This window comes from Desmodus rotundus, chromosome 5 (assembly GCF_022682495.2).
Source record: "Desmodus rotundus isolate HL8 chromosome 5, HLdesRot8A.1, whole genome shotgun sequence".
Taxonomy (NCBI): Eukaryota; Metazoa; Chordata; class Mammalia; order Chiroptera; family Phyllostomidae; genus Desmodus; species Desmodus rotundus.
This window is the reverse complement of record NC_071391.1, coordinates 71754405-71898583: the sequence shown is the minus strand read 5'-3', so window position 1 is coordinate 71898583 and position 144179 is coordinate 71754405. Positions and strand designations below refer to the sequence as shown.

The window sequence follows — 144179 nt, the reverse complement described above, 5'->3', positions numbered from 1 at the left end:
CTGATTTACTTTCCTCCATAACACTTATTAGCACCCAATAAAAATATTGTTTGTCATCCATTTCTATTTACTAATAAAAACTCCATGAGAGCAGGAACTGTCTTTTGTTCACTGCTCTATCCCCAGTATCCAGAACAGTTCTTAGCACATAGTAAATGGAATACTGAATAAAAAAAACTCCTAGCCTACTTCTAATTACATTAGTCTAATGTGTATCTGAAGTTCACACTGGTCTTGAAGCTGCATACTTTTCCTCATTTTTTGCTGGTGGCTGTCCATTTGCAGTTACAGCACTCCTCACATGTGGCAGAATTTTTTTTGATTTTTGAGAATCATTCCTATTGCCAAAGGTCTCAGCCATTAGGAGGTATAATATTATCTGCTTCTCAACATTTTTAACCTCTTTTTAAATCTCTACTTTTGTTTCCACTGTAAGATAATTCTCTTAATAATCTCAGTAAATTCCTAGAACTATTTGAGCATAGCCATGTGCCCCAACAATATAACAGAGGGTAAATGACTGCTAATACCAAGTGCAGGTCAAGGATATTTTGGCTCCAGAGTTCAGCTTTGTTTTTTTATGGAAGGTCATATATCACAAGTTCACAAATAGAAGAGCTTCTCTATTCCCAGGTATGTGTAGTTTTATGCCACTACCCCTATCACCTGGACTCTGTAATGTGTCTCTCAGATGCCCTGAGAAGTTTTCCTCTCTCCCTTTGTTCCTGCTCTTCCCTCCGCCTATAATGGCCTCTCCTTTCCACTTGTTCAGCTCAAGCTCCTCTCCTCCTGAGGCCTCCCTTACTGCTCTAGCCCACAGCATGGTGACCTCTAGTTCTTTCCTCTGAAGTGTTACTGGTCTTATCTCTTCAACCAGGCTATGAGCAGTGAGATTCCATGGAAGGAACTCTTGGACTTGGCATCCAAAGTTCAGCTTTGAGCCTCCTATCTACTTCATCCTGGGCAGCCACTTCTGAGACTCAGTTTCCTCCTTGGTTAAATGGTGACAGTCATTTGCCCCTGAACAAAGAGACACAACTGTTTGAGGGTCAGATACACTCATGTAGGAAAAGAGCTTTGGAAATGATTCAGCCTATGCAAAGATCCCATACATTACCATTATAGAATTTTTGTGTGTTGCACTTGTAAAGGAAAAAACACTTACCATTTTTCTTTACACTATAGACATACAAGACTCTGCCTGCTTCTGTACTCTGATCAGTAAATGTGTGGGGAATTTCCCACACCAGGAAATTCCATGACACCGCTGGGTATCCTATGATTCAACTCAATTCTGACATTATCTGGACACAGCATCAGATCCCACAGGTTAAGGGCTCACTCCCATCAGACTGCACTCCCCTTGGTACCTGTGCTTCTGACTACCAGCTATAACTCAGATATTCTCAGGACCCCCTTCTCAGGTTCAATTAATTAATTTGATAGATTGGCTCATAGAACTCAGGAAACCAATTCACCTACTAGATGACCAGTTTATTATAAACAGTATAATGCAGGAAGAGCACCCTTCATGTGTTTACCAGCCTAGAAGCTCTCTGCACCCTGGCTTTTGGGTGAGGGTAGGGGTGGGGGCAATGAGAATTCCGACCTTCCAGTCCTGGTTGCTTTGCCTGACAACCAGCCCCTATCCTGAGGAACTTTCTCAAAGTCACCTTATTAACACAAACTCAAGTTTGAAAGGGGCTTGTGAGGAATGACAGATGACACTTTCATCACTCTTTCCACTTGAGAAATTCCAAGATATTAAAACCTCTGAGCCAGAGATGAAGGGAGTCCAAATGTGTGTGTGTGTATGTGTGTGTACATATATACATAATCTCATTTTCAATCGCAATATCATAATGCTGGATCTAGAACAACATGACCCATACTAAGAACTTCATGTAACCCCCAGCTGATGTGTTGTGGCCTATGACAGAGTACATTTTAACTACAGCTGCAAAATAAAATGACTCTGAATTTGCTTTGTTTCCTCTTAGGAACTTCCACATCTGGGCCAGGGTGATGAAAGAGAGGAAGAGATAAAGAAGGAAGCTGAGTTTTTAAGGAGCTATGAGTTTAGTCTGTATAAACTACTTTGCATAATTACATTTCCTGAACCCCTTTGCAGGTTTGGAACATTCATTCATTCATCCTTTTGTGTATTCATCCACTAAACATTTATTGAGAGCCTAGTGTGCCTTGGTAGTAGAGGGACAGTGATGAATAAGACGTGTCATTACAGCCAGGTGAGGGATCCTGCACTTGAACAGGATTGGAGCAAGGAATAAAGAGGACACCTAGTTCAAACCACAGGGTTACAGATTATTCTCAGAATATTGTTTGCATGGAGGGTAAGAGGGTACAGTGGGCATGGGACAGCAATTGGTAGGGCAAGAAAACATCCAACACAAAGGAACCAGTCGGACTCTGCTACATTCCTGAACCCATGTTCTTGGTCACTGTCGGGCTGTACTTTTGGTTTATCAGAGGTGAGGTGGCATGGTGCTTGTCTCCATGACATAATGCATTTTCTTTAGACTCACAGCATACTGCCCTGGAGGGGGGGGGGGCGGGGCCCGCAGGCCCCCTCCCTGGCCGCCACGGATGTGAATAAGTCTACCAAGATATGATCTCCTTGGGGAGGAAGGGTGGCCAATCTCTCAAAGGAGAAGGGCCAAGAGCCTTTTCCTCAATGGGCTTTTATTGGGTTCATTTTGCACAGGAATACAGGTAAAGGTCATCAATCATTGTCAGACAGTAAGGATCAAACAATAGATAACATACAAAGAACTCTAAGGGATTATTCTGAATTAGGGTCAGTTAGTTAAAGGGTTATAAGATTTTGGGAAACAAACTCATTTCAGGCTTGGACCCTTATCATTTAAACTGAGGGTATAAACAAAGCAGGTTTCACAGGATTTTATGCATTCTTTCTTAGGCCTAATCTCTCTGGGGAATCCGCCCTTTCCAGCACAGGACTGCACCACCCTCTGTAATTGTTTCAGGCTTAAGTCAGGCAGGGGAAGTGAGGTGGCCAAGAGATTAGGAGACTTCTTGCAAACAGAATGAGGACTCAGGCTATGTCAAAGCCGAGGGGCTAGGGTCCATCACCCCCTTTTTCTATAGCCCCCCGAGTCCTTCCCTGTGGGTCTTTTTCGTGACCATGCCTGTCTTAGGTCGTCCCTCCCTTGAGGAATCTTACCCATCATTGGCTAACTGGTCAAGCTCAGGGCCAAGCAGGGTAAAGTGAGCAGAGGTGGCACCCCTGCCAGGGAGATAAGCTTTGTCTCTTTAGTGGCTTATGGTCCCAAGGTCTCTGACTCAGCCTTAACCATGGGGGTTTACAGCTTCTGAAACCAGGCAGGGTGGGTCCCAACACTGGAGGAAGAGGCCGACTCAGGGTCCCTACATAAAGAGCCCTGTGCTCCTCAACAGTGTTTTACTCACTTTTGCTATCTGTGGATAAGGCCACTCACTGCTCAGGCAATGGCACTCAGACACAGGAAGAACTAGTTGAATCTGTGTCCAATTTTGGATGATTTGGGTTTTTCTAGACTGCTGCTTGGGTAGGTTGGGAAGCTCACAGCCATGTAGTGGATGAAGCCATGGCTCAAGGAAAGCTGTTTCCTTCTTTTTCTCTTCTTTTTAAATAACAATAAATGTCATAAAAATTTAAATTTAAAGTAATAATTTTTAAAAATAGATAATAAAAATGAGCATTGGATGTACTTATTGCTACTGGGGTGTCATTGCTTCTAGCTCTCTCTGCAGAAAGGAATAGGAACTACAAGTGTATGTATGTATAACAACCCATGCATACACACATATCTGTGTTTCTGTATTGTAACTACCTGTATCTGTATTAAGCCAAACATGATTTATACTCTAATGTTCTTGACTCTAATTCAATACTATTGGTATCATTCTAGCCTTCTCTGTTTGCTTATCTGTAACTTCTTCCTTCAACAGTGAGAAACCTGGGTCCCACCATCTATCCAGTCTTAGCAGGCTCACAGTTCCAAACTCATACCTCTCTAAGAAACAACTGTAGAGTACAGTATTTATGTACAATTCCCTTTGTCTTTAGCCTTACAGTTTCTAATCAGAACAACTTTTTCCAATTTTTTCAGAGTTCTTTGGTAAGCTTCATTTTCTTCTCCCACTTCCTTTAAGGCATCTCCCCCTTTAAAATTATTTTCTCCCGATTAAACTTAGGAAAAATACTGGGTACTGGTTTGGCAGTGAACCTTTGAACCATGAAGTTTCTCTCAAGCTAGTGCAGATCTACAGGAGCATTTCACCAGATGAGGTAAACAGATGAGTCTTCTAGATGGTTTTTGTAAAATTATAAAATCAAAATTTTTCATATATATTTATAATTACACAAGTCATCTTTCTTATTCTGGAAAAGATGGAAATCATTATATGATAGTAAAGGGTAAAGAGTAAAATGGAAAGACTTTCTAAACTCACTAAGGAGAGCTATTATATCCATATTTTTAATAGCATGTGTATCATATTATATAAACACTTATATCCTGCACTTAAAAACAATTTTTAACATACAGAATATGAGTTTTGAGAAAAAAAAATCTCAGTCAACTCTGGTCTGGAAAACATGTAGTTTTCCTTGAGAGACTCATGGATTTAGAAATATGAGATGTGCTTGAAGACACAGAGATTGAAGTGAAAATTATCACCTCCCCCATTTCTGCCTTACATCTGGGTGGTTGTACACTGAAATTTTCCCCTTTGTTTAAACCCTACTCCCAGTACACTTCAACCCTCCTTTCCCTAGACACTGCTGCCTAGCACCTTTCAAGAACTCAACAAATTCTTTTCATGTAGCCAAAGAGTAGACCTAAGCCAGCCTTCAAAAATCAACAGTTTATCCTTAATTTCAAAGAGGTTTCTTCTACTTGACAATAAAGACTCTTTTTAAATTATATTTTATTGACTATACTATTACAGCTGTCCCAATTCTTCTCCCTCTGTCCCCCTCCACCCAGTACCCCGCACTTCCTCAAGCAATCCCCATACCATTGTTCATGTATATGGGTCATGGTATAAGTTCTTTGGCTACTCTGTTTCTCATACTGAATTTTACATCCCCATAGCTATTCTGTAACTATCAATTTGTACTTCTTATTCACCTCCTTTGACCCATTCTCCTAAAATCCTCACCCATCTGGCAACCATCAAAATTATCTCCGTATCCATGATTCTGTCTCTGTTCTTGTTTGCTTAGTTTGTTTTTTAGATTCAATTGTTGATTTATTGCTGTTTTATTGTTCATAGTTTTGATCTTCTTGTGTTTCTTGAATAAGTCCCTTTAACATTTCATATAATAATGCTTTGGTGATGAGGAACTCCTTTAGATTTTTCTTTTCTGGAAAATTCCTTATCTGCCCTTTGATTCTAAATGATAGCTTTGCTGAGTAGAACAATCTTGGCTGTAGGTCCCTGCTTTTCATCACTTTGAATATTCTTGCCAATCCCTTTTAGCTTGCAAACTTTCTTTTGAGAAATCAGCTGACAGTCTTATGGGAACTCCCCTATATGTAACTAACTGCTTTTCTCTTATTGCTTTTAAAATTCTCTCTTTATCTTTAAGCTTTGGCATTTCTTTTATTTTTTTGTATTTTATAATTTTTATAATTTTTATTTTTTAACAATGTTTTTATTGTTGCTAAAGTACAGTTTTCTGCCCTTCCCCACCCACCCCTAAACTTTGGCATTTCAATTATGATTTGTTTTGGAGTGGGCCTCTTTGTATCCATCTTGTTTGGGACTTTCTATGCTTCCTGGACTTGCATCTCTATTTCCTTCACCAAATTAGGGAAATTTTCTTTCATTATTTTTCAAATAGATTTCCAGTTTCTTGCTCTTTCTCTTATTCTTCTGGCACCCCTATGATGCAAACGTTGGAATGCTTAAGATTTTCCCACAGGCTGCTTATACTATACTCGTTTTTTTGGATTCTTTTTTCTTCTTGTTCTAATCAGTTGTTTTTGCTTCCTTATGTTTCAAATCATTGATTTGATTCTCAGCTTCATCCATTCTATTGTTGTTTCCCTGTAAATTGTCCTTAAGTTCAATTAGTGTATTCATTTCTGACTGGATCTTTTTTATGCTGTTGTAGTCCTCACTAAGTTCCATGAGCATCCTTATAACCAGTGTTTTGAATTCTACACCTGAAAGATTGCCTATCCCCATTTTGTTTAGTTCTTTTTCTGGAGTTTTGATCTGTTCTTTCATTTGTGTCATGTTTCTTTGTCTCCTCATTTTGGCAGAATCACTATGTTTGTTTCTATGTATTGGGTAGAACTGCTTTGACCCCCTGTATTGGTAGTATGACCTACTATAGTACATGTCCTGTGGGGTACCTGATTTCTCATGGTTTTGAGTGATGGTTGTTCTATATTTTAATTGTAATTTTGATGTGGCTGTGCAAAGGGGTGAGTCGTATTTACCTATGACCCCATCTTGACCAGAAGTCTGCAATAAACACCTTTTTAGTGTATTAATCATGAATTGTTTTATGGTTTGTTCCACATTTCAAATGTTAGTGGTGCTCTTCTAGCCTCCAAAGCCCTTGATGGAGCATTAGCTAAGCTCTGAGTGTCCTGCCCACCTCAGGAGTGGGGTTCCTGCCCAAGGGCAGCTCAGTGCCTTCTCCGCCTACTTTGTTGGCCATAAAATGTTTGTACTTTGGTGTCTTTAACAGCAAGTTCCGTTTACTCACCAAAGGAAGCACCACAAGAGTGACCTTTTGCCAGAGGCTGAAATCCTCTCTCTTCTCTTGCTTCAATCCATCACTTTACATCGAGAGTGTTTTAATGGAGAATAGCTAATAAAATCTTTTGCTTCAGATTTTTTTTTTATTCCACAGGAAACAGTATTTGGGCCATATACAGCCATTCTGTCTGGTGGACCAACCGCTCTAAATACTTCACCTCCCTCAGCCCAGTTCCCTCAGAGGGGTGACACCCTCACAGCTTTATCAGGGCTGAGCTAACGCAGTGATGGGCTTAATGTAAGGAACTTAGTCCATCTCTCATCTTGTCTGGAGTGTGTGTGTGTGTCTGGCCTCATGTCAGTGAGACAGCTAAAAAGAAGCTGAATAAACAGCCTGGGTTAGCAGGGCACTTGGGCATTTGTGGTACAAGCAGGGACACACTGTTCATTTGAGTAGGTTGTATCTGCACAAGGCAACAGCATGTCCAGAAGAGTATGTGGTGGGGGGACAGGGTGGCAGGCTCTGCTCCTTTATATCCTGGTTTGGAACTGTGTATGAGTCTCCTAAAACTGCTTAACAAACTACTACCCATTGAACGGCTTAAAACAACAGAAATTTATTCTCTCACAGTTCTAGAGCCTTAAAGTCTGAAATCAAGATGTGGGATGGGTTCTGGGGGTCAGGGGGAGAATCTGTTCCATGATTGATTCTCTCCTAGCTCCTGGCGGTTGCCAGCAATCTTTGGCATTCCTTAGTTTGTGGCAGCTTCAATCTCTGCCTTAATCCTCACATGGTCTCTCTGTGTGTGTTTCTTCTCTTCCTAGAAGGACACTGATCATATTGGATTTAGGGTCCACTCTAATACAGTATGACCTCATTTTAACTAACTACATCTCCAAAAAGACTATTTTCAAATTAGGTCACATTCTGCAGTTCCTGTTAAATGTAAATTTTGGAGAGGCATGACTCAACCCAGTACAGGTAGCATTAACCTGGAGGATAAGGCACCTTTTACAAATTTGCCATTGGTTCTGTCTCCTTGCCAAGCTGTATCCTCTGCTTTTCTCTGATTTGTACAAAGACACAATACGGGCTAACAGGGACCCTGGATATCATCTATGCAAGCTATCAGCTATGCAGGATCCATCAGTTTGCAAGCTTCCTGAACCAGAGACTCTGTTTAATGCCTTTTGGGGAACAGCCATAGCTTGTATGGTAGATACTGGATCCTCAGAAATGTTTGTTGCAGTGACAGTAAAGAAGCCTGGAAACAAACCTCTGCTTCCTGCTATTACACCAAACTTAAAAAAGAAAAAAAACTAACCACAGGTGAGTAGTCTTTAACAAGTTTCATCCCATATTTTTCTGCTTCTCTGGTGGTTTGGAAAAATCTCTTGGGTTCTCATGGGTTAAGTAAATTAGATTCTATTTCATCATGGAATCATGCAGTGTTTCTCAAAGTGTACTTCATGGAATATTGGCCTCATAAAAACTATTTCAGGAGCAAAGTGCTTTGTGGTCAAATAAGGAAATTATGCATTTGCTATTCTCTTCCTGGAGATTAGCAATGCACACTGGCTTTGTAAAGGTTCTGAAAACTCCTGTGTAGAGAAACCTATTAAACTTTATTTAATCCAGTGTACCTCAAATTAATTTCACCACAGAGTCACCACTCCCCCCTTTTTTGGTAAATGAATAGCACCTATTACAACCCAGGGAACTAATTAGTATCTAAGCAGTAAACTCTGAGCTCCATTGGAGTATGGTCTAGAATACAAATGTTGGAATCGGTCTCAAATTCTAAACTTAAATTCATTGACTTCAGACAAGTAATGAACCTCTTTCTGCAATATGACATTATAATGCCACTTGCTTAATAGGATTACCTGAAATAATGTAGATAAAGTGCTTAACACAGGGCCTAGAATATAATAACCACTGAATACATTTTAGCATTTATTATTATATTTTTTTATTTCTATTGTATATCCCTATGACTTTACTCTAACAAAGTTGATGAAGTTTTCAAAACTGTTGTCCCTTTATAAAAACCTACCCTGGTAAGAAACTTGAGGGCATTTTTCTCAGCTTGTCAGAACTCTGGAGATTGACATTCATCAGATCCAGTCCTTCTGAAACCTGAGGAGCTCTCATTCATCTGTCTATCAGTTGTAATTTCTTAGGCCAGTCATAAACCAGTTATGTTCACCTGAAAGAAAATTAAACCCAAAGTGGCAAATGAAGTTCTACAGTTCAAAAGGCATTTCCTAGTTACTGGATTACCTTTGGGAGTGTGGGGTTAGGGCAGGAGAAAGGCAGTGGAACAGGTCAGGGAGAAGTGACCTGAAAATTCATGGGTTCTGGAAACACTGACCTGTCCTTTCCGGATGCAGGTACCACAGTAGACATCACAGAGCCCACTGACAACTTGGCTAAGGCAAAGCACAGCTTCTATCACGCCAATCCCTAGGAGGATGGAGAACAAGACCACATTCCACAGGACGATGTGCTCAGGCTCTTGACAAGTGGCCCAGGTAAGCTGGTTGAATAAGTAGTTGTCCCTGTCAGGACAGAGTAGAAAATGAGTCTGGATTTAAGTGACAGTAAATGGAGGGGGCTGCTATTTACAAGTGTGTGAGAGGCACTAATCTAACACAGGAGATTACAAAGCTTCAGGGTCTTCTTTGCTCTCATCTTCATAAAGACAGCAGCTTTATTATCATTCATTGGTAGGAAGGTTGAACACATCATCTTTCCCTCCAATAGCACAATACCTCAACAAGGTATTGTGGAAGCGGACATAGCCACACAAGAGAGCATATGAAGAAGTGGGGAATTCTGGGCTACAAGATTTTAACTGCTGTTATATGGGTCTCAGAGGCAATAAGAGTGGTTAAAATCTTGGGCATGAAAGTCCCACAGACCCAGGACCTAACTCCAGTTTCCTCACTAAAAAGTTCTACATAAGTTTCCTGAATGTTTCTGTATATCAGATTCCATATGTGTAAAATGGGGTTTAAAATGGTGTTGGGGCCCTGGGTGGGTATCTCAGTTGGTTATAGCATCATCCTTATGCACCAAGGCTGGGAGTTGATCTCTAGTTGGAGCACATACAAGAAGCAACCAATAAATGCATAAAGTGAAACAACAGAAATTCCTAAGATGGTGGTGAGATAGGTGGGAATGGAGTCCACTTCTCCCTTCACACAGGTGGAACACCTAGCCAATCTGAAGAATAGAGTGAACAGCCAACGGTATCCTAGCATATATGAAGGTTGAAGGCCAAAATTGTAGAGGACACTGAAAAATCAGATGGTAAGGAGATTGCTTTGGGATGATAAGGTTCCTGGCACCAGTTCAGGGACCAGGGCAGCTGCAGCCCCAAGCCCTGCACCTGCCAGCTCTGCCACAGGATTCTTGGGAGAGACCCAGGTCAACGGCTCCCTCCCCACCAAACAAGGTTTGAATAGCACCAGGAGGAACCTGGATGCTTGAAATCGCTGGGGGAAATAAAGATGAAGTAGCAAATGCACAGAGGCGGTGTGCACCCACTGAGACTGTGGACTCCAGCTGGGTCATTACCAGAGAAATTGGGGATCCGGGTGATGCCTGGAGAAGGGAGAAGAGTTGGGTTCATGAGGAACCCTGACCTGGATAGTCTCCAGTCTGGTTGGAAAGTTGGGCTGTGAGAGAGGCCGGGCACTTGTTAAGAGCACAGGCTTGAACAGGAGAAATTTGTTCCAAAAAAAGGCTCTTGGTGGCTGTTCAGAGAATTCTCCCACACTGGCTGCCCCTGCCTCCCCAGCTGTGCACCCACAGCCACCAGAGCTTCAGCAGTCAGCCCACCCCTGCCACCACGACCTCAACCAGGGCCCTACCCTCCCATCAGCTGCAGCAGCAGCAGGTGCCCACCCACGCCACTGGCCCCAGCAGCACTTCCAACCCTGCAGCTGCCACTCAAGCAGCATGTGCCCAACCCACCACAGCAGCAGTGAAGGCCGCGACACACACCCATGCCCACCACCCCATGGCTGTGTCCATGCCCCCACCACAGAAGCAGAGGCCATGTGCCCACACCCACCACCACAGCCAAAGCAATGCCCCTGCCCTGCTGGGAGAACTGGCTCACTAAGAGGAAGGAGGAGGCACCCCACACACACAGAAGAGAGCTGCAGGGCTCAGGGAGTCAGCAGCCCCCCGGGAAAGACTTAACTCAGTGGGGGAGCTGAACTACCCTGAAGAGACTTTTAAAGTGCCTAGCACCTATGACAGCAAAGAGTGAGAAGGTGGTATGTGAGTTGCTCCTAGTTGGCGCAGCTAAAGGACAGCACAACTGGTGGACTGAAGGTGTAGGCCTGGTGCAGAAGGGCACTGAGGGCCCAGCAGCGAACTGAGGAACTGGGCTGGAGGCTGGGCAACTGTGAAGAGTGCAGCCCAGACCTGGCCCTCATCCCTAACCCATAGGAAGGGAGAAAAGCAAAACCCAAACCCCTCAGCCTGTTGCAGCCAGGGAGACCAACAAAACACGCTTGGCCAGTTTAAAGCCAGCAGGAGGCTTTTTCTTTCTTTCTTCCAGGAGCACCCCCACCCTCCACCCCCCAACCCCCACCCACAAGGGAGACAATAAGACCTGGAGCTGTGAAAGGACCAGAGTCAGACCCAAAGAGGGATCATCCCAACAACTGAGAAACTGAGACAAATTTCACTTTGCTATTCCAGAGAATTTGCAAGTTATTGTTTATTTGTATTATTATTTTTTCATTATTTTTACTTCTTTTATTTTATTAGTATTTTTTTATTTCTCTTCTTTCTCTTTAGTAGTCTTCATTTTACTTGTTTGTTTAATTGCATTGTTTGACTGGTTTTCCTTGTGCTCTCTTTCATAGTGTATTTTTAATTTTCCTCCTTTCACTTCACTTGTGTTCCATAGCACACTACTTTAGGTCATGTACTTCCTATTCTTGTTATTCAGATCACATAGATTCTGTCATATGATTGTTGTTCCAGTATTATTGCAAATAACTATTGCTCCATACAATTGCAAATACTACATAGCACCCCACCTGGATCTTACCCCATCTCACTGTCTTCCAGAACTTTACTATTGTGGTTAACTCTCCTCTCTCACACACTACACCTATTTTCTATCTTTTACTCTCACTATATCTCATAATCTGACCACCCACAGGATGGTCACTCTGTTTTCTGGATTCAACTCACAATCCTTCCCCACTCTAACAAGAGTCCTATCTCTTTTCCACCCTTTCTAAAAAGTGGTTAGTTGGGTGAAATATCATGGTTAACACTATACTTATCCAAAGGATCTCCTATCTCTTTCACTACATGTTGGTATTTTAAATCCCATAGAATACAATCCCACTGTCTTAATCCATTTTGTCTCCCCCTTCCAACTGGTCACATAAAAAAGTAGGTGGGAGCTTTGAATACCAATATACCTGCTGGAAGAGAGAACCCACCAATAAAGGGACCACCAACAGATAATAAAAAAGATGGTGGAGGAGTGAGTGGAAACCATAGTAACCTCCACCCAAGACCAATCTAGAATTACAGCTAAATGGTGGAGAAAGAACCCAGACCAAACAACTGAACAATAGCAAGAGAGAAGCCTCATAACCTTGGGCAGACAGAAGAACCAGCTTCAACACAACCTGTCCACACCTACACAACAGAATACAAGATATGGTGTGCGGAATGACACTCAGTCAACCAGCTGGAGGGAAGGACCCACTAAAGAAAGATCCAACAACAATCAAACCCAATTAAGTCCAGAAAGCCAACATAAATGGCATAAAGGTCATCCCAAGAGCAGAAAGTTTAGGAGATCAAAGAGACTGCACCACTGAATATCACAAATCTCCTATGGAGTTCACACCACAAACCCAGGGAGTCAGGACAAATCAATTTCAGAAGCAAAGGATAACAGGAAGAGTCTCACAAACAATGGGAAGACAAAGAAACAAACCCCAAGTGAAAGGAAAGGAGGAATACTTAGAAAGAATGCTAACTGAAATAGAGGCAAGTCAACTATCAGATACTGAGTTCAAAGCAATGGTTATCAGGAAGCTCAATGTGCTCTCTGATAATTACCAAAAACTACAGGAAAACTACAATAAACTCATTGCAAACTATATCAACATGAAAAAAGAAATAGAAACTATCAACAAAGGCCAAGAGAAAATGAAAAATACAATTTCTGAATTGAAGAACACAGTAGAAGGAATCAAAAGCAGTCTAGATGAAGCAGAGGATCAGATCAGCAAACTGGAGGACAAGGTAGAAACAAACACCCAGAATGAGCAAGAAAAGGAAAAGAGGCTCAGAAAAAAATGAAGAGGGATTAAGGGAAATGCAGGACAATGTGAAAATTATAATAATCTCCATATAATAGGGATACCAGAATGAGAAGAAGAACAGCAAGGGATAGAAAACCTGTTTGAAAACGTAATGATGGAAAACATCCCTAATTTGAGGAGAGAAAAAGTCATATAAATCTAGGAAACACAGAGAGTCCAATCAGGAGGTACCCAAAGAGGCCCACTTCAAGACACATCACAATTAAAATGGCAAAATTCCAAGACAAAGAGAGAATCTTTAAGGCAGCAAGGGAGAAACAGAAAGTAACATACGAGTGAGCCCCAATAAGACTAGCAGCTGACTTCTCAATGGAAATGCTCCAAGCCAGAAGGTTTTGGCAAGACATATTCCAAGTAATGAAAAACAAAGGCCTGCAATGAAGACTACTCGATCCAGCAAGGCTCTCAATTAAAACTGAAGGCCAAATAAGGAGTTTCCCAGACAAAAGAAGGCAAAGAATACACCTCCTCCAAACCTTCTCTGCAAGAGATACTAAAGGGACTGCTTTAAGAAAAGGAAAAGAGAGACAGAAGGGGCAGGGCAGGGGGGAACAGAATGCAGGTACAAAGGAAGTAAATGGAAATCAATAAGTACCTATCAATAATAACCTTAAATGTAAATGGATTAAATGCTCCAATCAAAAAACATAGAATAGCTGAATGGATAAGAAATCATGACCCACGCATACGCTTCCTACAAGAGACCTACATCAGAACAAAAGACCTACATAGACTGAAAGTGAAAGGCTGGAAACAAATATTCCAAGCAAATGGACAGGAAAAAAAAAAAAAAGCTGGGGTAGCAACAGTCATGTCAGACACAATAACTTCAAAAAAAGGGCCATAAAAAAAGTCCTAGAAGATCACTTCATAATACTCAAGGGAAGAATCCATCAAGAAGACATAAACGTTGTAAATATATATGCACCCAACATAGGAGCACCCAAATACGTAAAGAAAATGTTGGAGAACTTCAAGAAAGATATCAACAGTGACACAATTATAATAGGGGATTTCAACACCCCAGTGTCAAAAATGGATAGATCTTCCAAAGAAAATATCAACAAAGGTATTGCAGCACTGAACAGTGTCCTTGATCAAATGGACTTAACTGGTTTATATAGAGTCTTGCATCCCAAAGAAGCAAAATACACATTCTTTTCAAGTGTCCATGGAACTTTTTCAAAGATAGACCACATGATAGGACACAAAACAAGCCCCCAAAATTCAAGAAAAATTAAATCATATCAAGCATTTTCTCTGACCACAAGGGACTGAAACTAGAAACCAACCCCAAAGGAAAAAACCCAAAACACTCAAAATCATGGAGACTGAATAGCATGCTATTAAACAATGAATGCGTCAAGTATGAGATCAAGGAAGAAATCAAAAAGTTTCTGGAAACAAATGAAAATGAACTCACAAAAAAACAAAACTTATGGGACTCAGCGAATGCAGTCCTGAGAGGGGAGTTCATATCCATACAGGCCTACCTTAAAAAGATAGAAATATTTCAAATAAACAACCACACTCTAAGCCTACAAAATCTCAAGGAACAACAAGAAAGACACCCCAGAGCAAGTACAAGGAAGGAAATAACCAAGATCAGAGCAGAAGTAAATGACATAGAGACTAAAAGCACAATTCTAAGGATCAATGAATCCAGGAGCTGGTTCTTTGAAAAGATAAACAAAATTGACAAGCCTCTAAGCAGACTCATCAAGAAAAAAAGAGAGAGGACACAAATAAGCAAAATCAGAAGTGAAAGAGGAGAGATTACAACTGATACCACAGAAATATAAAGGATTGTAAGAAATCACTACAAAGAACTATATGCCAAGAAATTTGAAAACCTAGGTGAAATGGACAAATTTCTAGAAAAATAAAATCTTCCAAAACTGAATGAAGAGGAAGCAGAAAGCCCAAACAGATCAATAACAGCTGACAAAATTGAAGCAGTAATCAGAGAACTCCCAACACAAAAGCCCTGGCTTCACAGGAGAATGTTACAAAGTATTTAAGGAAGAGCAAACCGCTATCCTTCACAGACTATTCCAAAAAATCCAAAAAGACAGAAGATTCCCAAACTCTTTTTATGTCGACAGCATCATCCTAATCCCAAAACCTGATAAAGACATAACAAAGAGAGAAAAATTCAGGCCAATACTGCTGATGAACATAGATGCTAAAATCCTCAACAAAATATTGGCAAACCACATTCAGCAATACATTAAAAAGATCATATACCATGATCAAGTGAGATTCACCCCAGGGATGCCAGGATGGAACAATATTCACAAATCAATAAATGTAATACATCACATAAACAAAACAAAAGACAAAAATCACATGATCATATCCATAGATGCTGAAAAAGCATTTGATAAGGAACAGCACCCATTTATGATAAAAACACTCAGCAAAGTGGGAATAGATGGAGTATTCCTCAACATAATAAAGGCCATGTATGAGAGACCTACACCCAACATCATACTCAATGGGAAAACACTAAGCTTTCCCACTAAGATCCAGAACAAGACAAGGATGTCCACTTTCACCACTCCTATTCAACAGAGTAATGAAAGTCCTAGCCACAGAGATCAGACAAGAAAAAGAATAAATGGTATCCAAATTGGAAAGGAGGAAGCAAAACTGTCATTGTTTGCAGAGGACATGATAGTATACATAGAAAATCCTATAGACTCCACCAAAAAATATTCAACCTAATAAGTGAATTTGGAAAAACAGTGGGATACAAAATCAATATTCAGAAATCAAAGGTATTTTTGTACACCAACAATGAAATATTAGAAACGGAAATCAGGAAAAACATCCCATTTGATATAGCAACAAGAAAAATCAAGTACTTAGGAATAAACCTAACCAAGGAGGTAAAAGACCTGTAGGCACAAAAGTACACAACAGTGAAGAAAGAAATTAAGGAAGACACAAACAAATGGAAGCATGTACCATGCTCATGGATTGGAAGAATTAACATCATCAAAATGGCCATAATACCCAAAGCAATGTATAGATTCCACGCAATCCCTATGAAAGAACCAATGACATAGTTCACAGATATAGAACAAACATTTCAGAAATTCATATGGAACCATAAACGACCCCAAATAGCTGCAGCAATTTTGAGAAAGAAGAACAAAGCAGGAGGGATCACAATACCTGATATCAAACTGAATTACAAGGTCACTGTAATCAAAACAGCCTAGTACTGACATACACATAGATATGTAGATCAATGGAACAGAATGGAGAGCCCAGAAATAAACCCAAGTCTCTGTGGTCAATTAATATTTGACAAAGAAGGCAGGAGCATAAAATGGAGTAAAAATAGCCTCTTCGATAAATAGTGTTGGGAGATCTGGACAGCTACATGCAAAAAAATGAAACTCGATCACCAACTTACACCATACACAAAAATAAATTCAAGGTGGACAAAAGACTTAAATATAAATGGTGACACCATGGAAGTCCTAGAGGAAAACATCGGCAGGAAAATCTCAGACATTCCACGCAGCAATATTTTCACTGATGGGTCCCCTAGAGCAAGGGACATAAACGAAAGAATAAACAATGGAATCTCATCAAATTAAAAAGCTTCTGCATGGCTAAAGGAAACAGCATTGAAATGAAAAGAGAAACAACTGTATGGGAAAACATAGTTGACAATGATACTTCAGACAAAGGTTTGATCTCCAAAATATATAAAGAACTCACACGACTCCACTCCAGGAAGACAAAAAACCCAATTAAAAAAATGGGCAAAAGACTTGAACAGACACTTCTCCAAGGAGGACATACAGAGGGCCCAGAGATATATGAAAAGATTCTCAGCATCACTAGCCATCAGAGAGATGCAAATCAAAACCACAATGAGATATCCCTTCACACCAGTGAGAATGCCCATCACAAACAAATCAACAAACAACAAGTGTTGGAGAGGATGCGGAGAAAAGGGAACCCTAGTGCACTGTTGGTGGGAATGCAGACTGGTGCAGCCAATGTTGAAAACAGTATGGAATTTCCTCAGAAAACTAAAAATGGAACTGCCTTTTGACCCAGCAATTCCACTGCTGGGGTTATATCCCAAGAACCCTGACACGCCAATCCAAAAGAACCTATGCACCCCAATGTTCATAGTAGCACAGTTATAATAGCCAAGTGCTGGAAGCAACCTAAGTGCCCATCAGTAAATGAGTGGATCAAAAAACTATGGTACATTTACACAATGGAATACTATGCATCCGAAAGCAAGAAGGAGCTCCTACCCTTTGTGACTGCATGGGTGGAACTGGAGAGCATTATGCTAAGTGAAATAAGCCAAGCGGTGAGAGACAAGTACCATATGATCTCATCTTTAACTGGAACCTAATCAACAAAACAAACAGCCAAGCAAAATATAACCAGAAACATTGAAATTAAGAATAATCTGACAGTAACCAGAGGGGAGGTGGGAGGGGATAATGGGGGACAAAGGTGGAAGGGTTTTCAGAAACTATAAAGGACACATGAACAAAACCAAGAGGGAATGGAAGCAGGGGAGGGAGTTGGGGATGGCTGCAGTGGTGGGGAGGGTGGGTTGTGGGGGGTAAATGCAGACAACTGTACTTGAACAACAATAAAATAATTTGAAAAAAGAATAATGTTAAACTTCATATATAATAAATAATATCAAGAAGGTTAAAAAATAAAGTGAAACAACAAAAATTGATCTCTCTCTGTTACTCTCTCTCTCTCTAAATAATCATTAAAAAACGGACTTCCCTCCAAAATGGAGGCGTAGATAGATATACTGTGACTCCTCGCACAACTGAAACAAGGACAACAAATTTAAAAACAAAAAACAACCAGAACTGACGGAAAATCCAATTGTATGGAAGTCTGAAAACAAAGAAGTTAAAAGAGAAACATTCATCCATTATGGTGGGAGGGGCAGAGACAGGCAACCTGGGCAGAGAGGAATTGCAGCAAGGCTGAGGCTGGAGGACTCAGGTAGGTAAGGTGACGGCTGGCAGACCAGGTGGTCCCACATTTCCATGCAGATGAACCGGTAGGAACAACTGGGGAGTGAGACAGACCACACAATCCAGAATTCCAGCGCGGGGTAATAATAGCCTCAAAACCTCTGACTGAAAAAACCTGTGGGGGTTGCGGCAGTGGGAGAAACTCCCAGCCTCAAAGAAGAGTCTACTGGAGAGACCCACAGGGACCTAGAATGTACATCCCGGAATAAGTACCAGAAGGGCCCGACTTGCTTGTGGGTAGCAGAGGAAGTGACTGAAAGCCAGTGAGAACTGAGCAAGCGGCATTGTTCCCTCACAGACCCCTCCCCCACATACAGCACCACAACGCAACCACATGGATTGCGACGCCCCAACGATCCACCCCTTACTACATAACAGGCATGCCAAGACCAAAAAAATGGCCCAAATGAAAGAACAGATCAAAGCTCTGGAAAAAAAAACAACTAAGCAATGAAGAGATAGCCACCCTATCAGATGCAGAGTTCAAAACACTGGTAATGTGGGTTTTCACAGAAATGGTTGAGAATGGTCACAAAATAGAGGGAGAAGTGAAAGCTATGCAAAGTGAAATAAAGAAAAATATACAGGGAACCAACAATGAAGAGGAGGAAACCAGGACTCAAATCAATTATTTGGACCAGAAGGAAGAAATAAACATTCAACCAGAATAGAATGAAGAAACAAGAATTCAAAAAAATGAGGAGAGGCTTAGGAACCTCTGGGACAACTTTAAATGTTCCAACATCCAAATCATAGGGGCTTCAGAAGGAGAAGAGGAACAGCAAGAAATTGAAAACTTATTTGAAAAAATAATGGAGCACCTTCCCAATCTGGCAAATGAAATAAGTCCAGGAAGCTCAGAGAGTCCCAAAGAGGTTGGACCCAAGGAAGCACACACAAAGATACATCTTAATTTCATTACCCAAGGTTAAAAATAAGGAGAGAATTTTACAAACAGCAAGAGAAAAGGAGACTGCTACCTACAAAGGAGTTCTCATAAGACTATCAGCTGATTTCTCAAAAGAAACCTTGCAGGCAAGAAGGGGCTGGAAAGAAGTATTCAAAGTCATGAAAGGCCAGGACCTGCATCCAAGATTACTCTATCCAGCAAAGCTATCATTTAGAATGGAAGGGCAGATAAAGTGCTTCCCAGATAAGGTAAAGCTAGAGGAGTTCATCATCACCAAACCATTATTATATGAAATGTTAAAGGGGCTTATCTAAGAAAAAGAAGATCAAAACTATGAACAGTAAAATGACAACAAACTCAGAACTATCAACAACTGAACCTAAAAAAACAAAAACAAAAACAAACTAAGCAAACAACTAGAACAGGAACAAAATCACAGAAATGGAGATCACATGGAGGCTTATCAGCAGGAAGAAGCATGGGAGAGAATGGGGGAAAAAGTACAGGGAATAAGAAGCATAAATGGTAAGTATAAAATAGACAGGGGGAGGTTAAGAATGGTATAGGAAATGGAGAAGCCAAAGTATTTATATGTACGACCCATTGGCATGAACTAAGGGTGGGAGGGAATGCTGGTGCGAGGGGGGGTGAACGGCAGAGGGTAATAAAGGGCAGAAAGTGGAACAACTGTAATAACATAATCAGTAAAATATATTTTTAAAAAGACACTAGATTTAGAGCCTGCTCTAATCTAGCATGACCTCATCTTTTTTTTTTTTAATTTTTATTGTTATTCAATTACAGTTGTATGCCTTTTCTCCCCATCCCTCCACCCCACCCCAGCTGAACCCACCTCCCTCCCCCACCTCCACCCTCCCCCTTGGTTTTGTCCATGTGTCCTTTATAGTAGTTCCTGTAATCCCCTCTTCCCACTGTCCCCGCCCCCCCCACCCTGGCTATTGTTAGATTGTTCTTAACTTCAATGTCTCTGGTTATATTTTGCTTCCTTTTTTCTTCTATTGATTATGTTCCAGTTAAAGGTGAGATCATATGGTATTTGTCCCTCACTGCCTGGCTTATTTCACTTAACATAATGCTCTCCAGTTTCATCCATGCTGTTGCAAAGGGTATAAGCTCCTTCTTTCTCTCTGCTGCATAGAATTCCATTGTGTAAATATACCATAGTTTTTGGATCCACTCGTTTGCTGATGGGCACTTAGGTTGCTTCCAGTACTTGGCTATTGTAAATTGTGCTGCTATGAACATTGGGGTGCACAGGTTCTTTTGGATTGGTGTTTCAGGGTTCTTAGGGTATAATCCCAGCAGCGGAATTGCTGGGTCAAAGGGCAGTTCCATTTTTAGTTTTCTGAGGAAATTCCATATTGTTTTCCACAGTGGCCTCACCAGTCTGCATTCCCACCAACAGTGCACGAGGGTTCCCTTTTCTCCGCATCCTCTCCAACATTTGTTTGTGGATTTGTTTATGTTGGCCACTCTGACTGGTGTGAGATGATACCTCCTTGTGGTTTTAATTTGCATCTCTCTGATGGCTAGTGATGCTGAGCATCTTTTCATATGTCTCTGGGCCCTCTGTATGTCTTCCTTGGAGAAGTGTCTGTTCAAGTCCTTTGCCCATTTTTTAATTGGGTTGTTTGTCTTCCTGGAGTGGAATCGTGTGAGTTCTTTATATATTTTGCATGACCTCATCTTAACTCCGTTAAATCTGCAATGACTCCAGTTCCAAATGAAGTCATATACCATCAAAAAATAAAAATAAAAATTTTAAAAATGGCACCAATACTATAGAGGGGTTGGGAGGATTAAATAAGGTATTAGCCCATTGCCTGCCATGTAGCAGGCAATATATTTTAGTTATATCATAATTATTATCATAGAAAGAGGAAGTCTGGAGGTCTAGAGTAGCTGGAGAATTCTTCATAGAGAAAGCTAGAGTCACCTGGCCTTCTAGGAGACAGAAGCTGAGAGGAGTGAAATGAATCATAAAAAGAAATACCATGTGTGCAAAAACTGTAAGGAATTTTGGAATTAGAATGTACTACCTGAATGAAAAGCAAACGGAATTGGTTATCAGGCCATATTTCACAGAACTGCATGGCCCGACACAAATAACGCCCCTTTTTATTACCAAATCTTTTAAGAAGTCATAATCATGTAATTCTGTACATAACAACATCACACTCAAGCACACCATATGACATTTTAGGTGAAATGTGCCAATTAAAACTATAATTTATTACACCCATATTCTTACCCTACAAACCACACTCAAGCAGGAGTTACTTCTGCCAGACCCTGTATTTGACATTTCTGTCTATTTCTACCTTCACCTATATTCATATCCATATATTGCATTCCAATAAGATTGCAAGTTCCTTAAATGTAAAAATTTCTTGGGCTTATCAGCATTTTTACATTTTATAAAAACCCTTTTGGCTAATATATGGCAAAAAGATTGAAGGACTAAATAGAGATGGGATACTGTTGCTTTCTAAACCTGACCAGGAGCTTCCCAAGTGAAACCTGAAACCAGCCCCCATAGAGGAAGTGTAGGGAGAGGCTAAAGAAAAGGGCAGACTACCCCAGATTAGTAGGTGGTAGGTTTAATAAGCAAAGGAATTTAGTTACAATACTTGCATTGGACGGCCACAAGATGAGTAAATCTCCACACCCACTCTTCAGAATCTTAAAAGTTTTTATAGAGAGGCCCTAACTGGATTGTCACGTACACTGTCCAGACAGTCTACACATCACACTGCTCTCTTCAGGCTGTATCCTTGGAATACTTTGTGGGAGTGGGGAAGGCAAGTTTGTACACATTTCAAGGACAAGGGAGGGGCTTAGGAGCTCCCAATTGCCAGGGTCCAGGTTGGTATCAGCTGGTGGTCAAATCTTCTTGATGACCTCCCCCAACAGATACTTGTTGGAGGGCTGTTATAGGAAAGGAAGTAGATGGTATTAGAGATTGGGAACAGGGTGATAACAGACCAGGTGAAGAGCAATGTATATTCAAGGTATATTGTCAAGGTAGAATTGTCAAGTTTTTGGTAATGGATTTAACATGAGAAGTGAGAAGGGAGAATAATCTAAGATGACTCAGCTTTAAGGTGACATTTAATAGGACTGGAATGACTGACAGAAGATTTATGGACATAAGGATTTTGGACATATTAATATTGAAATACTGTGAGATATTCAAGAGGAAATTTCAGGGAGGTAATTAGATAGTTGGGTCAAGAATTCAGAAGATGTAGGCTTGAGATAGATGTTTGGAGATTATTTACATGGATAGTTGGATGACTCCAAAAGCCATGGGGATGGATGAGATCTGCTACGGAGAGAATATGAAATGAGAGGAGAAGCAGGGTCTTTCTCAATCAATTGGTGTTGGGTCTCTTTCTGTATCTCACTAAGAAACTAAATGTGCATCACCATAGGTCTAGCCATTTCAGGGTATTTGTTCAACTCCAGATTTGGTAATTAAGTCTTACCAGTTCAATTGTGAGCTACTTGCAAATAGGCAAGTTGTCTTATCCTTCCTTTATACCCCCTTCTCTTATGACAGTGCCTAGCAAGTACTAGTCAGGCCCTCAGCACATACTCAGTTGAGTTTAATACTTGGGGTTAATGAAGCCATGTATTATAACGAATACCTTGGGTGGACTGCTTAATTCACAGGCACTTCGCATCTTGGCTACTCACCTCCTGGAGATTATTGCTTGGGGAGCAGGTGAGCAGGTGTGAAGAGAGGAACAAGACACTAGGTATGAATGAAAGTACCTTGCCCCATTACTGGATGGTCAATACTAAGAGGGCTATTCTTTGTGGTCATCAGCTGTATCATCATTAGATGTTAGACACTGACCCAAGACCATGAATGCTACTCACTCCAGGCTGTCGTTCCTGAAAGGGTAGGTGTAGTTTCCACTGCCTGTGTCACAGAAGGGGCCACTGAGCAAACCCAATGAAGAAATCACCACACAGTACCCAGCCCCTACAGTGCCCTGTATGGTCAGAAGTACAGGGAACAGCATCTGCAATGGAACAGAGTCAGAAATTTAGTGCAGCAATGGGGAGGAAGGTGGTGGGAAGTCAGCTTTTCAAAGATGCATCCCCTGAGTTTCCTGGCAAATTGAAGAGAATCTAAATCTTTTCTTGCAGATGCCAGACCAAGTAGATGTCCTTGTTTTGCTTGCTGAATGTACAAAAAACAAAGGGTGCTGGAGCTGAGACACCCTGTGCCCATTCATCTACCCCAGTTACAATTCTAAAGAATGAAGTAATCCACTACAAACCTGTGAGTGGGAAATGTGACTTACTCACACTGACCCCTCACCCCAGTGCCTACACACTGCCTGGTGCACAAAGTATGTATGTGTGCTTTCAATCCCCTCATCTACACTCTTGGAAGACATCAGTAATTGACCTCAGCATTCATTTCCTCCAAACCTAGATGAGACCTCACAGTCCTTTTCAAACGGAGTGACTGATCAGTTGATGTTGGCACTCTAAATTACACTCGTTTGCCATTCTGGTGTTTGGTTGTGTGGTTGGGTGAGTAAATGAATAATTGTTTTTTTAATGCCTGAGTCAGTGACCAGGCACTGTTTACAAACTCCATAAATATGTTGACTGGATGGTGGGTCGGTGAGTGTCGCAACGAGGTAAGTGTCAAGGAATGGTGACCTGGCATATCAGTGTAGTAATGAATTGGGGCAAAGCTGAAGGAGTTTTCTTGCTTCAAAGCATAAGCTTTTATTCCTGGCATGTCCATGTTGTGTCTTTCTTACCACAGGGAGTGAGAGAGGGAGCAGATGAAGCTGATGGAATGACTCAGGGGGCTCCTTGGAGATGGCCCTCAGGCAACATGGGTCTAAGGTCTCTGTGGAGGGTCTGATTGGAAGCTGCAAGGGTTGGGACAGAGAACTTTTGAAGCATGAAAGAGAAAAGAGATGGTGTGTGAACTAGAAATGTAAAAACAATGGACAGCTTGTGACTGGGGACAAGATCAGGAACAAGAAATAAATACATAATGATGAACTTATTAGTGTGGCAGCTTTTTGTTCTTCACAGGACATTTTAAGAGAATTCCTGTGAAAATATTTTTGACAGTACAATCTTCAGTGTCCCTTCTTGCTTGAATCTCAGCCTGATGATGCGTTACCCCATTTGTTACCAGGGAAACAGGAAACTGAAAGGTTGTAAGAGTCCTAGACCTCCCCACAGACAGACAGACAGACAGAAACACAAACAACCAAACCCAGCAAGCTGGTCTACCGGAGCTCGCCGGCTTTGTGTCCACTGCAAATTTCTCTCCCCAAATCCTCTCTGGGATTGTTTCTTCTAGGACCTATATTGGCTAGAATACTGTGTAATATCACTGTGCATTAAAGGGAGCTTTGGTCCATTGTCTATCCTTCAAAGGAGCCAAAGCACATGGCCTAGGAAATAAGCCCTTTGGGGGTGAGGGTGGGTAGGAGGTTAAGCATTCTGTAGAGTCCACAGAACTTACCCCACATCTGTGAGTACAGCAGCCCTCCCCACCTCCTCTCAACAGCATTAGTGCTGGCACCATAACCTGTGGCAAAACAAACAAACAAAAAAGAAAAACAACCTCTTGTAATGAAGGGAATGATACCTTTTTGGCAACAGGATTTGACTGTGTGTCTAGCTATTTTTAAATGTCTAATGATTCCTCATAGCCCATAGAGCACAACATAGGCCTTGGGCTTTGTGTACATGAGTGCTTCATGGTGCCTTCCACGAAGGCTCCACGTGGCTCCCTTCCACCACTCAGAACTCCTGACACACCAGCTTATGGCCTTCCAAGACGGACCCAGGCCTTTCGTGTCTCTGGGCCTTGAATATGCCTTACACCCTTCACCATCACGTAAACTCTACCCTCGAAGGATCAGTTTCAATGTTATCTCCTGTAGTAGGCTGAACAAATGCCCCCTCCCAAACTGAAATATATATTCATTTCCATTTCCTGGGACCTGTGAATATTACCTTATATGACTAATGATGTTGTTAAATTAGGATCTTTTTTTAAATTCTCACCCAAGGACATGTCTATTAATTTTATAGAGAAAGAGAGAAAGAAAGAAACATTGATCAGTTGCCCCTAGCCCTACATGCACCCCAGCAGGGGTTCAAACTGCAATCCAGGTATGTGCTCCAACCCAGGATTGAACCCACAATGCCTTGGTGCATGGGATGACACTCCAACCAAGTAAGGCAGCCAACCAGGGTAAATTAAGATCTTAATAGGAGTTTATTCTGGATGGGCCCTAAATACAATAACACAGTTGTGAGAGTCCAACACACAGGTGAGAAGGCAGAGTCAGAGTGTGTGAAAATGGAGGTAGAGATTGGCCTGATGCAGCCACAAGGCAAAGAATGCCAGCAGCCGCTGGCAGGTGGAAAAGGCAGGGGATGGATTTCCCCCTAGAGCACAGAACACAGGGCTCTGCCAGCACATTGAGTTAGAACTCCGACCTTAAGAGCTGTGAGAGAATGAATTTCTGATGCTTTAAGCCACCAAGTTTGTGGTAATTTATTACAGCAACCATGAGACACCACATCTCCTCTCTGTAGTTTTCAGTGATCTCCACCAGCTAAAACGAATGGTTCCTTCCTTCCCATCAATCCGTCCTGGTAGACTAAGTACACTGCTTTCTCCGCTTCAATGGGCTCTGAGCTATAGGGCTCAGTAACTCTTAACCCAGTGCCCAACACAGAATCAGACCCAACAACACGATGGCAAAATGTGTGGTGACATTTCTCTATTTCTTCTGGCAGTGTGGGGTAGGAGAACATGTACTGGCATGACAGGACCATGTGCCAGAACAGGAAACAAATACACAATGGATGTACTTAACTTTATGGAAAAAAAAAATCATCTCACCCTAAGGAAGGGTTGGTAATGTGTTTCCTGATGCCAGCATCTGAGAGATTTCCAGTCCTCAGTCCCCATCAAGGTGACTAAGACATATGTTGAGGGAAATTTTATTGGTATGTGGTTAATGTTAAGGAGGAGAGTCTGAGGCCAGGTGTGAGGGGATGAGGATATAAACTCACATGATTTTAGAGGCTCTGCAGGTAATTTCAGGTAAAAAATATATATATATGTCCTGGTATAATATATTAAGGAGTGGTGGGGACTGTGGGGAAATGGAGGGCACATACCCCTCCCCAGAATATCCAAGTCACTGTGAAGCAGGAGTGTCCCACCTGTAGTCCGCAGACTGCATGCAGCCCAGGATGGTTATGAATGTGGCCCAACACAAAATTGTAAATTTACTTAAAACATTAAGAGAATTTTTTTGTGAATACGTGTCACAATGTATTTAATGTGTGGCCCAAGACAACACTTCTTCTTCCAGTGTGGCCCAGAGATGCCAAAAGCATACCATTGGGATGCTTTTGGATACCCATGTAAGCATAATACACAGACACCACACCAAATTCGCAGCTGATGTGCAAATTTTGTGAAGCCTTGATGAGAGCTGGGGTATACATGGTATCTGGTAAAAGGAGAACCACAGGTTTAGGATTTGGCACTGTGTGTCCACTGTGCTGGAGAGGAGTGTGCTGAGTTTGCCTGGTTATCAGCTCTCTCTTTATAGTGGAAGTGGTTGTATCTGACTGTAACACTAGATACAAAGATGGTTTGATGCCCCCTTACTCTGATTCTCTTATGGTTGCCATTGAATGAACAACACTAGCCACGAGGCAGACTTGGGACTGGGTGCTCTCTACATGAGCTCATACAGTGCTCACCATAACCATAGGAGATAGCTATTACCAATATACTCATTTTAAAGAAACTTTATGATGATACAGTGTTGTGCCTAAGATCTCCCAGCTCAAATACACCATCTTCTCTCCAACCCCAAGGCCACTGCCTTAGTTTGCCCTAGAGCCATGCTCATGGGAACACAAAGTAGACTCTAAAGACTGAGAAAAAAAAAAAGAAAGAAAAAGGGGGGGAAAGGAAAAGAAAAGGAAAGAAAGATGAGAAAGGGAGATTGGCTCTCCCTTTTTACTTTATGCAGCTTCAGGGACTGGTTCTGTCCTGTATACGTTATTCTGACTTCACTGGGAATATACAAGTGTAACCATTTTTTTTCCAAGAGATCTTGGGAAGTTTTGTTGGAAAGCTGGAGCAAGGTTTGGACAAGCCAGCTGGTGTTAGGGGTGCTATGGAGACAGGGTGTCAGGTCCCTGATTGAGCCAGGCTCCCTGCCTCTGTTTTCCTCCTGGTCAGAGAATGTTTTCCCTCTGAGGCACTCCGTTTCAATAAATGCTCTGAGATTTTGCTATTAGCAAACCCATATCTCAAGCTACTCGATTCTTTTCAATAGTAACTGTCTTTGCTCATTTGTATTTTGAGAGAAGTTGGGTGCTGATGTTCCTATATATACTAGAGTTGATCAGAGTGAGTTTAGGGATTTTCTTGGTGGTGGAGCTGAGAAATGTGAACCTGTCCTGCAGACATAGGCAGCAAAGGTGAGAAGCAGTCGACAGGCACTAGGCTGGACCCACAGAGAAAGTGGAAGGACTGGTGATCTGAACCAGGAAAGAGGACCGATTGCATTTTACTGGTTGTCAGTCATGTGGGAGCACTCTGCATACATGATCTCATTTAGTGTCTCCACCTTCTTGTGAGATGGTGTGATTTTCCTTACCCTGCAGCTCAGGGAGGTCGTATAGCAGGGCCAGAGCAGACTCATAATCTGAGCAGGGTCTGTTAGACTCCTCGATCTGTGCTGCCCCGTAGGAAGTTCTCTGAGCTGAGAAACAGACAACTTTGGCCAAGATATTGCTGCTTTAGATGTTCTCTTATTCAGGAAGGCCCATCCTCTGCCATGGATGGGAAGGGCGGGTGGTAAGTGGATGCAACTTGAGACATCACTGTGTCTAATACTGTGTGGGGACAAGAAGCAGGAAGGGAAGTGGCCACCTTTTTCTGAGACTTTATGCCCCATGCATTCATCCATTTACTAAGCACCTACTCACATAATCAAATGACCTTTTCAAAAGGAACTACTGGGAGAGAAGGAGCCAAATGAAAACAAAGGCAGAAAGGAAGGAAAACACTCAATGCCTACCTTAGAGGGTAACAAACTAAAACATGTAGGCTAAATCCAGCAAGTTGCCTGTTTTATAAGTTTTGCTGGAATATAGCCACACCCACTTGTTTACATATTGTCTATGGCTGCTTTTGCCCCAGGACTACAGAGCTGGGTAGTTAAAAGAAAAGACTACATTGCTTGGAAATAATTTACCATCTGGCCTTTTACATAAAAAGTTTGCTAACTCCATAATTTTGCCTAGGGAAGCCTTGATGGGAGTAACATAATTTATCTTTCAAATGGTCATCTTTAAATCTGATGACCTTGACAAATACTTGGTTATTGTGCATTTTATAAAGTGTGCCTTTCATGCAATTAACAGCCACATTTTAAGCTCCAGTCTCAGCTGGAACTTGGCTACATAGGCACTTAGAGGACAAAGGTTAATGAGACTTGGACTCTGTACTGGAGGAGCGTGTAGCCTAGTGAGGGAAGGAAGGAAACAGAAAGATGCCTGCAGTATGGTGTGTTAGTACAATGTGAAATCTGTTTATGTATCCTGTGTTATGGGTACAGAGGAGGAGCAGCCAGCCATGCTCTGGGGGTCCAGGGAAGGTGGCATCACATGAGATAATTGTTCTGTGACTTGCAGGGTGTTTAGGGACCACCCTTCACCTCAAGGAGATAAGCTAGCTAAACCTCACTCTTACCAAGAGTCCAGCTCCAAGAAAGCCATGGAAAAACCAGACCAAGTCTGTGATCTTGGCAGGCTCCAGCACCTGCCCATTGGGAAAGTACAGCAGGAGGTTGGCAATGATGGCTGTGGTGGCCAAGGGCAAGAGCATCATGCCCGTGTACCTGGAGCCCGTCTCAGAGCACATGGTAATCCTCCCTGGAAGAGAGAGAGAAGAAAACCAGAAGCTGCCACTCAGGCCACTGCAGAATCAGGAGAGAGGGCACTGACCACAGAGCCTCAAGAACAAGGTGTCATGCCCACCTTCGACACTGGGAGGCGGTGTGACCTGGGAAGCCATGTCATCTCTCTGAGCCTCAGTTTCCTCTGTGAAGCAGAGAAAATACCCACCTCCTAGCTGGTGGTGTATGGACAAAAGGAAGTAAAATCAATATGAAGTAGCTGGCTCATAATAAATGTTCCATAGGCTTTCTTTAAAGTACTGGGGAACCAAGGTAATGTTCAGAAAACTGCTGGTTCTTAAACTTCTGGTTCTTTCATCCACTCCCAGAAGTATTCCCATAGTGATTATGAACTAGGTCCTGGGTCTAAACCCTGGCTTCACCACTTAGCAGCTGTGTGAACTTGGGCAAGTTATTTAACCTCTCTCACCTCAATTTCCTCATCTGTAAAATGGGATTAACAATAGCATTTCCATTGTGGAATCAGTGAAAGGATGAAAATAATATAATATATTCAAAATGCTCTCATACAAGGGGAGTGGAATCATCTTAGCCTCTCATTTTATTTATATGGAAAACTTCTTTTCTCACTTTCTTTGTCAATTAAGTTTACGGAACCTGGAGGTTTCAGAGGAGCCAGAAAGGAGGAACATTGAGAGAGGGAAAGGTTTTGCATCTTATTTTCCCTTGCACTCACTGCTCCCAAGCATACATGAGATTAAAGTCAGTTGCTAGGTGAAGGCTGCCAGAGAAGCCTGTGGAACGTGACTCTGTGACCCAGGGAAGTGTTCCAGTTTCGTGTTAGGTGGAGCTCTCCTAACACCTCTTTGTGCCATTCTCCACTCAGATTCATGCCGAGATTGTTGACTGGTTCGTGAATAGAAGCTCATTCACTATCCTACTCACCAGACATAGAGGCCCGGTGCCCTTGCTGGCCCTTCCCACGGCGGGAAACCTGTGGTAATTTGCATGGCCAGGGACTGCTCTTTGGGGGCAATATTGAGAAATGTCTGGACTTAGCTTTCTGCTCCCACAGATGCTTCGAATAGTTATTAATAAACAATGGCTTAAGCGGGATGGTAATGCATGGGGTCTTGTTTCTATCTGCTGTCTAAATTCAGGGCTACAGAAAGCTAATGCCTGAATGGGCTGCTGCCTCTGGCTCCTTTGTTTGCATGAAGGAGATTGAAACTGTTGACCACCCTCCCCATTATGATCACTAACAGCTGCGATAATGAAAATTTAACACTCAGAGGGAAAGACTACTGGACAATGTGCAACAACACATACAACTACTTGCTACTTGCCCAAGGCACATTATAGACATTATTTCATCTGATCCTCAGAACATCCCCATGAGGTAATAGCTCCACAGCTCCACAAGGAAATAGTATTATAGAAATCAAATAAAATTCCAGGTCCCGCCAGTAGTAAATAACAGACCTGATACTCAAACGTCTGTCTGCCCAAATCCACTTCCAGTTGTTCCCAGTGAGGGCAGATGAGTAGGAACTGAGAGCACTGAGAAGCTACAGCTGTCAAAACTCCTTACATCTGTAAAAGGGTACAAAACCAACAGCCCCTATTTCTACTTAACATCTGATGTCACAGCTCTTGCTGCAATGAATACAGTTGTGCTCACCCTCCAGGAAAATCACATATATTCTTAAGAGGAAGGGAGGGTGGGTGGAGACTAGGGCCACATTTGGAAAGGGGGACCATTCAGCACCTAAGGTTGGCACTTAATTAAACTATAGGAAGCTGATCATCCTCTTGGGTCTTAGCAGAGAATGTTAGAGCTGCTAAAATCCTTTAAAATCCAACCTATTCATTTCCTAGGAAGCATAGTCCCAAGAAGTTAAAATTTTTTGTTCAAAGTTGTACAGCTAGGGAGATGGAAATAATAACAAAAATAGACACAGTTATGTTCACAGGCGTGATTTCATTTGATTCTTCAATAGCCCCATTCCAGAGACATAATTATTATACCCTAGACACATTCTGAAGCTCAGAGAAGCCAAGGAACTTGTCAGACCACACAACTTGCAATGAGGCAGTTCATTTTCTGAGTCTATCCAGTTCCCATGGCTTTGGCCTCAACAGGTGGAACAATCACAAGCCCCTGAGTTCCTTAATCAGAAACTTCATTTCAAATCATCAGCCTCACGCCCCCCAAAGAGTCATAATCATACTTGTTGAAAAATTGTACCCTAAGTTTGGGTTTGGACAGCCTGGTTGCCTCACTAAGGCTTTTTGGCCAAGCTGTGGCACTTGCTTTCAACACCAGTCCCACCCATCCTTAAGCAGAAACACACAGACATACCGGTCAACCCAGTACCTGGTCAGTGGGGGGGTTGAGGCACAGGCACACTGGGGAGCTTCTTCTGGGCAAGCCACCCTGGCCCCACCAGGCCAGCAGCAGGGGAAAGCCCCTGCAGGCCGTGTTGCAGTTCCGGAGACCCTTCTAGCTCAGCTGCTGGAAGTTTCTGGGCAGGCTCTGGATCCTTCCACCTTTCAGGAGGCGCAAAGTAAACTCTTAATAGATATCAGACAGCAACAAATCCCAGGCACCCACCTTACAGGACACTTTAAGCATCTAACCACAGCCGTGTACTCTTTCCCAAAGCCCCCTCGATGAGAAAGTCCTTTGTCACTTGGAGGTTGAGGCCCAAAACATTTCTAGGCCCCTCTGAGGTCACTCAGCACTATGGCATGCTAGATTCTGAGACACAGGGGCTCCTCTCTTCCTGTCTGGCCCAACCTCTCTCCTGCTGCCCCCAGCCTGGGCAAAGTGGCTCAAATTCCCCCAGTAAGAGCTGGCACTGCCTCCCTTGCCAGGCGGCCCCAGGGGAGGAGCCCAGCCACCCAGCCACAAAGGTGTTCACTTACTGTGCTCTGCTCCCCACTCTGGGTCACTCCTGATAACCTCTGAAGAGTTTCCCTGGTGGATGTGTTTCCACTGAACTGAGATGGAGGAGGGTGTAGGGATGTGATTGCTCTAGATGTGGCAGGCAGGGTGGGCCCATCAGCCCTGCATAAACACATGTGGGAAAGACCCAGGTTATTGGCTGGGCTGTTGGAGCATCACCTTGTCATCCTGCCACAACCCTGCTCAAGGATCTGGGCTGTTGACCAATCACACCCCACACTGCTGGGCAGTGGGGTGTCCTGGCAGTGTTTGGTTTTCTGGCTGGACTTGGTGTCTGAGCTAGCCAAGGACAGAAAATGGATGGTCAAGGAGGTCCTCTCTTTCTTCTCACCCATTCCTCTGGCCCCCAAGGCTGTGATATTAACACAGCAAGAGATGGAAGAAGTGTAGCCACTTGGAGCACAGTGCCAGGAATCTGGTTACCTGATCACCCAGTGAGATGAGCCCTAAATGGCTCTGCTCTGCATCTATCTCGACTTTCGCAGTCAGTGACCAATGGTGGCTACAGGAGAATGGCCTCTTTGTCTTTGGCCTGGCTGTCACCCCTTCCTGCCCATGAGAACACATTTCCCTTTAGTAAGGCACCAAGTTTTATTTTTCCTCCACAGTGACCACCAGTGTGTTACTAAACCTCTGAGAGAGCGGAATCAAGTGATCCTATAATCAGATACCTGGCTCCCAAGGTCTAACTGTACTGTAATTTATAACCTATTGTAGGTTTTAGCAAAATGCTTCCCAATGCCATGCCCAGACTGTCCTTTCAGCAACCCTGAGGGGCTATCAGGAAAGATGTTTTTTTCTTCATTATTCAGATGGGGAGACAGGATCAGAGAAGATCTGAGATGTAAAATCAGTGGAATGAAACAAAAGGTTCTCATTTTTTAGCTTTTCCTATGGCACTGAGCTGACTTTCTGATCTTAGGCCATCCAACCAGAGTCTATTCTGGGCCCTCAGGCCTCCTGCACACTGCCTGTCATCTGCAGAAAGTCCCTGGACATGCTGCCCATAATAATTCCTTATGTGCGATTCTCCATCCTCTTTTTTTTTTTTTTCTTGTCTGCTGGCTGGATGCAGAGATCCTAGGGGACAGATGCTTATGTCACAAGATTTTGTCAGCTCTACCCTCCATCCCCACCTTCTGAACAGAAAATTCTGGTTCCTGAGCCTTTCCAGGTTAAAGGGCTGAATGTCACTGCATCCACATTGGTGTCCTCTGCAGACATTAGAGGTCAGCTTTCTCTCTGCTAAGTCAGGACCACACTTGTTAGTAGATTGACATTTCCTATTCTGTGATCTCATCTCCTATTCTTTAGGTCTTTTCAATTATTTTATGTGTCTTTGGAGGACATTTCCAGGAAGGAGCAGAGATAAACACAGGTACAATCCTTCCTGACTAAACAGCAGTCCTGTCTGACCACCTTCGGAATTGACACTGGAGACACAAATTTTAAAATCATTTCAAAAATAGTAATTTTGCATTTATTAGTTGTTGTTGGGATTCTAAAGCACAAACTACATATGTATAATTCATTTACCTTTAATAAACTTGATAATTAATTAAATAGGAAATTGAAATTATATATAATGGTTTTTTTTCCTGTCCAGTTTTGCAGCAAGAGCTTGTTTGCCTTCAGCACTGACATGGCCCCATGCCTGAGGCAGGCTGAGGGAGGCTGGCGTGGTCCCTTGGCAGGGTGTGGTCAAGAGAACTGAACAAATGGGCAGCTCACCCAGATGGATGTCAGGTTCTCTCACACCTCTGAGGTCCCACGACTCTGTCTAATGTCTAATGTCCATTTGTAATTTCAATACTCTTCTGGTTCAAGCATGAAAGTCTCATCACCTCAGACTCACTACTGACCTTACTGAATAGCTTTTATGTATGTTTTATGCATGTTTTATGTATGTTTTGAAATGTATTTTGACTCCTTTTCTAAAGATCGGTTGAGAGAAATTTGAAATGAACTTTACCCTTTTTGGGGATTTAGTACTCACGAATATCAGAAGGCACCACAAGGTCCAATAGTCTACATCTATTCATCAACACTAAATGTCCCTCAAAGGGAGAGATCAGACCAGATTTCCGGGTGAATGTGAGGAACTCCCTTGTAACCAAATATAACCATTAGAGGGAGCCTAGACCCTGTGAGAACACAAAACCCTGGAGAGGTAAAACTGTACACAAAGAACAGCAGAGCATAGATTCTCTTATTTAGTTTTTACTAATTTTATTAATCAAGAAAATACACTTGGGAAACAACATGCATATTTCCTGAGGGTTCATGGATGAATCCATTAACTTTACAGGGATTCTTGTGAAACAAATAGTTAAATTTACTACCATTAATAATAATTATAATATAAGTATTTGTGCTAACTTTGATAACATTAGTTACAACCAATAAAATAGTTACTACTAATAATTGTTAGTAGTAATATCAATCATCTGTTTCTAGGAGAATGGAGAAACACGTGTGTGTAATAGGCTGTCTGGGGACACCAGAAGAATCATGATGTGCTTTGTTTTTAATCCTCACCCAAGGATATGTTCATTGATTTGAGAGAGAGAGAGACAATGTGAGACATCAACGTGAGAGAGAAACATCGAGTCACTGATTGATTGCCTCCCATATGCATGCCCCAACCAGGGATTGAACCTGCAACCTAGGTATGTGCCCTGACTGGGAATTGAACCCCCCACCTTTTGATGTACAGGACTTCATTCCACCCAACTGAGCCGTTGGATCAAGGATGATGTGCTTTTTGGTGGAGATAAGAGGTGAACCTGGGGAGTTGAGCAGCCACTCACCCCAGGATCTGTGGGTCTAAAGGAAGGTGTTGGCTGGGCTCTAGCACTTAGCAAAGGCTCTGTGTGGCCTGGTGAGCTTCTGCTTTTGGCTTAGTCATCATTGTCTTGTGTGATGATCAGGGAGTGTTCCCAGGTTTAGGTCTTTACACTAAATGGACGAGGAATGGACAGATAGGGCCTCAGAGGGAACGCACTGAAGACCTGAGAAGACAACAGCTGCTATGACTGGTCCAGCACACAGAAACCACTGAGTTATGCTCTGTAGTCTGCCATCTACTGTTCTTATTCCAGAAGAAGAGAGGCTAGGGACCCATTTCCTTTGGCGTGTGGAGAAGGTGAGTTGTAACTGATGATGTGCGGTAATCCAAGTGATTTCCCTCGGCCTGGCCTAGAGTCCTAGTCATAGAAAAGTCAGGGAGTATTCCTCCTTGGTTATCAAACTGGTAAACTTAGTGGCTGTCCCCACCCCCCAACTGCCAGCTTCCTTCAGGGGCGCGAAGTGGGGCTGAGAAGGCAATACACCCTGTCCTTGGTGAAACCCAATGCTGAGTGGACTTTTGCTCCCCCTGAGTCACCTATGGTTATCTGAAAGCTCCACTGACTGGCTTGGCTACAATTCCATCTGGTGCCCGTGTGTCCATTTACATATAGGTCCTTGACAAGACATTGGTGTCCTTTGTTACTTCAAGATGCAACTTTGTGGTGACACAACAGTTCTTGGGCAATTAACTCATACAAATATGAAAATGTTCTTAATAAGGAATACTTTTTTAAAGAACCAAATTCTTACTGGAAAATTAAAATTGGCAGATTTGTAGTTTTGTTTTGTTTTGGGTTTTGGTTGTTTGTTTGGTTTTTTTTTGCCATAGACATGATCTTGATGCTATTAAAATTAGGTTAGGCAAGAGAGAGATTTGGAAGTGGAGTGGGGATACTTCTCTTAAACTCAATTAGGCAAAAATAGTATTCATTGAAGGAAAGAGTCCTGGCCTAGGAGAAGAAAAGCTCTGGAGGTCCTCTGGAGGACCTCAGAAAAGCATTGTCAGATTTGAGCCCAAGCCCTTCTTTCTCCTTGAAACCCCTTTCCCCCACTGCCCTGCCCCACCTGGAAGGTCCCCTCCCTCTGCCCAGAAGCTCTCTCCTCTTTGCAGGTACATGTCCATTCTTTATTTAGGTCTCAGTTTGTAGATTTTACTTCATCTGGGAGACTTTCCTGACCATTCTCACCACATATTCCCTGCCAACTATTTTCTCCCCAAATAATCTAACCTGTAAACCCATGAAAGCAGGGATGGAGTATCATATATTAAGCTTCTAACACAGTGCCTGGTCTACGGTGGGTGCTCACTAAAGATCTACAGGTTGGAAAAAAAATGGCTGCTCAATCCCTCACTCACCTTTCTTTTCCCTACAGTCTTATTTCACTTACTGTTCTGTTTCTACCTGCCAGGGCAGTATTGTTTCCATATTTTTCAGTGTGTGTATTTCTTATGAATTCAAGTAAGTTATAAGCTACTAATGAATGGGCACCAATTTTATTCTTCCTTGAATTTTCCTGGCCAGCAAGCAAAGAACTGAAAACCTAATGGGGTGGGAGGGGGCATCATAAATACGTTCTGATCTATTTAGTGAATAGATAAGACTGTACTCAAAATTAACTAGGTCTTTCTCGTTTCTCCCCATCCTCCTCCACTGTCTGTGACTTACCGCCTTCTCCCCATGGCTCCACCCTTCCTTGGACCCAGATCACTCAGCCAAAAGAGGGAAGAGATGGAGCCCGTAATTAAGCCTACTCACAAGAGTCTTCAGAAAAAAATCCTCTTCAGGACTTTAGAAAGCCAGGTTAAATATCCCAGAGTCCCTTACAAGGGTCCTGAGGCTCAGCAGTTACACCCGTAATTCTGAGTGACAGAACCAATCTAGCAGGTTGGTTATGAGATCCCTTTGCCTCAGTTTTCCCATATGTATAATGGGGTTAATAATACCTGCCTCCTACCTTCTACACAGGAACATGGTGAGATAATGTCACAACATGCACTGCATTCCTCAGATGAAAAGTACCACATAAATACCAAAAGCTATTAAAAGCTCTTGACCTGTGGAAGATCATGGAGGCTTTATTGCTTATGGTGTTCACAGCAAGATGGATGAAAAGCACTTCTTGGTCCTGGGACTTGGCAGCTGCCCATGAGAATGAGGGTCTCTACCTGAAGCAAGGGCTTAAAAGCTATTTGGCAGTGATCTCAGAATGCTTTAGAATTTTAAAAATAAATCTACAAAATAACTGACTATGGTTAATAAGTCAAAGTATGAAAGCCTCTGGTAATAAAAGCTCCTGGTTTCATCCTTTTCTAATTCCTGTTCTTTTCCCTAGGGCAGCGACTTATAATCTTCTCACTGTTTCTTTTGCTGTTACCTCCCATATCTAAATAAAATGTTTATACTCCTGTTTTCTTATTGGTCAATTTTAGAAGTTCATTATTGAATTTCTGCTACTGATATATTATGATTTTGCCATTTATCCTCTTTCTGTCACTTTTTTAATTTAGCTATATCACTATTCTATTTCTTTTATCACTTTCCTTTGAAACTTTGTCCTAAATGTACCACTCTATTTCTTGATCACCTATAGACATTTTTTACTTTCTATATTGAAAATGGGAACATTTGCATCTTTACCCTTTCTTTACCCTTTCTCTCAACTCTCCTTTCATCCTTCTACCACCCAATTTCTGTCATTTGAATTTCCACGCTATCAAGATCAATAATATTTACATTCTGTCCCAAAACCAAAACTGTATTCTGTTGTCTATGGGTTTAGTTTCAGAACTAAAGCTCATTTTAACTGTTAAGTGAAGAATCCTATTTTTTTGCCATGATTATGTTTCCACTCTTGGTAAAGCTTTTTTTTCTTCTTCTTTTTTTTTTTTAAGTCCCTAACTCCTTTCTTTTTCTGGCACTGTTTGTTTATATTTTACTTTATTTCCAAATACTTGATCCAAAGAGGCATTCTATTAAATAACCTTCATCCATTTCCCTGAGATGCCCCTCCTGGGTCTCTCCATCCTCAGACTGACTGTCCTTCAGATATTACAGTCACCACTCTAGGATTTCCTCACTGTTTCAGTTTTAGGAGCCCACATTTTCCTTGTTCTCAGTTTGCTCTATTGTTTTGCTGGGGCATATCCTCAATAGCTTCCATAACAAAGAATATTAAAAATAAGTGCTTACTTTCAGTCAAGATGGAGGTGTACATAAACATGGTTCACCTCCTTATACAACCACATCAAAATACAACTAAACTATAGAGTAACCAGCACAAATTGAGTTCAATGGAAGTCCAACCACTGTGAAATTAAAGAAACCATATCTATCCAGACTGGTAGGAGGGGTGGAGATGTGGAACGGTCTGGTCCCACATCCACATGTGATGGGTAAAAATTTGGGAGGGACATCCCAGGAAAAAGGAGCCTAAGCGCAACACCAGGCCCCTCAGCCCAGTGTTCCAGTGCCAGGAAGATAGGTCCCCATAACTTCTGGCTGTAAAAACCAGTGGGGATTGAGTTGGTGGAAGAAATTTCTAGAGTACCAAGCGTTTCTCTTAAAGAGCCCACACATGGATTTACTCAGACCCACTCCCTCTGAGCTTCACACTGAGGTAGCAGTTTGAAAGGCACCAGTGGCCTACAGAGAGGAAGTGAAGGTCTGGCATCAGGGCGAGAGCTGGAGGACAACTTTCTCCCAGGCAGAGGCCATTCTTCCCCTTCACAGGGGAACCCTCCCCGTCACAGGGCCACAGAGCCAGCAGACAGGTGCCATATCTGAAACTCCATCAACCTGGCTAACATTATTCACCCTGCTCTGGAGATCCCCTGTGACTCTATCCCATCCAACTTACAGGTCCACCCAAGCTATTAACAGTGGCTTTTCCATATGAATGACTGGTCTTGGCTCATGCTTCATAACTTCCTACATCCTCTCAAACAAGCAGCAGCCATAATCAGTGAGCCCCCAGCCCCTGAACTTCTTGCTAAGTGGCCCCAGGTCTGGAGCTAATAAGAGCCAGCCTAAGTTTGCAGCTTGGCTTCACCTGGGAATCTCCAAGCCCAGCACAAGTAGCAGCCATCTCAAATTGCTTTATAGCCCAGGGAGGGTGGCCCCAGGGAGATCACAGGTGGTGGCTGACCTTGGCCGGTATCACCTGGTTGCCCCAGAGACTGCTCCCAGTGGACTGCTGCAGACACCATATTGGAATACCACCACCCACCCCTGCACAGTTGATTCTCCATGGGGGGAGGAGGTTGGTGGTCAGTAGTCACAACCAGTCCTTGCAGCTGATTGGCCTTGGTAAATCTCTCCCATTGACCTGCCAGCAGCAACCAAGGCTCAACTACAATAGGAGGGTGTATGAAGCTCACATGAAGCACACATCTCAAGTACCCAGCTTGGGCAATAGGAGAGGCTGTCCCACTGGACCCTACAGGACACATACTACATTAGGCCACACTACCAAGACACAGAGTCAAAGCAGCTCCACCTAATACATAGAAACTAACAGAGGGAGGCTGCCAAAATGAAGAGACAAAGAAACAGGACCCAAATGAAAGAACAGATCAAAACTCCAGAAAAGGAGTTTAAAAAAATGGAGATAAGCAATCTACCAGATGCAGAGTTCAAAACACTGGTTATAAGGATGCTCCAGGAACTTAGTGAGGACTTCAACAGCATGAAAAAGATACAGTCCAAACAATAGATACACTAACTGAAATAAAGAACAATTTACAGGGAAACAACAATAGAGTGGATGAAGCTGAGAATCAAATTTATGATTTAGAACATAAAGAAACAATCAGAACAACAAGAATAAAAAAGAATCCAAAAAAATAAGGATAGTGTAAGCAGCCCCTCGAACAACTTTAAGCATTTCAACATTTGCATCATATAGGGGTACCAGAAGGAAAAAAGAAAGAGTAAGAAATTGGAAATCTATTTGAAAAAATAATGAAAAAAACTTCCCTAATTTGGTGAAGGAATTAGATTTACAAGCCCAGGAAGCACAAAGAGTTCCAAACAAGATGAATACTAAAAAGCCTGCTCCAAGACACATAACAATTAAAATGCCAAAGTTTAAAGATAAAGAGAGAATCTTAAAAGCAGCAAGAGAAAAGCAGTTACCTACAAGGAAGTTCCCATAAGGCTGTCAGCTAATTTCTCAAAAGAAACTTTACAAGGCAGAGCGATTAGCAAGAAATATTCAAAATCATGAAAAGCAGGGACCTACAGCCAAGATTGCTCTACCCAGCAAAGCTATCATTTAGGATCAAAGGACAGATAAAGAGCTTCTCGGACAAGAAAAATCTAAAGGAGTTCATCATCATCAAATTGCTATTATATGAAATGTTAAAGGGACTTATTTAAGAAAAAGGTTTCCAGATAGGAGGAGGATGTAAGGGAACAGGTGAAGAGGTGAGGGGATTAAAAGAAGAACAAATTGGTAGTTACAGAATAGTCACTGGGATGTAAAGTACCGTATAGGAAATGGAGTAGCTAAAGAACTTACACACATGACCCATGGACATGAACAATGGTGCGAGGATTGGCTGAGGGAGTAGAGGGTGCTGGGTGGATGGGGCAAAGGGAGAAAATAGGGACAACTGTAATAGCATAATCAATAGCATTTAATTAAAAAATAAATGCCTAGTTTTGAATGCCTAGAAATGTTTTTATTCTACCCTTAATGTAAGTGATAGTTTGTCTGAGTAGAGAATTCAAGGTTGGAAACAGTATTTCCCTAGAATTTCAAAGGCCTTCTACCACTGTCTTCTAGTTCCCAGCACTGCTGGTTAGAAGTCTGGTGACAGCCTGATTCTTGTTCCTTTGTGGGTGATCTATTTTCTTCACCGTAAAATCACTTAGGGTCTTTTTTCCTTATCATTTTGAAACCTCGAAATTATGTGTCTAAATGAGGGTCTGTGCTGCAGACTCGGTGGGCCCTTTCAATTCAGAAATGCTTATCTTTTATCTCCAACAAGTTCTTTCATACAGTTTCTTTGATAACTTTTTTCTCTTTGTTGTCCTGAACTCTTATTTTCTCTTTTACCAGTGTTATAGGCTAAGTTGTCAATGCCAAAATACATATTGAAGCCATAATCACTAGTACCTCCAAATATGACTGTATCTGGAGATAGAGCCTTTAAAAAGTGATTAAGTTAAAATGAGGCCATTAGGATGGATCCAAATCTAATATAACTGGTGTCCTTTTAAGAAAAGGAAATTTGTGCACACAGAGAGACCCCAGGTGTGCATGCATAAAGGGAAGACCGTGAGAGGACACAATGAGAAGGTGGCCATCTGCAAGCCAAGGAGAAATGTGTCAGAAGAAACCATATCTGCTGACACTTTGACCTTTGACTTCTGGCCTCTAGAACTGACGGGCAATAAATTTCTGTTGTTTAAGCAACCTAGTCTGTGGTACTTTGTTATGGCAGCCTTTGCAAATTAATATACTGATCAAGTTCAAGTGACAAGTATCAAAATATACCAACTTTGCTTGACTTCTTTTAATAAAAATATTTACTGACCTACATAACTAAATAGTCAAGGGAGGTAGGTTGGTCTTTACCCCTGCTGAATTCAGGAGGCCAAGCAACCTGGCCAGAATGTGACTTCCTTCATCTCTCAGCTCTATACTCTTCTGTTCTGCTTTGATTCACAGACCCTGGGTGGGAAAAGGGTCACATGCTCCAAGGTTTAAGTACACTGGGAAAGAATCTCTATAATTTTCTGCAGTTCCGGAAAACATTTTCTTTTTCTTCATTGGTCCTTTTTGAGTCATATATTCTGAGCCAAATATTGAGACCAGGAAAACATAGTGCTCTATCTATTATCTAGTCTGGTACCACAAACTCCCCTTTGAGCAGGGGCTGTGGAGTCATCCCCACCTAAAGTGAATGAATGTGAATGGAAGAGGGGTGATTGTCTAATCAGAAGGAATAAATGCTGGGGTACTAAAGAATAGCAAAGGTTTATATGTGCTAGGTTAAATTTAGAATTTTGGTTTAAATGTGTCTGGTAAGAGGAGCATACCTTCATTCTATCAACATAAATTCAAGGTATTTAGTAGTAAAAGAATGGTGAGTGAAAGGAAGTAAGGATCTGATCTAATTAACATTTAGCAAGCATCTGTTCCATATCTTGAAGTTGAGAGATGAGAACAAAAAACATTTTAGCTTCAGTGAGTGTGTGTATGGTCAATGATTGTTGTGGAGTTTCCATCTGTGGCCAGGTAGGTAATCCTTGAGCACCTTTCCTTGACATCTGTCTTCGTAGTGGGATGGGGAGTGACAGTTTGTCTTACTCATAAGCACTTGAGGCTCCATGAGAGAGTCCTAGGAAGAGAAACTTACTTCAGAATCATTATCATCACTAGTCCTATATCCTTGAAACTATGTTTATTGCAATAACCTCTGTCATCGGTGAATGAGTCCGTGTACTTTTCTTTGATAGATGGCCTTTGAGCTGATTTTAAGGTAGAGAAAGTGGGAATTTCTTTAAGAAAATCTCCTAAGACTTAATGAGATTTGAATGTACTTTGTAACTATCCTCTGGAAACCCGTTTCTGGGATTGGTTCCAGGTTCCATTACTTACTCATTAGATGGCCTTTGGTCTGCAATTCATAGCTCATTGCCTCAGTTTCCCCATTTCAGAACAAGCCTCAACCAGACCCGTTTTCTTTCCTAATATGTTACAATATGTAATTAGAGTTTTACTTTTCCTTTTCTAATTTTTATTGAATTTATTGGTGTGACTTTGGTTAATAAAATTACATAGGTTTCAAGTGTATAATTTTATAATACAGCATCTGTATATTGTATTGTGTGTTCACCACCCAAAGTTAAGTCTCCTTCCATCACCATTTATCCCCCTTTCCTCCCTCCTATCTCCTCCCACCCACCTTTCACTCTGGTAGTCAACATACTGTCGTCTGTATATGATGTGTCTATGAGTTGTTTTTGTTGTTTTGTTTTGTTTTGTTTTTGCTTAATTCCTTCACCTTTTTCGCCCAGCTCCCCAAAACCCCTGTCCTCTACCAACTATCAGTCTGTTTTCTGTATCTATGAGTCTGTCTCTATTTTGTTTGTTAGTTTATTTTTGTTCATTAGATCCCACATATAAGTGATATCATATGATATTTGTCTTTCTCTGCCTAACTTATTTCACTTAGCACAGTACTCTACAGGTCCATCCATGCTGTCACACAGGATAAGATTTCCTTCTCTTTGTTAGAGCTAAGTGGTATTTCATTGGGTAAGTGTACCACAGATTGAAAATTTCATCTATTGATGGGCAGTAGCAATGCTTCCAAATCTTGGCTATTGCGAATAATGCTGCAATGTACATAGGTGTACATGTATTCTTTCAACTCAGTGTTTTGGGTTTCTTCAGCTATATTCTCAGAAGTGGAATCACTGGGTCATAAAGCAGATCCATTTTTAATTTTTTGAGGTAACTCCATACTGCTTTCCACAGTCACTGCACCAGTCCACATTTCCACCAACAGTTCATGAGGGTTCCCTTTTCTCCATATCCTCACCAATATATCTTATTTGTTGATTTATGATAATAGCCAGTCTGACAAGTATAAGGTATATCTCATTGTGGTTTTAATATGCATTTCTCTGATGCTTAGTGATGTTGAACATTTTTCCATATGTCCATTGGCCATCCTTATGTCCTCTTTGGAGAAGTTCTATTCAGGTCCTTTGCCCATTTTTTAATGAGGTGGTGGTTGCTGTTATTGTTTGGTGTTGACTTGTATGAGTTCTTCATAAATTTTGGATACTAAGCCCTTATCATAAGTATCATTGGTGAGTATGTTCTCACATCCAATGGGTTGTCTTTTCATTTTGTTGATAGTTTCCTTTACTGTGCAAACACTTTTTAGCTTAAGGTAGTCCCATTTATTTAGTTTTTTATTTTATTTCCTTTGCCCAAGGAGAGATTCAGACAAAATATTGCAGTAAGAAATGTCCAAGATTTTACTGCCTGTGTTTTTTTCTAGGATTTTTATGTTTTCAAATCTTACATTTAAGTCTTTAATCCATTAAAGATTTTTGTTTATGGTGTAAGAAGGTGGTCTAATTTCATTTTTTTGCATGTATCTGTCCAATTTTCCCAAAACCATTTATTAAAGAGACTATCTTTAACCCATTGTACGTTCTTGCCTCCTTTGAGTTTTACTTTTCTTACTCTCCTAAATTCATTTTCTCCCACAAGCTACCCTCAGTGCCAACTGCTCTCAGTTAAAAGGGAAGTAATATTCATTATCATTATCATTATAATCATCATCTACTAACTACTACATCATCTAATAACTACTACAGTAACAATAGCTTGTATCTATTAGGTGCTTCCCACATATCAAGAACTCTACTAAGTGATTATTTTTAACAACACTTTGTAGCAAGTGGTCTCATTAACATATGAGGAAACTGAGGCATAGAGGGGCTTATATGTATTTGCCTAACTCTGGAGCCATTGTTTTAAACTATTGTATATTGCTATTTTCCTGAACAGCAGAAAGTCAAAGTGCTTAGGAAACAACACTAGCTTATAGCCTATGACTGCCCAACTTTGGTGGCTGGAGAACTACAAATACTTGCATGATTTAAGGAGAACTTTAGTGGTCATGGTCATGGATCCTAACACTCAGTTCATATGTGAAGAAGTTTAAGTAAAGAGATTGAATGACTTACTCAAGTTCATACATAACAGGACCTCTTTATTAACAATGATTTCCAAATACCTTTTGAATCAATATCAGAACTCACATATTCATTGCCAATTAACAAATTGTTCTACTCCTCTATTTTTCAGTGACAAATAGAAAAATTTAAAAGATGGTTTGCAAGCACATCTTTCTGATATGGGTACTTTCCATTTCAAGAATTAAATTAGACTCTTCACATTGATATGTTTCATCCAACTCTTAAGCAAAATTCCTGCTGGTATGTGCATGGGCTCCTCCTTGCTGTTCCACAGTGTAGGATGTTGATGTCATCTGTTACCAACAGCATCATCTAATACAGGAATTTTGTCATTAGATCCTCTACTAATTGAATGCTGGTCAGAAAAGGCCAGGCCAGTCCTTGTAGGCATAAACAACCTTTAAATATATAACTGTTATTAGAAATGACATGAAATTTCTGACAATAATAATCTTTCACTTCCAAATCTGCAAAATAATATAAATTAAAATTTCCATTTCTTTCCCTTGGAAATTACAAAACCATGTGCAGCCAAGTCGATAGACTTTTGGCCAACCCTTACATGTGGTGGGACCCACTAGGAGAAACAATGCTGTAACGTAAGGTCTATTCTGGGAGGATCTGTTTGTCTTCTGGAAATTCAACAATAAAACTTAGGTTAACACACCTGAAACATCCCTGTAGTCTTTTATCAAGCCATTTGAATTGTCTTGGAGAACAATTCATTGAAGTGTCTCAGAGAATACTTGTCTTGGACTTAAATCTGTGTCTAATACAGAGGTACTGGTGGGAGATTCAAGCAGAAACTAAAATAACCCCTTTCTCAGCAGTATCGCCTCTGGTACCCATGCAGACAAAAAATTACACAGAAAGAGGACAAAACACTGTCCTTGCCTCTGCCTGGCTTGGACTCCTTGAGGATTCCACAGGGCATGGGTTTGCTTTTTCCCTTTGCTATGGGCTGAATTGTGTTACCCCACAATTCATGCATTCAGGTCCTAATCTCTCAGTACCTCAGAATGTATTTGGAGATAGAGGCTTTAAAGAGGTCATTAAGTTGAAATGAGGCCCATTAGGGTAGGTCCTAATTCTATACGACCAGTGTCCTTGTAAGGAGAGGAGATTAGGACACAGACCACACAGGGAAGACCATGCGAAATCACAGTTAGAAGACAGCTATTTACAAGTAGAGAAACATCAGAAAAAAATCAACCCTCTCAACACCTAACACCTTGAATTCAGAATCAAGTTTCCATCTGGTAATATTTCCCCCATCCTGAGGAACATCTTTTAGCATTCTTTGTAGTGTGGGTATACTAGTGATGAATTTTCTCATCTAACTTTTATTGAAAAATGACTTCATTTCATCCTCATTTTTGAAGGCTTTTTTCAATGTGTGTGCATTAGAGGTTAGGAAGAATGCTTTTGAATTGCATTTATAGGTAACTTTTCTTCTAAGACAGTATTAGCTCAATACCTCCACTAAAATGCAAATTACATAAAGTCCCAGAGTGAGAACCAAAGATTTTGAGAAAGTGCTAAGACTACCAAGGCTGTCTAGTAAAGGGTTGCTTTTGACATGGAGAAATGCTAGGTAGTCTCTCTGATAGTCTGCTAACAGCTCTTCCCCTACAGACATCTGCTGTAAAACCAAGGGGTGTTTATTGTAAAATGTTTCAGGCAAGTGAAGCCTTTGATGAAGATGACATACCTGATGTGGTCTCATACCACTTAAAACACACCTGTAGGAAGAAGTAGTAATATATGAAAACCCTGTTCTCTGTCTATGTGCCTCTTTCATTATGACTTAGGATAGTATCGATTGTTCATTCATAAGCATTTTAAGTTAAATACTGCAGAAGGTATTGTTGGGGGATATGACACTGAGCAGGCGTGGCATCTGTTTTGTGGTTAACTTTGTTGGATAGCTGTGACACAAGTCATGGGCATCAGAGTCAGACACATCGACAAGAGCATCATGCAACAGGAGGATTTAAAGGCCCAGGTAACTGGGGATATGAGAAAAAAGGGGCAGGGCTCATATTACTATGGCAAATATTTCTGGAAGAGCTGGATTTTGATACATACCTTGAAGGAGGTGGAAGCTGTAGATTAGAAAAGAGAAATTAGGGATTTGAAGGGAGGAGTGTTGGGTAAAGAAAAAAAGTATAATAACACTAAAATTGACTTGGCAAAACATTTGCTTAGCTAGTACACAGGCAGCATGGTAGGAAGAAAATGAGATTGCAGAGGTGTAGGACTGGGGAGTTGTGGGCTCCATGGAGCCAAGATGTGTGGGAAGGTCTTGACTACAAACTGAGAGGTTCTAATTTGAAATGCAAGGTAACTGGGAGGCACTAAATGGAAAACTGCCATGTGAAATACAGAGTCTGAGAAGGGAATTTCTGGCCCAGAGAGATGAAGGAGGTTGGAGACCAACTAAGAAACAGCAGTCATCCAATACAAATATAAGCCACATATGGAATTATAAACTTTCTTACAGTCACATTGAAAAAATAAAACAGAAAAGTAAAATTAATTTAAATAATACAACTTATTTATCCTGTTATATAAAAAACATGACATGTCAACATATAACAGATATTTGTTATTAATAAACTATTTAACAGTTTTTTCATGCTGAGTCTTTCAATTCCCATGTGCATTTATACTTACCACACATCTTGATGTGGATATTAAATTTTCATTGGAAACATTTGATTTGTATTTAGATTTTATAACATTTATAGTTTTTTTTAAAAGTTGATTCACATACTCAAGTTGTTCTCAACACAATTAAATGTTTCCCAATAATTGAATTGAGTATTAGCAATTAAATTATAATTAATTAAAATTAAAGTAAAAAAGTCAGTTTCTCCACTGTACTAGCTATATTTTAAGTGCTCAATGGCCTCCTGTGGCCAGTGTATACTATATGGACAGCTTGGGTGTAGAGGCTTGTCCTAGGGGGACAGGTAAAAGAAGGAGCTTGAGTGGAGGGAGTTTCCATCAGAATTGTGCTGATCTTGATGTACTGAAGAGCAGAGGGAGCAAATTAATTTTGTTCCAAAAGAGAATAAGTATGGTCTCTTTCTATGTAAAACTGTTACATCATAAATTCCCCGATGACAGGGACACACAATTGTGCTCACTTTTCTTTTTATCCTTACTCAATGTAATGCCTGATATGTTTTAAGTGCTTATTAACAGGCTTCTTAGGACAGCACAGTTTGCTCATACTTGTCTGAATTACAAATCCATATTCACCTTCTAGTCCTTATCAACATCTGATCACAGAGAGGGGACATGGAAGCATGTTCCTGCCACCTCTCAGGGGTCCTGACTTAGCATTGAATGGAGAGTCAGAACAGCAGGCCACACAGAGCTTGATCTGGATATTCTCTCTTTTGTTATTATTCTCTAGCCCTTCTTCCCTTGCTACCCTTAGGATCAATCTCTGAAACACATACAAAAAATTGTTCCACAGCAGTATAAAAGTCTGGGAACTTCTCACTTTGACCTGCGATTTCTGCAGCAACCCAGGGTCATTGTTCTGTTGCAGGGCAAGGATCAGACTGGCCCTGAAGAAGGGGCCCCTGACTCTCACCTCAGCCAAGACAAGAGGAAGTGGCAGCCCTGTCGCTACCTGCCAGGCCATTCCATTCACTGTGGGGATTTGTTAAATCACCGTGCTGCTTGGGGCCTCACAAAGCACCCTTCATGTGTGAGATATATATTTAACACTTTTTAAGACCTTTTTTAAGTACAATTATGGATTTGCAGAATAACTGAATAGATAGTACATAGAGTTCCATGTATCCCCCTCCCTACCCCATCATCCTGACAGTTTCCCCTGTTCACATTTTGCACGAGTGTGGTACACTTGCTATTAGTAATAAGCCAATACACATACGCTATTATTAACTAAAGCCCATAGTTTACCTTAGGGTTCACTCTCTGTACATTTTACAGGTTTTGACAAATGCATAATGACCTGTAGCCAACATGTCAGTATCACAGAGAATAGATTCCCTGCTCTAAAAGTCCCCTGTGCTTCACATAGTTAAGAATAATACTATACTATTTTAATAAAACAGTACTATTTAATGACATGAGAAAGTTGTATGAATTCCAATTGCAATTTCCATAAATGAAGTTCTGTTGAGACACCGTCATATTCGTTTGCTTACATATTGTCTATGGCTGATTTCACTCTACAAAAAGTTGGGTCATTGCACCAAGGACATCTGGCCTGCAAAGCTGAACACATTGGTGCCTGGCTCTTTACAGGAAAAGGTTGCTGACCCCTGGTCTAGAGAGTAAGTTCTGGAAAGTTGGAATTGTTGTCCTTCAGCACTTAGCCAGTGAATGTGAACCCAGTGGGTCTCTATTCTAATCTGAGTGATTTAAGATACAAAATGTCTTCTCTGGAATGTTAGCTATTGTTTCAATACTCATCTTTCTCCTGGGGCCCTAGAATCCCTTCTGCCATTTTGCTGAGGGATCCTTTGGCTTAAAGTGTATAGCTGAATGCTCATAAATCATGAAACCGTGGATCAAAGATTCACTTGATTTGTTCATACACTGTCCCTCCCTCCCTCCAACAAATGTTCACTTAGTATTTGATTTTTGTTGTGCGCAGTCCTGGTTAGCATAGATTTTGAAAAGCACCTCCTTTCTTTAGAAAGGTCAGAAATGAGTGTGGATGACAGACAGGTAAAATAACATCTCCAACACAGTGTGATAAGTGCTATAATAAGCCCCATGTACCACTAATAGAATTATAGGCCCAAGAATCAGAGTACCACCTATCATTTAGTTAACAAATATTTAGTAAGTACCTGTTAAATGCCAGGTACTGTGCTACGTGTTGAGAATATTATGGTGGCCAAGACAGATCAGAAAGAGCTTTAGTCTAGCTTATAATTATCATAAACACAAGAGGGATTTTTGAGGTCATCTGAAGCAGACCTCTTATCTGATGGAAACCTTTGCTATAGCTGTCTTGGCAGGTGCCATTTACATTAATGTGATCTATCTCCAGTGATAGGAAATCATGGATTAATTTATGTCTAATGTTGGACAAGTATAAGTGTTGGTTGTTATGGTTTACTCGACTTGATTTTATTTACACTCTGCATTTCAGTAGAGATTATATATTTCAGAGCTGAAAAGTGCTTGCTAGGAAATCTAAACCCATTTTCTTCATATGACAATAAAAGGTATTAACATTCACTAAAATATGAACTCCAGAAGGACAGAGATTTTGTCTCTTGTTCACCACTTTATTCCTATCATTTTCCCAGGAATAGAATTTGGCACGTGATAGGCACTGTGTGCGTGCAAACGAGTGAGTAATAGTAGTTACTATATGCTGAGCATAGACTATACATCGAGCTCTTTACATAAATTATCTCAAGTCTTTTTCACAACAAGATGAGAGTACTCCTCCATCCTACTGATGGGTCAACTGATTCTTAAATAAATTCCTGAGACTAACAGACTTAGGTGGTAAAGCTTAGGCTACAGCTTCTCAACAACTTCTGCAGCCAGCCAGTTATCATTCATGCCTGTACTCTGGAGACTTAGGGTGTATCATTTCACAAGCTTGTCTTTCCTGGCACAGGAGGTTAACTGAAAAAGGGCAGGCAAAGGTACACTGGAGAAGTTGTCAAGCAAATGTTGAATAATCTTTGTGGCACCACTGAGCCCAGGGGCACTGCATGGGGACCATTTGTAAAGATGCCACATGTCTTAGGATGGTAACAACTGGCCAATGCCCTACGTGCCCTCAGATCCATCCTCTGCCTCCCTTTGCTATCTTATGTATCGTAGATAACCACATTTCACAAACTTCCTTGTCAACTGGCTTCTAGGCGGTGAAGCCAATAGGATGCATTGTGAGAAGAGAGCAGAAGCCAAGAAAAGTCTGCCTCTCTTAATCTGCTTTGGGTGGCACTGCCAGTAGTGGCTGTCTCCTCTGAGCTTGCATGATTGCCCCTCACTGTGTGGTCCCACCTCTGACTGGCAGCTCCCCCAGGTTCTATTCTAGCCTGCCAGTCCCAGTATCGAATTCTGACAAAACTCCCTTCTCCTGTTGCCAGTCGAGCCCAAGGATGGAGCAGCAGCACCCTGCTGTTGCTAACTTAGATTTTCTACGACGCACTTTTCAGCTCTGAAGTACATGGTATCTACTGAGAGGCACAAAGTAAATAAAATCAAATCAAATAAAGCATAACAACTAACACTTATAATTGTCCACCATTAGATATAAATTAATCCATGAGTTTTCTATCGCTGGAGATAGACCACATTAATGTAAATGGCACCTGCCATGACAGCTACAGCAAGTGCCTTCCATCTCATGTTTGATTTCTAAGCTCTTTCATCTTTTGTGTAGCCACTTCTTCATATTAAATTCTTTCTGTTGAATGATGTGGCATTGTTTCTGTTCCCTAATTGGATGGACCTATCTGATACACGGCGAACATATTACAATGCACTGCACACAGAGAGATTAATCAAACAGTCCCTCTCTTCTAAGTGCTCACAGTCTTGCTTGCTTGGACCTCACCCATTTATGAATCAGTTCAACCCTTCCCTGTCCTGCCTGTACCCCATTCCTACCCTGGGAAGACTCTGGAGCCCTCTCCACCCCCTAGCCCCCTGAATTTTAAAAATATAGTAGACTTTATTTTTTGAGCACTTTTATGTTTACAGTGACATTCAGCAGAAAGTGTAGAGAATTCCCATATACCCCTCACTCCCCACCCTGTTTCTCTTATTGCTAACATCTTTCCTTAGTGTGATACATTTGTCACAAGTGATGAGCCAATACTGATACATTATTTTTAAACTAGTCCACAGATTATATTAGGGTCCATTCTGGTGTATAAGACATAAGTCCACAATACACACATGTACCCCCCATTACGGTATCATTCAGAATAATTTCACTATCCCAAAAAACCCCTATCTGCAGCCCCTTCTGCTCATCCATCTTGCTGCACTCGGGTTCTGCCTCCATGCCTCCCCTGCCCATGCCATAACAAGGTACGGTCACGCTCACTTGGACTGACATCAAGGTGCAGCATATATTAAGGTTACCTGCCCCACCCAAAGATGTTGGCTGACTTACCACCCAGACATCTCTAAATCTCCACCAAACCTGATGGAAAATTCACCCTTGTGAATTTGGAAGGATCCACAAGAAAATGAGGAGCAATAGTGTCTCCAGGCTCAGAAAGTTACCAAGAATCCAGCAAGCTAACAGGACAGTTTAATTTCCTGCTGAGCAGCCTGAGGGATTTTCCAAAGAAATGCTAGGATTTTAGAAATGGCCTTTCTTTAATCTTGATGACTCATTCCTCTCAAGCTAGTCCCAGTCCTTTAAAGGAGCATTTTGCCGATATAATTTTAATGGTGCTGCAACGTGCCTAATGAAGTAATAATTTATGGTTGCACAGGGTATATGAGGCAGGAGGGGGCCAGCCAGCTTAGTGAGCTCAGAAGCGAAGCCAAGGCATCAGCCTGATTTAGAAGCTGCCCATTTCCCCGGCTCCACTGGCTGCCTCATGTTGGGCCCTGGGAAACCTGTGGTTGCGAAGAATCCTAGCAACATATTTTATACTTTATATTTTATCTTCAAATCATTGTTCCAGGAAAGCAGCAAGGCAGACGGAAGTCGTTCTATTTTGCAAGATTATATCTGAATCTGCTGGCAGCAGGTTCTGCTGGGTTTGGGACCTGCAAAGTTCCTCTTAGAGGGACACCAAACTTTGGGAGACAGAAATAAACTAAAATTCCTCATGGTCTGCGGGGCCACCCCAGGTAACAGTTCAGGGGGCCAGGACTGACCCCAGTTGTCTTCCAGGCTCTCCTGATGATGCCTCTTCCCCATTCCAGATTCCAGCGAGCTGCCTTCTGATCCTGTCCGGGTGTCTCTGACATATGCTCCCCTGGCAGCAGGTTCGCCCTCAGCATGGAACTCGTCATAACCTAGTGTCACTGTCTCCTTACATGTCCACAGCCCCCGATGGACTTCTCGCTTACTGGGGTCTGGACAGCACCTACAACACCGCTGGCAAAGTTCACAGGTCAGTTGAATAACTGAGTGAAGTGAATGGTCGTGGTGGCTCCCTTAACAGCATCTGTGTTACAGAACAGAAGCCTGGGTGCTGTTCACTTCCCCGCTCAGCACATTCCCATTCCATTGGGTCATCACCTCCATCTGTTCTTCATCCTAAAACATCTTTGAAACCCTCTTCACTTCTTTTTCTTTACCTACATTAAGACTCTTAGTATAAGAAAGTCCCAAATGTTGCTTAGGACATACTCATGCTAAAAATTATTCACTGTTTATATGAATTTCAAATATAATTGGGTGGTCCTCTATTTAATTTTTCTTAATTTTTAAATTAAATTTATCAGGGTGATATTGGTTAATAAAATTATATAGGTTTCAAGTGTAATGCAATATACAGATGATGTATTAAAATTTTTATTGAGATAAAATACACATAAAGTTTACCTTTTTTGCCGTTTTCAATTATGCAATGTGCAACCACCACCACTATGCATTTCTAGAACTTTTTCATCCTCCCAAGTAGAAACTGTACCTTATAAAATAACTCCTTACTCCCACGTCCCCACATTCCCTCATAATATCTATTATATTTTCTGTCTCTACAAATTTGTTTCTTTTTAGGTGCTTTATATAATTGGAGTAACACAATATTTGTCCTTTTTGTCTGGCTTATTTCACTTAGCATAATGTTTTCAAGGTTCATACATACTGTAGCATGTATCAAAATTGTATTTCTTTTTAAGGCTGAAGAAATTCTGTTTTTTGTAAAAGCACATTTGTTTATTCATTCACCTTTTGATGAATATTTGGCTTGTGTCACCTTTTGGTTATTGTGTATGATGCTGCTGTGAACACTGGTGTTTCAGAAGCTGCTAAGCCCCTGGTTTTAATTCTTCTGTGTATAAACCTAGAAGGAGAATTGCGGGATCATAAGGTAGTTCTACATTTAACTCTTTAAGGAACCATCAACTGTTTCCATAAGAGCCGTGTCATTTTATGTCCTCTTCCAACCAGCAATTCACAAGGGTTCTAATTTCTCAAAATCTTTACCAACACTTGTTATTTTCTGTTCTTAAAAAATAGTCTTCCTAATGAACATGAAACAATATCTTGTTTATTTTATTTTATTATCAATTAAATTGTAGTAAGAGCATTTAACTTGAGATCTACTCTCTTAACAAAATTTCAAGTGAGCAATACAGTATTGTTGACTAAAGGCACAATGTTGTACAGCAGACCTATAAGAGCTTGCCCATCTTGCGTAATTGAAACTTCCTATCTGTTGAGCAGCAACCCCCCATTTCCCCTAGACCGTGAAAATCACCAATCTACCTTTCATTTCTATGAGTTTGACTATTTTAGGTAGTTAATATAAGTGGTATTGTGCATTATTTGTCCTTCTGTGATTGGTTTATTTCACTTTACACACCATGTCCTCAGTTACTGCAAAATATCCTTTTTTAAAAGACTGAATAACATTCCATTGTATGTGTGTGTACATATATATATATAATATTTTCTTTATCCATTCATCCACATTTTTGCTATTGTGAACAGGGCTGTAATGAACATGGGTGTACTAATATCTCTTTGAGATCTTGATTTCAATTTTTGGGGATAAATATCCAGAAGTAAGATTGCTGGATCAAATGGTAGTTCTTTTTTTTTTTTTTTGAGGATACTCCATACTGTTTTCCATAGCAGCTGGACCATTTTACTTTCCCACCAACAATATACAAGGATTCCAATTTCTTCACATCTTTGACAACACTTATATCTTTAAAAAATAATATTTATCCTTTCTAAATGATATCTTTCCTGGATAGAATAATCTAGATTGTAGGTTCTTGCTTTTCATGACTTTGAATACTTCTTTCCAGCCCCTTCTTGCCTGCAAGGTTTCTTTTGAGAAATCAGCTGATAGTCTTATGGGAACTCCTTTGTGGGTAGCTGTCTCCTTTTCTCTTGCTGCTTTTGAACTTCTCTCCTTATCTTTCATCTTGGGTAACTTAATGATGATGTGCCTTGGTGTGTGCTTCCTTGGGTCCAACTTCTTTGGGACTATCTGAGCTTCCTGGACTTCCTGGAAGTCTATTTCCTTTGACAGTTTGGGGAAGTTCTTCTTCATTATTTGTTCAAATAAGTTTTCAATTTCTTGCTGCAGTTCTTCTCCTTCTGGCACCCCTATGATTCAAATGTTGGAACGTTTAAAGTTGTCCCAGGGGTTCCTAAGCCTCTCTTCATTTTTGTTTGAATTATTGTTTCTTCATTCTGTTCTGGTTGAATATTTATTTTCTTCCTTCTGGCCTAAGTCATTGATTGGAGTCCTGGTTTCCTTCCCTTCACTGTTGGTTCCCTGTATATTTTTCTTTATTTCACTTTTCATAGCCTTCACTTTTTCCTCTATTTTGCGACCATACTCAACCATTTCTGTGAGCATCTTGATTATCAGTGTTTTGAACTCTGCATCTGATAGGTTGGCTCTCTCTTCTTCACTTACTTCTTTTTCTGGAATTTTGATCTGTTCTTTCATTTGAGCCATATTTCTTTGTGTCAGCACACCTGTTATGTTATAGGGGGCAGAGCCTTAGGTATTTGCCAGGTCATGGCAACCCACATTGCTGCATGGTGGTGCTGTATGTGGGGGAGGGGTCAGAGAAGGAACAATGCCACTTGCTTGACTCCCGCAGCTGCAACCCCCACAGCTTTTTACAGCAAGAGGTTTTGAGGCTTTCTTTTCCTGTGCTGGAACCCTGGGTTGGGTGGTCTGTCTCACTCCCCAGTTGCTCCTCCCGGTTTTTCTGCAAGCAAATGTGGGACCACCAGCCACCACCTCACCTTCCCCAGCCCTCCAGCCACAGCCTTGCCATGTATTCTCTTGCCCCAGCTGCCTTTCTCCACCCCTCCTACAAGTCTGGATGAATGTTTCTTAGTTCCTTGGTTGTTGGACTTCCATACAGTTCAATTTTCTGCAGTTCTGGTTGTTTTTTGTTTTTAAATTGGTTGTTGCCCTTCTTTTGGTTGTGCAAGGATGAAAAGTATACCTACCTATGCCTCCATCTTGGCTGGAAGTCCTCTCGAGCTTTCTTTATTTTGTTTCCCTCCTCTATTTCTCCTAACATTTCTATTCTTTTAGTAGTTACCCTTAAAATTCTAATATGCATACTAAACAAATTCTATGGTTATCCAAATCTCTTTTTTTTCTTGAACAATATAAGGGCACTAAGTAATTTTAACTGATCCCTTCCTCCCATTTTATATTGTTTAACTGTGTTTTAGTGTCATATTTTAAAATATATATGCCAAAATTTTTATTATTATTTCATTCAATCGAAACATTTATTCTTTTCTTCCTTAATTTTGCTTCTTACATCTCATTCCTTTCATCTGGATTCAACTTATTTATTACTGAAGGACATACTTTAGTAGTTCTTATTGGTCTGAAAATGTCTTAACTTTATCCTTGTATGATAATTTAGCTGGGTTTAGTATTCTAGGTTGACAGTTATTGTTCTCTCAGTAATTTGAAGCTGTTGTCTTCCTAGCCTCTACTGTTGCAATTGGAAAGTGTGTTGTCAGTCTTCCATTTGTTTGTAGTGATCTGTGTGTTCTCTCTGAATACTTTTAGACATTTCTTTTATGTCTTTGATGTTTTGTGGTTTCAATAAAATATGCCAAAAGATAGATTTTTTAAAATTCTGTGTGTCATGCTTTTTGTTTGTGGCTTTATGTCTTTCATAAGTTCTGAAAATGTTCTTATTTTTTTCCCTTCTGAATCTTATGCTAGATATATATGAGGCCTTATCACTCTGTTCTAATTGCTCTTTCATACTGCTCATGTCATTATCTCTTTTATGCTGCACTTTGTTAAATATTCTTATTTCTAACTCTTTTGTCCCTTTAATATCTTAACAAAAAGATTCCCCAACATTTAAAAACCTTTGAAAAGTATATAGTGTCAAATTATTTATCACATGAGTATAAGTTCCAATATAATATAAACACTATTATGTAAGAAATACAGTGTGTTCACATGATGTAAATCACTGCCTCTTAAATAGCAAAAAGTAATGGACGTGTTCTCATCTTCTACCTGTGACACCTGTTATTCTGATACATTAGACACCTAAGAGATGAAAGACTTTTTACCGAACATAAACTTCAACAACACCTCCTATTTTATGTTTGATCTTATTATTTTTAAATACTTTACTCATTTTACAACTTAACTGTGTCAATAAATAAACTACCTTTATTTTGTTATTATTCTATGCAATCAAATATTAACTACATGAATAATTTCTAAAAATCTAAAAATTGAACACAAAATTGTTCAGCTAAGTTGTGTAGAATATATAGTTAAACCCCAAAATTCTCTAGTGCTTTGTGAGTAATCTAAGTTCTATTCAAACAATTGAAATAGAATTGTTTAGAACCTGTTTAAAAGGGAGCTTGAAGTAAACAAATTGGCATAATTGAATACTATTAAAGGCAGTCATGAGACAGCTTGAATGTCAGTGTGACTGTGTTGCCCAGCTCCTAGGGTACCATTCATGTACAAAAGTCTTTGGTAGCATAAAGTGCTGTGAGATAATTATAAAAATGAATAGTTTGGAAAAATTTTATATCTGAAGAAATATAAAGACAGTAGAAATATGTAATGCTACTATTTGAATTCCCCCTTGAGTGTATTAAATGATAAATAGATGTTTTGTTGCTATGAAAAAATACAGTATCTGATGTGATAAAATGTCTATCCATGTTAGTAATTAAAAACAGGCAAATAAGAACAACTTGGAGGTACTATTATATTCCCATTAAAGTAATAAAAACAGTGATAAAATCCAATGATGACAAGTCTGGGGGAGAAAGAGGTTAATGAGAAATTGTATTTAGCCTGTTCTCTTTGGAGATCAGTGTAGTGATCTCTTTCAAGGGTTGTAAAAAGGTTTATGAGTTTTGACCAAACAATTTCTTGCTGCCACAAGGAAACATTTCTTTTTTAATGCCAAAGATATCTATAGCAAAATCAATTATAAAAATATAAAGACAATGAATAAACATGTATATAGCTATTAAAATGGCATACATATAAATGATACGAAGGGAAAGATCAGAATGTGGAATACTGTTCTGTGCTGACTACTACAGTGTAAAGCTATGTACGTACAAGGTCTGTCCAGAAGGTATCCAGCAACGTAATATGAAAAATAGAGACATTTATTGAAGAAGATACAAGATACAAGAAACACTGTGCATAGGACAATTATGCCTCAGTCCAATTCAAAGTAGGCAACTTGGGACCTCACACAGTTCTCCCAATTACCATCAGCTGCTCCATCGTATTTTCCTGAATTTCATCAATGGTCTGAAATCTATTCCTTTTCAAAGGTGATTTTCATTTTTGGAAAAGCCAGAAGTTGCGGGGCACCAAATATGGGCTCTAGGGGGTGCTGAGTCACCTGAGTGATTTGATGTTTCACAAAAAATCTCTAGAGACATGATGCATGAGCTGGCACTTTGTCATGATGAAGCTGCCAATCACTAGTTGCCCATAGCCGCAGGCTTCTGAATCATATCAATAGTTTCCATGGAGCAATGTTCAAGCTTAATGGAAAATTTGATGCAGATGTTGCTCTACCCACTCAGTTATTTTGAATGTGATGGCCACACAGTACACATGCTCATTAAGTGGGGGCATCTACTGCCCCCACTGACTAGCATAGTGAAGTTGTCATTGTTCTTTCATGTGCATTCCAGTCCACTATCCTTGGCAGCCAGGTTACATCCATGTCACATAAACCATTCTCATTATATTAACAAGGGTTGGACTTTTTCCAGGCAGACCTTGTACATTAGTAGAAAATAGAATTTTGAGTGATATCAAGAGTTAGTTCAATTTATAGAACACTTGCTAGCAACCAGGAGTTCTGCTAGGTTCTTGGAGACAGAGAAAAAAGACAAAGTCATTGATACCCAGATAAGTACACAAATATTTTCAATGTTGTAAATATTATCAAAATTAATATAGTAGCTAGCATGTAGGGGACGACTCATATGTTCAAGGCACTATTCTAAGTACTAAATAAATCTCAAGTAATTATCCTGATAACCCTGTAAGGCTGAAGCTATAGTTATATTTTTACATATTAGGAAACTGAGCGAAGAGAGATCAGGTCCTTCCCCAAGGTCGTATGGCTCTGATAGAGGTCAACCTGAGGTTCTACAGGATCTTCGAGGTAGAGCAGCTAACTGAATCTGGGAAGGACCAGAAGTGTTGCCAGAGAAGGTGATATCTGCTCTGAATCCATCAGGACAGGAGTTAGGATGGTGCCAAGACATTCCCAGAAGAGGAATGGAGTGAGTAAAGCAGAGATGAGAGGCAGCACGGTATGGTGTACCAAGGGAGCACTGGCAGGGTATACGGCTGTTACAGAGTTTCCTGGGAGAGCAGCAGCCTTCAGGTTCAGTTCAGCAGGGCTTTACATGCTATGCTGAAATTCTGGACTTAGTTTTACCTTTGTTGAATTTGAATTTAATGGTAAAAGGGAAAAGAACTAGCATTTATTTTTCACTGTCATGTGACAAACCCTCTTTTAAGTGCTTGACAGGGGTTATTTCAACATATTATCTTCTTTTATAAAGTTTCCTGTATTAATAAGGAATAGGTATCACAAGTTATTTTAATCAGGCAAAAAGCTCCATGACTGCCTACCCCATTTTGTGTTGACACTGTAAGAAAGAAAAATGTTACCAGAATTAATATTATTAAAAAGTACTGTTTTTAATGAAAAAGTGATAGCTGAGAGAACAATATCCATGCTTTATTTATACAAGACACAGCTTTGTAAGTTTACTATTAACCTTAAAGTGACAGAACCACTAACCAGAAACCAATTTGTTAGATCATCTAGATCTCACCCTGCGATTCTATTTTAAGGAGAAATAAGAAAAAGGTCAAGGAAACAGTTGATATTTAAGATATATTAAGCCCTGGCCAGGTAGCTCAGTTGGTTAGAGTATCATCTGACATGCCAAGGTTGCAGGTTCGATCGCTAGCCAGGGCACATACAAGAATCAACCAACAAATGCATAAACAAGTGGAACAAAAAATCAGTCTCTCTCTCTCTCTCTCTCTCTCTCTCTCTCTCTCTCTCTCTCTCTCTCTCTCTCTCGTTCTGAGGTTCAGCGAATACTCATTCCAGCTCACTGTCTGTACCCTACCAAGTGTACAATGAATTATCAATTCCGTTCATTATGCTATACTTGATAAGTCAGGAGAATTTAACAGATACCATAAAATAATTTTTTTCAAACAAAAAATGATTCATTCATTTATTTCAACAAACACATTGTGTTTAATTCTGTACCTTTCCTTTCCAGGAGCTGGGTTCTTCCAGCAGAAAAGAGTTCTTGAGCAGACACTTGAGGCTTGGAGTTTGTCAGGGAGAAAAGTGGGAAGGAAAGACATCCAGGGAGGGGAACTCCAAACCCTCCCAGGGCAATGAAAGGCTCTGGGGCCCCATTGGGCATGGTGGGTTTGGAGACATAAAGGAATTTCCACAGAGGAGGATAAAGTTCATAAGCTGTGTGGGAGGCAGAAGGCCAGTCAAGGGCTAATTACTAAGGGCCTTTTATGTCACAAAGAAGGTTGAGCAAGGTGGCTCATGATCAGATTCATGTGGGACAGAGTAGAGCTACCATGCAGAGGAGAGGGAAAAGAGGAGTCCTGAGAGCAGTGAAGACATGAGGGCCAACTCCAAGCTCAGGATAATGACTGTCTCAACTATGGCGCATACAGTGAAGAGGCCCCTGATGATGATGTAACCCATCAGTGAGATGGAAATAGGAGGAACAAGTTTGGGGGTTGAGATGTTAATCCAGATACCATCAGCCCTAATATCGTACTTGGATAACCACAAGGCAAGGGTTACTCCTCCCAGTCTTGGGTGGTGGAATAGCTGGAGTCAGATTGAGCCTAGGCATACTTGAAGGAGTCACAGGGCATGACACATTGCAGGGTCCTCCTTCCATTTCTAAGAAACAAACATGTATGCCCATTTGTGTTTTTCCTTGTTTAAGAAATTGTACAACTTATGTATGACAATATGCTTGTTGCAAAAATTTAAGTGGTTTACTTTACCTTTGCTAGGTTTATCAGAATAGATCAGAAGCTCTTAAAGTTCTGAACTCAGGACCTCTTTATACCCATAAAAATTATTGCTGACCCTAAAAAGCTATAGTTTATGTGATTATATCTACTGATATTTACCACATTAAAAATTAAAAAGAAATTTTAATGAGAAAATTAGAAACTATACATTTATTTAAAAAGAATAAATGTTAACATAAAACCCATCATATGTTAATGTAAATAACATTGTTTAAATAAAAATATATTTTCAAAAATATATTTAGTAAGATCAGTGCAATAGTTATACAGCCAACGATTCAATGATAGTTTTAATATTCTCATATCTGCTTCTGCCTTTAATCTGTTGTGATATCATACAATGTACCTCCAGAAAATTTCAATATACATTTATAAGAGAATAGGAGTGATGAAAGCAAATAATAGTTTTGTATCATTAGGGAAAAGGTTTTGACCTCACAGATCACCTGAAAGTGTCTTGGTGATGCAGAGAATCAGTGAAGTAGGTGCACTGGGGAGCGCTATGGTCATAGTATAATTGCATTTCAGTGAGGTACTTGACAGTCTCAAGTGAGATGACCACATCGGCCACCCAGCCTCTCACTAAGTGCAGCTGTGCCTCAGAGCAGCTTTGTGCTGATGAAATCACACAGCTCCTGGGCCTCAGTTGGATTACCTGTGAAGTAAAGTGGTAAGACTAGAACATCTCCAAGGACCCTTTCCCCTCTAAAATTCCATGAGCTTATAAGCCTGCATGTAGTAAATGTTCAGTGAATACTTTTAATGAATATATGAACAAATGAACGAACAGAGAATGCATGACGTTGTTGAAAGGACTTTGGCATTGAGTGGAACATTGGACTAGAATTCACTGGTCACAAATGTACACACCTTTGTGTACATGGAACAGACAGATTTGAGACAGTGAGGAGTGGTGAGGTCTATGATAAAATGGAGGGCTCATATCTACTTAAAGGAAATAAAATTGAGATTTTGTATTAGACACTATTTTAGACTAAAAACATAGGCAGGTGAGTTAGGGCTTCTGAACAAGGTGATCACTTGGGTTCTTTGTAACTTGTAGCAGAACTTTACTGGACCTCTTCCTGGAAGACAAGGCACCCATGTTCTCCTCCTCCTCCCCTCAACCTAAACCTATTCGTGGGAAAGGACCTAATAAACTCATTCATTGAAGACAACCTCAACTAGTGAGACAAATAATATGAGATATTTGCATTTTTATAGGGTTAGTCCTAATCCCAAATCAGGAAGCTCTGAGTGTGACATTCAGGCATCAGCAATCAGGCCAGAACAGGGAGCCTTGGCATGCTCCATAATCCACACCACATGTGCCAACATGCCCAAACCTGGGAGTTGAAGCACTGCCTACAAAGACCTTCTCTGCAGAATCACCAGGTGCTTTGATCGTCACAAGCATTTCTCCTGGGAATCTATGTCCCAGGCAGGTCTCAGCTAAGGCAGGCCCCACTTGGAGCCAGGGCCCTCCTTCCTGAATTCATTTCCTACAGCCACCCACACCCAGAAATTTGTTACAGTTAAGGGAGAGTTTTTGATGCCATATAACAGGGCTTCCTGAAGAGCTTCACTCCTCAGGTGGGATTTTTAATAAAAATCCCTGAGCAGCCTAGTACCTTCTCAAAGAAGAGGTTGGGGTGGGGGTAGGTAACCCCCTTCCGAGTGCCCTGCCCTGCCTCAGCATTCCATAAGTCCAGGTCACTGGGGGTGTACTAATGGTTTCCAGTAAATGGCTCAGCCCTACTGAGCCATTACTGGAAGAACCACAGAAGGGTGAGAGAAGGGAAAGAGGCTCTTCCATCTCCCAAGAAGTGAGGTATCTAGAGTCTGAATTGACTGTCAACCAACCAATCCTATATAGCATCCTGATTTGCCAACTGACTTCACACAGACATCACTCTGAAACCCTGTGGCCTCAGAAAAGAGAACTAACTCTCAGTCTCTGATCATGGTAGTGGAGGGTAATGGAGCTTTCTCCACCAGTAAAAAATCAATGCTATCACAGTCAAGATCATTACAAAACAAGACTCAAGAAGAACCCACTCAGGGCTATCTTGATCTGTGTGGAAGGAGGGGAAGATGGAGGAGTTTGAGGAGAGAGTGAAAGGGAGCCCATTTCCTATGCTCTTGTTTTCACTGCAGCTGTGATTGAAGGCGGGCTCTCTTGGGTCTCTGGCACCAGGGCTTGCCTCAGGCATGTGGGAAGTGAGGCATCATGAAGCCCTTCCCCAACAGAGGAACAAGTGAAGATCTGAAAGTGGAAGTCCCCACTAGACAGGGATGGAGCCCATTAACTTTCCTCACAGAACTCAACTGAAGTGACTCGTCAGCTAACTTTGTTTTGTTTGTTTGTTTGTCTGTTTTTTCTTTGAAGATGGCAGTAGGTGGGGCTTCTAGGGATGGGACTTCACTATGGTCTATTCCTCTCTATAAAATATCAGCATGCTTCAGCACAAGCTACTGGGCCACCTCCCCAAACACCTCAGACATCTCCTGGTGTCATCCTGAGGTTCTCCCCGTTAGCATCAGATTTAACTTGAACTTGACCAAACTCATCATGACATTTAGTTAATATCATTAGTTAATATTTTAGAACTTGTTTATTGTTTACAATCTATTTTCCTCACAAGAATATAAACACTCTGAGGACTGGGACCATGCGTGTCTTATTACTAGCTGACTAGAACAGTTAACAAAATAGATGCTCAGCAAATATTTTCAAATGCTTGAATGAATGATTTCATCACTGGACTTTTGCTTGGTGAAGTGTTTGCCCATATGCATTCTACATTCTGTTCCTTTTAAGTGCTTAGGTCATGTTTATGCTCAAAGAAATTTCTTGTATATTGCCAATGTTCCCTTCCTTGAAAGGTATACTGACCTGGCCTTGGCATTCAGTTTAATCCAGTTCCAGTAATATCTATTGAGTGTGGCAGTCTGGAGTGTAGGCTTCCTAATCAGACAGACCTGGGTTTGAATTCTGGCTCTGCTATTTTCTAGCTGTGTGTCCTTAGGCAAGTTATTAACCTTTCCAAACTTTGTTTCCTATCTACAAAACAAGGAAAAATTATTTACCTCATAGAGCATTATGGTTGTAATGAGTAAGAGAGAGTGTATGTAAGGCAGTTAGTATACTGGCTGATGTATTGTAAATGCTATACTTATTAGAATTGTTTTTTCCTCAATGCCTGCTTCTAATTACTGGTCCTGTGCCAACCACTGAGGAGACAGAGATGCCTTTTAAATTTCCCAATCTAGACAAGAAGTATCCCAAGCACCAGACCTGCGTATGAGGGTGAGGGAGGACTGGCTTTCAGACCTCGGAGCTTGGTGCTAAGGTAGGCATAAGAGAAGGAATGGAAGGGAGAGGGAAGGCCCAAACCCCATCCCAGGAAAGTCAATGGTCCAAAATGATTGGTTCTGGTGAGACTCCTGGAAAGGCAAGAACCCAGAGACTGTGGCAGGGGTGGCAAGCAGAAGTAGAGCAGTCCCTGAGCTGCAGGTCCTTTTAATAAAGCCCTGGGACCTCAGGTGAAGCAGGAGGGAGGTGTTGAGGGCTGGTCAGCTGGACACTGTTCTCAAGAACTTTAGAGTCTAGTATGGGAGGCTGACATATAAGCAAACAATAATACAAAAAGAGGTAAACATGCATGCCAAGTCCAGAGGAAGCACAAGGGAGGAAAGGTGTGGTGGGTGTGGCAGGAACCAAAGAAGGCTTCAGAGAGGAAGAGCCCAGAAGGATTTGGAAGGATGAGAAGGAATTTAGTGCAGGTGAGAGATGGAGTGGGTGGAGGGTTGGGATGTGAAATGGAGGAATGAGGCAGGATAATGGCATGTTGTGTGTTTTCAAAGTTCTGTAATGATTAGGGCTTTACCTGGGCTGTTGGGGATGCATGGGCTGGGCTAAGGGGGCATGTTGGGGTCCCCTCCAATGGCCCCTAATAATCTGTTTCTCTGGGGTATAAACAAGAAGTAATTGGCCCGAGACATTTCCAAATTCCAAGAACTCCTAAAGCCCTACTTCTTTGGAGTCCATGCCCAGGTTTGCCTTGGGAATCCTTCCTCTATGGTGGCTGCTGAAGTGATAAACTCATGCAAAATGTGCCAACTCAGATTGAAGAGTAGTTTTGAGTTAAAGAGAAATGTGCTATGGAATTACTCTACAAGTGTCCTGACATAAAAATAAATCAATAAATCAAAGATGTCAAGAGCCTGGCTATGAAACAGGATGCTCAGCATATATTTTATGAGCTAAGATGGGCATTAACTCTACACTCATGCTACAACATAGCTATAGAGTATCCAACTAGTCTTTGGGTGATGAATACTCAATACAATATACGGATGATGTATTATAGAATTGGACCCTTGACACCTACATAATTTATTAACCAAAAAAACCCCAATAAAGTAATTAAAGATTTTTTTTTAAACTCTCTTACTTGAGATTGGTGGAATTCATGGTGGATGGGATTCTGGGGAAGAAAGCCAAAGAATGGTGGTGGAAACGCAGGTCTGTCATCACATGGGCTGAGGCATAGTCTCTCCCAGAGCATGCAAATGGGGAAGGACTTTAACATTTATTGCATACCTATTATGTGCTGGGGGCTGTGATAGGCAGACAGACATCACCTTTTTAAAATCTTTTTTTTAAAATAGATTTTATTATTTTAGAGCAGTTTTGGCTTGCCAGCAATGTTGAACAGAAAGTTCAAAGTTTTCCCATGTACCTCTTGCCCCCACATATGCTTGGCCTCTCCATTAGTAAAATCTCTGACCAGAGTGGTACTGTTGTTATATTTGATGAACCTACATTGATCTGGGATCGTTGTCACCCAGAGTCCGTAGTTTACATTAGGATTCACTGTTGGTGTTGCACATTTTATGGGTTTGGACAAATGTATAATGACATGTACCTACTATTGTAGTATCATACTGAGTAGCTTCACTGACTTAAACCCACTCTCACAACCAATGATCTTTCTCCTATCTTCATGGTTTTATCTTTTTCATCATGTCATTTAGTTGGAATCATACAGTATGTAGATTTTCAAATTGGTTTCTTTTACTTGGTAGCATGCATTTAAGGCTCCCATATGTCTTTTCATTGCTTAATAGTTCATTTCCTTTTAGTGCAAAATAATATTCCATTGTATGATTGTACCACAGTTTGTTTACTCATTAACCTACTGAAGGACGTCTTGGTTGCTTGCAAGTTCTGGTAATTATGAATAAAGCTGCTTGCTGTAATCATCTGGGTGCAGGATTTTATGTAGGTTTTAGTTAAAGAGAAAAACATAGGTTTTCAAGTTCTTTGGATAAATACCAAAGAGTGTGATTCATGTAGCATATGGTAAGAGTGTACTTAGTTTTTCAATTTGTTTTATTGAGGTATAACTAAAAATTAAATTGTAAAAATATTTCATGTGTGCTGAATGTTTAGTTTTGTAAGAAACCACCAAACTGTCTTCCACAGTGGCTGTACCACTTTGCATTCCCACCATCAATAAGAGTTCCTGTTGCTCCACATGCTCATCAACATTTAGTGTTGTCAGATTTTGACCATTCTAATAAATGTGTAGTGGTATCACATTGTTGTGTTAATTACATGTCCATGATGACTTATGATGTGGAGCATTTCTTCATATGTTTATTTTCATCTGTCTATCTTCTTTGATGAGATGTCTATTGAGGTCTTTTGTTCCTTTTGTAAAAAATATTTTAATTAGTTTATTGTATTTTTCCATTACCATTTAGTCCCCTTATACTGCCTCCTCACTGCAATCACTACATTGTTGTCCATGTCCATGAGTCCTTTTCCTTTTTTCTCAATACCTCCACCCTCTAATCACCCCCCTTAGCTGTCACCCTGGTTTCTTTTTATTATTATTATTGTTATTCAATTACAGTTGTATGCCTTTTCTCCCCATCCCTCCACCCCACCCCAGCTGAACCCACCTCCCTCCCCCACTTCTACCCTCCCCATTGGTTTTGTCCATGTGTCCTTTATAGTAGTTCCTATAATCCCCTCTTCCCACTGTCCACCCCCCCCCCAGCTATTGTTAGATTGTTCTTAACTTCAATGTCTCTGGTTATATTTTGTTTGCTTTTTTCTTTTGTTGATTATGTTCCAGTTAAAGGTGAGATCATATGGTATTTGTCCCTCACTGCCTGGCTTATTTCACTTAACATAATGCTCTCCAGTTTCATCCATGCTGTTGCAAAGGGTATAAGCTCCTTCTTTCTCTCTGCTGCATAGAATTCCATTGTGTAAATATACCATAGTTTTTGGATCCACTCGTTTGCTGATGGGCACTTAGGTTGCTTCCAGTACCTGGCTATTGTAAATTGTGCTGCTATGAACATTGGGGTGCACAGGTTCTTTTGGATTGGTGTTTCAGTGTTCTTAGGGTATAATCCCAGCAGTGGAATTGCTAGGTCAAAGGGCAGTTCCATTTTTAGTTTTCTGAGGAAATTCCATATTGTTTTCCACAGTGGCCTCACCAGTCTGCATTCCCACCAACAGTGTACTAGGGTTCCCTTTTCTCCGCATCCTCTCCAACATTTGTTTGTGGATTTGTTTATGTTGGCCACTCTGACTGGTGTGAGATGGTACCTCATTGTGGTTTTAATTTGCATCTCTCTGATGGCTAGTGATGCTGAGCATCGTTTCATATGTCTCTGGGCCCTCTGTATGTCTTCCTTGGAGAAGTGTGTGTTCAAGTCCTTTGCCCATTTTTTAATTGGGTTGTTTGTCTTCCTGGAGTGGAGTCGTGTGAGTTCTATATATATTTTGGAGATCAGGCCCTTGTCTGAGGTATCATTGGCGAATATGTTCTCCCATACTGTTGGTTCTCTTTGTAATTTAGTGCTGTTTTCTTTAGCCATGCAGAAGCTTTTTATTTTGATGAGGTCCCATTTGTTTATTCTTTCCTTTATGTCCCTTGCTTTAGGGGATGTGTCTGTGAGGATGTTGCTGCGTGGAATGTCTGAGATTTTCCTGCCAATGTTTTCCTCAAGGACTTTTATGGTGTTACAACTTATATTTAAGTCTTTTATCCATCTTGAGTTTATTTTCGTGTATGGCATAAGTTGGTGATCGAGTTTCATTTTTTTGCACGTAGCTGTCCAGATCTCCCAACACCATCTGTTGAAGAGGCTGTTTTTGCTCCATTTTATGCTTCTGCCTCCTTTGTCAAATATTAATTGACCATATAGATTTGAGTTTATTTCTGGGCTCTCTGTTCTGTTCCATTGGTCTATGTGTCACCCTGGTTTCAATCTATGAGTCTGTCTCTATTTTCCTTGTTAGTTCAGTTTGTTCATTAGATTCCACATATAAATAAAATCATACAGTATTTTTCTTTCTCTGACTGGCTTATTTCACTTAGCATAATGTTCTCCAGGTCCATCCATACTGTTGCAAAGGGTAAAATTTTCTTATTTTATACAGTCAAGTACAATTCCATTGTGTAAATGTCCCATAGTTTTATCCACTCCTCTACTGATGGACACTTAGGCTAGTCTGCTTCCATATCTTGATGATTGTAAATAATGCTGCAATGAACATAGGGGTGCTTATGTTCTTTCAAATTAGTGTTTTGCCTTCCTTTGGATATATTCACAGAAGTGGGATCACTGGGTCAAAAGGAAGATCCTTTATTAATTTTTGGAGGTATCTCTGTACTGCTTTCCACAGTGGCTACACCAGTCTGCAGTCCCACCAACAGTGCAAAAGGGTTCCCCTTTCTCCACATCCTCGTCAGCACTTGTTTTTTTTAATTGTTCATGATAACCATTCTGACAGGTGTGAAGTGATATCTCACTGTGGTTTTAATTTTCATTTCTCTGATGATTAGTGACATTGAGCATCTTTTTATGTCTATTGGTCATCTGTATGCCCTCTTTGGAGAATTGTCTATTCAGGTCCTCTGTCCACTTTTTAATTGGGTTGTTTGCTTTTTTAGTGATGAGTTTTGTAAATCAGGTTGTTTGTTTCATTATTGTTGACTTTTAGGTAACAGTCCTTAACCAGATGTGTATTTTTCAAATATTTTCTCCCAGTCTGTGACTTTCCTTCTCATTATCTTCACAGTGTCTTTCACTGAACAAAAAAAAATTTTGAAGTCCAACTTATCAATTATTTCTTTGATGTACTGTTTCTTTGGTATTATTTCTAAAAAGATATCATCAAACCCAAGGTCATCTATGGTAGATTTGCTCCTATGTCATTCTTTAAATCTACTTAACAACCCTTCCATCCTTGTTTTACAGGTCCAGGCTTAGAGAGGTCAAGTAATTTTTTCATGCCACCAAGTCAGTAGGTGATGTGGCTGAATTTCAAACACAGGTCTGTCAGGCCTTGAATCGCAGCCAAGAGACTATCTCCATTCCACATCTACAGCCTCAAGAGCCAATCTGCTACAGATTGGCTCTCTTCCAGGGTTGGATGAGGTCTCTTCAAATACTGAGATTCTAAGTCACAAAGTAGAGCACACAAAAGAATGAGCACTCCCTTCACCTTTTTGACCCAAAGACCCGCTACTGAATTTTGTCTTCATGTGCCTGAAGTATCATTTTCACACCTCCTCAGAAAGGCAGTTCACTGTTGGGAGTGATAACCTCTAGACTTTTGGCTGAACTAGGTGATTGAGCTCCTAATTCTTACTGGTAGGATTTGAATTTGGTGAAGATGGTTCATAAGCAAGTGAAAAATTAGTGAGGTTTTACAATGTTGTTATGAACTTTATGATGAGAGTTGATTGTTTCACATATCCTTATAAAACAAGTTGGAGATGACGGAGGATGATTGCATCATGCCCCCTGTGCTACCCACAGATATGAAGCCTTCTTTGGTGCTTATGCCCCCTGTGCTACCCACAGATATGAAGCCTTCTTTGGTGCTTGAGATACTTCCTGTTGCTCTCCTCAGGGTAGCCCAGTGTTAAGATTTTATTTTGTTCCTATAATAGATGTAGAGGAAAAAAGAGGAAGAAGGCAGGGAAACTCATTAGCCCAACTAGTTGTATTACCATTCCTGGTAATGATGAATGATTAATGTCAGAGCAGAGCACCAAAACCTACAGAAAAAGGCCTGTTTGGCTTGGGAACTAAATAAATAAGCCAGTTACACATTTTTTGGATGGCTGGCAAAGGTTTTGTCATCATAGCAACTCCCCCATCCAGCTTGCTCTGCTTATACAAGTTGTCAGATTCTGTCCCAGCCCCAAGCTACCTAAGGAGGAGGAGCTGGGCTGTGTCCACTGCTCACCTATAACTAACTCCAAGTGAGGGGGAGGGACAGGCAGGGTTGCCTCCTGCACAGGCTGTTTGCCTGAGTTATATTCACAAATGCCTTGGAAGCAGCAGGTTGACTGCATCCTTCTCATCACATTCTTGGGTGTGTCTGGGCTGGCTGGTGCAGTTACCAGAACATACCACATTGGGATTGTGGAAGAATACTGGGACTATGTACCCCAAGGAAAGAACATTATTACTGGGAAAAGTTTCACAGAAGACAAGTGAGTGAACATGGGGTCTCCATAGACTCCGAGGTTTGGCTTTCTTTTCACTAGACATGGGGAAGACTGTATTCCTCGGGTGGTTATAATGGGGGCAAGTTGATCTAAATCAACGGGGTGGGGAGGGGGGTGTTGTACTTGCTTGGAAAACCCTAGCCTGGGTGAGTGTGCAGTTTGGAAGAGATATTCTTAACTCCACCTATTTATTGGGCCTTCTATTCACAGCCATATGTGGGAAGAGCCATGAACACAACCAGGTGTTTGAATAATGGTTCATTCTATAAATGGACAGTTTTCACTAGACACCACTAGTAACTTCAAGGGGGTTCTAGATTCAGTTTATTTTTTAAAAGAATGGTAATCCTTGGGATGAAAATTTGAGAATTTTCAAGGATTCTTTACTGTTAAAGCACAGAGTGTTTTCTTAGTTTTTGTTTTTGGAATGAAATATCATCATTGGAAATATCAATAAGTATGCTATAGGTAGTTATGTCTTCATTTTGCTTTGCAATGTTTAAAAAAGGGACAATTACAATAGGTTCAGCTGCTGTTTTAAGAGCTTCCTTGAATCTATTACAAATGGCTTTTTTACTGGTGAGAGGCTTATTCCAGCTCCAACTCATTCAATCTGAACGCAATATCCTATCTATCCCCAGAGCCCATGGCATAACTGGGTGATATGGTTATAGAATGTTCTATATCCCTAATTTTTTATTTTTACAGCAAATAACCCTTGCTTTCCATCCCCCTTGAGGAGTCCAGTGTCTCTTATATCTCTTATTTGTTCCCTGGAGCTCCAGCTGAAGTCGCCACCTTTGGCTCCAATAGTTCTCATGCATATGTTCAACTTTGTGCTTCTTAGACCATCTTTTGAGATATTCTGGTAACCACTGTTGGATAATCAGATGCTTGCTCCATTCCCAATAGACAGAGCCCACTGCATTCAACACCCAAGTTCCACTTTCTAAAGATGAGGTTAGTTGACAAGATTCAGGACAGCACAGGGTCTGCCAACAAGTCTTCCAGAGTCAGGTCCCCCTGCCCTGGGGAAAGACCAAAGACCCAGTTGGCTTGGACACACAACTTCCAGGTTAGGCCACAAAGGTGATATAGTCATAGTTTGGTTTTTGTTTTTTTAATTAAAGAAGGACGATGCTTGTGCCAACCCAGCTGCCAAAAAAAAAAGACTTTTCCTTAAGTTTTTACCAGGAAATTTAATGTCCAGAGGCTACTTCCAAAGAAAGTTCTTGACTTCTTTGAATCCCACATGCGCTGACCATTGGTGGTCTTTGCTGTGAAAAAAGGATATAATATCAAAATGCTATCCTAACTGCTAGTGTCCTCCCCTAAAAATAGAGCCCTGCCATCCTCAAAAAATGATTAATAGAAAACAGTCATGAGAAGCTATTGGATAAGACTATCCAAGACATGTGTATTGAGTGTAGTATGTCCCTTAAGCTCAAAGTGATATTGGACTACCTTTCTACATGCTTTAGCAAAAAAAGAATTCTGTCTTTTTCCTAAAATGTCCCTATCAGTTTCTTTTGTTTTTTATTCTTACACAGGAATTCCATTAGAGATTTTTAATTCATTGTTGCTTGTACATATTATTATTCCCATTTTACAAGCCAGGAACTGAAGTTCCACTAAATACTTGCCATATATCCATGAAACCTGTTTCTTGGCAAAGGTGATCCTTTCCTGCTGAATTAAACTCAGCTTTCAGGAAACCAGAGATTCCAGTAATAAGAAGTTTCTAGAAAAACCCAATCTTACCAAAGGCAAGTTTAGTCAACTTGCCACTCTTCTCAGAGAGACATTGAAAATGATCACTGATGTCAGCTACCAAACTGGTTACCTATTCATTTAGAAACCCACAATACTCAGTACTTGAAAAATTCAAATACTGGAATATTATTTCCACAAAGCTGAGTGTAGGTAGAAGTTATGGGCTCACTTTCCAGCTGTAAGACAGTGCTTTGAAGTAAGTACCAAAAAATGTATGAAAGTAGTAATGGTGAAAAAGAAAAGGGAAAAGAGGATGACTAAAACAGAATTTGATGGCAGATTAGAGTGCGATGGCTTAACAAGTGTGGTTCCATGCATGAGGACTCCTGCCTTTTAGGGAGAGCTAGCACATCAGACATCAGACTTGGATGCCTAAGTCCCCAGACATTTCCTTGTGGTGTGTAAAGGGACAGTATCAATGCAGGGTGACTCCCGACTCTTGAAAGGGGAGCCTGGTTGGTGTATGTTGGTTTGTATCAACAATTATGTCAGGAAGTGTTGCTGGTGTGGCCAGTGGCCCAGGGCAAGGCCCTAAGAAGGCACAGAGTGGTTGTCTGCCGATCCTTATTTGAAGACCACAGGACACAGGACTCAGGTGCTAACATTCAGAAGTATCACAGTTATCACATTATGGGACATGTATGGAGTTCAGTATGTGTGCTCTACAAGGTGCCCTTTTCCTAGGAGCAAGGAGTCCCCTTGGATTTTGCAACCATGCTTGTCACTCAGCCTCCCACAAGATGAATAGGTAGCATTTCTGAGGACAGTCTGCTATCTCGGATGTTCAGAATCATACAAATGACTGATATTTAGATGTCCAAGAGAGCCAGGTTCCCAGTATGCCACCACAAGAAGAAAGAGCCTGAAATAGGAATCAGGAGACCTGACTTCTACTCCTTGCTCTGACTTCAATTTGCTGTGTAACCTTGAGCATGTTACATAGTCTCTCCAAACATCAATTTCTTTAATTTGTAAAACAAGGGAGTTGAAATAGAATCCCCAAAGTCACTTGGCAAAAATTAGGGGAATAGGAAGGTGAGTGTCAGTTTCAGTGATGTAAAAAGACTTGCAAACCAAATTAGGCAGCAAAAGAGCCTAATAACTCCTAATTTGCAAGGATTATATAGGAATTGAATTGAAATCATTTTACTGAGACACTACAGCAGTCTGTTGGTGCTATTTAACTTTCTAATTTGGTACCTTTGCTCAATCGTAGGGCTCAAAAATATAATTAAGATTATATGCCTGATATTTTCTAGGAACTATAAGGTATAGGAGTTATATTCTATTTAGAAATATTTTTCCTGATGAACATATTCCCCCTCCTTTCCTGTTGTGCTTATTGGGGACACAGGGCTGCTTTGATTTGCCTGGAGATGGTGTCAGCATTTGACCCATTCATGCCAGTCCTGCTACAGCTTGTAAAGCACTTAATTAAGGTGTGATTGTGCTTCTGTGGTAAGGCCTTGTCTTTAATGGAACCAGAGTGGGGTCACCTTGTTTAAAGCCACAATTCTCACCAAAGCCCTCATTATGCAACCAACACGTGCAGGCTTTTTCTTCCCAGTGAAACAACAGAGGTTTTTGTGGGCAACTAACTCACAGGCAAAACCACATTTGGACATGAGTGCGGCTGACAACTATTCAAACCCCAAGTCTGTAGGGTCAGATAAGGGAGCTGACCCAGCCACATCAATATGCCAGCCCAGCTGATGGCAAAGGGTTTTGAGCATCCCTAGGAGCAGGCTTTAGGATGGGTGCGAAGGAGAGACCCATATGTCTCTCTGAAAGAGCCAACTGAGGGGAAGCAGGTGGGAAAAGGGAGAGACTTTTGTAAGCTTTGTAAAGGGAAGGATTTCATCTTATTAGAGCTCAGTATTAGACAGATAGTGACTTTCAAATCTCAACTTTTATCTTATCAGCAGAAAAAAAAATCATGTGTTGGGCCTGATGTCATGTGAATTTCCTGGGGTTGCTGTTATTCCCTGTATCAGTTAGTGATTGCTTTTGGCTGCCAGTAGCAACAACAATAGATGACTTGAACAAATTAGGGTTTTGTATGCTCTTTTAAAAGAAATCCAGATGTTGGCAATCCAAGGCTGGTAGGGCAGCTGGTATGATAGGACTTCAGGGGCCTTAAAAATTTCGGACTCACCATTCTTAGCATGTGATGTCACTCCTCTCAGAAGTTCATGATCATAGGATGGCTGCTGGAAATCCAGCCTTTATGTATATGTTCCAGGAGGGAAGAGAGGAAGAGAAAAGGTAGAAGGAGCACAGTTCCTGCTGCATCAGCCCTTTAAAGGGCTCTCATGGAAACTCCACTCAACCAATTCTACTTATATCTCATTGGACATTCCAAGCCACAAAAGAGACTTGAAAATATAGTTTTGGGTTATGTGCTTTTTGGCCTGAATAACATCAGGATTTAATTCTGTTACTAAGAAAGAAGGGGGGCATGAATGTTGCAAGGCAGCCTGCAGCCCAGGCCACCTTCCCCTACCTCAGTTCTCTCTGTTTCCCATCCTTCAAGAATACCCTCTTGGTCCCCCTCACTTCCAGACAGTGGGGCCCCAAAGCCTGGTTAGTGAGGTTCTAGAGAACTCACAGACAGCATTGATTGCTAACCATCAATGAGTCCTTACTATGTTCCAGTCATTGCCTTAAAAGCTTTCCATGCCATGAGGAGGAGTGAGACATCATCTGCTTCAGTCAGGGGAACCAGGAGACCCAGAGTGGGTTTCCCCAGCCAGGTGTAGCCCAGCAGTAGTCTAACACATGCCAAGGCAGTATGGCTTGCTGGTGGATGTGGGGCTCTGGTGTCAATGGACAAGCTTAGAACTCTTGTTCCTCTTACTAAGCAAGTAATTGAATCTCCCTTTGACTCAATTTTCTCATCAGTAAAGTAGGGATAATGATAGTCCTTGCTTGGTGGTGGGTGGTGGGGGGGGTGGGGGTGGGGGTGTATGAGTTTCCTGTGGCTGCAGTAACAAATTATCACAAACTGGGTGGCTTAAAACAATAGAATGTATTCTTTCCGAGTTCTGGAGGCCAGAATTCTGAAGTGAAGGTGTCAGCGGGGCCATACTCCCTCTGGAGGTTCTGAGGGAGGATCCATTCATTGTCTATTCCAGCTTCTGGCAGCTGCTGGCAATCCTTGGCTGAGGGGGGGGGGGGACAACACTCCAATCTCTGCCTCCGTTTTTGTATCACCTTCTCTTCTGTGTGTGTCTAATCCCTGTTATAAGAATGCTTTTGGTGGCATTTAGGACCTATCTGGATAATCCAAGATTATCTCATCTCAAAATCCTTAACATAATCACATCTGCAAAGGCCCTTTTTCCAAATGAGGAGATTAGGATGTGGACTTATCTTTTGGAAGCCAGTATCAGCCCATCAGACAGGTATCAGAGGTGATGCCTGGCCCTGGGTTAGCACACAAGAAATGTTAGTCATTGTGGTATCTCTTCTATCTCAAGGGTTTCTCAGAGAGCAAGCGCTCTGTGGGAAAGACACTTCAAATGGTCACATTTGTCTCTTCTAATTAGAGCTTTGTCAGAAATAATCTTTACTGCCATGACTCCCATTGATTGAGCAGTCCCTATCCAGACTCTGTGCTCCACATCTTGTCTCATTTACACCCCGTGATGGCTCTATCACGGTCACTAGTCAACAGCCAAGAAAAATGAGGCTCAGAGAAGCTAAGACACTTCCCCAAGATCTCACAACATCAGTGGGCAGTTGGGATTCAAGCTCATTCTCTTTTCCCTTTACTGTGTGAATTTGCTGTTAACATCTCTTATGTGTGTTCTGAGGAGCTTCTGTGGAAATGAAGTGGGAGAAGAACTTGAGACTTAGGTCATGCCAGGGAACCAGGGTGAGAGAACGTGAACAGAAGCACGTCACTTAGATGGGACGGCTTTGAAATAATCTAATTAGGGAGGGTGTGGGTGCACCTGAATTGCAATGTATAATTACCATCTCCACCCTTCTCTTTGCCGAGTGCTCACTTGTCTCAATCTGGTCCTATTTTCTCCTCTGTGAAAAATGTCCTTTCTCAAGCTCAGACAACAGTTGCTTGCCTATATTGTGACTTAAATGATCTCACAGATTTGCCCTGACCATACCTCTGCTGATGTTACTTTGAAGCTCATTCTCACCTCAACACACACACACACACACACACACACTCATTCGGCTCTACATGATATACTTGCCACTTAATATAGAAAACTGAATATTGCCATTTATTCTTCAATGCATACGTTTTGTCCTCCCAACCAGATAGGAAGTCTTTTGAAAGCAGGACTGAGATTCACACATCTTGACCCCAGGTTTTACTTTTTTTATTTTTTATTTTTGGCCCCAGGTTTTCGATTAATGTCTCATATACAGCAGGGGTTCGACAGTTGCTCAATGCTTGAAAGGATGAGGTGGGAGGAGGGGAAGAATTCCACTACAAGATCCAGGTTGTTGAGGACCATGGATATGTCAAGGTGCATGCCCCCTGTGAGCTAAGAAACCCCTGGAATCTAACCTGGAGTCCACCTCTGCACTGGTCAGATGATCCCCAGAGTCAGGTTCATTCCCACAATGGTTCATCTCACCTGCTTTTGGAAGGTGTCTCTTTTCTCAGTATTGTCCCTGGCCTTGACAATGTGAACACGTTTTATCCTTAAAGCAGTTGCTCATGTGAAACTTCCTGTTCAGCCTTCACAGCAGGGAAGAGGTACCCACTCAGTTTGAGTCAAAATGTTAGAATGTGTGATGGGGATGAACCTGAGAGGTAGTGATTGCTCAGTCCCTCACAGTGGGGACTTCCTGGGGCTACAGTATAAATAATATACAGCCCACCAGCACAGGTGTTCTAATGCCTGCACTCTAGCTACCCCTCAGGCTGTTTCTTGTGAATGGCTTCCTAGAAGTCATCCCTTGCTTTGTTTGGGGGCAAGATTTGCATCTTTTAGAACTCACAGGAGCTGGAGTTTCTGTCCTACTCTTACAAATGCATAAGGTTTCCTTAGCTGTGATTGGCTGCATAGACACCAAAAACACTGTTTTCTGTTTCTACTTCCATTTCTTCCCTGCCTTTTCTACTTTCAGTAGTTCCTGTGGTTTCAAATAGTTAATATGATTTCAGATAGTTCTTATGTTTTTTGTGCTAAGTGTTATAGAAATGTGATTTCCAAACTTGCATCCACATCAGAACTGTATTAGTGAGAATAAGTCAGGTTGTACTACAGTTACAAATAACCCCCAAACCTCATAAACTTCATACCACAGAGGGGTGTTTCTCACTCACTGGGTTTCCTTCAGGGCCGTATAACTTCAGGACACCTGAGCAAACTAGCAAGACAGGCTGCTGAGATCTTAAGGATTCACTGTCTTCACTGGAGGCTTCCCCTGCAGCAGAGGAAGTCAGGGAGCCCTACAATTAAATGTAGTAGCCCAGAAGTGGCACATGTCATTTGAACTCATAGGCCATTTGCCAAAATCTCATGGTCCCACCTAACTGTAAAAGTTCTTTGTCTTCCCCTTCGGCTGGGAGGAAAGACAAATATGGGCAAACACTGGAAAGCTCTGCGGAAAGAATTATTTAGTGATCTTAGGAATCATGTAGAGGTCACAGCCCTCATAACAGAAAGTCTGATTCCAAAAGCCCTGAAATGGGGCCTAGGGACCTAAATTTTGGGCAAATGTTCCAGATAATTCTGATAGAATTAGTACATATGTGGACTTTTGGTAAAAAGCGAAAGATGTATATGATCTGAAGAGAAACCAGAGTATACATATGTGGACATTTTGGAGCCACTGAATGAGTAAACCTCATCCATTCTTGGGGTGACTATTGGCTGTTTAGGTGATAAGAGTGATACACATGCAAAATAATTCAACATACAACTCACTGCTAAAATATACAGCGAATGTGATAAGAGCTGTAGTATATCAGCAAACAGTTCCCCTCCTTCTCTGCTCGCCTCTTGTTTGGGAGGCTCTGCCAGACAATTTATGATAGGGAACTTTTGCTCCGCATACATTTGCATGTGTGTTTACTCATGTGTGTGTGTGCGCACGCGCACATGTGTGTGTTGGAATCCTGGAGTAGAGAAGCGAGAGGCTCAGATGTTCAACAGTACTTTTAATCTGCAATTGGGAATATGTGGTTGGGAATGCAAAAACACTGTTTTGTATCCATGGTTGGTTGAATCCGCAGATGTGAAACCCACGAATACAAAGGACTAGCTTTATTTACTGAAAACAATCTGCATGTAAGTGGATCCACACAGTTCAAACCTGTGTTGTTCAAGGGTCAGCTGCATTATCTGATGATACCTGGGTCCAGGGTAGAGTTTGGGGCTAAACGAAAATATCCAATGAACATCTTTCCAGAAATCCATCCAATAGCCTTATCAGCTTTGGTTTGCTATGCTTGCCTTCCAAAAACTGTTTTCTTTCTCCCAGGGACCTGCTGACAAGTAGGGTTTACAGCCACCTTGCCTTTCTGTAATTTATAAACTAAAGCTTACAGCACAAAAAAATTAAAAAGAAAATTTAAACGGAACATATTATGGTTTTAAAGTTTAAAAGTGATTTCTTCACAATGTTATTACTTCTCACTCTAATCAGCTGAGGCATCCAGCCTGCCCCAGACCACCTAAAATGATCATAGGACATGGGCAAACCTGTCAACAATAAAGCTCTTCTTGATGATCATGGCCTTGGCCTCAGAGGCAGGAGGGGTCCTCAGCTGAGCCAGATTAGGAGCTGGGCAGCTGAGCCTCAGCTCTAAAGGGCACTACAACATCACAGGGATGCTGGAGGTATTGCTGGGGGGACAAAATTCACTGGAAATGACATTGAAGGTGGAGAAAATGACAACTTCCCATACTTCACTAAGGTGAGTATTATATGTGGTTGGAAAGAATCACCTGCTTGAGATGGGATTTGGGAGGTGGAAGGAGGAGACCCCAGATATGTATTCAAGTAATAACAGTTGGTCATGAAAATTCCTTCCAGGAAGGATTGGTCCTGTGAACTGTAGGGTGGGATCCTTCTTGTGACCAAGGGAAGGTGAGAACTGTCACCACCAGGCCACTTTCTCATCTCCACAGCACTCAGTCTTTCCTCCAAATTAGAGCTGAACAAGTTTTGGGGTTTTTGTTTTTGTTTTTGGCAAATATCAGTTGGGGGTACATATTAATTATCTGCCCAGAGCACCAGATTACCAGCCTGCCTAGGCACCCACACATGTCAGGCCTGCCCCATTCCATCAGTTGGCCAGGCCTGGATCACGAGGCCTCCCTCCACCAATATCTGAGGTAACCTGATGTCTCATGGTTAGGCTGAGTCACTTGCTCATCACTGGAACTGCGGGTGGAGCCCCCTTCAAAGCACTTAGCATGAGAATGGGGAAGGTGTGCTCTCAGATCAAAGAAGAGCGTGGGCACTGACTTGGCAAAACTCCAAGGTGTCTACTGTATCAACCCTTTCCATATCAGTGCTTGGGTAACTCCTCTTTGCTCTTTGAGATGATATTTAGGCATTACTTCCTCTGGGAAACCTCCCCTGATCTGTCCTCCACCTCAGATTAGGTGCCCCACAACATAATCTGTGTTCTCATGACTCACTCTTCCAGAAAGAGAGCTCCTTCAAGGCTTTGCCTTTTTTCTCTGAATCCCAGGACTGAGTACAAGTCTTGACATAAAGGTTCTAGAGTGGACAAGAGGGAATGCACACATGAGTACGTGCAGGAATATGTATGAGAGCAGGACTTGCCTCTCACCCCCAGAGGGACACAGCTACATTAGGATGGCTGCTGCACACAGGAGGGTGGAGCTTTTATTCGAGCAGGAGCCAGTACTTCCCAGGTTGGAGCCCCGTACTAAGCACACAGACTGAGAGTGGGGAAGGGAGTTCCACTTCACCAGGAGAAGATTGTGTGGCCCCGTCTGAAGTGATGTCACCAGTGCTGCTATTGTCTCCAGCACCCAGACCCCGGATTGAGTGTCCCCTTCACCCTGGGGTCCCAGGAGGGCATCTGGTCACATCAAATCTTAGAATCCTATTTTTTCACATCTGCCCCTTTTATCCGTTGCAACACTACAACCACGCCCATCTCCACTGCTCTCCTGACAGCTTCCTGGCCCCTCACTTTTGCCCTCCCCTTTGCCTGACTCTTCTAAAATTTGCACACCACTGTCATGAGGATGGCCCTTAAATACTGATTATCATGTCACCACTTCATGAAAAACCTCCATGAGTCCTCAGTGCTTCCATGATAAACCCTCAATTCTTCAACCTGGAATTGAAGTTCATGGTCAGTCTTTTCCCAGATGTTGTGTGTAACCATACTTCTCACAGCTCCCCTTCCAGATCCGTTTCCAGCCTGTAACCTGCCCCCCCCCAAATACTATGTGTACTGCTTCTCTCTCTGCTTATGCTCTGTACCTGCTTAGTGTCCTCATTTTTCCACTTTCTATCTAATTGTACTTCTCCTTAACTCCTGCATTTCTCATGAGGTGTTTTCTGACCTCTTCAATCCACAGCAATCTTTCCCTTCTCTGAACTAATATATTCCTAGAAAATTTGAGCCTATATCTGTTGCATCAACCACTCAATTGGCACTTAATCAAATACTGCCCTATGCAGTTCCTTAATGTTTCCATTACTAGATCAAGAACTCTTTTGTATCCCTCCACGGCACCTAACAAAGTGCTGGGAATTCAATAAGTGCAAATTAAGTGTTGGTCAAACAGAAAAGCAAAGGAGAGGTGTTGAATGAAAGACAGCAAGGGGACAGCATGACTTTAGTCTCTGGTTTTGTTTTAATTTGGTTGTGAATACTATTTGTGCCTTTTGGCTTGTCACTTAACTCTCTTAGCCTCAGTTTCCATATCAGTAAATTGAGGATAACCTTACCATCTCTACAGTGGTCATAGGGTTATGATGAACAACAAATAAGAAATCTTATGTGCACGTACTTTATGACCTCTTAAGGTATGTCATTAAGATTTTTCTTTTAATTTTAATTTTTAAATAATTTTCTTCTTACTTTTAGACTTGCAACCTTATTTCTCGAAAGAGGGCCAAACAGGATAGGTGGTCTTTACAAAAAGGCTGTTTACAGGCACTACACAGATGAGACCTATGCCACAGAGATCCCCAAACCACCCTGGCTTGGATTCCTGGGCCCCATCTTGAGGGCTGAAGTGGGCGATGTGATTGTCATCCATTTAAAGAACTTTGCTTCCCGACCTTACTCTTTGCATCCACACGGTGTTTTCTACAACAAAGATTCAGAAGGTAAATGTCTATCCTGTGTTATTGGTGGCCTGACTCTATTTCATAAGTAAGGCAACTGCCAGTTACAGTGAAAAGGATTCTAAGAACACAATGATTACACACTTTCATTTGTCTTCTCCCAGTCTCCTTCTCTCCCCATCTCCAACTGTTCCCCCTTCTCTTTCTCTTCTTCCTTTTTCTGTCCCTCATTTCCACCCTCCCTTCTTTCTCACTCCTGCTTATGTTGAGACAGAACTGGGGGCTGAACTCCCTTGGTACAAGCTCCACCATCCCCCCCCCCCCCCCCCCCCGCAGCACATTAACTTTCATCCTTGTCAATCACTTGTGACCGGGTGGTACAAGGGGTAAAGAGGGCACACACCAACAGGATCCAGGTCCTGCCACCACTAATGGCCTTGACTGTGGGGAGGGTGTCTCAGGGTGAGCTGATCTCAACTTCCCTGCCTAAAGCTGCTGCTTTTGGTGCTTCTTTTCTGAAATGCCTCTGTCTTCTTATGTGCCCTGCCAGAGCTTCAATAGTGCAGTTTCTTGAGTCATCCCTACTTTTTAAAAAATTTTTAGCAATATTCTTAGACTCTTGGTATAAAAGTGTTTCTCAGACTCCAGGAGTTTTTCGCCCTTTTCCTCCATTTGAAGTGTGCAGCAAAGCTCTTGGTCCCAGATACGGTTCTTTTGAGTAGTTGAAAATAAGCACATAAAACTGTGCCAGATAAACTTTGAAGAGACTTTTGTAAATATAAGGAATAACTATGGATGTATTTTCTTTAATATAGTTGTATAAAAGTATTATTTAGGCTGCGCCTAGAATGTAAAGACATACCGTGATGGCTGTGCCTTTTTAAATACAAAAAAAATTAAGGGTGTCTATGAATCTTTAATTTGGCCTATGCCTTCATATATTTCTGGAAAGCATACCTCACCACCGATACATGATTTACTTCTTACCACCAATATTTTAAAAGGTTTGCCTTCATTCATAAACCTTCCATTGAATATCCACCAGGTGCCAGAAACGGACTCTCAGTCCTGCTGGGGAAAAAAAGATGGGTGAGTCATAGGCTGTAACTGAAAATCAATGGCTATAAATGCAAGGGTTTAATTTCAGGGATCTCAATTTCCTTCCACTGATATATTATATATGCTTATCCTCGTACCAGTGCCATACTACCTGGATTACTATAGATTTATAATAAGTTTTTAAATTGAGTAGTATAAATCTTCCAGCTTTGTTCTCCTTTTCAAGACTTTTTAGCATTACATTTCCATATAAATTTTGGATCAGCTTGTTAATTTTTTTTAAAAAGCCATCTGGGATTTAGATGAAAATTGCATTCAGTTTATTGATCAATTGAGGGGGAGATTGTCATATGCATTTTAAAGATGAATTACCATCTAGACAATATTGAGCCTTCCAATCTATCAACATGAAATTTAGATCTTCGATTTCTCTCAACAATGTTTTAGTTTTTAGTATGCAACATTTGAATTTTCTTTGTTAAATTTGTTCCAAAGTATTTCATTCTTTCTAATGTTGTTATAAATAGAATAGCGTTCTTAATTTCATTTTATGATTATTGATAGTGTATAGAATACAATTGATTTTTGTATATTTATCTTGGATTCTACTATCTTGTTGGACTGGTTTATTAGTTGATGTTTAGAGGGTTCCTTGGAATTTTCTATGTACAGAATCCTGTCACTGTAAGTAAAGACAGTTTTATTTCTTCCTTACAAATCAGTATATTTTACTTTTTTCCTTTTGCCTCATTGCAGTGACTAGAACCTTCAGGACAATATTCAATAATAGTGGTGAAAGCAGACATTCTTGCCTCATTCCCAATCTTAGGAAGAAAGCATGCAGTCTCTTCATTAAGCATAATGTTAGCTATGAGCTTTTCTTAGATTATACAGGGTTGGGCACAAATAAGGCCCCCTTTTTATAACAAAATCATAAGAAAGTAATTCTATAACATAACAATATCACACTCAAGCACATCATATGATATTTTAGGTTAAATGGTCACATTAAAACTATAAACTATTACACCCATATTATTACCCTACCAGCCACAGTCATGCAGGTGTTACTTCTGCCAGACCCTGTATTTTGTCAGGTTGAGGAAGTTCCTGTCTATTCCTAGTTTGCTGAGAGTTTCTAATTTGTTAAATTTAATTTGATAAGGATTTCGTTAATTGCTTTTTGGCACTTATTCAGATGTTACATGGTTTTGGTCATTTAGCCTATTAATATGTTTTATTACATTAATTTATTTTTTAATGTTAAACCAACCTTACAATCATAGGATAAATTCAGTCATGGTATATAGTTTTTTTTATATGTTGTTGGAGTTGGATAATATTTTGTTAAAGATTTTTGTTTTTACATTCATGGGGAATATTGGTATGAGTTTTCTGTGCTTGTGATAACTTTATCTGGCTTTGGTAGTAAGGTAATGTTTCTCCTCCAAAAAACAGCACATTTTACTCTTCTACCCTTTGTGGATGAGCTAGCTTATTTCTCCCACAACCCCACCAATCCTCAATGTTCTCATATATGATGGGTAAAAATTTGTATAATTTCTAAAAGGCCACACATCCTAGAATACATACAACCAAATGAATTTGTTTTAAAATACATACTCTTACACTGTTAATGTTGTTTGGACTAGGCTTGTGATAGTGGAGAAGGACATAAATGGATGCATTTGTAAAGAAGCAAGGATAGGACCTTGCAGTACTTTGGGAATGGCAGGGGAGGAAGAAGAAGACAATAGAAATGCTTCCTTTGTTTTTAGCTTATGGCATTGAATACTGGTGGTGTCTTTCATGGAGAAAGGGAGCAGTGTCTGAGGACCAGGTCTGGGAGAGCTTGTGTTCTTTGGGAAAGGTTGTTGTTAAGATATGGAATTTCCTCAGAAAACTAAAAATGGAACTGCCCTTTGACCCAGCAATTCCACTCCTGGGATTATATCCTAAGAACCCTGAAACACCATTCCAAAAGAACCTATGCACCCCAATGTTCATAGCAGCACAATTTACAATAGCCAAGTACTGGAAGCAACCTAAGTGCCCATCAGCAAATGAGTGGATCAAAAAACTATGGTACATTTACACAATGGAATTCTATGCAGCAGAGAGAAAGAAGGAGCTTATATGCTTTGCAACAGCATGGATGGAACTGGAGAGCATTATGCTAAGTGAAACAAGCCAGGCAGTGAGGGACAAATACCATATGATCTCACCTTTAACTGGAACATAATCAATAGAAGAAAAAAGCAAACAAAATATAACCAGAGACATTGAAGTTAAGAACAATCTAACAATAGCCAGACAGTGGGGAGGGGATAGTGGGGAGAGGGGTTTTCAGGAACTACTATAAAGGACACATGGACAAAATCAAGGGGGAGGGTGGAGGCGGGGGAGGGAGGTGATGTTGGCTGGGGTGGGCTGGAGGGGTGGGAGAAAATACAGACAACTATAATTGAACAACAATAAATTTTTTTAAAAAAAAAGAGAGAGATAGGATATCGGTGTGAAGTTCAGAGATCAGGTTCAGGTTTGAGAGAAAAGTGGGAGTTGCTGAGCTTGTTGGAGCCCTGTTAGGATGGGTGCTGACATCCAGGGTGAGAGCTCTGGGCATGGAGCCAGTGTTATAACGTGAGGGTTTCTGACACTGAATGACAGATTGCGGAGAATGTACTGGAAAACTAGACTGACAAAAGTTGCCAAAGAGGATGGTGTGATGTCATGGAGCTGAAAGAGAAGAATATTTTAAGGAGGGAAATGACAGCAATATCAAATGCTGCTGAGAGGTTAGGTTCCAGGAATTATTTTAAGTGTCCTTTGGATTTAATGGGTGGTAGTTAGTACTCTGGATTTTTCCTATTCCTCTATCAGGTTAGATCAGTTATCAAGTTAGAAAGCAGTAAAGTACTGTACTTTAACTTTGAGTAAAAATGGTTTTGTCAAATATTTTTCAATATTATATTTTCACTTTATATTAAGAGACCATGTCTCCTGTGGTCTTCCTAAGACCCTGCCTTTCACTCCACATCTGCCTGTGCACATGTGCCCCCACCCTCCAAGAAGCTGAAGTAAGAATATCATCTATCCTTGTTAATATGTTACCTTTAAATAAGTGGGTGCTACTAAAAAGATTTAAACTGCCTATTCATCCATCACTCAGTCAATATTTATTGAGTGTTTACTATGTACCAAACACTGCAGGAGTACCCAAGAGAATCAGGTTATAGCCTTCATGGTTAAAGGATTCTATTCAGTTTATTATTCATTTATTTGTCGGCCAAAAATTTTTTCAAACAGCTCAGGTACCTTATTCAAAGAGGCCATTTTAAAGTACTGTATCTGAACACTAAAAATGGAACTGCCCTTTGACCCAGCAATTCTGCTGCTGGGATTATACCCTAAGAACCCTGAAACACCAATCCAAAAGAACCTGTGCACCCCAATGTTCATAGCAGCACAATTTACAATAGCCAGGTACTGGAAGCAACCTAAGTGCCCAGCAGCAAACGAGTGGATCCAAAAACTATGGTATATTTACACAATGGAATTCTACGCAGCAGAGAGAAAGAAGGAGCTTATACCCTTTGCAACAGCATGGATGAAACTGGAGAGCATTATGTTAAGTGAAATAAGCCAGGCAGTGAGGGACAAATACCATATGATCTCACCTTTAACTGGAACATAATAAATAGAAAAAAAAAAAGGAAGCAAAATATAACCAGAGACATTGAAGTTAAGAACAATCTAACAATTTACAAGGGGGAGTGGGGAGGGGACAGTGAGGAGAGGGGATTACAAGAACTACTATAAAGGACACATGGACAAAATCAAGGGGGAGGGTGGAGGTGGGGGAAGGAGGGGGGTTTGGATGGGGTGGGGTGGAGGGATGGGGAGAAAAGGCACACAACTGTAATTGAATAACAATAAAAAAATTTTAAATAAAATAAAATAAAGTACTGTATCTGATCCCAACTCCTATTTCCAAAAGGTCAAGTGTATTTTGTTTTGTACATCCTACATTGCCAGACAAACATTAAAAATATCAGCAAGACAGTTGGAGCATTGTCCAGTATATCAAAAAGTTGCGGGTTTGATTCTTGGTCAGGGCACATACCCCAGTTGGGACACATTTGGGAAGCAACCAATGAATGCTTCTCTCTTACATTGGTGTTTCTCTCTCTCCCCCTTTGTCTTGCTCTAAAATAAATAAAAATATCAGGTTAGGATTAAAAATACATGTACATAACATATATATAGCAGTAAGATAAGTAGCTGATGCAGTCTTGTCATTGTTGTTTGGCATTCATTAAACTTCCTTAATATTTTAGTTACACAAATAATATATATATACATGCTCAATTAAAAATTCAAACTATTAAATATGAAAAAGTTATAATTATTTTTCTTTATAAACCATCCCCTGCCCATGATAACCAGTGTGACAATTCTCTTGCACCCCTCTAAACTCTCACCATTTTTATTGGCTTTTTTTTTCACTTAGTAATTTTGGACATTTTTTTCCATGTCAGTACTTCTTATCTACTTAATTGTTTTTAATGTTGCATAGTATTTCATAATTTCATGTACCATACTTATTTAAAATTTTGCAAAATAGTGGAAATTTTTCTTGTTTCTAATTAGTTAAAATAACAACATTGCAAAGAGCATCATGTATATACGAACACCTTTGCACACATATGATTATATCCGAGGAATAGATTCCTAGAAGTAGAATTGCAGAACAAAGAGTATAAGCATTTTCAAACTTGCTAAATATTGCCAAAATAATCCCAAATGCCATACCAATTCACACTTCATTTAAAAAACAAAAGATTGTCTTTATCTTAGCCCTCCTCCTTAAGATAGCTAACAAATACTTAAAAATAAGTATGAAGTCTACCTGAAATTCATTATCCTTATCATTAAAAATAACTCTGAAAAATCTCCAGTGTCAAACCTGACTAAAATGAACAAAACTGTACATTTCCTAAATACTTAGCATCCAGTTTTAACAACAGAAGCCTAGATATAAGAAAACAGCTCACAACAGAAAATAAAAAGGTGAAATCTTTCCCTCTTCCTTGCTTCTTGGTCATAAATTCAAGGATTTTCATGGACTGAGCTCCAAAGGTTTGTGAGTCTCTCTGATTCAAAAGCAGTGGATAGAATGGACTTTAGGTCTTCCAGGACTACTTTTAGAACCCCAGCTATTCCCAGAATCCATATGGGATGGAAAACCATGGCCTTCCAGAATCTCAGCAAGAGTTTCTGAGTTTCTGAATGATCAGAAATTACCCACATGGCCTGGCATGGCATGAGAGTTTTATTATGTTCTCTATACTACTTGTTTCTTGATGGTGAATAAGGTAACACATTCTGTATTTGCTAACTGCTCTATACTTTTGAAATGTGAAACAGTTATAATAATTTAATTTATAAATTTAGTTTATACTAGTTTAAATTAGTATGATAATTTAGTTTATAATAATTTAGTTTATAAATAACTTAGTTTATAATTGCAAATTTAACATTTTGCTTTCCTTGTGTTTTTATTCTAATTTGTCTAAGAAATTCCTCTGAAACACCTTCAGCTGATGAAAGACACCCCCTACCAACTATTATTATGTTTGGACAAAATACCTTTGAATGTTTGCCTAAGGCATTCCAGTATGCAGTGGTAGTTAATATTTAACCAACATTACCCTATTCATGTTTACAGTTAACACTTCTTAAGATATAAAAGTAATGCAAAAATGCAAAGATAGGTCAGAAAAATACCAGTTATTAGGTAAATCTTGGAGATAGACATTTTGATATCATTTTATTTATTAAGAAATATAAAATCATAATAATTAACCTATATTCCCTCAAATAGAAACATTTGAAATTATACTGAGTAAAAAAGGCCAAACTCAAAAAGTTCCATACTGTATGATTCCACTTACATAACATTCTCAAAATGACAAAGTTACAGAGATGAAAACAGGTTAGTGGTTGCCAGGGGTGGGAGGTGTGGAGACAGAAGGGGATGGGTGCGTCTACAATGAAGCAGCAAGGGGGTGTTTGTGGTAAGGGAACTGTTCTGTGTCTTGATTAGGGGGTTGGTTATACATATCTACACATGAAAAAATTGCATAGAACTTTAGGTACACACAATGCATATAAAACTGGCAAGATCTCAATAAGACTGTGGATTGTACCAAGGTCAATTCCATGTTTTGCTATAGTTAGGATGTTACCACTGGGGGAAATGGGGTGGAGAGTACCCAGGACTTCTTTGTACTACTTTCTAAACTTCCTGTAAATCTATAAATATTTTAAGATAAAACAATTATAATAAGAAAAAAGACAATGTAAGAAACTGTTTTAAAAATAACATTTTTGCAACTTTTGAAGACATAATTTATTTTATCATCACTCAGTAATTTGTACATAATAATGTGATTGAAAATATTCCCTTAGAATTTAGTAGCAGCAAAAAAGTTCCTCTCCCTTAAGGAAGTGATAAGTTTCCTTTTATTGGACAAAGAAAGAATATGACCTGATTATATCAACCTAATATATATTAAACCTAGATATAATAATATGACCTAGATATAACCAGAAAATTCAGAGCTACACTTAATACTGAAGGGATCTGTTAATTAAATCAATCTCCTGATTCCTTTATATGAGTTTTGTTCTTCTGACTTTATCTTTTCAGTACAATATAGTATATGGGTTTAATTTTTTAAATAATTCACATTTTTCAGGTTAAAAATCAGTATATAAAAGAAAATTTTACATGAACATATATAGAAATAGAAAGTATGTAAAAACAAAATGAATAAACATACAAAAACAGTCCATACATATAATCCCAATAACTTGTGGGGGAGGTATCATAGTGTAGTGGGTAATTAGACACAATTAGATTAAAATGTGGCCCAGCTACATGCTAGCCGTGTTCCCTTGATGTAACCTAAAAAAGGATAGCGATACATACTGTATGGGGTTGCTTTGAAGAGTGAGGTAACATCTACAAAGTACCTACTGTGCTTGGCACGTAATAGGGTCTCAGCTCTTTTTGTTTTCTCCTGGTATCCTTCTCCAAAAATGAAATTATGTTTCTTGGTAGAATTTGTTTAAAAGGTAATGTTAGATTTTTTTGTAGCCATAACTTTTTTTTTTAGCTTGCCTTGGATACATGATCTCCTGCTGTCTTTTTTTATGTTTATTTTTATTTTATTATTTTATTAATTTTTATTGTATTTTTCCTGTTTGTATTCCTACACTAGCACATTTGCTGATATGTAGTTGATATCCAATACAGGGTTTGTTGAGTGAATTGGTGAGAAAACGGAGAATGAAGTTGGAGTGTTTTCATATCCATCTCCCTCTCAGCCCTCACCCTTCAGCCTTCCCAGGACCATCCAACTCCTCCCAGTCCTTCGAGGCCCCTCAAATCCTACCTCTGTTATGCAGCTTCTAATAATTAAAACTTGCACAGGTTGGTCCCTGCCTTCTACCCAGGTGGTTTTCAAATTCTTTTTAGCAGTGGACCTTCCTTAATTGAAACACCTTGTGCAATGTTAGATTATAAAACAGAGAAAGGGAATACCATGCCCATTCGCCCCACCCTTCTCTGTGGTAGAATCTTACCTTGCATAGACCCCAAGTTACATTTAACACGTTGCCCTGCTTTATTCTCCAGGGGACCTATGTCTTCATCATTCATATTCTTGTCTCCCCAGCAGAGCTGGAAGATCCTTGGAAGCAGGAAGAATGTCTTAACTTTCTTCCTATCTCTCATGAGAACTTATACAGATGCTGAGTTTGCTTGAAGTGTCCAAGAGGTGCTCATTTCTTTTGATGCTTCTCCTTTCCTTCTTGAGTTGATGTTAAGTTGAATAGATTGAAATCTTCCTGACTGGTACAGGAGGCCCATCAGAAGGGGTCCTTAGGAACATTTTTTAAGCATCTGGTTTTGTGCAGGACACTCATATACATTGTCATCTACTTCTTACAGCCTTGTGAGGTACATATTAACATTCCAGGTTTATTGATAAGAAATAGAGAATTTAAGTAATTTACTTGAATTCCACAGGAAATAAATTTTAATTCATATGTATTTATTCCAAAGCTCTGGCCCTCACCACTAGAGCATGTGATCTCTGTATTTAACTATGTTTTCTCCTTTCTTGGAAGGAGCCCTGTACCCAGATGGAACATCTGGAAAGAACAAGGATGACGATATGGTTCCTCCTGGCAAAAACTACACCTATGTCTGGCCAGTGAGAGAAGAATATGCCCCTACTCCAGCTGATGCCAACTGCCTGACCTGGGTGTACCATTCACACATCGATGCCCCTAAGGACATCTGCTCTGGGCTAATTGGCCCACTGCTGGTGTGCAAGAAAGGTGAGGAGGTAATGCCCCCACCAAGGAGCTTTTCCCAGGTGTGTTAAAAAGTATACATAAATGTCAGGTCTTGTCTACTTCCTTTGCTTCATATAGAATGTGCATCTTCTTCTCAGTTTTCTGGAAGACAGAAAAATTCTTCTAACAGAGAAGATCAATCTGCTACCATATCAGGGGCCATAATTCAGACTCCTAAGGACCATCATAGCCTTGTGAAAGGGATATGCTTTTAAAACAAAGAGGAACACTCCACATTAATAGCTGTTGCCACCACAGTGACAGCACACACGGGAAAGTGAAAAAGGCAGTCAATGCCCAGGAATGCTTTTGCTTCATTATTTTGCCCACACAATCACGTTGCTATTTTATTCCCTATTAATTGATTTGGTGTCTATGCCATATCAGTAAAGTTGACTTCCTTCCGGGACAAGCAGATTTCCAAGTCTTCAGGTGTGAAGATTTCTGTCTTATGACTTTTCTCTTCTACAGTTCTGTCATTTCCATTAAAGCCCTTCGCTGCTTTTAAGGTGTGGGCTGCTCTTGTACATTAAGGCCTTTGACAGACTTGACACTTCTATGACACCATTGACAGGAAGCAAAACTCGTCTTGATTTAGTTCACTTTGAACTTTTTTCTCTTTTCTCTTGAATGTGTTTGATAGGTGTCCTGAATAAATATTCAGGAACAAGGGCTGATGTGGACCGAGAGTTCATTATAATGTTTACTCTGGTGGATGAGAATCAAAGCTGGTACCTCAATGAAAATATCAGACATTTCTGCACTGACCCCGATTCAGTTGACAAAGAAGATGCTGCTTTTCAGAGGAGCAACAAAATGCACGGTGAGTGTCTCCCATGTCAGCAAATACATGCCAACTGCCACGGTGCATGCGGTACCACGAGAGGTGCAAAAACACAGGAATGCCGGACCTGGTTTTCCAAGATTTCCCACTTAGTGATACCAGTGATTAGGAAGTGATATGAAACACACTACATGTCAGAACCTGAAACAACCTGAGAAAGGGCACGGCAATAGATATAAGTTAAATTGGGTATGACAAAGCGATGGTACACAAAGTGGAAGGATTAATGTTATAATTGGGAAAGAATCAGGAGGTGACCCCAGGGGGGTGGGGGGCTTTAGACTGACAGAAGAAAGGAGAATGAATCATCATCATTTAACAGTCCTGTGATTTGCAGCCTCTTGCTTTATCCAGGAACCATTTCTAAGTGGCTGCTAAATTTCAAGAACTATACCATGCATGGAGTTTAAATACACACTTGTGAATTTATGTTTCCCAAGCATTCTCTAAATTGACAACACTTACGGAGCATTCACTATGTGCCATAAGTCCCTTGTAATCAGTGCCTTTTCTTTTCACCTTGTGGCATGCTTTTGTCACTTAAATTAAGTAGTAGATACTGTGTATCAGGTTTTTTGCTAGGTCCTAATAGCTGTTAAGTAACACAGGGTTTCTGATTGCAAGGAACAGTCAGTGGGGAAGGCAGATGTGCCAATGAAGGATCGGGAACATAGGCGGCTGGCCAGTCCCAGCAGTATGAACAGCACTGCTGACTCCTGGTTTCATTGTGCCCATAACAACCCCGAGGCTGTCTTCACGTGTGCAGATTGTCACTCTTGTTGAGTACTTTTCTCTCTGCACAAAGTACTCAATAGTATTTTATAAAAGGAGCTTTTCTGCACAAAGTCATCACAGTGAATGATCTGCACTGATTTTCACCAAGGTTTCTGGTTCTGCTCACCTCTGCAGGGGAGTCTGTTCCAGTAGTGTGCTTCTGTTTTTCAGCCCTCAATGGATACCTCTTTGGAAATTTCCCTGAGCCTGATATGTGTGTTGGCGAATCCGTGTCCTGGCACCTGTTTGGGATGGGGAATGAGATAGACATCCATTCCATCTATTTTTATGGTAACACCTTCATCAGCCGAGGGCATCGGACTGATGTTGTCAACCTGTTCCCAGCTACCTTCCTGACAACAGAAATGATAGTTGAGAATCCTGGGAAGTGGATGATAACTTGCCAAGTCAGTGATCACCTACAAGGTAAAAGGACAAAAACCAGTGTAAGAACCTTAGAATGGAACAATTAAATCGCATAGTCAATGGTGTTCATTCAGTGCCTGCTGTTACATAAGTTCTTGTATGTGTTATGTTTAATTAAATATTAACCATATAGGAAAATGTACTGTGATTATTTGGCATCCTATCAACAGATATTTATTGATCCCCTCCCTATGAACCAAGCAAGAAGTGACTGAAAGAAATGATAAGGCTTTCAAAGAACCTACAATCTAGTAGTAGACACAGTGAGATGCTTACAAAAGTGAGTAACATTTGAGGCAGACTTGACACTTCTGTGACACCATTGACATTGACCGAATGTTCTTTTGGTCCCATAGGTGGTAGAAATGCATGAGAAATAGAGGTGAGAGGAACCAGATGATCTTATCCAAGTGCCTTTATTTGATGCTGTGCTATGGCGAGCTGAGTCTGGATCAACTGCAGCCCCAAGAGGGTTTTTAAAAGAAAAAACGAGGGGTTTGTGGGGGGATAGGGGAGGGGTTAGTCTCTTGTTCTTTCAGGCAGGTGCCTCAGGGTTTCAGGATGTGAGCTGGAACAATGGGTTAGGTAAAGAGCGGGCTATTCCCAGGTACAGGAGGGTCAGTCTGACCACCAGCCATTGTGGCTGGCACCAGATGTCTACTGTGGGAGGTGGGAGAGAGCTTCAATTAAGCCATGGGCTATCAATTGAGTTGGGATAACTGAGTCATGGGCAGTCCAGCTGGTTGGAAAACTTGCCTGACTGGGTCATGACCCACCTGGGAAACTGGCCTGGCCCTTTCAATACTCATTTCTCTAGAGCAATCTGAGAGGCTTCCTGAGGAGTTGGCCCACACTCTGAGCATTGAAAGATGGGTAGGAATTAAATAGGTGAAGAAGGGAAGAAAGGCTTTCCAGGTAAAGGTAGCAATATGGACTGGGAAAAGCATATTCTCTATGAGAAACTGTAAGTTGAATAACAAAGTTTTAGCATTGGAAAGGAATTTGTAGGTAATCCAGACCAATCCCCCATCCAACTCTTCAATTTCCTTTGGAACATCTCTTTTTAAGTAATTACAGCAGCCCATTTCATTTCTGGGCTATTTAGTTAGAATATTCTTCCATATATTGAGGCAAGATCCAGTGATAGGTGCAAAAGTTTATTAAAGTTATACAATAAACTTTTGTGACTTAAATGCATGTTGAATGACTTGGTTCTGGTCCCTCGGGACCACAAAGAATGGGCCCCAGGCTCATGCCAGAAGAGTGATGAGACAGAAGCCTAGAAAGGCAGTTTGGCCCCAGTGGGAGCAGCTTTGAATGGCAAGGGCAACGTAGGACTGTGTCCAGAAGGCTATAATGAGTCCTTCTGCACTAGGCACAATTAGGTGCACTAGTGACATAATTAGAGGACCGATTTAGGAAGGAAAATATATGTGTGTGCAGAAAGGTTTCAATGGAGACATTTTGACTACTAGATACTAGTTAAGAAGAATTAGCAATATTACAGTTATAGCATATAAAAAAGGTCTGGGACTTAGATGGTGAAAACAAGATTAGAAGAGGAAAATGTGTCAATGGGATAGGCACAGAAGAAATAATGTACAATTAAATTAGATACTAACAAGGACTTCTGGCCAAGATGGAGGCATAGGTAGATACTTTGCCTCCTCGCATGACCAAAAGAAGGACAATGAATTTAAACAAAAACAACCAGAACTGACAGAAAATTGAACTGTATAAAAGTCCAACAACCAAGTAGTTAAAGAAGAAACAGTCAGACAACCGGGGGGAGAGGACTCATCGCAAGGTGGTGGCTGGAGGACCGAAGCAAGTGAAGAGGTGGCTGGTGGAGCAGGCAGTCTTACATTTGCATGCAGATAAACCAGGAAGAACATCTGAGGAGGGAGAAAGACCATGCAACCCAGGGTTGCAGTGCAAGGAAGTAAAGCTTCAAAGCCTCTGACTGAAAAAAGCTGTTGGGGTTGTGGCCACAGGAGGAGAAACTCCTAGCCTCACAGGAGAGTTCATTGGAGAGATCACAGGGTCCTAGAATGTACACAAGCCCACCCATGTGGGAATCAGCACCAGAAGGGCCCAATTTGCTTGTTGGTAGCAGAGGAAGTGACTGAAAGCTGGGAGACAGCTGAACAAGCAACATTGTTCCTCCTTGGGCCCCTCCCCCACATACAGTGCCACAATGCAACAATGTGGTTGCCCCACCCTGGCAAATATTTAAAGCACATAACACAAGTGCCCTTACTATATAACAGGCATGGTGAGACAGAAAACTATGGCCCAAATGAAAGAACAGATCAAAGCTCCAGAAAAAATACAACTAAGCAATGAAGAGTTAGCCAACCTATCAGATGCAGAGTTAAAACTGGTAATCAGGATGCTCACAGAAATGATTGAGTATGGTCACAAAATAGAGGAAAAAATGAAGGCTATGCAAAGTGAAATAAAGGAAAATATATAGGGAACCAACAGTGACGGGAAGGAAGCCAGAACTCAAATCAACAGTTTGGGGTAGAAGGAAGAACTAAGCATTCAACCAGAACTGCATGAAGAAACAAGAATTCAAAAAAATGAGGAGAGGCTTAGGAATCCCAGGGCAACTTTAAATGATCCAACATATGAATCATAGGGGTGCCAGAAGGACAAGAGGAAAGCAAGAAATTGACAACTTATTTGAAAAAAAATAATGGAGGGGAACTTCCCCAATCTGACAAAGGAAATAGACTTCCAGGAAGTCTGGGAAGCTCAGAGAGTCCCAAAGAAGTTGGACCCAAGGAAGCTCACACCAAGGCACATCATAATTACATTACCCAAGATTAAAGATAAGGAGAGAATCTTAAAAACAGCAAGAGAAAAGGAGACAGCTACCTACAAAGGAGTTCCCATAAGACTGTCAGCTGATTTCTCAAAAGAAATGTTACAGGCAAGAAGGGGCTGGAAAGAAGTATTTGAAGTCATGAAAGACAGGGACCTACATCCAAGATATTACTCTATCCAGCAAGGCTATCATTTAGAGTGGAAGAGCAGATAAAGTGCTTCCCAGATAAGGTCAAGTTAAAAGACTTCATCATCACTAAGCCCTTATTATATGAAATGTTAATGGGGCTTATCTACAAAAAAGAAGATCAAAAATACACACAGTAAAATGACATCAAACTCACAACTATCAAGAACTGAACCTAACAAAACAAAAACAAAAACAAGCTAAGCAAACTAGAACAGGGACAGATTCACAGAAATGGAGATCACATGGAGGGTTCTTAACGGGGACGGGGCAGAGGGAGAATGGGAGGAGAGGTACAGGGAATAAGAAGCATAAATGGTAGGCACAAAATAGACAGGGGGAGGTTAGAATAGTATGGGAACGGAGAAGCCAAAGAACTTATATATACGACACATGGACATGAACTAAGGTGGGGGATTGCTGGTGGGAGGGGGTACAGGGCAGAGGGGAATAAAGGGAAGAAAAAAATGGGACAACTGTAATAGCATAATCAATAAAATATATTTGAACAAAATAAATAAATTTGGATACTAACTAGTGAGTAAAAGTACAGGGATTCAACCCTTCAGAGCTGCTTGGATAACATTCTTGTTCCCCTCAACTTTAAGCAGCCAGTCTCAGCATTTGTCAGCTGGGTTATTCCAATTAAATTCAACAGATGCTGGATTGATCAGTTAGTATGTACCAGATACTGTTCAGGGAAGACAAAGATGAACAAGGTAAGTTTCCAGTGCCCTCCCCCTCCCCCACCCCCAGCTTTATGGATATATAATCAACATATAGGAATTGTGTGTATTTAAGGTATACAAATGGATGTTTTGAATGCATATAATGTGAAGTGATCACCACACGCAAGCTAATTAGCATTACCATCACCTCTCATAGTTTCCTTTAGTGTGCGTGTTGAGAACCCTTGAGGTATGAAGGAGTATGAAGCTTCAGTGATGCAAGATGAATGAGTTCTGGAGTTCTAATAAACAGCCTGGTGACTACGGTCAATAGTGCCTTAGTGTATGCTTGAAATTTCCTATGGAGGCAGATCTCAGGGGTCTTAACAACACAAGATCATTACTCTTAAGGGTCTAATGCTGTTAAGCTAGCATTAGCAGCCAACTAAGACTAGTAAGATTGTTAAGCTTGGCTAGTAATTGTGGACATGAACTGGTGTTTATACATTAGTAAAATACAAGACTTTCTAAATTGTCCATACTTCCAGAAAAAATTATTGTGAAAAATTAGAAAATACATATAATTCAGTTTTAAAAATCAGTAATCCCATCTACAGATCATGGTGTCACAATGTGATGAATGTCCTTCACCACTATTTTCTAGACCTTTATACTAAATGCATGTGTTATTTATAAAATACTGCCCTGTAGCTTTCTTTTTCCACTTACTAGTATATCAGAAGTATATTTCCATGTCAGTGAATACAGAACCACTTCACATCCAGTGTTCTCTCCAAGAAGACTACAATTTACTTAACCAGCACTCTATTCTTTAACATTTATATTTCCCCCATTTTTTGCTTTTATAAACAATATTGGTAAACATCAATTCTCAGATACGTTTGTACATTTTTCTGACATTTCCTTAGCAAAACTCTTGGATTTGGAATTCCTGGTCAAAGAGTTTGGCTGTTTTTCTTTAAAGCTAGGGATATATATTGATAAATTCCCTTTTAAAAATTATTACTATTCACTAATTCCCTTTTCCTCATTCAAATTTAAACACTAGGAATTATTCTTTCTAATCTTGACCAATCTGATGTGAACAATATCATTGGGTGTTATTAAGGTTAAACTTTTTCTTTTTATTTGTTTATGAGTCAATAGTATTTCTTTGGTAAATAACCTATTTGTGTCTCTTGCCCATTTTCTACTGGGAGACTTACTGTTTCTTTCTTATTTGTCAATGTTCTTTATATGTTAATCTTTTATCATATACTCTTGCTGACCTTTTATCCTTTACTTTTAAAAAACTTTAAGTACAGTTGATATACAATATTATACTACTTATATTAGTTTCAGGTGTACAAATAGCGATTCAACATTTTTATGCCATAAAATGTGATCACTCCATTAATTCTAGTAATTATCTGTCACTATGAAAATGTATGACAATATTATTGACTACATTATTCCCCTTAACATTTTCACCCATCCCCCAACCCCCTCCCTTCTGGTAACCATCCCTCTAGTGTCTGTTTCTATGAGCCTATTTTTGTTTTGTTTTGTTTGTCTGTTTTGTTTTTTCAGAGTCCACAAATAAGTGAAACTACATGGTATTCATCTTTCTCTGACTTATTTCACTTCACATAATATCCTCTAGGTCTATCTATGTGCCATATATATATTTATATATACACACATATATTATATATATTTATATATATATATTATGCAGTAATAAAGAAGAACAAAATCCTACTATTTATCCTTTACTTTTAACTTTGTTTATGATCTTATTTTTTGTACTTTTTTTCTACTTATTTAATTTTTATTGTATTTTTCCCTTACTGCTTGTCTCCCCTATGCCCTCTTCTACCACCACCTACCCTCCTGCCCCCACAATCACAACCCTGTTGTCTGTGTCCATGAGTCCTTTCTCTTTTCGAACATTTTGCTTGGTCCCTCCACCTCTACCCCCATCTCCATTCCTCCCCCCTGGAGCTGTAAGGCTGCTCTGCATCTATGAGTCTGTCTCCATTTTCTTTGTTAGTTCAGTTTGTTCATTAGATTCCTCATATGAGTGAAATCCTATGGTAATTATCTTTTTTCAGTGGCTTATTTCACTTAGCATAATGTTCTCAAAAGTTTTAAACATTTATGAAGTCAAATCTATCAGTCTTTTCCCATAGGATTTTTTCTGCAAGCATTTGTACCTTGGCTTTTGTGAGCATTTATACCTACACTTTGGCTTTCCTCTGGTCTGCAGCTGGTATGCTGGGGCAGTACAATGTTGGCATCTGCAAAAACAGTATTTCTCATCCCACAATGAAGGGCCAACAGAGGCGCTACTTTATAGCAGCTGAAAAAATTCTTTGGGATTTTGCTCCTCAAGGCTACAACAAATTCAATGGTCTTCCCCTAAATGTCTCCGGCAGGTAAGCTCCTTTTAATGGGGTTCTAAGCCTCTCATAATAGCGGCCTCTGTTAGGCTTTTCCCTGTGATCTCATTCATATTCCAGGCACTTCTCTTATGAGCACAGACTGCAGAGATGATGTAATGACCCCCCTTAAGGCATTCTGAGCCCTGGATATACTGCTGAGAATTGGCAGGCTATGCATTGCTCCATGGTTTGCTGGCTAAATTGAAACACTAGATTCATTCATTCATCCATCAAACATTTCATGAGCACCTAATATGTGCAAACTCCAGTGTCAAGTGCCATGAGCAATACTAAGCTGACAGAGAACAAAACAAGGCCTTTGTACATATGGAACAGACAGTTTTGAAAAAGGAATAGGACAGGACTCTCTTTCAATGGAGATGAACTAGCCAAGGAAGGTTACCCTTTTTGGTTCAAGGACAGCCTGATGTACGTTATGGCCCCTTACCCACAATTTCTTTTCCTCCCTGTACAGTAAAATGCCATACTTTTTCAAAATCTAACACTAATGTCACCTCTTAAGTATGGCCTCCCCTGATTCTTGCGTCATGGTTAATCATTTTCTTTCCTAGCTCATAGTATTTGAAAAATGGAATCTAACAATTCAGCAAGTGGTTGTGGACTCCTATGACTTCTTATTTAGAATCATGCGCAATAATGTCTGTGAAAGCATTTAAAAATGTACAGTGTGATACCAAAAAGTATTGTTATTATCCTCTAATCCTTTTTATGTTTGAGGAAATGTTTCTAAAATTCTGTTTGTGATAAGTAAGATACCCTTTGTTTCTTTCCCTGTAAATTTCACTCATTCATTCTTCCACCAAATTAATGCACTTGATTCTTATTTAAAGAACTTGTGTGCACAATATACGAAAAACCCTGATATAAGCATTCTCTATTGACCAGTATTTCTCCATAAGCAGAACGGGAATTAGCATTTATGTTTTAGAAGTCTTCTAGAATATGAAGCACCTTTTAAAATCTGAAATATTAAGCTATATTCAATAGATATTTAATGTAATATACAAAAATACAACAAACTAAGTAACATGGGGGTTACAAGAAATGTTTCTTTCCTAAGGTGGAGAAAGAACATGTATGCACAGAAGAGAAGTACCTTTGCAAGTTACAAATAAGAGTTGTTCAGTCAGTTATCTGGGCATTCTGAAAGAACTAAGATAGCCAGGGACACTTCAAGATGAAGCAGGATCTAAGCAGGGTCATGATGTTTGATAGAATTTATACATTAGTGAAGAGAGGAAATTTTAGACTCAGGGGTTAATGGAAAGCTCCGACCATGTAAGGGAGAAAGATTTAATCAGAGTGACTGGAGTGGGGGATTTGCATAGGACAATGCACATTTGCATAGAGCAATAGGAAGAGAATTGGGGCAAAGAAAACTGGGTATCAATTGCAGAGGTCCTTTGGTTCTCATCTGGTTGGCAATTGGAAGCAAATGAAGATTTTGCAGCTGGTAATTGAGAATAAAAAATGCCATTTTGGAAATTAATGTTGTAGTAGTGCGTATGCCAAGAAAAAACTGAGTGAGCCAACATGGAATAGAGGATGGAGAGTATGCAGGCAGAGGTTCATATAATGGTCCAAACACAAAGTGATACGGGCATGAACTGGGGTCACGGCAGCGGGAAGAAAGGAAAGGAAAAAATGCAGAAAAGGAAGGGTACACTCAAAGGTTACACCGAAAGAATGAACAAGATAAGAGGATGATAGACAGCCCGCATGAAGAAACCACTGACAGAAATAAAATAATATAGAGTTAGTAGTAGTCAGAATTTATAATATTATATTTCACAACTTTGAAATTGAGTCTTCATGCATACAGCTCGATGATAATTCCTTATTAGTGAAACTATTTGATTAACTAGACAGTTCATTCCTTAATCATGCCAGATGTCAAAGAGCTTAGTAAGTCCAGAGACTATTCATAATGACATCAGCAAGACATAGAGGGATGCATATTCTGCAGAGAAACCAGTTAGCTCTTTGTTACTTTGTAGGACACCATTCTGGGACTCCAGTGTTGGTCAGTAATGAGTTGACCTGTGCCTACTGGGGAAGAAAGTGCAATGACTAAGAGAGAAATGAGCTTGTGCATTATCCAGCTTCTGATGACTTTTAAGGCTGGTTGACCCTTCCTGGGAATTTTGTTGAAGCCTGTATTGTCTTTTCTTGGGAGATGAGTGGGAGAGTGGGCTAAAGGTTATAAAATCAAGTTGCATAATTAAGGCAGCTGGTGGATATGCAGAGATGCTTTCTCAGTCAGGTTCCTATTCTTTCCACAGTGACTCCGAGCTCTACTTCACACAAGGGAGCAACAGAATAGGAGGAAAATACTGGAAAGCTCAGTATATAGAGTATGTTGATGAAACTTTTACTCAAAGGAAGAAACTCTCTGAGGCAGAAGCCCACCTTGGAATTCTTGGTAGGGTAAAACCATCCGGCATGTTTTGAACGTGGGAGGGGAGATGTTTTAGCAGTCATCTACATCTACCTGGAATGACTTCTTCTCTTGACTGTGTTCGTGTCTCTCTATTTTCATCCTCTTCTCCTCCCTCTTCTTGATGTTTTTCAGGCCCAGTCATCAGGGCAGAGGTGGGCGATACTCTGTTAGTGACCTTTGCCAACAAAGCTGATAAGGTCTACAGTATTCTGCCCCATGGTGTGGTCTATGACAAGGCCTCTGATGCAGCCCCAAACATAGATGGTAAGTCTCAGCCTAAGTTTAGGGAGGAAACAGGATGAGTGTGCAAAGGACTTCAAACTGGACAGATGAGATTCAAATCCTGGTCCCTTCACTTACTGGCTCAGTGAGCTTGGGCAATTATTTCAACTTTCTGAACCTTATTTGTCTCACTTATTGAATGAAGATAATGACACTCAGCTCACAGGGCTTTGGCAAACAGTGGAGAGAATTCAGAATGGGGTCTGGCCCACAGTAGGTTCTCAGGAAATGTCAATTCCTTTTCTTTTCCCTCAGTAATATAATAAATCTCAAAACAGTCTACTTTCACAGTTACCCCCACTTCTTTAAGGTGAAAGGACTTTTCTGTTTCAGGTTACATGGAATACTGTGGGTGAAGGCTGAGGGGAAAACCTAATTTCCAATGTTTTATTGACATCAAAATCTTATACATGGTCTTTGCCCCAAATCTACCAACAAATGTTTATTTAAAACCAGTATTATGTGCTTATCATCTTCTACACTCCCAGGGGTGTTGAACCTGTGGTCTGCTGGCCACATGTGTCCCAGGATGGCTATGATTAAGACCCAACACAAAATCATAAATTTACTTAAAACATTATGAGATTTTTTTTGTGACTACAGGTCACAACATGTTTAATGTGTGGCCCCAGACAACTCTTCTTCTTCCAGCGTGGCCCCAAGATGCCAAAAGGTCAGACACCGCTTTCTATAGCTTCTCCCCATCACAGAGTAGGTAGTACAGACTCTCTGCATGTGAGAAAGGCAGCTTCTGCTCAGTGGCTGCAGGAACTGCCCTTTCTTCCATGATACTGCTCCTGGGAAACTCCAGGTCTCCCTGGAAACCTTCTCTATCACTGCAGCTCAAGTCATGGCTGCTGGGCCACTTCACATCCCAGTGTGAGACCAGGCCCATTCAGAGCAGGCTTTGTGGTGAAGGTGAGGGGACAGAAGACTAAGGAGTGGAGGGAGAATTCTTCCTCCCCCACTGGCATCTCCCGTACCTGCACTCTCTGCCTTGGTTAAAATGTTCCCAATGACTTTTTGTGTGTATGCAGAGAGAACACCAATGACAACCCAAACATCTCTATATTTTATCATTTAACTCAGAAATTTTATTTGGCGTCTTTTTTGCAAAGTTCTGGACAAGATGCAGAGATCCTCGGTCTAGTAGGAGAGATTAAGTGCCCAGTCTTTGGAATTAAATAGCCGAGTGTTTGAATCCCAGATCTGGTACTTATCAGCCTTGTAACTTAGAGCTCTCTCTTACCTCCTCTGTGTTGTAGTTATTTGGATTATTTCATAGTTCAGCCTTCAAGACTTTAAACTCTTTGAAGATAAATCTTTTGCTTAACTCTTTGGGGTATTCTCTGCAGGGCTGTATAATATATTCCATGTAGGAATATGTTCCTCAATAATATGTTATGTCTTTACATTTAATTGCTAAATGGACAGCTATCACTCTGTCATTGTTTGCTAAACCTGGTAGTTGAGGAAGAAATAGTATCTACGAAGATAGTAAGTCCAATCTACAAAGAGGACAATTCTCTGATAGACGCTTCTGTCTCGTGAAATGGCAGTGTGTGGCAGTGGGTTCACTTGGCAGATACAAACATAAAATCAACTTTCCTTCTGCAAAATATATCAGAGAGAGAAACCCAATCTGACAAGTTTAATGATGTTCTTGGCTGTTGCTTTGAGTAATTGTTTCATTTTTCTCCTCAGGATTTGTGAAACCAGGGGCACATGTTAAACCAGGTGAAACCTTCACATACAGATGGACAGTGCCTGAAAGTGTAAGCCCCACAGCTGGTGATCCTCCCTGTCTGACCTATCTTTACTTCTCAGCAGTTGAGCCAATCAAGGACACCAGCTCTGGCCTTGTAGGGCCTTTGCTAGTCTGTAAGAAAGGTGTTCTCAATGCTGATGGGACACAGGTAAGTCACCATATGTTACCAAGTTCTTCTCGGAGGTGTATGTGGGAAAAATCAGTAATATGGCTAGAGATTAGATCAAAATAAAGACATTTACAAAAAGCAATCTCTCCTCTTCCTATTAAAATTGACTTCTACATAATGGGAATTTTGGTTTTTGTAAATTTACATTCTGATTTTCCTGAGTTACAGTTGCCTACACAGAAACCCAGGGTTTCTGATTGTTAGCTGGGATTTAGTGGGTCTCTTCCTGTGAGTTGCTTTGATTTTAGAATCTTACAAGATCTACATTGAAGGCCAATTGGGATCCTTTCTTCTTGGACAAGGTTTCTCAAACTTGGCCACCCAATAGAATCACCCGGGACCTTTTAAACATCATTTATTCATGTGTTCAAGACCAAGTCTATCAGAATCTCCAGGTGATTCCAATGTGCAGCCAGGGTTGAGAACCACCATTTACTCTTCACTGCAAACTGGAAGTTAGTTATGATGGCTGAAGGAACAAGACACAGGTAGACAACTTCTGGGAAGTCCCATCTTACAGGTTTGGATGGTTGCACTGATTAGGTGGCAAAACATAGCATTCCAAGCTACATCTACATTTTAAATACATTGATGAAAAGAGGAAAATCCAGTCATTTAATTATTTGAAATTACTTCACCAATTCAAAATGGCAAAATTATTTATATAAATGGTATATTTTATAATGTTTGGCATCATATAGACCCACTTCTAGGCTCAAAGGAACTTCTAGGTAGAAAACACAAAGTTTCTTGGTCCACCTCACATTTTTCATTTCCCTGTGCAAAAGACCAATCCTGGAAATGTCTACTGGGAGGTTCAATTGTCCCTGGCCCTCTGAATGGCCCTCAATAATGCTTTACAATAAGACTGAATATTTACACTGTGCCACAACAATCACATAAGGCAAAGCAGAATGATTATCCCTATTTTAAAGCTGAAGAAACTGAGGCTCAGAAACATTGAGTGATATCCCAGGAAGCACATCTAAGTAAGTACTGATAGTCAGCAGTAGAACCTAGAACTTTGAGCATCCAACTTTGATTTTTTTTTTCAATACACTACCCTGCTTCCTACTAGCTAGATACTTAAACCAAAAAATCAAGTGCCATAAACATTTCATTAGGTACTTCTGATTTTATCCCTGTGGCATCCATTCAATTGGAAATTGGAAATTTGCTGGAAGCATCTTAGTCTTCCAGGAGTTGTTACCTGAGCCAAATACCATTAGTGGTCAGTCCACTTATATAAAATCATGAAAAAATAATGGCATTAGAACCTAGGTCTGCCTGTTCCTATGCATAACCTGTAATCTTTAAAAATATAGTTCTGACCCCTATTTCCCCTCAATTTTTTTTATATTTCATTTTGAAAACTTTCAAGCCTACACTCATTCTTTCTATAGCCAATTATCTTAAACTACTTTTCTCTAAAACACCATGAGATAAAAGCGGTAAGTGTAAAGGCACAATACAAGCATAAAGCAAGGAGTATCCATGTCTTCGACGAGGCATTAGGAAAGCATCAGAGAGGTGGGACAGTTAGGCTGGCCCTTGAGGCTGCATTAGGGTGGCAGACCATCAAAGTTAAGTGATACCTGTATGAAGGACAGAGGCCTCCAGAACACAGCAAGTTCAGATTGCTGCCAGGAGCTAGGCCTCTCTTTGGTCGAAGTGCCAGGAGGGAAGCACTGAGAAATGAGGCTGTGCAGGCAGGCAAGGACCAAATCACTGTGAGTTTATATTGTGTGGTCTAGTTTAAGAAGAAGAGGAATGTGATCAGATGGCATTGCTGAGGATCTCTCTGGAACAGGCAGCAGGATGAAGGGTGAATTAGATAGGACCATATAAGGGAAGAAAGACATTGAGGGACAGAAAATACAGTCCTTTGTCTGTTTCAGCTTTAAAGAAAAGCATATTTCAGCAATTCAAGATGTTGTGTGGCCCTGGACAGTGTAGCTCAGCTGGTTGGAGGATCATCCTGTGGATGAAAGATTGCAGGTTTGATTCCCTGTCAGGGCACATACCTATGTTGCAAGTTTGATCCTTGGTCCAGACGTGTGTGATCCCTGGTCTGGGTGCACACAGGAAGCAACCAATCAATATTTCTCTCTATATCTTCCTCTCTCTCTCTAAAAGCAATGGAAAAAAATGTCCTCCGAAGAGGGTGAAAAAAAATGTTGTGTGGTCAGATATGCTCAAATAGATGAATTAAAAATACACAGGTGGGAAGTAATCCATAGTCTCCTCAATATCAGCTCAAGTCAGCAAAATATAGCAAGGTCCCATGGGTTACCTGAATACATTATTTCACTCGTAAACATGTATTGGGTGCCTGCTTTTCCAGGCATGTTTTTTTGAGCTGGAAATGCAGATAAAAACCCAAAATGTTCCTACCCTCACAAAGTCTATACTGCAGTGAGAAAGCAATAAAAAATATGTTTATAAACAAGATATAATTTCAGGTACAGCTATGTGCTATGAAGAGCAAAGTAAGGTAGAGTGGGTGAGTTTGCAGGCAGAGGGGAAAGTGAGTGACTGTTTCAAAGAGGGTGGTCAGGGAAGGGCACCTTCAGCAGGTGACATTTGTGCAGAGAACTGGGTGGAGTAAGGGGGAAACCCAAGCAAAACCTTCTTGGGAGAACCTTCCTGGAGGTGGAAACCACACATGAAAAGGCCCAGGGAGGGGAATGAGTCAGGTTGCTGTTTTCATGGAAGAGCAAAAGGCCAGTGTGGCTAGAGTGAGTAGGGGGTGAGCATGATGGCATGAAACTGGGGCAAGAGAGAGGCCACCAGGGCCAGGACTTGGAGGCCATGGTCAGGAGAATAAGACTGTGACCACCAGCCTGACAGCAGCAGTACCACAAAGTAGAAGATCTTCTGAGCAGGGACTTATTTCCCACATGGGGAAGGGGAAGGATGTGATGAGAAAAATGAATTTTGGGGGTGTATAGTAAATTTATCAGAATCATTCTCAGAATCCTGATTTACAAAGTTATCCAGTTCATCTGTGGCTGAGGCTGATCTTTATCTACTTTTTGTTAACTTTGAAAGTAATACAGAGCTAAGAATTCCTCCAAGCTGTACTTTTTATATATTCATTTCTCTCTCCTCTGTAGAAAGGAATAGATAAGGAATTTTATCTACTATTCACAGTCTTTGATGAGAACCTGAGTCGGTATCTTGATGAAAACATTCAGAAGTTTACCCTGAATCCCTTCAGTGTTGACAAAGAAGACAAAGAGTTTGTGAAGTCCAACCGCATGCATGGTATGCAAAATGACTTTCCTCCTGTAAGAAAAGGCATAATTGCCCTTGCAGTGAAAATGTTTTGAATGTTTTAACTATCTTAGTTTTTGATTTCTTGGGTATTGTTCTTGCATGAGTAAATTATTTCATGGCTTCAGCCCCACCAGGTATATGGTGAAATCTCACTGTCTCCCACAGATGTTATGAACTTAATGAATACTTCTAAAACACTCTATCAGCCTTAGATGAAGCAACACAAAATTTGAACTGGCAAAGAACACAGTACATCTTAATTGTATAAAATTACTGACAAACTTCCCTCCCTTGGGTTCATGATGAAATCATTAAGTCTGAAAAGGACCATGTCAAATACAGCCCCATCCCGGTTTGGCAATGTGAAATAAGTTTTCATATTTTGAACATGCAGAATATGTCATTTTAAAAACAAAATTCAAGGAAAATGATGTATTTTCATTTAAATTTCACATTAATTACAAAGTAAATTCTCTCTCCAGTCTTGCTTGCATGGAGTAAGAGGAAGAAAGATGGCAACAACACCACAGAGAAAGTGCCTCATATGGTGTACATGGCATACAGTGCTTTACATGGCACCTACTATATTCAAAGGTGTTTGCTGAATGATGAATGAATGTTCCAGAAAGAGAGGCTTTAAAGTAGAGTTCGAGGGCAAGAGAAAATTGTCCATCAGCGAATCAGGGACTAAGTTATTGCCATGATATTTCTTTGATATTCAATGGACAAGATTTCGATAATTTATTTGCAAAAGCATTATCAAAGGTGTTTTTTTTTTTCCAAAGAAAGAGATGTTCTTCTCACAAGCCCTGGGGCTTCTTGGAATTTCTACTAATAATCTCAGATGCCCGAGTAAAATTACCAAACGCCCCTGGTTCTGCAGACACAGAAACAAGTAGTTTTGTTTGATGATGGGATGATACAACAGAAGATCATGCAGGGTGTTATAGTTGTTTTTTTCCTACTATGGCCATTAGTAAGGAGTGGGGGCAGGGATGAAGTGGACATTAAGCATGAGACATAATTATGTGCAGTTACCCCTCAGACAGTGCCGTTCAGTCATGGCATCCGTCCACCCACAGAACAAGAGCATGGTTTGTAAATTCTTCTCCATGCGCTGCTCCAGGTAGCCACTATCAGTGGATTGAGGTTGATGTAAAAGATAAAAACAATTTGCATCTCTAGAGATACAGAAGGTCTTCCTATCTAAACAGTATTCCAAGTTCTTTCAGTTATTTTACTGAGGTGGGAAAATTATCATAAGGCAAAATTATTTACACAAAGACTACCTTCTTATAAACTTAGTGTTCCTCTCCCTCACCACCACCCCCGGCAAAATTCCACTCCACTGACCAAATAGCCAGTATAATGCCGATTGATTGCAAATCTTTCAAATGATGCAGGACCCGAGAAGTCAGTAAAGGGATGTTTGATAACTTCTAAAATCATGCAAAGCATTGACAAATAAGGATCTGATATAATTAAATGAATTAGTAACTAAGAAAGAGACATTTAACAAGGGAGAGACAGGATAAGAATCTCAAAAAAAATATTTTCATATAAAGAATTTTAGAGAAGATTTAGGGAAAATTGGTAAAGCCCATAAATTGTTTTACAAGGATTATCCTCCTTATAGCCTGTAAAACTATATTCTAAAACAAAGAATATTACACCAGGAAATAATTTTATCAGAAAGAAATGATGCCAGAAAAGAACCTGATTTATTCCTTATTAATTCTTAGAACTCACGCATGCCCTTGTGTATACGTTGTTAAATATATTTTCACAATTTTAGTACATTTCATTATTTATCATTAATTTCACTTTCCATTTTAAATTGATTCACCACGTGACTTTTTCCCAGAACTATTTTTCCCTGATAATAAGAATTTTCTGTAAAGATTTTGGACACCTGAACACCTCGTCTCCACACATACTGATAATTTTTCACTAAGCTGATGTGTTTTCAGTACATCTACAAAATTATAATGGGCTTTGACTACATCTTTCCTTCCATTTAGCTATTAATGGTTATATGTATGGCAACCAGCCAGGCCTAAACATGTGCAAAAAGGATAGAGTTTCCTGGCACATGATTGGAATGGGCACTGACACCGACATGCATGGAGTTTATTTTCAAGGCAACACCATCCACCTACGAGGGACTCACCGCGACACCCTGGCCCTGTTTCCCCACCTCTCTACCACAGTGTTCATGCAGCCGGACTATGCAGGTAAACTCGGCAAGTGACCAAATTTCTATCTTCATGCATATACCCTTAAGGTCTTCCCCAGAAGAAACTGGTCAAATTTGGGCACTTCGGGGTGTGTAGGAAGAGGTACAGTCTAGAGTAGAATCAGAGAATCCTACTTAATTCCAAATGCACAGGGTAAAGGACAAAGGAGAATCATCTAAAGGAACACCCACAAAGCAGCAGTGAGAGCCCTCTAAATCAGGGGTCCCCAGCCTCTGGGGCTGCAGACTGGCACCGGTCTGGTCCTGTTAGGAACAGGCCCTCACAGCAGGAAGTGAGCTAGAATGTAATGCCCTTGAATCATCCTGAAACCATCCCCTGCCAGTGGGGTCTGTGGAAAAATTGTCTTCCATGAAACCTGTCCCTAGTGCCAAAAAGGTTGGGGACCATTGCTTTAAATGACCTTGCCAAACCTAGAAGAAAGCTCTTGATTCATATCCATGAACAATTTGTGGTTTTCTTTAACCACAAACATCATTTTAGTTACTGCTCTGAAGCATCTTACCAAGCACGGATAGCCCAGTGACTGCTTTTAGGTTATGGACATGGTCTGGTCTGCCTTCTCTAGAGATTGGTAGAGCCCTTTGGATGAGTTATCAAGGGCTTCTCTATTTCCATTGTGTTGGGCACCCTTGGGTTCCCCAGAGGATAAGCTGTACTGGGGCCGACGTCCATGGAAGGCTCACTGAAGTGCCAGCACTTGTCTCTCAGCTGTGAGTGACATACAAAAAGCCAATTGGATGCTTGAGGTGCTTTTATGAGACAGATAAAGAGACATGAGAGACATGGCAGCCTGTCCTTACTGTTGCATGAAAAATAAAGATAGCAAGTGCTATTGGCTTTCAATATGTTTCTATACCCAACATTTTCATTTTCTTAAAAAGAGAAACCAATATGCTACCCAAGATGAGTACTTGCTAACTCTGCCTCCTTCGTGAATGGGTATTTGCTTCTATAATTAACACTGAAGCTGCAGTGTAGATGCCTCCCTGTGCCATTGGTTAAGAACTCAAAGTTTGGGCTTCAAAACTTTTGCCCAATAATTGCCTGAGAGCAGGAGCTCCATAATCCTTGCCTGTAAACTTCTAGTATTCAACGTTTCTCTATTAATATAATTGTTCAATTATGAATCACACAAACCAAGGGATGCTTTGGGCACAAATTTTTAAAAATTTTACTCTTCAAAACAGAAAAGGGGAGGCGAGGGAAATAGCCAAATAGTTTTAATCCTTTGAAACAGGCATTCAAAGCTAAAGCTGGCTTTTAGAAGCTACTCATTCCGATGCCTTGAGAATTATTCATGTGCCCTACAGGCTTCTTAAAAACTTTATGACAATGGTTTCCTGTTTATGTTTGGTGCTAAGTATAAATCTGTAACTGTTTTTTTTTAATTTTTTATTGTTATTCAATTACAGTTGTGTGCCCTTTCTCCCCATCCCTCCACCCCACCCCGGCTGACCCCCCTCCCTCCACCTCCACCCTCCCCCTTGATTTTGTCCATGTGTCCTTTATAGTAGTTCCTGTATTCCCCTCTTCCCACTGTCCCCACCCCACTCCCCCCTGCCCATTGTTAGATTGTTCTTAACTTCAATGTCTCTGGTTATATTTTGCTTCCTTTTTTCTTCTATTTATTATGTTCCAGTTAAAGGTGAGATCATATGGTATTTGTCCCTCACTGTCTGGTTTGTTTCACTTAACATAATGCTCTCCAGTTCCATCCATGCTGTTGCAAAGGGTATAAGCTCCTTCTTTCTCTCTGCTGCATAAAACTCCATTGTGTAAATATACCATAGTTTTTGGATCCACTCATTTGCTGCTGGGCACTTAGGTTGCTTCCAGTACTTGGCTATTGTAAATTGTGCTGCTATGAACATTGGGGTGCACAGGTTCTTTTGGACTGGTGTTTCAGGGTTCTTAGGGTATAATCCTAGCAGCGGAAATCTGTAACTTTTAAAAGCTTGGTTGTTTCACCATTCTTATTCGATATCTACCAGCAAAAGAGAGTGCCCCAAACATGGGCAGAATACACTACAGCCTGCAACTCAAACACTTTCCTTTTCTTTTTTGTAAAACCATTCTATCAAACTATGAGTGATATACAAAAAAGTGAACATATTTAATATATACAAATGAACTAGTTGGAGATAAGTATACATCTCTGAAACTATCACCACAAACGAGGCCTTAAACTCCTTTCTGTTCTGAGAGAATATAACTCCTTGACTCTTGAAGAACATGACAAACACAGTGTACCCAGAAGCAGCTCTTTCCAAGTCTGTTCTCAGAGGTGTTTCCCCTGTGGTTTCAGAGTCCCTTCCTCATGAGGGTCCTCACCAGTGCCCGGGGGGGGGGCGAGGGTACCCACTGAACCAACGATTTTTGCTCATCCCGAAGGGATAATTTCACAATAAGTAGACTGTGGAGCATGAAGAAAGGTATCTCTGTGCATTGTAGATAGTTAACGACAGCTGCAGTAATTACAGCTCTAAGAACAGAAGCTACTAGAGGAAGAAAAGATTTATTGACACAGTAATTTCACTGAGAGTTAATGTCTTCTAACAATTTTGTTTTATATGATTTTATAGTGAGTTCAATTAAGAAATATATCCCTGATGACAATGCATCTAGAAAATTCAGTTTAAAAAGTACATAATTCCCAGTCATACATGATTGTTGGCATTATGTGGGAAAATCTAATTGACTTTTTTTTTACTTCCATGTGGCATAGTATAGACCTGTTATTGGTATGAGAATCCCCTTTGCTCAAAGACTTAATGAAGTATACTTTTGGCTTTAATAATAATAATACCTTAGTTGTGTGTTGTATTTTATAGTTTATGAAATGCTCTAGGGCAAATATATGACTTCAGAAATGTGTCCTAATTTGAACTTTGTCTAGGATATTAATCTTACAGGTAATTGGTTCTGTTTCAACTGGTCTGGTTTGGGCTAAGATAATCATACCTATCTGATTTTTCTGCAGTGACTATCTTCCAACACTGGGCAAACCCACAGAAATCACTTCTTGGCAGCAGCTTTACAAGTTTTATTTTTCCATTACAAATGAGTTTCATATGGTATTTGTTCCCATAAGTAAATATATTCAAAGTAATGTATTCCCCTTAGGATCTGATTTTAAAATACTATATAAAATTGATGTTTTAAAATCTGCTTTCCTGGTCATTTATCTTGGAATAAATATGTAAGTTTGCTAGCAAACCAAAACCAAGAACAACAAACCACAATCGGCCACCACACCCAATGCCGGGCCATCTCTCTTTCAGGTATTTTCAGGGTGTTCTGTTCCACCATGTACCACCTCACCAGAGGCATGAGTCAGATATATGAGGTCAACAGCTGTGGCAACAGGGACCCTTCAGAGCAGCCGCATGGGATGATAAGAACCTTTTACATCGCCGCTGAAGAGGTAGAATGGGATTATGCCCCTAACAAAAACTGGGAGTTCGAAAAGCAGCACTTGGACGCGAGAGGGGAAAGGTACCACACACGAAGCCGCCAAGTCTCTTGGGTGGGATTGTGCATGCTCTGCATACGTTTATCAAATGTGGAAACCTAAGAATGCCCCGTTTTGCCTGCACAGTTGTGGCAGAGGCTTTCACTATGAGTACAAAAGATTAGGAGAGCCCATTTCCATCCCAGGACGGGGATCAGAAGTCATTTTGAAGACACTCTTGTGGCAGGCTCAGTATACCTCCGCCAGCAGTGGCTGGTTCCGCATGTGGCCGTGGACCAATGAATGTGCGTTTGAGTGAGCGTCTAGAGTGAAAGGGTTTAGGGAAGAGGCAGATCCACCATGATCGTAGGAAAAAGAAGACAAAAGAGTGCAGTTCCGGGTGAGAGGATGGACTGCTGTAGATTGAGGACTGCAGGCAAGGGGGACTGAGGTTGGGCCATTGACCTTTTAAGCGCTGATCAGGTGGGGGACAACCCAGCAGTGGGCAGATATCCTGAGCGGGGATAGGAGGAGCAGGTCTCCTCGAATAGGCCCTGTAGCCAGAAAGCCCGCAAAGACTGACCCTCCCATGAAAGCACTGTCAGCCATGCTAAGCAGCAAAGAATCAGCAAGGCTCAAGCCCCCCCTCAGGCTGGTGAGCACTGGTCCTCTACCCACCCTAAGCCCCCAGGATGCACTGGGGTAGAGTCAGGCAACATACAGAGGTATCAGACTTGCAGACTTGCTTTCCCAATTTTCATACCCGCCTCCACTAAACAACTACCCTCTGTTTGGGCATCACTGTCTCCATTATACAGACTTCGGAGACTTTGGTGCAGAGTTAAAATGGTCCAACTGTTCATTGGCAGAGTTGGAATTAAACACAGACCTGTGTTCTCTCCACCACCACATGGGGACTTCGGTGCCCCTGTCTTCCTGGTTCTTTATTATCGCCTTCCCTTTCCTCTCCCTCCACACCAGTCATACTTATCCTCTATGGCTATGCCTCGCACAAACTGTACTGCACGCAACTATTCCTGATCACATTTGTTTCTCTTCTACCTTGTCCTCGGTTTTTGAGCGTTCAGACTTCTGGAATAGAGAGTATAACAGCGCCCCCTTATGGATAAATGAAGAAACAATATGAATCTTCATTTTTAAAAGGTTTTCCTCAAGGACAGGACAACCTAAAATTAATTCGATTATTCACCAACCCATTTGTTAAACCAGACACCCCTCTGATGCAAAACCAGTGCTGCCAGTGCAAGCTAAAGACCAGGTTGGTTCCGTAGAATAGGAAATGAATACTAATTTGGCCTTTTCTAATATGATTATTCCTTTAAAAGGCTGCCATAACTAAAGAAGTATAATAATTTTGTTGCATGTACAATCTTAGCCCATGAGTGTGTAAGATACGTAGTCTTCCTTATTTTCTTGAAAGTCAGTGTAATTTCAGTATTAAGTCCCCCCACCCCAACTCTCTGGGCTGGCAAGAAGTTCTAGCTTCAGTCTTCTGGGATTGGCTCCCAAGTTATACAGAGAGATAGAAGGTGCTAAGTGTGCCTGCACCCTGTCCCTGCTACTATGGATATCGTCCATAAATGAATGAATGAAAGCAAAGTGAAATGAGAACATGTTCAAAGTACAACCTATCTGTCGATAAAAACAGAATTGAAACAAGTTCCCCTAGTGGCACATCTGTGGCACCCCTGTAGGTAGGAGCTCAGGAACAAATGTCCCTGCTACACCCCAGTTGTTATTCCTCTGCCCTTTGACCCAAGGCCATAGCATGGGTCACATCTGGTTTTCAAACCACCTCTGGGTACAGGTTATTCCTGAGACATTTATTGTCCTGGCCAGCACATATGGACCCTGGAAGTCTTCCCCTGGTGCTTTCTAAGAACACACTAGGAAAGCCTACAGATCCCAAAAGACAACAAATGTGACCATCAGCACATGTCAGGGTTTGTGCAGTGGGAGGTAATTTGAAACAGAAGTTAAATTGCTGTAGAGAAATAAAATTATATTCCTAGTATTTCTGAGTTTATGGACTGATATGCAGTTAACTACTGATATGCAGGTAGTTAACTAACCTGGGATCTGAGATAATAACCACGCCTTATTGAGCACCCACCATGATCCAGGCATTTTGCTAGGGTTTTTATGAACTCTGGTATGACCCTCACAACATACTGGACCCATTTGATCAGCTTTGGCCCAGTATCACACATGACCTCCTAGAGAGAGAATGATAAAGCAGACACTTACATGAAGCAGGTGCTTAATACTTGTCTGACACTGTGCTTTACAGATGTTATCTTGTATAGTCCCCACACCAATCCTGAGAGCTAGGTGCATTAATATCGCTGCATCTGCAGGAAAAGAAAGCTGGAAAAGAGCAGAGCGTGGCTCCAGAGTCTGTGCTTGCCACCACAGTGTTACTAGAACTCCTGGAAAATAAAAGTAGAAGAAAATTTTCCTTCCCTTGAAAAACATACAGCATAGAGTAGGCAGTATATGTGTATTTGTTAAATGCCTACTGCATGCTATGCATTGTGCAAAGTGCTGGAGAAACAGTGCTGAGAAGGGCAGACAAGGTGCTTTCCCATACAAACATCATGGTCCATGGGGAAGACGTTAGGACAAGCATGTCGAGTGAGGCAGTCACTATGAGAGAGGAGTGCAGAGTGCAGCAGGAAAGCAAGGCAGGAGTGCATAGCTCCATCTGAGGGAAAGGCGGGATAGGGTGGGTGATTGGGAATAGCTTCTAGGAGGAAGGAGTCTTTGACCTGGAACATGAGGAGTAAACAAATTGAAGAGGTAGGAATTATGGCCTTGGCAGAGGGAAGAGCACACAGAAGGCCTGGAGACAGGGAGGGAACATGGTATTCAAGAGATGTGGTGTTTAGAATGACCCAAGCATAGAGTGTGCAGGGGCCAGTGACGGAAAACAAGGCGAGGAGGCCGACAGAGGCAGCTAGTGAAGTTGTGGAGTGAGAGCCAATTCAAGGAGTTTGGCAATGGGAAGCCATAAGAAGGCTTTCCACAAGGACCAGCTTGCTCGATTTATTATTCAGGATCACTGCCTGCAGGGTAGAGAGTAGAGGAAGGGGAGGAGTGTGGGTGGCAGGGAGAATGATTAGGAACGATTCCAGTTATTGCAGGTGAGTGATGGTGTCTTAGACTGGAGTGTGGACAGTTTCACACGAGAGATGGAAGTACGTGAGACGTACTATATTTCAGAGATAAAACTGATAGATTTTTTTCCTTTTTTGTGATGGTCTATCTTATTGATAGAGTAAGTATACAGTCAGCTTCATTATTGGTGAGTTCCATGTTTGCGTCTGTTCACTAAATTTTATTTGTAGCCCCTAAATCAATTCTTGCGGTGATTTTGTGACCATTTGCAGATACGCACAAAGCAGCAACAATTTGGTGTCAGCTGATATGCATGTTCCCAGCTGAGGTCAAACAAGGCACTGCTCTGCCTTCTTGTGTCTGATCTCATACTGTAAACAAATGTTCTTTTTGTGACTTATTTAGTGCCATGGGAGGGGGAGTTGCATTTTTGTGGTTTTTGTTTTGGTGATTTAGCTGTTTAAAATGCCCCGCAACATAGTGCTGTCTAGTGTTTGAATGCCCAAGAGGCCTTATAGAGGAAATACATGTATTAGACAAGCTTCATTCAGGCATGAGTTACAGGGCTGTTAGCTGTAAATTCAATGTTAATGAACCAGAAGTATATATATTAAATAAGATGTCTTTAAACAGAAATACACATAAAACAAGGTTATATACTGATTTGTCGATGAAAATATTGTGGCTAGAAGTTAGACAGAACCTAGCCCTATATTTCCGCTAGGAACAGTGGTTCAATATATGCTAATTTGGTGTTTGCGGTGATTCTCTAGAACATAATTACTGCGATTAATAAGAATCAACTGTATCTATATTGTACATGGGCACATGCACAAACACAAACCAGAGGCATTCTTGAGATCTTTCCAAGTGGGAAAGCATAACAAGGCACAGAATGATAACACATACAATCTGGAAGAATGCAGGGTAGTAGACTGTGGGTGTTTGCACATATGGGCATGTGTGTGACATTAGTCAGTCCCAAGAAGAGAAATACAGCCTCGAGGAGCCCTTAGGAGTCTCTAACTAAGACTGGCCCTATTCATCACCCAGCAGGGCTGAGAGCAGTGGTTCCATGGTTCCCGAGAGTGGGCCATGAGCCAGTGCTGGGCTGCCCACAGCAGAACCCCCTGAGCGCTTTTGCATGCATGTTTGGTGCCCCACACCTAGACAGCCTGGTTCAAAAGGGTAGTCCCCCAGGGAAATGCTGATCACAGCCGGGTTTAGGAAGCACTACCCCAGAGTACCCCCGAATGACTCAGAAGCACTCATGGTTTTTCTACCATCTGACAATTTTAATTTCTGCTGCTTCTGATTTGCAGACACGGAGATATATTTATGAACCACACTGAAAACTGGATTGGCTCTCAATACAAGAAGGTGGTTTACAGGGAATACACCAATGGAGAATTTGTGGAGATCAAAGCCCGGCCACCGCAAGAGCAGCACTTGGAACTGCTGGGTATGGCACAGACAGCAGCTCGTGCATGGGTGTGCACACACACACGCGCGCACACAAGTCCATTAGACTTATACCTGAGAATGGAGGAAAGGAACGGAGTAGGCCGACTGCATTCAGCCAAGTGCGACCTCTTCCTGCTCTCCCACTTTCAGGGAGCATGCTGTGTGCTCAGCCCATCCAAAGAATAGTCATAGAAAGACTTCCAGACAACATGCAACAGGAATCCTTATCACCAGGGCAGTCTAACCTGTCTGTTGCCCTGAAGTTCTTTGCCACTGCTCTGCTGAGACAGGAAATTCTAATTTGATGCCTCAGAACAGCAGGCTGAGTGTTTGCATAACTTAAAGTCTTTGATTATTCATGCACAGGACCATAACAACACACATAAAAATAGTTCTGACCAAAGAGGCGCCCCTTATGTCAGAGGGGTGCTAAGGATGAAAGGCTTGGTTTCAGTTTGGGAGGCGCTAACTCGTGGGCTTCTCAGACCCGCTCTGCCTGTCTGATGCCCTGGACTACCTGACCTGGCAATCAAATAAACTCCTCCTGCCTTCCTTCCCACTTTTCTTCATCGGAGGTTCACCAAACCTGATTCCACCGTGAAGATGAGATGTTAAGGCAAAGGGCTAATCTAGATGACTTTCTCAAAATCTGTTCCCCCTTTTAAATACACAGGGTAACTTATGTACAGAGTATGGCTTTACACAGTGCTTATGTGAAGAGTATGACTTTACACGACTGCTAGCTTCATAAATTACTAAATGCCCAACCCACCTACACCACACCTTCACTGTCTATTAATAACTGACACACAAGCTTGTTACACTAAATAAAGTCACCCCCAGTGGGAACGTTCCTCCTTCTGAGACTTGTGTGTATCAACTAAGCTCTGAAGAAAAGGTACTGGTCCTGCCAAGGTGGCTGCGTTGCCCCTCAAAGAGCCCCAATTTGGTCTCCTCAGGAAAATGACACAAACGAGTCATTCCATCAGAGGCAAGCCCAGCAGCCCTTCAGCCAGGAGAGCAGGAGGCCTGTCTCATTTTCTGTGGCTCAGGGTGAGGCCTGCACTCCGGAAGTTGCAAAGGGCACAAGGCAGGCACATTACTGCTCGTTACTGCTCCCTGTGACCTACCAGGTCGTAAGTCAGAAAGCACTTGCTGTAACTCACCGGTACAGCAAGGCCTGTGCAATTTAAGTGGTATGAATATACAAGTAGTGATTTTCATTTATTCACACAGATGCCACTCTCTGTAATTATACCCAAACTGACTGTTTAAAAACATGCCTAGAAATGTCCAGCTTTATCATGTTTTTAAAAGGAGCATTTTCAAACATTTTCTGATTCATAACTATTTATTTCCTTCCAAGATAATAATTGTCCAACAAATTTTAGATTTTTTTCAGGGCTTTAGTGGTCTTTCTCAACAAAGCAATTAAAACCATGGTTTGAACCAGTAATGAATGGGTGGGTGTGGTGGGGCCCCTGCCATGAGTATAACACCCTATGAACATAGAATGCAATAAATGCCCAAGGATGTGAATGAAGAAGGAACAGGTCTGAGGTGCTTCCAAAATGGGAGTCTGTTTCCAACCCCCTCGAGGCAGTGCCTTGTGAGGACTGCTGTGTGTGAAATGCTGTCAGTGTGCTGTATGGGCTGGGCAAGCTGCGTGTGCACATTCTGGGCACCAAGAGGTGAAAGGCACCTGGCATGGGAGATGCACATTCCACAGTCATGCTGGCACAGGCATCTCCCGTGGGGTGCAGAACTATTTCCACTGACACACAAGCTGGTTGCTTGTAATGGAAGTGTGTGCATATGAGGAGCTGAAAAGAGACAGCTCATCAAGTATCCAAATACTGAGAAACAGCAAATACTGAGGACATGCACTAGTGAAATCACTGCATAGATCATAAATCAGCATATAAATGTTTTAATTCTGTTCTTATCTTTTGAACCCCTTTAATACACATTATTTTATTGGATTATCATCATCATAAATCCATTTACCAGACAGTGAGCAATTTCAGACTTAACAAAGGTTACATGCAAGGAGATTACAACTGAAAGTCTTCACATCACGGATATGGCTTTTCCTGGGGATTATGTCTAAGCAGTAGCAGAAATTTGTGCATTTATTACTGTATTTTAATGCACTGAAATTAGCACTGTACATACATTACCTTATCTAATCCTACGAGAAAGGTGTAATCAAACCCATCTAACAGAAGAGAAATTTGAGACTCAAGCAAGCCTTGACTGCAAAGCTTCTCTAATAAGTGAAAAAGGCAGGATTTGGACCCAAATTGGTCCAATTGCCAAAATGACATGTTATTTAATACTACATATGTGGCCTTCTAAAAGAAACGCACTAAAGAAACTAACATTTGTTTTATTTTGCCAAATACTGCCTACATTTACATTACATCAGTGTTGAAAAGAGCAAGGATAATGCACACAGACCTGTGTTCTGCCTTCAGGCCCAATGATGCACGCCGAGGTGGGCGACTCTGTCCTCATCATATTTAAGAACAAAGCCAGTCGGCCCTACTCCATCTCAGCCCACGGTGTGGAGGACACAGAGAGGGGGAAGCGACTCCAAGTGCCCATGACGAAACCAGGTAAGTTACCCAGAGTTCTGCTTTGTCCTGATGAGGACACCAGGCTCAAGTCTTTTCTGATCTCTGAAGAGCCTTGAAGAGCTCCTATTAATGTTAATGTGTTCCAGCCATCACCTAATCCCTCCCAATGTGAGATCATCATTCATCCAATGACCAAATGTTGATGGGGGTCCTAGGGTCCATTAGGGACCTCAAAACATACTAAGATGTAATAATAGCTAACATACATTGAGTGATAACCCTGTGCCAGGTGCTGTGCTTCATATTAAAAAAAAAAAAAAACAGAACCTCATTTATCCTCATAATAACCCAATAACTAACAATATTTTATTAAATCTGATGCCATTGATTATAATGACCATCATTATTTTGTTTCTAAAAAAAGAAAAAATAGGCTGCCAATTAAACTTTAGAATGCTGCTGATTGAAAAATACATCCTGACTTCACTTATATTAAATTGTGGGAAAATGTTCATCCTATAATTAATGAAGTACGGTATTGTGTCCATTGAACAGATGACAAAAGCACAGAGGAGTAAAGAACTTGACGAGGTCATACATTAGTAATGGGGGAGCCCCAGTTTCTTTGATTTCAGAGCCTGCCCTCTTAACCACACATTTCTCTCAAGACACTTCAAGTGAGGTTGGAAGAAAAAAAGACAAACAAGATGAATCATTTCAGTAGTAGTGTAGATTTTACATAATGAAATTCTAAGTGGTGAAGAATGTCAAGAATATGTCTGGATGTGTTTATAAAAGTTTCAAAGAAGGAAAATCCATGAAGACTGATTGATTAGTTAGGAGTCCTTGGGAAAAGGAGTAATTAGGTAAAGATTCATACAGGAGGTAGAGATCCAGCTGAGTTTTGAAAGATGCACCAAAGGGAGGGAAGACCTCATAATTTAAGCAGCTTCCCATAACATTTATACATGTGGCTATATTGTGGCTGTAATGAGTCTGTAATAAATGTGAAGAGCCACTGTGACCTTGAGTTATGAAATTGGTAGCAACCATAGGTATAACTACAAGGGAGTTATATTCCATTTTACTTCTTATACATAGTAACATTATAATACTTAATACTACAGTAATTACAATAAGAGTGATATGAACTTTAAAAAGTTAAGATGCATTAAAAAAAAGAAAAGAAAACAATCTCGTGCATCACCAGAAAGTTAGCAAGGTACCTCTATGAGGATGGGATTAGGGGAAGGAAACTCTTCACCCACCACTATTCCAACTGCTTCTGCCACACCCACTCCACCCCACCCCTAGTAACAGAAGCCTGTGTTTTGCTGCTTCAAGAAACTTTTCATAAACGTCCTAGATGTCTATCTACAGGAAAATATTAAAGTAAATTCTAGAATATCCTTACAATAGACTGTTGTGCAGCCATTAAATGATATTTAAGAAGGTTTGGGCCCTGACCAGAAAGCTCAGTTGGTAGAGAGATCCTGATACGCCAAGGTTGCTGGTCAGGGCACATAGAAGAATCAACCAATGAATGCGTAAATAAGTGGAACAACAAATCTATGTTTCTCCCTCTCAAATCAATCAATCAAAGGTTTGAGTGGCTTGGGAAATGCCTGTGGTATCATGTTAAGGAAAACACAAGTATAGAAGAAACACCCCAGGGAAATAAGCCAAAATGTTAGTAATGGTTATATCTCCATGGTGGTATTTTGAGTAGCAGAGTGATACTTTTTTTTACTTCTTCACATTTTATTGTACTTTTTAGATTTTTATAATGTATGTATCTTGCTTAGATGAAGAGGGAGATGTTTTTAAATGGGTCAAAAAAGCCATTATATAAAGTTACTCATTTTTGATGGTTGAAAGCATGTCCGAGGAGAGAAAGAAGGTTGCCAATCAGGCATCGATGAGGCTCTGGTAGAGCTGTGGACAAGCTGGGGTGACCTGTGAGGCTCTTGTGCCCTCATGTTGAGGACATGCGAGGGACACACCTCCTTTGCGCTGGCTGGCCTTCAAAGAGTCCTTGATGTGAGGGTTATCACAGTGAGGAGAAGAATGATTAGAAAGCGACAAAAGGGCATTTTTCTTACTGAAAGTCAGAAGGAGAGAATCCCCCACAAGGGTCTGGCAGGCTGAAAGGCTTGGGAGAGCCCAGAGATGGGGATAGAAACTAACTTTGTGCAGGAAGTCCGGGCAAACTGGACAAGAGGGCTCAATCTGGGCATGCGTGAGATACCGAGAGCACACAAGCACAGAAGCAAACTAAACAGCCCCTATCAAATTTTTGTTTTTCTCTCATAATTAAATGACTCAGAAAATATTTATTGAGCCTCTTCTTTTTACTTAGAGCTGTGCTTCCTGCTGGGTTGTTCCAACTTTAATAATACCACCCCTGTAGCCATTTGTATTTAGGAAGCTAAGTATCAGTGGTTTATCTTGCAATTAACAAGGCATAACGGCTATAATGAAACTTTATGGAAATTAGACCTAAAGTTATATTGCTAACCCACTGGTGTATGAGCACATATGGAGCAAAGTTACATGTAAACATGATTTTTGTTTTGCTTTGCGGCTCACATTCAGCTATAGGTTGTTTGTTCCGGTGGGTGGGGATAGGACACAGTTCAAAACAAGATGTGGCTTTTATTTGGCACTTTTACCACGTGATTATCTGTTAATTCATGAGTATATTTGTGACTCCTCTGCAAGGCTCTGGATTGGCCACCAATGATGCATAGATATGATGCCTGGCAACAGGGAGTGCATACATTTGTTACTGTTATGTAGAGAAATTAATGCTATTGACTCAATGTGAGGCTCTATCCTAGGTTTTGTTCTTTAATCCTCACCCAAGAATATTTTTACTGATTTTAGAGAGATACAAAGGGAGAGAAAGAGAGGGGGAGAGAGAGAGAGAGCAACATTGATCAGTTGCCTCCCTTACAAACACTGACTTGGAATCAAACCTGCAACATTTCGGTTCGACAATGCTCCAGCCAACATAGCCATCTGGCCAGAGTCTGGGTGTTTTGTTTCACTTAATCCTCACAACAGTCTAACTCACTTTATAAGTAAGGAAACTAAAGGTCAGTGAGGTTAAGTAGCCCATCAAAGGTTGGGTAAGTAGAAAGTCATCGGGTTGAGATTTGGAACTAGGTCTCTCTGATTCTCTCTGGTTCTAACTAGATCTCACCTGCCTGCACATTAAAATCACTTGAGAAGCTTTAAAAAAAAAAAAGATCCTGATGCCGTAGTCCCAGACCTCAGACACTAAGTTCATTGGTTTGGGATGAGGCCTGAGCAGTGAAAGTTTACAAAGCTTCCTGGTGGTTCCGTAAGAAGCCAAGGCTGCAAGCCACAGTAACTCAAGTGAGCTGGAGCATTTGCTCTGGGGAGACAGACATGAAATTTGAGGGGGAAAAAAAGCAGTAACATATAAATTAAGTCTTCATTTCCTGAATAAACATGAGTTAATAACAGAAAGCATCCTATAGGGAAGGCTGTAGTCTGCAATGAAAGATCTGCCACTTTGAAACTGCAGAAAATCAAGATATGAGTTTCACGGGAACATTTTCTAGTGAATGGGTACTTTTCCCCAGCCATAAATGTTAACCAACATTTACAAAGGTCTGTTTGTATTTTGTCAGCTAAGTCATCTGGAATAGAGGTAACACTAGTAAATCCTTTCTATTTCTTCTCATTTGTTTCAGGAGAAATAAAAACTTACATATGGAGTGTCCCTGAAAGGTCTGGTCCCGGGCCATCTGACCCAAATTGTATTCCATGGGTTTACTATTCAACAGTAAACTTTGTGAAGGTAAGGTGGAGAGAGCAAGCAAAATGCTCATAGTAATATGGCTTTGAGTTAGCTAATAAGTCATCACAACTCTGGTGGGTATATGTGAAGGGTTGTCAGGGTTTAGAGCAGGGTCTCAAACTATGGCCAGGCCCATTTCTTTACATTTTTTATGGTTAAGTTGAGAGGCTATGAAAGAGTCAGTATAGCTAACAATGTAAAAAAATACTTACTATCTAGCGCTTTGCAGAAAATAACAATTTGTTGGCTCTTATTCTAAACAGTGGGGGGGGAGGGGAAGAACAAACAAAATCCCAATGTTTCTTTTTTTTTTGACCAGGTAAATAGATGTGTCTTTGTGAGAGATTTTCCCTGTTTATATTCTATAAACTCTTTACTACCTGTTCTGGCACTTTCTGTTTAATTTTATAGATTTTTTTTTTAAACCCAATGTTTTAATCACCAAATTTAGAAGTTACAAAGTAGTTTGAAGCAAAGAGGTTATATAAAAAATAGCCATAAATAAAAAATATTTTAATATAATTCATACCATGGTTTTTGATGTGTGGAATCCATCCTTTTTAAAGGCATCACCACTGCTCACAGGACTCAGGAAAAGAAAGCACAGGCCAAACATAGTAACTGAAACCACAGACCATTTGAATAATAAATAGGCCAACTTTATGTAGAAATTAAAGGCAAAGATTCACTATTATTTGAATCAGAGATGTATGTGGTAAAACAAATAGTCTTTAATTATATGTCATAAATCAAAGTCCAAACTAAAGTCATGTGTGATAGAAAATGTAAGTATTGCCCATTATTTAAAAAGTAAACATTAGGTTCCGGCCAAGATGGAGGCGTAGGTAGAAACCCCTCACGTCCTCACACAACCAAAAGGAGAGAATAACAATCAGAAATCATAAGTAACCAAAAGCACCAGAAAATCAAACTGCATGGAACTCCCACAACCAAGGAATTAAAGAAAAAATTAACCAGAACAACCAGACCTGTAAGGCAGTGGACCTCACAGGCCAACTCAGAAAAAGCAAGGCAATGCGGCAGCCTCAGGGGCAGGGCTGGTTGGCTGGCTGTCGAACTCCACCAGTTGCTCAGGAGGGGCTGACTTAAGGGGAAACTGAGACTCAGAGCTGTGTGCTACAACTGTGGTTGCCTCAGTGGGAGAAACTCCCAGTCTCACCTGAGAGTTCATTCGTTGAAAAGTACACTAGAGGAGCAGGCGGGCTGCACTGTTCCCTCTCTGGCCCCTCCCCCATGGGCAGCGCTGCAGCAATGAGGGTTGTCTGGCCCCCTTACACCACATTAGCTGAGCCAAGACAAAGAAATATGGCCCAGAGGAAAGTACACTGCAAAGCCTCAGGAAGAACTAAGTGAGGAGGAGATCGCCAACCTATCCCTGGAGAATTTAAAACCCTGCTAATCGAAATGCTCAAAGATCTAATTGAGCTTGGTTGAAAAGTGAAAAAACAAAATGAAGGATACACAAAGTGAAATAAAGCAAAATATTCAGGGAACCAACAGTGACAGTAAAGAAAGCAGGACTCAAAGCAATGATTTGGAACAAAAGAAAGAAAGAAACATCCATCCAGAAGAAAAAGAAGAAATGAGAATTCAAAAAATGAAGAGAGACTTAGGAACCTCTGGGACAACTTTGAACATTCCAATATCTGAATCATAGGGGTGCCAGGAGAAGAACTACAGCAAGAAATTGAAAACTTATTTGAACAAATAATAAAGGAAAACTTTCCCAATCTGTCAAAAGAAATAGACTTCCAGAAAGTCTAGGAAGCCGAGAGAGTCCCCAAGAAGTTGGACCCAAAGAGGAACACACCAAGGCACATCATCATTAAGTTACCCAAGATTAAAGATAAGGAGAGAATCCTAAAAGAAGCCAGAGAAAAGGAGAGAGTTACCAACAAAGGAGTCCCCATTAGACTATCAGCTGATTTCTCAAAAGAAACCTTGCAGGCAAGAAGGGGCTGGAAAGAAGTAAAAAGGCAGGGACCTCCATCCAAGATTACTCTATCCAGAATAGCTATCATTTAGAATGGAAGGGCAGACGAAGTGCTCCCCAGATAAGGTCAAGTTCAAGGAGTTCATCATCACCCAGCCTTTAGTATATGAAATGTTAAAGGGACTTATCTAAGAAAAGGAAGATCAAAAATATGAACAGTAAAATGACAACAAACACAACTATCAACAAATGAACCTAAAAGAAAAGAAAATCAATGAAAACAAAAACTAAGCAAACAACCAGAACAGGAACAGAATCACAAAAATGGACATCACATGGAGGGAGTTCAGTGGGGAGGGGGAAGGGAGGAATAGGGGGGGAAAGGTACAGGGAAAAGCAGCATAATTAGTAGGCATAAAATAGACAGGGAGAGATAAAACATGGTATAGGAAACAGAGGACTCAAAGAACTTATATGTATAACCCATGGACATGAACTAAGGGGTGGGGAATGCTGGAGGGTTAGGGGGCCAGGGTGGAGAGGGTATAAAGGGGGGAAAATTGGAAAAACTGTAATAGCATAATCAATAAAAAATACTTTAAAAAGTAAAAATGATCTTAACCTTCCTATTAAATATTAGATGGCTGCATTAATGTCCTTGAGTTGAACTGGACAGTTCAGGAGTTACAGAGTGACATACAAGACACTTGAAAAAAAATCTTACATTTTGGAATTATGAGAAATGCACACTTTGTACATCCCAACAAATATTTATTGAACACTTGTGATTGAAAATGACTCTGCCAAGTACTATGAGGAATGCAAATATTCTTGTCTTGAGGGAACTTATAATCTTTGGGGAAAATAGTATAGTACACACTCATAGTTGTAACAAAATTCTGAATCTGGTGAATTCTGAATAGGGGTACAGGGAAATGAGAGTCTAGGAAGAGAAAGCATTGTGAGCAAAGCTAGAACGAGGAAAGTAGGTGTGTTTGGGAAATGTTGAGAATCCCATTTAGCCAAGTGGGTAATACGAATAGAAAGCAGTAGGGGATCTTAAGCTAGAGAAACTCATTGAGGGAGCACATGAGGGGTTTAGGGACCTGCCCAGGATTTACATTCTATTCAGTAGTCCATGGAGATTCAATGGGGACTTCTAGATATGGGAGTGATGAGATTAATCTGATGGCAGTCAACAGGAGGGCTGGAGGTGAGCTGAGGTGACCAGAGACTGGAGTGGAGCCGACTTCTAGTCCAGGGTGAGGTAGTAAGCTCCTGCACTAGCAGGGTGGCAGAAGGAAGGGAAAGGAAGCTGCAGAATGGAGAGGCATGGTGAAGGGAAAAGAAACGTAAGATTCGACAGCAAGTGAGATGGGACAAAGTGAAGAAGAAAGAGGAATTAAACACTGAAATCAAGTTTTCTGATCTAAATGATAGGTAATATCATGGCACTGTTAATAGAAATAGAAAATTCAGAAGGAATGGTTTGAAAGAAATAATAAAAGTCCACTTTGTAAACGCTTTGCAAATTTAATTGTCGCAGGAGGAATATCTAAGTAGGAAGTAGGAAATGTGGGAATTTTCCCTCAAAAGAAAGTTTGGGCTGGACAACTTGGTATGGAGGTTATTGATGGTCCTATATCATTTGCTACTCTCCCGGTTCACTTTTACCCGTAAGAAGTGGAATATAAGAACCTGTATATAGCTACAAATACAGACTCACTTGAAAAGCCAACAGAAAGATAGAAATAAGCATTCATCTATTCACTGAAATATTTATTGACCACCTTTTGTTTACTAAACACAAAACTATCTCTGGAGATGCAATGATAGGTAAGGGACACAGCCTCAGCTCTCAAGGAGCTTACGCTGTAGCAAATTTTTAGGAATACTCCTAAATTTTCACAAAGATAACCCTGTTTTTTCAGGGCTTCTTAGTGCTTAGTTTGTATTCAGTCTTTTTACAATGACTTTCTTACAAGCACTTAATCTGTGGTATTAAATTATTTAAAGTCTCTTCTAATTCAGTTTTATTTTCTTTCAGGATACATACAGTGGTTTGATGGGGCCTCTGATTATATGCAGAGAAGGAGTGTTGAATGAAAAAGGAAGAAGAAGTGATGTTGATTATGAATTTGCTCTCTTGTTTTTGGTATTTAATGAGAATGAATCTTGGTATCTGGATGACAATATTAAGAAGTATCTCAATAAAGATCCACGAGATTTTAAGCACACTGATGATTTTGAGGAGAGCAACAGAATGCACGGTATATCATGCACATGATTTAAAAAGAAAACCTTGTGAGATATGCTCATAGAAGTTCCTTTAGCTGTAGGAGGTCCCCAGCTCAGAGACACCTGGACTGAAGCAAGTCCTCTGTAGCTGCCAGCAAGGTTCAGCCAGGCTGTGGACCAGCTGTTTTAGGGAGTTCTGCCTCTGAATGCTGAGATCCCTAAATTATAAGGCTGTGAAGTAATCCTTCAAAGATGAATCATCACTTATTGGTATATTTCTACAGAAATATATTGTAACTTCTAATTGATCAAATTTAAGTGCCTGGTTTAACTGTTTCTGGGACATAAAATACCATCACCAAATTTCTGTTTTAATGGGTCTATGTTATTTAATTCTATGTAATTTAAGTAGTTTTTTTTTAAGTGGGAGTAATGTGTTTAATTTGACACATATGCACTCTCTCACCAAGATCTACTTTTGACCAAAAGTGTAATGAAAGACAGGCTTAGCCCCAGGTCACAAAGCTGGTTAATTGCTAACATAAATGAGAATTAGCCTGATCTCTGCTTCAGCTACTCTTTCCCCTACCAGTTTTGCTTCCGTCTCCCAAAAGTGTCTTAGAATGCTGTTTTTAATGAATGTAACTCATTTGGTTGTGTCATGATGCACAGAATAAAACCTTAATAGAAAGCAAAGGTGGGAGAGTGCCCCATCACGTCAACTCCACTTGAGCTTGCTTTGCTCACTGTGAGGTCATGGGCTCTGCTGCTGTGAAGCTTTTTGGAGTCAGCCAGGCTTAGAAACTTGCCCCAAGGTAGTCCTCAGAAAGTGACATATTAAGGACATAGCTTCTAATTGGTTCAGTTATGATATAGATGAACTTACTTCTTTATGCTTTAGTCCACTCAATTGTAGAATGGCATAAATCCGGCTACCTCACAAATGAGGCTGTAATCTACTCTATAGAAAGAATATACTGAATAAACAAACAAATAAACAGCACACATTGCTACCCAAGATATAGCTTATTCAAAAATAAACTGCTATTTCTCTTTCTAGTTCTCTTTGTTTAAGGATTTCTTAGTAATCTGAAATTTAGGTCTAGAATATGAGGACATTGGTAAGTGCAAATGAGATTGTTCCATTTTCATCGGGCAGATGAGAATGTTGATGACTTAAAGATCTTTTTGAAGCAGATTAATAATGAGTGTCATGTCACTAATCAAAAACTATTTTCTGTTCACCATCTTAGCTATTAATGGCAAGATTTTTGGGAATCTCCATGGCCTCATCATGAATGAAGATACAATGACAAACTGGTATTTGCTAGGAATAGGAAGTGAAGTGGATATACATACCATCCATTATCATGCTGAGAGCTTTCTCTTCAAAGTACGTATAAGGAAAATGCTTTGAGGGAGACATTTTGAATGAAGAAATTCAATGCATTTCCTCTGTGAAATAAGGTTATTTGGCAGTAAGGCTTGTGGGAGGGTGATCGATATTAGAGAATGGAACAGAATAATGTGATTATATCCTTCCCCTGGAGGAAATTTCTTAATATGTACATATATTTTATTGTACTTGTAAAAAAAAAAAAAAAAAACAAAACTCTCCAAGCTTCAGGTGAGAGTTTTCTCATCACTTACATGAGAATAATTCTGCCCACTCTGGATTACACTGTCCATATTTTATGTGAAAGCACCCATAGTATTTTGTCTCCTTTTCTTATCCTTCCTTTTTTCTTTCTCTTTTCTTTTTCCATTTCTTTTCTATGTGATTAGCCCACAGAATAGCCGTATCTAGTAAAAGCTATTTTGAGCTTTGGCTTCGGCACAAAAACTTTATCTTGACTCTTACCCTGGATCATACATATGTGGCCTTCTGCCTCTCTAGCATCTGTACCATATGGTTGGCTCCAGCTATACAGATCACACGGGGAGCTGTTTAAGAAACAAATCTCCAGGCCATACCCCACGCCGCTGAATCAGGATCTCCAGGAATAAGGTCCAAATAGGCTGTCACCTCATGTGCTCCTCACAGTCTACAGCAAAGCAGAATAGAGAAGAATAATCACATCTCATCTGTGGATGTGATTAATCCACATTAATTCTTCTCTAGTTACACAGGAATAAACAGTAATTTTAAACAAACATTTAATATCCTCTTCTCTCTGTGTATTTCTTCAACATAGTTTATGGCACCAAGTATTAGCCTATAATGATTATAGTTTTACATATTAAATGGCTATGCTCGTTTTCAGAACTTGGCTTTTTTTAATTTTATTTTTCACTCACAGTTTAATTCAATATTACTTTGTATGCGTTTCAGGTGTACAGTATAGTAGTTAGACAATCATATAATTTACAGAGTGGTCCCCCAATATTTCAAGTACCCACCTAGCACTGTACAAAGTTATTACAATACTATTGACTGTATTCCTATGCCATATTTTACATCCTCATGACTATTTCATAACTACCAATTTATAGTTCTTGATCTCTTCACCTTTTTCATCCAGTTCCCCAATATCCCTCCCCTCTGGCAACCATCAGTGTAGAATTTGGCTTTTTAAACCCAAGTTTTAAAAATCATATTAAAATTTTACATACATATATAAAATTATTTTATATACAAATTATGTAAGGTATAATTTAGATTGAATAAAATTCACCTGCTTTAGTACAAAGCTCTGTTTTAAAAAACACACCCAGTGGTATATCCAATGCTAATCAAAATATAGAACAGCTCCACCACCACCTAAAAAGTCCCCGTTGCACCCTCCAGAGTCAGCTACTTCCCCATGCTTAACCCCTGGCAAACATGGGCCTATTTTCTATATCTATAGCTTTGCCTTTTCTAAATGTCATGTAAATGGAATCACACAATCTATAGAATTTAAAATCTGACTTGTTTCATTTAGTGTAGGCATTTGAATTGCATCCATCTTGTTGTGTGTGTTAATGGGTTTTTTCTGTTTGACTATTGATTAGCATTCCATTGTATGAATATGTGACAGCTTGTTTATTCATTCTTTTGTTGATAAACATTTGGGTTATTTCCAGTTTTTGATTATTACAAATAAAATCATTATAAATATTTAAGTACATGTTTTTGTGAATATAAGTTTTTATTTTCCCTGGGAAAATACCCAGGAATTGGATTGCTAGGCCATTTGGTGAGTGTATGTTTAACTGGATAAGGAGTTGCCAAACTGTTTTCTGCAGAGGCAGAACCATTTTACATTCCCACCAGAAATGTATAATAATGACATTTATTACACATCCACATCAGCAGTTGGTATCTTCCATTTTTATTTAATTTTTTCTTTGCTATCCCATTAAATGTGTAGTGGTATCTCACTGTTTTTTAATGTCTTTTATTGATCATGCTATGACAGTTGTCCCTTTTTTTTCTCCCCTATATTGCCCTCTACCCTACCAACCACACTCAAACAAGCGTTCTTTCTGCTGGATACTGTATATGTCTGTCCTTCCTTGAATGCCACTGTGTTGACTACGTTAGTGTGACAGTAAGTCTTAAAATCAGGCAGTGATTGTTTAGCTATTCCAGATTTTTGCCTTCCCACATAAATTTGAAAAATAGCTTCAAATTAATATAAAGTAATATTGAATGTCAACTGTAACTGAAAAATAAAAATAAAAAAAGAAATATCTTGTTGATTTCTATTTTAAAAATCCTGCTGGGATTTTGATTAGTATTGTATTAAATCTATACATTGGTTGGGGAAGAATAGCTATCTTAATATTAAGTCTTTCAATCCATGAACATAGTATATCTTTCTATTTGTTTAGATCTTATTTGATTCCTCCCATCAGTCTTTTGTAGTTCTCAGCATTCAGATCTTGCATATATTTTTTCAGATTATTGCTAACACTTGGATTTTGGTGATACTATAAGTAGTATTGTTTTATTTCAATTTCTAATTTTTCATTGCCAATATGTAGAAATGCAATTGACTTTTGTATAATAGGCCTTGTATCCTGCAACTTTTCTAAACTAGTTCTAGTAGCTATTTGTAGATTTTGGGGAGATGGTTTCCTACATAGACAATCATTTTATCTGTGACTAGAGACAGTCTTATTTCTTTTCAATCTGTATACCTTTTATTTCTTTTCTTACCTTATTGCACTGGCTAGAAGCTCTACTATAATGTTGAATACGAATAGTGAAGGTAGACAACTTTTATTTTTTTTAATTTTTTAAAAGATTTTATTTATTTATTTTTAGAGACAGGGAGGGAGGGAGAGAGGGAGATAAACATCAATGTGTGGTTGCCTCTCATGCACCCCCTACTGGGGACCTGGCCCACAACCCAGGCATATGCCCTGACTGGGAATCGAACTTGTGACCCTTTGGTTCACAGGCCCACACTCAATCCACTGAGCCAAACCAGTCAGGGCTGACTTATTTTTAATATTAGGGGAAAAGCATTTAGTCATTCACCATTGAAATAAACTTAGCTATAGATCCTTCTATTCTTAGTTTGTTGAGAGTTTTTTTAATCATGAACTGATGTTAAATTTTCCCAAATGCTTTCTCTGAATCTATTGAGATGATCACATTTTTCATTTTCAGTCTATTGATTAGTCTATTGATTAATCTACTATATAGGTAAATTACATTGACTGATTTTCAAATGTTGAACTTTAACATTTTCATTCCTAGGATAAACTTTACTTTGTCATAATGCAGTACCCTTTTTCTATATTTTTGGACTCAATCTGCTAGTGTTTTCTTAAGCATTTTTGCATATATTTTTATGAAGAACACTGGTGGTAGCTTTCTTTTCTTGTAAGTTATTTGTCTGGTTTTGGTATCAGGGTAATGCCGGCCTCATAATATAAGTTTAAAGTGTTCCCTCCTTTCCTATTTTATGGAAGTTTGTTTAGAATTGGTATTATTTCTTCCTTAAATGTTTGATAAAGTTTGCCAGTGAAGACCTATAGACATGGAGCTTATTTGATAGAAGGTCTTAATATACTTTCGGTTTTTTGAATAGATAACCTGAATAGTTATACATATCAGTTATCACCTTAAGAAATTTGTCCATACCATCTAAGTTATAGAATTTATAAACAGTTGTTCATAATATCACTTTATTACCCTTTGTAATGTCTATAAGATCTCAGTGTTGTCCCCTCTTTCATTCCTGATAATTGCAGTCTGTGTCCTTCTTTTTTTTCCCTTGGTCAGTTTGTCTAGAGGTTTCTATTAGTTATCTATTGCTACCTAACAAATGATTCCAAAACTTAATGTCCTAAAAACAATAAACACTTATTATCTCACAATTTCTCTGGGTCAGGAACTGGGGAATAGTTTAGCTAGCTGGTTCCGACTTAGCACCTTTCATGAGGCTGCGATAAGATGTCAGCTGGCCCTGCAGTCCTCAGGTTTGACTGGGGCTAGACAATCCACTTCCGAGCTCACCTGCAGGGCTGTTGACTGGAGGCTTCAGCTCCTTACCATGTGGGTATGTGGTAGCTGGCTACCACAAGTTTATCAATATTATTGATCTGTTCAAAGAACCAGCTTTTGGTTTCTTTGATTTATCTTGTAATATATTTCTATTCTTGATTTTGTTGATTTCTGCTCTTTATTATTCCCTTCTTTCTGCAGATAGATAAATCTTACCGAGAAGACGTGTATGATCTCTTTCCTGGGACCTTCCAAACTGTTGAACTATTTGCAGATCACCCAGGGACATGGCTGTTACACTGTCACGTGTCCGATCACATCCATGCTGGCATGGAAACCACCTACACGGTCCTTCGGAACATAGGTATGGTGCTATCTACCAGTGATGCCAGGTGATGGCACCAGGTTTCCCATAGACCTTGCAAACAAGGGGCATGGGACTCCCAAGGAGCTCAGAGTCAAGCAAGAGAGACAGACATGTAAACTGTAATCATAACAGAACATGAAACAAGACAAAATAGAATGCAGGGTAGAGGGTTCAGTGGCAGCAGTAGGAAGCTAATGGTTCACAGTTTGGGAACATAAACCAAGGTTCCAGAGAGGCCGTAATGCTTCAGATGGATCTTAAAGGTTGAGTAGAAGCTTCAGAGGTGATCAGAGTAGGAACATTCCAGCCTGTATACTGGAATGAAGGGTAGCACAGTAAGAATCCAAGGAAGACTTACACCTTACAGACACTGACAGGATAAAGGCCTTACTGGCAACATGAAGTAACTCTTGAAACAACTCATGCCACGGAAAGAATCGACTTCTATTGTTTATAAAACAATTAACTTGTCTTCTTTGTCCAGACAACAGGACTCCTTATTCCACCAAGTCTCCTTCTGGAGGAGCATCCCACCCAGCCACTGTGCCCTCCAATGGTAACGACCCCCTCCCTGAACCCTGCATGTGAATCAACAGTGTTTACCCTCCAGGGAAAGGCAGAGGCATGACACCTCACTTTTCTTTTTCACAGAAGAACGTGTCAAGGAGCAACTCTATTTCTTTGGCAAGAACCTGGGTCCTAGAGGAGCAAAAGCAGCCTTGGTCATCCTTTTCATCATGGGACTCCTCCTCCTGATCGTCACGGTGATTCTCTCCCTCAGACTGCGCTCTGCAAGGAACCAGGTGGCATACCGGGCAGTCCAGTCCTGCGCGCTCCCCACGGATGCTCTGTGAACTAGTTGGTCTTGCTCTGCAGGGAAACTGGACAAGGCATTGTTCACCAAGAAAGGCTGACACCGTATCCTGGGTCAGGCTCTGATCCTTAGGACACAATCAAAGCAATATGCTTTTACTTACTTATTTTTAAATGGGCTGTGAAGCATCCTCGGGTGTAAAATACAAAAAGAGGAGAATGAGTGTGACTGATAAAACAGACTCAGTCTGTTCTTGGAATGGATTTGCTCAACTGCAGAGACCCTTTAAAAGATATCTTTGTTTTCCATTTTACATAGTTCTTAGATTAGACAGAGAGTGCTTCCTTAGATAGCCGCCAAAGTTTTTAGATGAACAACTTCAGAAAGAGTTGTGCTGCCTCAGACATCTAACAGGAACAGCACCGATTTTTCAGCCCTGCTACTTGAGGTGCTTCCCTTAGCTGTTCCAGGGAAAACAACTTTCTCATGAGTTCATGGAAATGTCTACATCAGTATCTGCTGATGGAATCTGACCAAATGAATATGTTACAGGCTTTGGCCCCAGACTTGGCCTTTTCCATTTTAATATAAATAGCCTGTGCACTATTTGTTACAAAAGGCGAAGTTATAAGCATTTTAAAAATATTGCTGTTGTTTTTATGCCAACTTGTAGAGATATTTGAACGTTTATGACTCACTTTGTGTTATTTGTTCATACAATATGTTTCTGTGGCAACATCTGTATTTTCAAGAATCAACTAGAGAACTCATTTCTGTTTTTCGGAACGTGGAGGGCTGGGAACAGCCAGTAAGGTTCTCCCACTGTGAGTCACAGACTCCCTGAGAGTTTCATGGGAGCTTCTAAGATGCAGGGAGACTGCAGGAGGCAAGTCTGGGCCTGAGTCTTAAGTCTGATTTTTTATTCACCTCAGTAGTCTTTCCAAGTCTCCATTGTCTAGTAAATAAAAACAGTCTCATCATGTAAGAAACATCAGGAGGAATTCAGCAGTGTAGCTGACTGGTTGGGAGGAGGAGGGAATCACAAAATCCTTGATTCCATGCCTCTTAAAGACAAGGCCTTTGTTGGAGGAGAAAAGGAAAGGAAAGGAAAGGCTAGAAAAACAGAGTCCCCATAGCAATTTTTACACTGTTAAATCAGCTTTCAAAACAAGTATTATAGTTTTCAAGCAATCCATACTCTCTCTTTGCATGCCTCAATGTTAGGTATAAGATTGATAAAAGCAATATTGTTTATTACTAGATTGAGACATTGCCCTTTGCTCAGGGCATGCTGCCCTGTGATGCCAATGCCAACGACAAATGAGTGAGCGTAGTACATCTGCCTTGGCCATGGGTCATTTGGATGTCCAGATGAATGAGCAGGACCTAACAAATAAATACTCCGGTGGAGGGACCTTTCATACTTTCTCATCTTCATCTTGGTGAAGGGAAACACGTAATTTGATAGAAACTAGTTTTACAGAAAACAGGATTTGAATGCTAATAGTTGTGTCCATAGTTTGGTTGAATGTCCCAGCAAGCAGGGTCCCCAAAGGATTCTGAATCCCACCCTGTGATTTTGTGATAATGTGATTTTGCAGTAGGTGTTCTACAGTCTTCGTTCCTATGCGGGCTGTATAATTTCATGATAATGTTTATAAGAAATGCTTTATTTATAACTCACACAACAAACTATTTCATTGTAAGGTTTTTCCCTTTTCCCTTAGTTTATTTTTTAATGAACACAAAACCACAAAGTAGCTTGATTATATCATTTCTCTTTTTAATAAAGTTTCATATGAGATGGCTATTTGCATTTTTTAATTTAACTAAAATTTACCTGTCATTAAACCTGGGGTGGGAAGTTGGTTAAAGAAGAATATATTTTAGATATTTAGCAGCTATCCTATTTATACTTGCTAAAGGAAATTAAACAAAATAATATATCTCCACAAATAATATGACTCTCCCCAAACATTGTTTCCTCAAACATACCACACTTCTTCATTCTCAGCCTCACTCCTTTGATAAAATCAATCACCTTACACACATCTCTTTCTCCTGTTACAACAGAAGAAGTGTTTCTGCTGCTAGCAGGGCCAGCCTCTCGTTCAGCTCTGGGCCTCATCATCCCTTCTTGCTTTCACAAGGACTTCATTTCCTCGGTTACCAGGTTTTCCTCCTGCATGAAGTCATCATCAATATCCACCATTAAAAAATAGAAAGCGATTAAAAAAAGCCATTGTTCTAAACTCCATAACCCTCTCCAACCCAGATTCTCTGTTCCCTTGGTAGCAGAACCTAAAGCACTGCCCACCTTGCACCCTGCACCACCTTACCCCATGCATTCCTCAACCCATTCCAATGGCTTCCAATCCAGTGTACCCTGTCCCCTTCTCCCCCTCACACCAATCTGCTGTTAAAATCAATGGCTCTCACACCATTCCCCCTGGCTTCTCCCCCATCTTTATCTTATTTATCCCTCCAACAACAGTTGGGGGCTCCTTCCCTCTAAACATCCTCTAGTTTCTTGGTTCTGCAGCATGACCCCCTGCCAGCCTTCCAACATCCTCAACTGCTGTTTCACCTCCATCTCTTTTGCTGGTTACTTCTCCTTTTTCTGACTTAAATGTTAGCATGCCTCATGGTCTGACACCAGGGCCTTTTGTCTCTTTTGCTCTCTGGGATGGACTGAATAATGTCCCCAAAGATTTTATGTTCTAGTCCTCATACCTGTGAATGTTATTGGCCAAAAAGTCCATTTGTTTTTTTCCATTAGATGGTTCTAGTAGCACTTAGTTTTCTTTAACTTCATTCAAAACAATTTTGTTAGATTGTATTGTGACAGCTGTCATATCAGTGTGCTTTTGAAAAAAACATCAAAATTGGTGAATTTTTGTGTAGCCATTTTAATATTGAAGATGGAAGCAAATATGCAACATTTTTGGCATATTATGCTTTATTATTTCAAGAAAGGGAAAAGCACAACTGAAATGCAAAAAAATGATTTGTGCAGTGTATGGAGAAGGTGCTGTGGCTGACTGAATGTGTCACAAGTGGTTTATGAAGTTTCACGCTGGAGATTTCTCACTGGACGTTGCTCCACGGTCAAGTAGACCAGTTGAAGGTGATAGTGATCAAATCGAGACACGAATTGAGAGCAATCAATGTTATACCATAAGGGAGATAGCAGACATACACAAAATATCCAAATCAATAAAGTTATTGATGAAAATGAAAATGTGTCTTATTTTATGGAAAAAACTAAATGGTTTTTTTGGCCCACCCAATACTTTATATGGCAAAAAGGACTTGCAGGTTTGATTGTTAAACATCTTAATATGAGGAGTTGATACTGGATTACCCAAATTGGCCATAAATGTAATCACAAGTGTTCTTCTCAAAGAGAGGCAGAGGGACATCTGACTACAGAGAAGGGCAATGTGATAACTGAGGCAAGATTCTATGCTGCTGTTTGGGGGATAGAGGAAGGGGCCACAAGCCGAAGAGTGCTGCTTTGAAAGGAGGAAAAAGCAAGGGCACAGATTCTTCACCTTGGCCTATGGAGGGAGTATGGCCACTGACGTCTTGATTTTATTCCAGTGAAACTGATTTCAGACTTCCAGAATTCAAAGGGAATAAATGTGTGCCAGCAAATTGTGATAATTTGTTACAGCCCTCTCTATAGGTTGTGTCATGGATCTGAATATATTACGCTAGCAATGTCAAAATACATTTCTCATTAGGCTGCGTGCCATAACTCTGCTCAGGCAGGATCACTGCAGCAGCGCCCCAAGCAGCCTCTCTGCCGTCAGCCTTGCCCCTTGCACGCACTCCACGCGGCTACGGCAGGGTCCTTCCACATCTGATCGCATCTCGTCCCGGTGAATACCCTCCAACGTCTTCCCACTTCACTTCTTTTTTCTTTTCTACAAAATCCCCAAACACCCCCAGTATTACTGGGAAGAGGAATACTAATGTAAACAAAACAAGAAAAATGCACAAACATTGCTCGACCATTTCTTAGCACATTTATCTCAGCATTAATTAAGTCAATAGTCCCCTCACTGATCATTCCTTTTCTCTACTATCAACACAGTCTGTTTCTAATCCACCTGCCTACTCATTCTGGGCAGCCCCCATCCACCTAATACATTTTAGAATCATGAATTTTCCTCAGGGGAGGACACCTACAACACTGCAGAAAAATCATGGGCTTCAGAGTTAATAACCTTGTTTTGAATCCTGGCTTTGTTCTTATCAAAATTTCCATTTCACTTTTAATAGTAACTGAACTCCTTAGCCTGATCTAGAAGGCCCATTCTACCATTCAATTTGGTCCATGCCCATCTCTCCAACTTTGCTCCACCTTTAATCAGTTCCTGAGACTTGCTTGTTCTTTCTTGCCACAGGGCCTTTGCATGTTCTGCTTCTCATGCCAGGAATGCTCTTCCTCTCCAGCACCCTCATACCTTTTCCTACTTTTTGTAGTTCAGCTCTGAGCTTCCCAGACTGCCCTCTCTGCAGTGGGTCCCTCTTCCTGTTATTGCCCATCTCCACTGTTTTCCTCTGTGGCACTTACCACACAACATAACCATTGTATTGGTCTGTTAGTTTCACTGTTGTCTGCCTCTTTGTCTAGAATGTAGGCTCCACGGAAGAAGGACCCCTGACTGTTTTGCTCACTGCCACATCCCCAGCACGGACCATAGTACAGACACATAACAGTTACTCAGCAAATATTACTTGAATGAGTGAACAAATAAATGTATAAACAGAACAGACATTGTAGTGAGCTCAACTATTCTGACATAGACTATTTTGGCTGCAAAGGATCTCATATTCAAGTGCCAAAAGTCAAAGTTCTCACAGACAAAACTGTTCTGGGACAGCAGATTTAAGGTTTACGGCTGCTTTGGCCTCCTTCTAGCAAACGACACTGGGGCAAAGGGTGTGGGCAGGGGCACTATTTAATCCCCAAATGTACCTCGCCGTGATTTTTAAAAAACAACATCAAAAACAAGGAAAGTCTAAGAACCTGTCACAGCCAAGAGTTGGTAAGGAGACTGTCAACAAAAGAACATCCAGCCCAAGAAAAGGTCTTATAAAGTCTTATAAGAGTTTATTTGAGCCAAACTGAGAACAGTTGCTGGGAAGACAAATTGAGAAAATGCTCCTAAGAATGGCAGATTTACAACTTATTTTTTAATTGCTTTTTACTTTTATTTTTTAATATTTTTTAATATTTTTTTAATTTCACTTTTAGTTGACATACAGTATTATATTAGTTTCTGGTGTATAACATAGTGTTTAGACATTCATGTAACTTACAGCTTATTTTGTACCAGGGATGTCAAACTCATTTTCACTGGGGGCACATCTGCCTTGCGGTTGCCTTCAAAGGGCCGAATGTAATTTCAACTCCTTAACAGTTAAGGAGTAGTTACATTTATACAATCCTAAAATTATATTCGGCCCTTTGAAGGCAACCACGAGGCTGATGTGGCCCCCAGTGAAAATGAGTTTGACACCCCTGTTTTATACACTAGAATCAAAGGAGAAGACATAAACAGGGTTACGTGAAATCCACTGGTGGTGGATTAGGGAGGTGGGAGAAAGCAAAGCGGGGAAATCTCTGAGATTTTATCTCTGAGATTGGATAAAAATGTACTTCTTTTACATTGGTGGGTGCAGGGTAGTTAACAACATTTACAGCACAGAGATGGCATTTGGGCAATAAGATCACACTGAGGGGTTCTGCGGTCTCTTGCTCTGGTGGGAGACAGGCCTGAGGGGTCTGGAAAAAAAGGATTATTCTGACATTCTAAAGGCATGTTACCTTAGATGCAAAATAGACAGGCTCACTTAAAGGCTGATCTTTATCAAGGAAGATACAGCGTAGGACGTGACTACCTGCCATGACTTGCTTTTAGTTAGGAATTTTTATGTTCAGATCATCCTATACTGTTACTCCAGTCTCTGAGTTTATAAAGCCCACCATTCCGGCCTCCCGTGAGTTTGTGGAGTTTAGTATGTAGCCCCTGTTTTGTCCACACAACCAAACATGATGTGGTATCCTGGAGGAAATCTTAGAACAGAAAAAGGATACAAGGTAAAAATTAAGGAAACCTGAATAAAGTAGACTTTAATTAATACTAACGTATCAATATTGGTTCATTAGTTGTGACAAATTACCATACTAACATAAGATGGCAATAGTAGGGGAGACTGAGTACAGGAGTGGGAATATATAGGAACTCTCTGTACTCTCTGCTCAATTTTTCTGTAAATCTAAAACAACTCTAAAAATTACAGTCTATTAAAAAAAAGCAATGTCACATACACTCTTGTGTGACACCTTAAATTCCTGAAGCTGGCAATGACAGCTATCAAACGCTAAGCACTCATTATGTGGCAGGCACTGTTCCATGTGTTATCACATGCAATCCTCAGAACAACCCAGTGAGGTAGGCAGTATTATCATCATGTGGTAAATGAGGAAACTGAGGCTTAGAGATTTGCAGTGGCATATCCTTGCTCACACAGCAAGCAAGTGACAAATCTAGGAATGGTAGCTGCTTTCTCTTTTTCCTCCCAAAGAACCATGGCACATGTCAGATTGTTTGATCTGATTTTTATACTTGGAAAAATAGCTCCCTTAACTATCACTTTTTTGTGCCATTGATCTCTGACCTCAAAGGCAAGGCAAGGCACCGGTTTGGGCTCTCATTGCTTCTCATGTGCAAAATTTCAACAGCCTCTTACCTGGCCTCTCCACCTCCACTCTGCACGTTCCAATCCACTCTACACGTGGCTGGCAGGTTCATCTCTCAAAATTACAACTCCATGTACATTACTTCCCTCCAAATACTCCCTAAAACTTGTTGAAAAAAAGGCCAGACTACCTTTTCAGGCCCTACCCCTTTCATCTTTGCAAAATCCCCTCACCTTCATCTTTCCTGATCAGCGTTAGATGTCTCCACTTCCCACTTCTTAGCAAGTTCTCCTTCTTGCCTCTATTGTAAATTTAACAATTGTGGATTGACTTTCTGCTAAGTGTAAAAAACTCTGCCAGGGCTGAGGGCAATTTACAAAACTGCAGGTTCTGTCCAAATCCTGAGAGGCACTAGATAGATAATGAGAAAGCAGAAATGCAATCAACCATCACACAAGGCAAAATAAGCTAAATGCTGGACCAGAAGAAGAAAGTGCTAGGGAGGGAGTGATTCTTCACAACGCGGAAGAGGGGACATTTGAGCCTGTCAGATGTGTCGATCTGACAAGGAGAGAAGCATCGCAGCACCCGTGCTATCATTCACTACTGGAAAGCTCCGGTCCCAGCTCTGCCTGCCACAAACAGACTGATCCATCTAAGCCCCACCCTTTTATGCACGCCCCTTGGCACACCCCATCTTTCACAAACTCACCTTTTCCAACTTGTATTATCGTTAACTGTGCATGTGCCTTATTTCTCTTACTAAGCTGTCAGGTCTTTGAGGAAATGGAATGTGTCCACTTCACCTTTGCTTCCCCATCCATCAAACCCAGAACTGGCCCATCTCTGGCCTCTAATATACGTCTTGAGTATGTGGATAAATGTGTAAGTTGAGCTACTAGGTTTTGAATAATGTTTTCAAGGTGAAATGTCTACAGATTCCTTCAGACACTTAATAAAATATTTATTAAAAGACCTACTATGTGTGAGGCATTTGTGCTAAGTGTTAGAGATAAGAGTGGTATGCATAGGCATGGGCCTGCCCTCATGAAGCTTACCATATAAAGGCAGAGACAAACATCAAAGAACTGAACAGTTAAGCAAACACTTGTTGAATTATAGTTGTGAGTATCATTTGCAATGGCATGGATGGAACGGGAGAGCATTATGCTACTCGAAATAAGCCAGACAGTGAGGGACAAATAACCATATGATCTCACCTTTAACTGGAACATAATCAACAAAAGAAAAAAGCAAACAAAATATAACCAGAGACATTGAAATTAAGAACATTGTAACAATAGCCAGAGGGGAGTGGGGAGGGGATAGTGGGGAGAGGGGTCTATAGGAGCTACTATAAAGGACACAAGGACAAAATCAAGGGGGAGGGTAGAGGTGGGGGAGGGAGGTGGGACTGGCTGGGGTGGGGTGGAGGGATAGGGAGAAAATGCAGACAATTGTAACTGAATAAAAATTAATTAATTAATTTTTTTAAAAATAATAAATAAATAAATAAAAGACCATAATTTAAAAAAAAAGAAAAAGAAAAAATAGAGGGCAACAATAGAAGATAACACTTCTATAGCACTCATCAGCTGTCTCAGGGACTTTATATGGGTTTAAGTAATTTGATCCTTATCACAATAGTAAGAGGTATAAACACTTTACAGATGAGAAAACTGAGGGACAGGAGGGTCAAGTAATTTTCCCAAGGCCCGCAACCCTCACCCAGTACTGCCAGTGCTGCAGGAGTATATACCACAGTGACCTCATCCAGTGTAGTGCACTCAGAGGAGACGTTCCTGGGGAAGCCACATCCCTCTGATACCAGCAGGGTGAATAAGAGTTGACCAGGCAACAAGCCTACTGTGGGAATGTTTTGGGCAGGGCTGGGCCTGGAGGAGGCAAGGGGCCCGATAAACATGAAGAACTATATGGTAAGTAGTGAAGCTGGTGAGACAGGCGGTGACCATGCTAAGAAATTTGGATTTCATCCTAAAAGTAATGTACACTTTAAGAAGGGGGAGGTGACACAATCAGATTAGAGTTTTAAAAAGCTCCCTGTGGCAGCTGTGGGAGAAACCGGCTTGCAGGCCTAGGCGATATATTCCTGTATGTGGTCAGGAGAGAGGCTGATGGCCTGAATTGGGGTGTTAGAAGTGCAGGGAGAGGAGAACTGCCAGGTTTTCTATATTTAGGAGAGAGAAACAAGAGAATTTGGAAGTTGGCTATGGCAGCTGGGAGAGTTGGAAGTGTTGGGCAGATGGGTGGATGGTGATGCACTGAGCAAGACGTAGAAGACTGGAGTTCAGGTGGAGAGGAAGATGAGGATTGCAGTTCTGGCCATTATGAGTTTGAAGTCCAGTAAGTCATCCAACTGGAGAGTTGTGTAGGCCGTTGGATGCGTGCTCAGAGGACAGGCTAGGGTGGAGATGGACATGTGGGAGATGAGGGCATACAGAAGACGCTTGAGTGCATGGCCCCGGCCCCACCCCCACCCCCGCCACCACGCACGCATCCATGTACAAGCAGTAGAGAAGGCAGACCAGCCCCGTTCCAAGGAGACTTCATGTTTAAAGGTTCTGGCTGCTCCAAAGTTGCGGATTAGAGCATCTCCTATCTATTTTTCAGCAACCACTTTCTGTTAAGTGGTTCAGAAGCTGCTCTCCGCCAACACCCACTCATCCTTGATCACCCTTCTGCTGGCTCCCACCAAGGCTCCCACAGGCAAAGCAAGGGGAGAAGCTCGGACTGAGCAGTGATAATTGAGGCCTGAGAACCAGTCACACCCAGGGCTCACCACCGCTGACCGTCCCCCAACCCCCGTCCCGCCCAGTCCTACCAACCCCCCTCCCTGCTGCCCTCTCAGAGCTCCTGGAAGGA

General features: G+C 40.6%; 2 protein-coding genes across 2 annotated transcripts; one reads left to right on the top strand and one right to left on the bottom strand.

Moving 5' to 3' along the window:
• Window positions 1-8930: 8930 nt before the first annotated feature.
• On the bottom strand, window positions 8931-32342 carry LOC112317539 (transmembrane 4 L6 family member 1-like). Its single transcript, XM_024574616.2, is given in 7 exon segments — window positions 8931-8951; window positions 9117-9303; window positions 22975-23120; window positions 24599-24664; window positions 28874-29055; window positions 31417-31589; window positions 32167-32342. Coding segments are annotated over 7 exon segments (951 nt in total).
• A 37868-nt stretch (window positions 32343-70210) lies between these two features.
• HEPHL1 (hephaestin like 1) lies at window positions 70211-135468 on the top strand. The gene is made up of 20 exons (XM_024574639.3): window positions 70211-70380; window positions 81227-81471; window positions 90685-90897; window positions 91559-91738; window positions 92705-92959; window positions 98916-99084; window positions 101394-101533; window positions 101684-101815; window positions 103538-103749; window positions 106887-107037; window positions 109071-109283; window positions 112589-112802; window positions 117219-117358; window positions 119838-119978; window positions 123662-123768; window positions 127770-127992; window positions 129214-129353; window positions 133602-133764; window positions 134252-134323; window positions 134419-135468. Exons 1-20 carry the CDS (start codon window positions 70211-70213, stop codon window positions 134619-134621), a joined length of 3483 nt encoding a protein of 1160 aa, XP_024430407.2. The 3' UTR covers window positions 134622-135468.
• The last annotated feature ends 8711 nt before the right edge of the window (window positions 135469-144179 follow it).

What these genes read in the sequence shown, in the direction of transcription:
- HEPHL1 (XM_024574639.3), top strand. Translation starts at nt 70,211, where the DNA reads ATGCCTTGGAAGCAGCAGGTTGACTGCATCCTTCTCATCACATTCTTG. An exon ending in TTGGACGCGAGAGGGGAAAG is followed by an intron (nt 112,803 to 117,218) that starts GTACCACACACG and finishes TCTGATTTGCAG; the next exon opens with ACACGGAGATATATTTATGA. An exon ending in GGAGAGCAACAGAATGCACG is followed by an intron (nt 127,993 to 129,213) that starts GTATATCATGCA and finishes TCACCATCTTAG; the next exon opens with CTATTAATGGCAAGATTTTT.